At 38.8% G+C, this 133,357-nt stretch overlaps 7 protein-coding genes and 4 long non-coding RNA genes across 50 annotated transcripts in view; 5 read left to right on the forward strand and 6 right to left on the reverse strand.

The window, feature by feature from the left end:
* Positions 1-34,273: 34,273 nt before the first annotated feature.
* On the reverse strand, positions 34,274-41,469 carry LOC111250097 (uncharacterized). Of its 10 annotated transcripts, XM_086987578.1 has the most exons (11): positions 41,312-41,468; positions 40,456-40,894; positions 39,961-40,047; positions 39,422-39,495; positions 38,174-38,307; positions 36,808-36,968; positions 36,260-36,454; positions 35,928-36,105; positions 35,557-35,701; positions 35,254-35,345; positions 34,274-34,826 (listed from the first exon to the last, which is right to left on the reverse strand). In XM_086987578.1, exons 5-11 carry the CDS (start codon positions 38,286-38,288, stop codon positions 34,648-34,650), a joined length of 1,065 nt encoding a protein of 354 aa, XP_086843704.1. In that variant the 5' UTR covers positions 38,289-38,307; positions 39,422-39,495; positions 39,961-40,047; positions 40,456-40,894; positions 41,312-41,468; the 3' UTR covers positions 34,274-34,647. The 10 variants fall into 10 exon arrangements, with proteins under 10 accessions (XP_086843704.1, XP_086843700.1, XP_022660522.1 ...); XM_086987574.1 differs by having other exon boundaries at positions 39,422-40,340; XM_022804787.2 differs by lacking the exon at positions 39,961-40,047 and having other exon boundaries at positions 40,048-40,894.
* A 2,047-nt stretch (positions 41,470-43,516) lies between these two features.
* On the forward strand, positions 43,517-65,254 carry LOC111249329 (medium-chain acyl-CoA ligase ACSF2, mitochondrial-like). 22 transcript variants are annotated; one of them, XR_015326097.1, is made up of 16 exons: positions 43,518-43,672; positions 45,786-45,872; positions 47,489-47,564; positions 48,204-50,103; positions 51,819-52,065; positions 52,369-52,574; positions 59,215-59,268; positions 59,612-59,766; positions 60,361-60,550; positions 60,852-60,971; positions 61,240-61,434; positions 62,192-62,436; positions 63,484-63,589; positions 63,991-64,137; positions 64,389-64,578; positions 65,108-65,254. XR_015326097.1 is itself a non-coding variant. In XM_086986662.1 (16 exons), the coding sequence occupies exons 5-16, from the start codon at positions 49,987-49,989 to the stop codon at positions 64,503-64,505; spliced, it is 1,899 nt and encodes a 632-aa protein (XP_086842788.1). In that variant the 5' UTR covers positions 43,518-43,672; positions 45,786-45,872; positions 47,489-47,564; positions 48,204-48,689; positions 49,272-49,986; the 3' UTR covers positions 64,506-64,754. The 22 variants fall into 22 exon arrangements, 21 of the variants coding, with proteins under 21 accessions (XP_022658788.1, XP_086842799.1, XP_086842788.1 ...); XM_086986662.1 differs by lacking the exon at positions 65,108-65,254 and having other exon boundaries at positions 48,204-48,689; positions 49,272-50,103; positions 64,389-64,754; XM_086986663.1 differs by lacking the exon at positions 65,108-65,254 and having other exon boundaries at positions 48,204-48,689; positions 49,311-50,103; positions 64,389-64,754.
* On the reverse strand, positions 53,675-58,332 carry LOC111249328 (RNA-binding protein 28). Its single transcript, XM_022803048.2, has 6 exons — positions 57,792-58,332; positions 56,970-57,342; positions 55,862-56,508; positions 55,354-55,600; positions 54,851-55,100; positions 53,675-54,631 (listed from the first exon to the last, which is right to left on the reverse strand). Exons 1-6 carry the CDS (start codon positions 58,111-58,113, stop codon positions 53,705-53,707), a joined length of 2,766 nt encoding a protein of 921 aa, XP_022658783.1. The 5' UTR covers positions 58,114-58,332; the 3' UTR covers positions 53,675-53,704.
* A 3,061-nt stretch (positions 65,255-68,315) lies between the features above and the next one.
* Positions 68,316-70,302, forward strand: LOC111249598 (uncharacterized). The gene is made up of 3 exons (XR_002672996.2): positions 68,316-68,444; positions 69,460-69,619; positions 69,853-70,302. It is a non-coding gene; the product is annotated as an uncharacterized LOC111249598 (long non-coding RNA).
* An 8,015-nt stretch (positions 70,303-78,317) lies between these two features.
* Positions 78,318-112,708, forward strand: LOC111248747 (WD repeat-containing protein 91-like). Of its 8 annotated transcripts, none has more exons than XM_022801619.2 (11): positions 78,318-78,682; positions 90,775-90,997; positions 92,275-92,494; positions 92,909-93,174; positions 93,738-93,955; positions 94,094-94,225; positions 94,697-94,859; positions 95,695-100,094; positions 100,574-100,666; positions 101,297-106,683; positions 107,538-108,450. In XM_022801619.2, the coding sequence occupies exons 2-8, from the start codon at positions 90,920-90,922 to the stop codon at positions 95,734-95,736; spliced, it is 1,119 nt and encodes a 372-aa protein (XP_022657354.2). In that variant the 5' UTR covers positions 78,318-78,682; positions 90,775-90,919; the 3' UTR covers positions 95,737-100,094; positions 100,574-100,666; positions 101,297-106,683; positions 107,538-108,450. The 8 variants fall into 8 exon arrangements, with proteins under 8 accessions (XP_022657354.2, XP_086842616.1, XP_086842613.1 ...); XM_086986490.1 differs by lacking the exon at positions 78,318-78,682 and adding an exon at positions 83,252-83,548; XM_086986487.1 differs by lacking the exon at positions 78,318-78,682 and adding an exon at positions 86,451-86,975.
* LOC147756009 (uncharacterized) lies at positions 81,914-83,070 on the reverse strand. The gene is made up of 3 exons (XR_015326000.1): positions 82,848-83,070; positions 82,537-82,598; positions 81,914-82,243 (listed from the first exon to the last, which is right to left on the reverse strand). It is a non-coding gene; the product is annotated as an uncharacterized LOC147756009 (long non-coding RNA).
* On the reverse strand, positions 98,875-101,726 carry stas (Transmembrane protein stas). The gene is made up of 2 exons (XM_022801622.2): positions 101,268-101,726; positions 98,875-99,995 (listed from the first exon to the last, which is right to left on the reverse strand). Exons 1-2 carry the CDS (start codon positions 101,724-101,726, stop codon positions 99,687-99,689), a joined length of 768 nt encoding a protein of 255 aa, XP_022657357.1. The 3' UTR covers positions 98,875-99,686.
* On the reverse strand, positions 104,223-106,387 carry NHP2 (NHP2 ribonucleoprotein). The gene is made up of 2 exons (XM_022801624.2): positions 106,246-106,387; positions 104,223-105,244 (listed from the first exon to the last, which is right to left on the reverse strand). Exons 1-2 carry the CDS (start codon positions 106,303-106,305, stop codon positions 104,717-104,719), a joined length of 588 nt encoding a protein of 195 aa, XP_022657359.1. The 5' UTR covers positions 106,306-106,387; the 3' UTR covers positions 104,223-104,716.
* Positions 106,737-107,654, forward strand: LOC111248751 (DNA-directed RNA polymerase III subunit RPC9-like). Its single transcript, XM_022801625.2, has 2 exons — positions 106,737-107,009; positions 107,538-107,654. Exons 1-2 carry the CDS (start codon positions 106,737-106,739, stop codon positions 107,652-107,654), a joined length of 390 nt encoding a protein of 129 aa, XP_022657360.2.
* A 5,464-nt stretch (positions 112,709-118,172) lies between the features above and the next one.
* On the forward strand, positions 118,173-120,278 carry LOC147756010 (uncharacterized). Of its 2 annotated transcripts, none has more exons than XR_015327464.1 (2): positions 118,173-118,628; positions 118,785-120,278. It is a non-coding gene; the product is annotated as an uncharacterized LOC147756010 (long non-coding RNA). The 2 variants fall into 2 exon arrangements; XR_015327465.1 differs by having other exon boundaries at positions 118,801-120,278.
* A 5,550-nt stretch (positions 120,279-125,828) lies between these two features.
* The window catches only part of LOC111249772 (uncharacterized), a 7,865-nt gene continuing 336 nt past the window's right edge, over positions 125,829-133,357 (reverse strand). For both annotated transcript variants that reach the window (XR_002673082.2, XR_015327463.1), the window contains exons 2-4: positions 129,378-131,422; positions 128,277-128,407; positions 125,829-127,855 (exon numbers count right to left, since the gene is read on the reverse strand). This is a non-coding gene — a long non-coding RNA (uncharacterized LOC111249772). The remainder of the gene's footprint in view (positions 127,856-128,276; positions 128,408-129,377; positions 131,423-133,357) is intronic.

Below are 133,357 nucleotides of genomic sequence, written 5' to 3' on the forward strand. Positions count from 1 at the left end.
ACGAAAGGGCGATGTGCTTTTCCATAGCCTATTAGCTTCTTGTCAGGAAAAAAGAGGGAGAATATGCCCGCAAACCGTACCTAGCTATTGGCGCAGCAAAAGCCGATGCACGTCGATGGACAACTACCAAAGATCGTCGCTAGTTGACGCAATCGTTGTTTATCCTACCGTTCGGCTACCCTGCGTGTACTAGTTTCAAACATGGCACAATGCTTTCTATGTTCGACGCGGTGCAGCTGCAGCTGTGAAGCTGACCGCATCGTTACGCTAGGATAAAATTCGCAGCGGTTTTTATTTTGGCTCCTGGTCTTTGTTAAATGATGTGGAAATAACATAAATGTCTGAGCATTCGGCAACGACAGCGGGCATCCCGTACCTCAGACCTATACTCGAAATCCAAACGCAAGTTTCATTACCCTATTGTTTCTTGCATAGCCTCACATCATTCCACGCACTATTATATATTTTCTATTATTGAAATGCATAGAAAAAACGAGAGATACGAAGTCTGGAAAGAACAGTAATGCATGTATGCGTTCGTTTTGTAACGGTTTTGCCCACTTGTTGTGTTCGCTAGTGAGGTGAAGTTGCATCTGAGAAGGCACAGAAACGCCACGCCAGCCAGAGATACCAAGTCAGTCGTGTCTTACATAGAAGAGCCTTGTCTTTGCAAAACTGGGCTAGGCGGGGCAACTTCAACCAACAATACTGAGAGCAGTAGCAATTTATGTCACAGACGAACCCAAATAGTTATGCGGATGAGATCTGACAGATTGCAGCAAAACGGAACGATGCAGGCGAGAATGTTACGGATAGTTGGCGATGGGTAAGAAAGCAGCGAGAAGAGCGTGAATAACGTTGAAGATGATGCCACTAAGTGATTAAATTCTTGTCACAACGATAGAAGATCAAGGTCAAATTGTCGTTTCGATTAGTGTGGCTGCTAACGATAATGCGGGGCAATCTGTGGCTTAGAACAAGAACGCGGTACACGGTAGGGCAAAAAGTGAATGTCCAAGTAAACTAGGTTAGTTGTACAGATAATGGTATAAACGATATATCTCTGAGCTGCTTTTTCTCATAGAATAAGTGAAGAATCTGGTAATTCTTCTACTTGCCTGCTATGTATTATTGTCTTGTTATTATTTTGGATAGTCCCGGCACAATCGACTATATATATCGATATTTAGTGGCACAAAAGCTTAGTTCCGATAGACAATTGATACAATATGTCTGTCTTATTCTGTTTTTCCTGCTTTTTTTTTCCTGTTTTCAGCTTTCCTTGGCCACTTTGGTCTTAATGACACATTCTTTTAGTTGTATCTGAATTAAATATCTATAATTTACCCACAAAAAATCCCTACTGAAGCAGGACTTTAGACAACGGTGTGCAATTCGGTTCTGTTAGCTCTTTTTAATTATGTATCTATAAAAATGACACATGGTACAGATAACAAGACACTTTTCCTAGCATTCATATGTGGCTAACGTTTAGTTTAAGAGAAAAAAACACTGTAAGATAGTGTGGGCGATTTTGAATACGATCTGAATTCGAAATCGCGCGTAGACTCATTGTGTAGAAAACACTTTAAAGATTTATTTAAAATAAAAGTTGCACAGTTTTCCATAGTCTACTGTTTTATTGCTTCACGTTTCCAATACACTATTAACTCTAGGAGGTCGTTCTATAAAATAATATACATTAGCTTAAAGTACAACTTGAACCATTATCTATACTAGTTACAAGAATGTAATATAATCAAGTAACTACAACTTACACAATAACCTCCTGTATTGCAATCCAAAGGTATGTAATTGGCGATGTAGCTAAGTAATTGGCGATACAGAATAAGCTCAGACCTTCGTTGCTAGTCTACTCCATTAGCGGTACATGCATTTTGAATCATTTCCAATCTCCGTTTGGTCCTACAGGAGGCCTAATGGCCATCAGGAAGGGTTTGGATTGTGCTGCTCTGTCTCCTGCAGTAACGCGCCTTCATCGACAAAGCCAACTTTTCCCAACAAATACAACAGACAGAGGAACAAAGCAAATGCCTTTGAGATTCGCGGCTCTTTTACGTCCGGTTCTGCCTTAGTCAAATGTTACCCCCCCAGACAGCTGGCCCCTTCCAGCTGGAAATAAAGTGTATCTATTTTAAGCAACTGCCTGAGTTTACCCTGTGTCATGACAGATGGAATTACAGTTTGTACCACGGTCTATTCCACCTGTGACGCTTTCAAACGCATTGCTTGTGCCTTCGATCCCATCCACTGATTACGACCCTCTTCGACCGTTTACTTGATCGTTCCACGTGAAACCTTCGCGATTCAGCCATCATGTAACTCCGGCGAACGCGATGCTAATTTTCTTTGTGACATGGTTAATAATTTGTACGACGCTTCCTTATCCCACTCGAATCATCATCGGATTTTGATTTTGGCGCCACGTTTTTTCGAATTGTATCACCCTTTCCTTGCATCGTCCGCCATGCTATGTTCCTGTATTCGAACCTTCGCATATCCTTTACCCCTATATTTGCGGCCAGACAACGAAACGAAACGAAGCAGAAAACGAAACCAGCGAACACGGTTTGTTCGAATCGATTACTAAGCCAGTGTCATTATGAATCACTCGAAGTGTGGCCTTCACCACCGGCCAGTATACCAGGAGTCTACCAAAATTATTTGGGCGAAAAAGGTCAGACAATATACTGCGGTAGGCTTAGGTTCTACCAATAATCAGGCGTTGTCCAACGCATTGAGGCAGTTAAACTGAGCGCGCCTTGACCAAGGCTTGGTGTAGGCAAGGTCTGGAAGGTGTATTTTGAACACACGATGAAGTATAGGTACTGACAACTCTGGCCTGTTAAAGACTTGAAACCAACCAATAGAGCTGGAGCAAAATTACCACAGCACTAAATGTAAACATTATTTTCCTACAGGCATATTGTTGTCGAGGCAACGTATTTAAAGCTTTGATGCACCGATGGGTTTCCAGTTGACCATAATGCACGGTTATGGCTTCAAGGCTCCAAGCACCAACAAAGTAGTACGATGCCAACTTCTTGACCTAAAGACAATTCAGCTCAACTACCAACAGTAATTAATGCCGTAGGACAGGATGGTAACTTTTACGACAAAAACGCCCCTATCAAGTGATTTACCAGGTAAACCTCAGACCGTTCGTGTCGTCGATCATTACGTGCCGGTTTTCGCTTAATAAGAATGACCCCCGACGGAGCCTGTGATGTTGCTGGCGGCTGAATGCAACAATAGTATCCGTCCTCACTGGAAAATATGGCCACGAGTGAAGTGAATCGTAAGTCGTTAAAAACGATAGTCAGAAAGTCTGGAGTGGCCGGAGCTGGAAAATATGTCAGAACGGAAGAAAAAGGTTTTGGGATTTGGAAAATGAAAATGTTAGAAAGGACCCTTGATTAAACAAAGTAGCAAGCCATGGGGGCAGCTAATGGTGAGTTTGCTAATTAGATCGCATAATGTGTCGGGGCCGGTACGAATTTCCTAAAGGAGTTGCTGCGCAACTTGGCTTGGGTCCGCTATAGCATGTAGCTGAAAGATTACCTGCAACTTTGCAAGGAAATTTTTCATGGGTGCTTAGAGACTTTTATATGATCGATATATGCATAGGACAGTATAGAAAAGTGGTAGACCGTATTCTCTGGTTCTCTTTATGCAGCCTGACATCTTGATGCGTGATGAAATCAATGAACTTGATAGGCTTCTTGTGCTTTTATTTGGAAGACAGTTATGTCGAAATCCTAATAATAAGAGCTAAATATTGCAAGGAGGGTACAACAGCCGCCTGTCTCATCGAGCTCTGTATGGCAAGGCATTAATAGGCAGGACGCTATAATATACAATACAGAGGCAGATCAACAGTTACAAAAGGTGCTGGTATAACGGGTGTCAACCTAGCTGATTCTCAAAATTTTTCAAGAGGAAAAGAACCCCCGAACGGATAACAAGCAGATAATTGAGATCATGGAAGGTCAAACAACGAATTGGGCCACATAATATCTGTCTTTTTTTCTCTAGGTATTTTCTAAAGGTCTTCCAACATGTGATGAAATGGTCACAACTTCTAGAAATCTGTAGTCTATGAGGAGTTATAAATGTGGTAGTAGTGCCTTTCGCGGGAACAAAACCAATTTCTCTATAGAGATTAACGAACAAAAATGTTGCGAAGAACTCACTCTGTCTGTTCCACGAGAGGCCCTGGTACTGCAATTCAATATTGTTTCAAAGACTTTCTCAACTAAGGGGCATGATGCGTATAATGGAAGGTGTCGGTCAGGCGTGGATCATGTTTTTCTCTGTTCATTGCCGTGTCTTTTTGATCGAATTTTTTAGGAGCGTCGCTCTTACTAGAGATATCTGAATTTCCTCCAATAGACCTATATAACTCAATTTCAATCGTATCTGAGCATCTACGGCTCGTGGAGATAGAGCTAGATATCGTATATTTGGCTGCGTTCTCTAAACTGTATCTATGTGAACTACCTATTAGGTACACAAGACAGAAAGCAATAGATTAACGAATTAGACTTGCCGCTATCGTTTTTTAACTAATCGTTACGTGCCTGAAGTGCTTAATCACAACCTTCAACTTCTTTTCGGATTTTACTACTACCATAAAATGCACGCGCTTGGCTTCACGGCCGCAATGTATGCTTCTGCAGTATCGTTAGTACCCTTCGAATTGTGGAGCTATAGTCTTTGTCAGACAGATCTTTAAAAAATCCCTTCGCGTGGAAATTTAGGTTTAAACATGCGGCTTATCTAAGACATGCTGATGATACCTGCCTTGGTATCGCCTCAACCATGGGCTACCACTTTCGTTACTGCATATGTATCGTTCGTCATATTATTTCCTATATTTTCTTATAAATAAATAAATCAGGTAAGTCAGGCTTGAAAATAGAATCAGCTCTAATAATATATTATGTGCCATAATATTAAATTAATGCAAAGGGAAACACTAATTTAATGAATTGTGAGCTTAGTTGCTCTGAGCCCTAACGAGTTATTGGTTTGAGATTGACGAGTTCTGACGATTTCCTTTGTTAGCAATAAAACACAAACTGTTTTCGTTTCTCTATTATCGCGGGTATTTTTTTCTAATGATAATAAAACAATTTTACTTAAAATATTGATGTTCGAAATAAATAAATTCGTTTGCACTTGTTGGATCTTGTCTCATTGAATGAAGCTAGTACGCGACACACTAGTTTAAATTAGAGTTTCCAGTTGAGACGGAGCTGAATGAATATTTATTATTCATCAATGTTCTATGTTTGTTTTAAGTACTAGAATTTGAATTGTCTCTTTTTCTTTTTTTTTTTTTCAATTTTGATTAGGCCGATTAAGTGATTGCTTTTTTGTACTGTCGTCCGCCTACGCCTTATAGAAGGCAGAAGAGCAGGTGAAACAAATGAAGTTCAACGGCTTTTATGCTTCGACGCCTAAGGGTTTAATGGCAAATATTCAGTTGCCCACACATTACCATACGCTCGTTCGTTGCGTTCCTGCAAGCTCGTACGAGTAGAATATAAATGTTCTCAAAGATATGGGTAGTCCGAAACACAGAACAGACGATACGCCTAACAATAGTATATGATGATTGCGGTTTCTGTTTTTTTTTTTTGTTAGTTTTTGGTAATAACGCTGGGCCATTTAAGCTATATCTGCACCAGTTCTAGATTAAGCCTTCTATTTCTAAGGCTGTTGCAAGACGTCTAAGATAATGTTTGTTTACTCACCTTTTCCTGATATTGAGCGAATAGCCTAAAAGCTCGTTAAACGAAGGCGGATCGATCTTTGAACACGTTTACTTTCTGCTATAGAGTACCCTTCGCCGTCCAAGAGGGCCATTATTGGCAAAATAATCAGTCGATCAGAGGTAGGAAGAGAGGACAAATCACACTGTGCTTATAAGTCAAGGCCTTTTTTGTAGTGGAACTTCTACGCCATAAGAAAACTTGAGGATGTTGGCCAGACCGCGTGGCGCATTGACGTACACGAATGCTATTCAAAGTTTGTTAGGTTTATTTGATAATACTGTCACTTTAACGCAAGTTCTTTTGACGTGAGTACGCAATGCTAAGGTAACCAACCAGTCTGTTTAGCCTATAGTGAACTTGGCTACTGGCTCGTTATTATCTTGTGTAAAATCCAGCTTCGAAGTTATATTACGTAATCGTATGCTGGCGAAGCAACATAAATTGAATACGCTAACTGCTTTCCACTGCAGCATAATATTAATGCTGTGAATTGTCGTTTAGCGAATTCTAATTCGCAGCATTGCTTGCGAGCTTCAGCTAGATATGCTTGTACATCGGAAAGGGCTTACCTTGGGCAGACATCTAGACAAGTTCACGCTAACAATTTACGCGTTCATTTTTGAACGGATGTCCATATTTTATCATTTAAGAACGTACATTGGTTACCAACAACGGTCACGTATAGCGTGTCTTTCCAGCCACTACGCTACCGAAAGATACACCACTCGATTACCGCCGTAAAGCAAAATGATACTTCGACGGCAAAAACCCAACAAATCAATCGCCGCCAAAGTTCCATCGAGCAGCTGATGGTCACCAAGGTGACAACGGTCTTTGGTGTCCACTCAACAAATGGCCAATCAGACCCGTTTGTCATACACACGCTGCAGAGTTCTGTCCCTTCGCTTTTTCAAATGCGAACTTCAAAACCTGAACTCGAATAACTGTAGCTATAGATAGTTGGGTAAGATATTGCATTAATGCCGGCACAGACGCGATTGATTCGGATTATTCCTATGGAACAATAATGATAGAAATGTCTTGGATTAAATATACCGGTACGCGATGTAACGTTATATATACACACATATTCGTTACATAAACAAACTTCGGTGACATAATATTTTTTTGTTACCTGAATTGATTGGGAGCGATTGACAGAGAAGCTTGTGATGATTTTTTATGGAGCACTGAGAACATGCCATACGCTCAGGTCACTGCATTACGGCGAAGCGTTATTTAGTCGTCCAAGGTTCTTCGTGAGCACAGAATTACGGTAAATACGTTGCGATGCAACGGCAATAAGTCCACCCCGTTTTGTACTGCACTTTGTGCTTTCTCCATAATTACAATTCCCTCTTTAGCATTTTCTTTGCTATAGCAGTACAGAAATACGAAATCGTGTTCGGTAGAAAAGAGCACCTTTGTATGATGATTGCAATTGTAACACTGCAGATATTCAGCTACTGACTTCATCAGTTTAGTGAATCTCATTGTTTATAGGTCACATGCAGTAACAGAGCAAGGGTAAAAGATCATTTCGAAAATCGAAGAAATATCAGCTATACCACCGAAACGGGACGCATCGTTTGGTTGGGCCATAGACGAACACGGCCTCATTTGATTTTCGGATTAGATGCAGTGCTCTGCGGTATTGCCGGGCCGGTAAATGCTAACTGTCAGTTTCTATCTCCAGTCTAGCATCGTTCATCACGCCGGTAACTAACCTGGTTCCGCGTTGGGCTAATAGCTTCTTTGCCCATGTTTTCAGGACCACGATTTTGTCCGAGTCCACTAGTGCTTTCGCGCAAGCAAGACAAAAAAACCGTGAAACCTTCGTTGAGGAAACAAAGGCAACACAGAACGAGCTTTGTTCTAGATAAATAAATTGAATAATATTCGTTTCTTATGAAGTCACTCAAGTCGTCGATACCACAGCAAATTTAAGCACTTATTAATATACCTATACTAGAAAGGATACAGATGACGACCTCTGCCATCTTGGAAGAGCGAACAGGAAACCTGCGAAAACATTCAACTTAACCGTACCATTTGATTAATTAAAGAGAACGTGCATTCTCAGTAAGTTGCTCACGGTATCGATAAAGCCCGCACGTCCTAAATTTATAGGAACATAAAGTTACACTGGGAATCTTGCAAATTCACACACACAAAAAATGCGTCGATCTCAGATCTCCAAAAACAGCTATCAGCTAGTATTGCGTTCCGAAGCCCAAACCGACCGTCATAGAAAGTCTGATCAGTTTTGAGGGTGCAATCATAATATGAAATTATGATAATCATATATATCTAAACACATCAAAATCTGTTGTTGCGGAAAAGGGCTATTTCAAATGATTCGTTGATAGGAAAAACTATTCACACTTGTCGAATCTATAGGCTCAAATGTTTCACGTTCCCGCTAGCCATTGAATTAGATGGTGGCTCCCACTACGAAACGAGGCCTATCTATGAGGGAACTCGAACCTAGGCTACTATACGACCTTAATTTTAGTAGGCAAACACGTTGTTGGTGCACTAGCATAGGGGCAATTTATAAACCTAATGAACGAATTTAATATATAAACAGAAGCTTACTTGATCTACTGCTGAAGGTCAAGTGCCAAAGTTCTCATGCCTGAAATTTGCTATTCCTTTTTAAAGCTTTATAAATAGCGCGATCCATTACCGCGATTGTACTAAGCTGATGCACTAGATAGCTAATATTAATTAGAGAAATTGCCCGTATTTTGCACAACTCGTTCGCGCTTCTGAACGTTCGAGGCTTGCATTGGCCGAAACGGCTCTGCTAACTCAGTTACCTCGATAATTAACGATACAAAAAAGGGTAACCTGTAAAAAGAGGTGATCTAATATTACTTCAAGAGCCCCTTGCTTCCATTTTATTAGTATACTCTTCGATGCATTTGGTTACTGCTGTCTAAAATAGGATTAGACAACATTGAGAAGAACACGTTTATGAGACTCTCCACCCGGCATCGACTATCCACTTACATAAGTTTACGATCCTAACCATAGCGACAAAGTTCCCATAATTAAGTTTTAAGTGACAGACGAGTAACTAGGAGTCAATCCTCTTCTAAAAGCAGAAGTTCAGAGAAACGATTTTTATTAACATAATAATATACTTTACTACGCCGAAAACATATTATTCGAAATAATCCAATGGCTGTAGGCATGCTGAAACAAACACTATACATATATAGAGATGCATGCCTAAAAATGCGAAACTACAATCTATATAATCGGTAAGAACGAGTGTCTAAACCAATAATAAAAAATTACCATTCAGTGTGAATTCGTGATGTTTTAGCACCGGTGACAAAATAATTCATCATAATCGTAAGAGTTATATTAGCTCCCCTTGCAACAAGACTATTTCTCCTAGATTAGGGTTTACTCGGTAAACCCTAACCTAGGGGAATACATAGTTTTTCTCTAATAAAATACAGCGTTTTACCGATGAACACGGACAATTTACGAAGCGTGATATAACTGTACAGTATCAAACAAATCGTACACATATTCCATATATTTAATTCCAGTAATTTAATAACCGGCGATGACCTCAGACTGGTAGAAGTGATCGGAATATAGAGCGTTTAGGCAGGTGGTCGTACATCGTCGTCGAAGGGTAAGAGTTAAGGGATCAACTAGTCAAAAAAAAAAGGTGTCCTAGAGACAGCGTAGTGGGTAACGTGTTTTACTGCTAATTCGTAGGGCATGTTGTGGTCTAGCGACTTAGTGGCGCTAGCGGACGTAAAAGTTAAAACCTATAGAGAGAGTGTTTAGGTTGAAAATGGTCTTTTTCATTTTATTAAGCTAGACCAAAGCCATATATAGCTAGGTTCTGCCAGACCATTGTGTCGTAACGAAAACGTGGAGGTGCCAGATCACGAACTTTTCCGATTAAGCTCGTGGGTTTGTCCGGTTCCTTGAGTTCAAATCACGTTCAGTGGAAAAAGAAGTAATTGAATAATATAGGGGTAGACTATACGTTTCAGTTTTTTTTTTTATGGTGTTTTTAGTTTATCGCTATACGATTATTACGACATATCGCTAGACTATGACACTAGAAAAACGCCGGATTAATCTTTGGTGTTTTACCATTCGACTTGAATTCACAACAATTCTAGAAACAGCTAGGCTGTACTCTTAAACTTGTATAAACTGATCAATAATAATATACAGGAGTCTGAATAAAAGCTACTATTGGACTGGATTTTCCAGTTTTTTTTTTTTTTTTTTCTAATATTAGACAGAAGTTTGCTATTCTTGCCTACTAAACTGCCATTACTTGCGAGTCGCCTTGCATGAAAAAAATAGGATGTCCGTTTAGGGTCGAAGACCCTGATTGATTTCGTCATTTTGATAAATTTCATTGTTCATAGGGCACATGCATTTAGTTTTTGTCCAAGTCAACGAGTCCCTATGCTGCTTTCGTACAAACCGTGAACAGTTTGTTGAGACGATAAAAACAAAAAAGAAGTGTTCTTTTCTTTGTTTGATTCAATTGGATATCCCGTCTGTCTATCAAGTCAAGTAAGTCACTGTAGTTTCGTTTGCTTCCAAAGTCGCCAGTTAAAGCTGTCCCATACGTCGTTCTTGGATCGATGCTATTGTTGGCCATTTTCAATAGGAAACAATGTGTGTTTCTGGGTTCCTTTCTAGACTTTTAAGTAGGTTACGAAGTCCATGTACGCCTGCACGCGCAATCCGTGACCCCTACGAAGACTGTTCGGACTTCAGCGGTAGTAACATCAGCTGGTGCAGGCGTAGTGAGTGTGTCGTTATTCTGACTTCACTGAAACGTGGACCCTGTCTTTCGGTAATGGCCATACGATTGCACGGTGGCTCGGGTACACACTATGTGAAAATAGAAGACACTGCTACTAAAGGCGAATTATTACTTCAGTGAGGTTCTGCTGGTTCAATGGACGAAATTTGTGAGAAGATAAAAATGGTTAAGGTTGTTGAATGGATAACGGTTCTCGAGTACGCAGGCTCATGTTGTATATATATATATATATATATATATATATATATATATATATATATATGTGATATTTGGAATTGCGTGATGATAAGAAAAGTTCTGCTTAAAGTTTAAGATACACAATGTCCCTAGTCGTATTCTGGCGCAAAGTAGTACAAATATTCGGTTTAATCCCTGTCTCCTCGTCAGCTCGAAAGCCCGATAGTTTTTTTTTATAATGATATATCTCGGATCGTTCGGTAGCTAAATCTTTCGACTGTGTGTCCATCTAAATCAAAAACACTGTGACACTCGTATAAATCGTAATAGAAATAATCGATATTTGTTACAAAGGTGGATATAAGCAACTTTTTGTTTGCGTTTCGGCAGCGCCATTGTCTGGATGCAATTTTCTGATAGTACCAGAAATAATTGACTTTGATGCGTCATACGTTCCCTCCATTCGAAGACCCCGTTATCAAAAATATTGTTTTGTCGACGCCAATTGAGTATGCTCAACTATCAACTAAATTTACCTTTGCGATCATCTTCAATCATGCCTTAGAACTCTTCCTGACATGAATTTCAGTTTTTTGTTGACACCTCATCCTCAATCCACACGAAACCAGACTACCTCTCTGGATTTAAATCGGTCCCTTGACATTTTTATGAATATAATGGTTCGACTTGGCGAAGTGAACTTTTTGCAACTACGACCCGCAAGAGAACTAACACAAAAGCCAATTGAGAAGAAGAATAAATCGTACATCGGCCGCCATCTAAAAGACATACATCCGTGGGGTCGTCCTTTGGTGTCCTAATGTCAAACAAGCGTACCTAGGTCTAAATTGTGATCATTGACGAATCAAAGCACAACGAGTGGCAACACAAGCAGTCCATGATTGAGTTAGCTAGTAATAGGAACTCGCCCGCAAGACCGATGCGTATATGGAAAAAATGGTAGTTTGCGTAAAGAATTCACTTTAACTGTCAAAATGTTTAAAATAACGAAACTTAGCCAGATTAAAATAAGTTCTGAGACGCACACGCATTACCTCATTGGTAGTGTATTTAATTGTACAATAAGTAAGAAATGATCGACTCACTGTTGAAGTTCGGAGAAGGAATCGTTAGTTACATACAAGATAGATGGACGCTCAAAGAGGCCCAGTACGTGCGCGAGGATCTCCGATCCATAAAAGCGGCACTAAAATACCTTTTACTTCAATTGGACGCTATAAGACGAAAAGTTGGTGCAGAAGAGCAGGGTCACGTAACTCTTAAGGACGTCCAAGAACTATTGGACATAAAATTAGCTCCTAATCCACCTCCAAGTTTTCTGTCCTACTTGGGCTGGCAGTGGTTCGCTGTATTGCTAATCCAGGTCGCTGTAATGGGCTTAACGGCCTTCACGACGGTCGACTTTGTCCGACGCATGGTATTCGCGCAAGACACAGGTCCTCTTCTACATAGGCGATGTCATCATAAAATATACGACCACTGGACTTTTAGTTGGAATTGAAATATTGACAGAAGTTGGTCATAAGACCGAAGTAGCTATAATCAATACCGTCTGTGTATCGACCCGATGAGCGATAGTGCTACAGCAAGCAACGCTCTCGATAATATTTTCAGCCTATGTAGGGAAACCTCCGAAAGGAGCAAAAGTTTAAATCGCATTCGAGCACGCAAACTTATCGATATAAGTTGTTAACATCGGATATAGCTGTCCATTTTCATCCCGCAAATCATTTCCTTTGAAACAACTTGACCCACCTGGCAAAAGTTACGTGAATCAATTTATGGTGTAATTACGACGGACCATATTCTCTGAAAGCATTTAATCATGTATATACATAGAACTTAAAAAAAAATGCAGATTTTAAAAATTTAAGAAATCAGATAACGGTGGGAACCATATAAGTCAGTAACTGTAGCGGTTCATTGCTAAAATAGCAACCGCAAGATCAAACAAAATAAGTGGAATGTTAGATAAATTAGAAATACTGAACGGCATAAATGAAGTCGGGTGTTTTTTTTTTTATTTCCGAATATTCCGAGTATTTTCGAACGGGTAAATCGTTTGTTTGTCAACCTAGATCAATCCTAGATATAATCGAGTCTGAGATCGTAAAAGACCGTCACGTGACAGGTCGTTTTATGCTGTCCATATTATTTTTACCATTCCCCTATAAATTCCCTAGCAAAAAATGTCCTCAGCTATCAGCAGTAATATTGATCCTTTAATTTCGCTTTGTTTCTTGCCTTTATGTCAAGACATGACTTAGTCACTTTAATTGCAGCCGTTAGATCCGGCAGATACATTTGCGATTGCCTTCGCAGAAGTTACATAGTACATCATTCAAAGCAGTTTCTCATCAGAGGTCGTGTGTTGGCATAATTTTCATCCTCATTCACAATAGTAGGGGCAATCAGACGCAAGGCTAGTTGAGCGGACTACTGCATGATTACCTCCGGGACGTCTGATATGACGCGCTCTTTATAGAAGCATGTGCATTAATATAGTGGCTCATTACTGCAGGCGCTGAAATTCACTGCATCAATGAAGCGATAATGAAAGAATGGGTGGCGCCATCTTGAAGGCCGTCTCTTTATCTTAGCGTACACTGCTCAGAGAAACATAACGTCGACGACAATGATAGATTGCTAGCGTATTGGTTATATCGGGCAACGATTCATGAAGAATGGAACTAATCGATTGTTGCTTGGTAAGGTACAATTGTGGCTACGCGGGCAGGTCAGTTTCGCCGAAGAGCTATAGTTCTGGTCCGTTCATTTACCGTGTCTCCAGATAGAACATATTCAGCTCGTAGCAAATTCTCAGAGTAATAGTCACCCTCTGGTGTTTCTGTGGTTGGCTATAATATGGTCGCTGTCGAACGAAATGATAGGACCATGAAAATCTTTGTGCGAACGTAACATGGACGTTGTTGTTTGAAACTAATCAAATTTTCGCGCGTAATCTTTGTTCTTGATACATTCTGTACGAATAAAATTTGTGCCGAAAATCCGAAAAAGCGTATACGTTCCAACCTATATATAGCGTATACGTTATAACCTATCCTATATATAAGATCCAACCGTAAATACTATCCTCAATACTAATAACAGAAAACTACATTTCTGAAGTAACACTTGACGAGACCTGACGTCTGACGCTAACTAAACGGACGAGGCCGTATCGTAACAGCGAAAAATGCTGTTATTTCTTTTTTACTAGCAAAGGGGCTTATATAATCTAGGCGGGGGTTACTCCACCAGTGTTTGAAGTTCGCTGTAGCACGCAAGCCCAATTGAGTAGCTGTCAGCTGGGCTTTGGCCAAGTATTTTGTGTATGCACAAGTAACTTGTGATCAGTGGATAGGTGATAAGTTATATGAGTCCACATGACGGGGTCAAGCGTATAGTACAATACGGATCATTCTCAAGGAAAGGAACTCGACAGTGACTGAGCACCGGTAGGCTTGCTGAGATGCTCGCATATTGCTCGAGTGTCTTTGCCTGACGTGCTAAAAGCACGATCGTTTATGCTGTATGCAAGCCATGCAATTGGGACGAGCTTTTTCTGACGGGGGCACTAGTCAACCTCGAAATGTCAAAGCCTAAAGATGCACCTCCATCTTTCCAAGCTACAAAACTATTCACTAGAACAAAGTTGTTCTAATCAGAAAAATGTTATACTGTTCACAAATTCCGTTTACGTATACACTGCTTATGGGCACTAAGGCGAATTCAGGCCAACCACTTACTAATACATGATAATTGGTTACTCACTGTGTTATTAGGTCATAATGCTACATTGGCGAATCATCGGGTGGCCTCTTAGCAACACCTGGAAGAGTAATAATATGATTTGTTTTTGTATAATATGTTACTATCGTCTTCGACAAGGCAACCTATAAAAATATGAAGCGCGAAAAAGTTATCGCAGCGTTTTTTAATAGATGATTACGAAGTCGTATGTTTTTCAACCCAAACCTCAATTTTTTAGGCGACACTGTAATCTTCTTACCAAAGAGCTGTCTAAGTTTTGTCTCTAAAGAAAGATTCGGTTTTTCTACTAGAAATTAGGTAGACGACAGAAAAAATACACCACCACAAGTTGATCTAACTGAGCGTCCTGTGTCGACATATGCGAATGGTTGGTTAGTAAACAGGACAAAAGCAAACTCAGGTACATTTATTTAGAAGATTACTCATAACGTGTTACGTGTAGTTTCGTACCCAAAAAAATCACTTATCAGTATGCCAGCAAAAGTATTACAGTTGGCAGTATATAATATATATATGTATGTATAAAATACAACTTGTTATGCTGACCATCGTAAATAAGTTCTGTTTAGAGTTACAAATTTTACCAAACATCCCGGCCTCATATTAATACTAATAAGTTTATACTTTAATAAGAAAGATTTTCAGTATTCACTTGGCATATTTTTTAGGTTTATCTCCGATACCTTGTTTATTTCAGGTCTACATGAGAGGTTGGCGAGATTTACGATTTTAAAATTGGAAAATTTATAATCAGTATAGCAATCTAACCCATCTCACAACCTGGTAACATTCTACTACATTCATTTACTTGTAACATTCAGTTTAGCTAAAATGTTTAGACCCATATGCAATGTCGGGTCCATCTTGACACGACTTCAGTTCAGCACCCACACAAGTTTCCCTATAACAGACAAACTCGTGGGTGGGCGAGTGGTTCGACAAGAATGTTCTAACAAGAACCGTAATCCACTCAGCTTCTTCACCTACGACGCGACAAACTCGGACAGATGGAATAGTGAAATTCAAATGGAATAGGTTGTTGACGGCGTTCAAATCCTTTGAGAGGTAACTTCGTGTGAGTGGTGCCATATGTTTACAACGCCGCAAAGATCTGCTTCGAGGGAGCGACTTTCAATATCGGGAAGGCTTGGATAACAGTGGTCCTTCCATGACTTGTGACGCCAAAGAGAATTCGTCTAGAGTGCTCTGTAATCGTTTTCTTTGCTTTTTACTCCACCTCTTATCAACGCTGTTAACTTGTGTAGGCTAATTGACAACTACCCGTTCAACTCTCCCTGTTTAAACTGCGCCATTGCGAGGCCTTCGTAAACAAATGTTAATCACCGGCTAGACATCATACGCAAACAGAGTGCCTTAAATGCCTCCACGAGACCACGATCTGTTTGTTGGGGCCTGTTTTGGTGTGCATCCAGACATATTAACCATTCACAATATGATGGATGCGACTATTAGCACAGTCAGAAAGTGACAGAGATTGATAGATGTGTCACCTTCCCCGTTAACACAACAAGTAAAGCGGACAACAACATTTAGAGGCGTCGGTCTGCACGAAGTCAGTCATGTCTTTTCTCTGCCAATCCGACGTTTCTTATGTATATGTATGACGAAATATGAATTTAGATTTCTGCAGACTAAGTCACAGACGTGACTTATTCCGTCGATCTTTGTGACTGTGTTAGATGTGTAAACCTCCGCTCAAACGTCAGCGAGAATGTGGTCTACTTTGAATGCGTCTGTGATTAGGACGACAAATGTGCTGCGAGCAGAAATCGGAACGACATTGATTCCAATTGCTACTAAATGAAGGATTCCAGTCAAACTCGTTGCGAGAATTCTAGGGGTAAACTACGGCGAGATATTAAAGACAGTAAGGTCTTTTTCGTAGAGTTATTAGTTAATACTATTTTTTTTCAGTACCAATCCAAGGATATGAACAGCAGCATGTACGTCTTTATTCTATTTGGGCAAAATATTGTTCTATTTATAATCCGCTGTAGCGTAAAATGAAGTTCTGGTGATGTGGGTCTCGCTTGGGCTTTTTGCTACTGAAAATTATTAATAATGTGCAGGACAAACACGGCCAAATATGAGCAGGAATTCAAAGTAAAAAGAAGTTGAGCAGCAGCGCGCTGCTACCATAACGTATCTTCACATTGTATGTGAGCAAGACAGTCTGACAATCCACAAAGAATCTCTGAACAAAAAATGTTATTTTTGGGCTTTCCTTCGAATTTGTTCCTTCTTCGCGAAACGCAAAGCGGTAGCAGATGCTGAATTTTGCGAGAAGCATGGACAAGCAAAAATGTACTTTTTCAATCTCGACTCGTCTTTGAGTAGACGTTCCTTTTACAATAAGTTTTTATGCTACAGATCGAAAGTCCTCTATGGAGTCTTCACCTGAGGAATAGTTTTTTTCGGACATTTGACGACTCGCTTAGTCTTCACCACTTTGACCTCGAGACAATGTCAAACAGGATAGGTTAACATGTACTATAATCGCCCTGTGATGTTGGCTGAATGAAAAAAGCACCAAAATCACATCTATCTATCTGGAATAGCGGCGACTGTCGTTATTATTGTTAGATTAATGTTATAGATTATAATAGCACTAAGTTGAAGGCACTGCGGAATCTAAGCTCCTTTTACATCCTGTACTAGCATTAAGCGATGCCTCAGAGATAATAACAATGCCAATAATAATCATAGTTTTTATTATTATAGTCACTAGTTTTTTTTCCGATCTATGCGTCCAGGCTCTGTACAATTCTGCCGAAAACTCACTTTTAAAATCGTGTTTTTAGTGACGTGAAGTAGCTGGTGCAACAATTATCTGCACACAAATCTGCACCAAATGGCAGCATGGCAGCGTTGGACTAGGCGGACGAGAAGCCTCGTTTTCATTAGGTTTTCAGGAAATGTCCTGCAGTTCATTGACCGTTTTCGGTTTATTGAATTGTTCACGATGGCTTACACCAGGAGGAGGCATGGTCGCTTCTTCTCGGATCATTTTCAAACAACGAGCATACGAATCCTTTCAAGTCCGAATGCCGGACGCTAGCACGAAAGCGGTTAATTTTCCTAACAAGAAGCACCAATGTAGACGTTAGAGAAACACGCTGCTTCAATACACTGCCATTGCTATTAGGATCTATTTTGTGAAGGTAATTATTTGGCAATATTTCTAAATTATTATTATTTCACAGCTTAGGCTTAATTTGGTTTCAAAGTAATGATGCCCCAAAGAAAATGACGGGCTTGCTCAGCCAGATATACGGTGTAGAACTTCGAAAACAGGTCTATACTGTCTCTCACATCGTTTACCAGCTACGACGCTAAGAATTATTTGCAGCAAGAAGCTAAACAACTTCTTGTGTGTATTAACTGTGTAAATCCTGTAACTAAGAAAAATTAGGTAGCAATGCATAGTAAGGGAAGCTCTGTGAAGAACCTAGGGCAAATCGGTTCAAGGTCAACCATACCGACGAAAGGTTTCCCTTGATTGAGCCATTGTCGCCCGATTAAATATGGGACCTTGATGTATTTGGCGACTCATGAACAAATTATAATAAAAAAACACAGACTATTGCCCATTGCTGTTATAGCTTATTGGCCCTGACTTACGCACCTACGTATTGTACTAAAGATCTACATTATAAAAAGACAGGAACGATATATTAAATACGCTAACCTAAAACATATGTTATATAAAACAAAATAATAGCGGTGTCTATACTGTTATAGTTTCAATACTTTTCAACGTATCAGTATTACCACGGCGTGCTCACAGTTTTCCGCCGCGATGTCGTATGACTCTAATCCGGACATACGTATGAATTTTACGTTACGTCCAGGCCTTCTCGTCTGTTTCTGCTAACCAAAAAGCTTAGTAACAGATCAAACGGATTTCGAACCCAAGCTACGTTCCCATCGGAATATCATTACTCGGAATAGATTCTAAGATGTTAAATTGCGAAGAATCAGTCTGCCTTGCTGATGTCCAGGCTGCAAGATGATGGAACAGCTGTCGCTTCCCATACTTTCATTGCTGACAGCAAAAGAAACAGTAATACGAAGGTCTAGTGTCCTACGAGGTGATTCATTTTATTACATTGTCAAAAGTTTGAAGTGGCCACAATTGACGCAGTGCAATCGAAGTTATCTAACGTCATTGATAGATGGGACGCTAACTGACACCAGTTCTAAAGCAATGTTTAATGGCAATACCAGATGTAAAACTTAAACCCTTTAAACTAATGCCATAGCGAACATTCGAAAACAATTTCACTTGTGTTATCTGTATGATACTTGGGATTCAGGTTCGAAAAAAGGCTCAGAAATTTAGTTTGCTCTCATCGCCATTGTTAGGAATATAGTAACGAATAGGTGACAGTGCTCATAAATGTTAGCTTCGATGGAAATAGGCTCATACCTCAACTTGACACTAAAAAAGAGTATGTATTCCTGAAAATATTAAAAACATTTCGTTAACGCGCCGCTCATGTTCTAGATGACAAATGGTTTTAAGGTGAACGTAGCTGTTAATGTTGTATGGTACTTTAGTTGCGTAGCCTGCAATTGAAGGCGTTTGTCGGCCTATTCTTTCAGTAACTTCATCGAAAAACGAGCATGTAGTTAAGTCTTCCCAGAACCCTGCTAGATTCTCGTAACGACTTCACAAAACTATTAAAACTGTGTTCAGTCTATTCATAGCTAAATGTCATACTTGTCATGAAAACATTACTCAGCCATTAATAAAAAATGAAAATGATATTTAGGCAAACAAATGTAAGCGTAGTAAAACATAGAAATTTGGCCGTAAGGCATGTCCGCTTCTTTCAAATGATTAGCTATGTACAGTCTAGTCCAGTCCCAAGCAGGCATGTAGAATAGGTATTTTTAGAGCAGACACGCGGCCCGGGATCATAGAAAAATCTAGACAAGCAACTTCATCATAAAAATCACTGCCAGATCACATAGAGACGAAAAGCCTTGTATGGGAAGCATAGGAATAGTTCAAAGCTAAAAAGTTGTTGAAATAGGCTTAACTGTTGCAGCGTATTTGTAACAGATAATAACGCGCTGTTTCGTAGATTATGTCAAATTTGTTGCAGTTCAACAAATTTAGCGTCTTGCGTCTTTGACGATGTGCGCGCTCTGTGTTGAAAGCTTGTTTTCTACAGCTGCATGGACCTGTATATATATATATATATATATATATATATATATATATATATATATTACAAGCTTTGTTTTTGGACCTATCCAGCTGCGGCTAGTCGTCTTAATAAGTGTTTTGTCTGGCTTTTATTACAAGCCCTAAACCACAAGCGGTCAACCCAAAGCATCCCCGAAGTAGAGGTCACAGCAGTAACAGCAGAGGCTGATTGCCTCGCAAAGCGTAAGCGTCAAAGCGTAAAGCTTTGATTTATGGCCTCTGTTTGAGCCGCGTTTAGGCCAAGATCGTGCTAACTGCATACCTTTATGCTGACGAACAAAGCTTTATGTTTCATTTGCCGACACACATGCTAAATCAAGATAAAGTAGGACAAAGTGCGCAATAAGCAGGCTCATTTGTAGGGTAATAGCGTCTCGAGTAGCCTTCTGTAAGTGATCGGTTGACATCGGATGGGCTATTAGTTTAGAATAGGGAGTTTAGTTGTTAATGGTTGATTGATGTAAACATACATATGCAGGTTGCGATTATTTCGAGTTTGTTGCGGAGCCGACGAGCTGTGACTGGATGTAATGGTAACAAAGAATTAACGAGGAGCTTTCAAGACGTTCAGTTTTACAGCCGATTTTAATCCACGCGCGAAAAAGTCCACAGGCGTCTTTCTCTTTATAATATGATAGACTGATTTCTTCTGTTAAGAACTGTTTTAATAATCCGTTCATATTCACCTCATTAGCTATGCAACATGGTTGATATTGATGAAAACGTTGTACGTCCATGTATCAATTCATTGATTTTTTTTTTAAAATCGAATCAAGTTCAATTGTGGTTGACTGAGGAGGCGTACGTAGAGCTGTATTTGTTTGGGATATCGAAAATCGTTTAGTTTTTTTTTTTTTTTTTTTTTAGAAAAAAAGCTTTGCAAACAAAATAAATATACTTTATAATTAGTAGAACTATTGAGTAGAATCAGGTCGCAAAATCGCACCGTTAAACTTGCACGTTAAGCGGAAAAATACTCTTATCGTATTATGAAATAGTTGGACTTTTGAGAATACATACGACCTTCACAATCGTAAGGAGCTTATCAGGTTAAGAGTGATTTCAATCCTTTTTTAACACTAGAATTGCTCTAGAAGCCCCCTCTCTAACGATAGCTCTTTCGAAGAACTATCGCGCTAACACCTCATCACTACAAAGACTTCTACAAAATATCCGCTGCACGTAGAAACGCGAACGTTATATTCTACCGAAAGAGAACTAAGAGAAGCATAATATCTGATTAAAAACGTACGCAAAAAAAAAAACATTTAGACTTATGCAATCCATAAAACACCCACCCAAATATTGGATGGCTTCACGGTACGTATCGTATCTGGTTAATACAATTGAGCCGGTATCACCGCAGTTGCCTCTAATGGCCCTGCAAATGAGGCTTCTAAAGGTATGTCGTGGTTCTGTTAGCGACATTAGATCCAGGTGACTTTGTAAAGACACCCACGACACAGTGGGCTGATATAGGCCAAGCATTTCACTTTGTCAACCCCATAGCGGTCTTATTTTCTCATCTCTTTATAATTTTTAAATTATACGCTTGCATTCTATGTCATCTTGAAGCAAAAGAAGTTATATTTCATCACTTAACATTTTCTCCTGTTATTACATATATATATACTTTCAAAAAATTTACTCAGACTTGGGAGGAATATAGCTTCATTATTTACAATAGTAGGCTACAAATCTAAACAGAATGTATAAATCTTTCTCTGATCAGAATGGTTATTGTTGTGGTCAATGCAGTACTGATAACGGTGGGCTGTGCACTGGAACTTCAATAGACATCTTATTTCATACTGTAACGCTCAATCGCGATTCGATAGACCTTATCTCTGCCTACGAGAGAAGCCCACTGGCTTCAGGCCTGGGAAATGGGCAAGGTATTCTACGGAACGTCTTAGTCCGATTCATATGTTTAGAAGATTCTTATAACGCCTTCACATGACGCTAATCGTGCGTCGATATTCAGTCTGCTAAAAGTTTCACTAAAGGTGTCCCAAACGCGTGGTAAAGTAAATTCAAGTAATTAGCACGAGTCTTTGTACTGTCGAAAGGAATGGCTCAGTGTATCCCCTACTCTTAATTCTGTGTCTCTGGCTCAATTTATATGGAACATCTGGACTCACAGTTGTCTAGCCAGAACAATCACGTTAATTCACTTGAATGTAACAGCTTTATCACTTCAAACCTTTTATTTACGTCCTTCCAAGAAGCATCTGCAAAATTGTGTTCCTCGGTTCGGGCCACTTTTATTGATAGGACTTACCATTGTTGGAACGTAATTTTAATGCGATAGACACTTCGTTTTCTGATGCCAAGCTTACAATTGGATTGCCCCTGGAAGGTACTTCGAATGTTTCTCGAAAACTTTTGCGTACTCTTTCTTCACACGAAGATCTCGCTAAGCTTCTTGATCTTTCGATGCGAACATCCCGAACAGTTTCTATTCATTTCAAGCCTATGTCTTATCTGAATGATTATCAATCGCATAGATGAATGGGCCTAAGACTTTCTGCTGTACTTCTGCTACATACCTATACTTACGCAATATTTTAAGATAGACCTTCTTTGGTTGATAATTGGTTTTTTAAACAGTGTTCATATACATATATATATTGCGATATGATCGTTACATATATTAGTAGTTTGATTTTAAACTTAAAAAAGAATTTTATGTCTAGTGCGTTTTATTCAACCATAAACAGTTAGTTGAAACCTCTTATGAGACGCACATAGAAATAGCTTATAAAATCCGCATTTAACATAGTAGAAGAGCCGATCACGTTAGCATTGCTTTACTATACCAATAGAAATTGATACAAAAAATGGAAGGATAGTTTTATTAGGTAGAGGTCTTCCTAAAATTCGATATATCCTTGACTTACTAAGGTCTCCTCGACGTGTAGGATAAAATTTTTCTGTGCAGCACATGTGCCCGACGTATCAGTACTTTCAGACTGAGAGATACACGCTGCCATATACCGTACATAGTGAGATTTCCATGTCGATTTCCATGCCCCTGCTACTCGCCGTCTCGTAACCTCGTGCCTCTTTACAAGACTATATATGTGCCCTGGCCAAAGACTATTTCAACAGTAACATTACTTATGCAGCTATGGCAAAGGTGTTGCCATTGCAATTAGCTCTGACCTACGTGGATCGATTGCAGGCAGCCACTAGACGCGTTCTATCGAGCTACAAATCAAAGGCAAAATTTCAACAGTCAGATCCACTAGTGTGCGACTGAACTAGCTCATCCATTGTAAAACCTGTGAAACGATCGTGAATGAACTTTATTTCTTGAGCGATGCACGAGTGTCTTCGATTCGAGTAGGAAAAAAAGTATATCCGATACAAATACTTTGCAATAACTTTTTGTTAATAAAAGATTTATTCCGTATAGGTCTATCTATTGGCTGGCGTCTACCGGCATCGTCAGATGATTGCCTTTAGGAACACGATCTCCTTGGAAGGTCGAACAAGCGTCATATCTGACACCAGCATTTAATCTGACTTGGCTGAAGTTCTGCTTAGAAATTATTACCGTCGTTTTTTTTGGACACTTTGGGCCATAACATAGAGTTACAATGCAGTTCACAGTTCTTTTAGAGAATGGAAAGCGAGGGAAATTCTGTTCGCATGTAAAAGTGCCGGTGCTAATGCCTCTGGTGGCAAGGTCAATTTCAGTGAAAGCTTATGTTGATACTCCGATGATTCATCCAATTCGATCGAGCAACTTGTATCATAAAAGGCATTTTCCTCCACGACATGAAAAATACGGAGGCATTAAGGCCTGTATGTCTGGCAGCAATTGACTTTTCAATAGTCGATGCTTCACCACGGCTGTTCCACTAGGTATACTCCCTATCGCGACTTTACAAAGGAGGTGTATCGAGACATCCAAACGTAGTCTAATAAATATCCAGCATAAGAAACGCAGCAAAATGTTTACAAGACAAACATGCGACGTCTTTTTGTAGGAACATCTGAAATAGAGTCTACACTAATAGTCATCAGACTGTTGATAGGAAAAAAAGAATAGAGAATGACTTGTCGTTTTTTACGAAGCTAATGCAAGATTATAGTCGAGTCAAGCATAGGCCTATGTGATTACACTAGTAACGGGCTCTTCTCCTTCAGTGCTGGGTCAGCACTGAATTTTATAGTAAAACGTTATACGAACACAGTTCTGCCTTGACTAATCACATGGGCTATGGAAACTTGAAACCCATTACCGGGCCAGAGCTGAGCGAAAAGTAACGATCACAGCCGCGATCGCGGATGCCTATGGCTGCGCCTAAATTTTTTTCCTGTTTACGTCTATTATTTAAACTATTAGGCGTTAGTTCGGATGGCTGGCTGGCTCGAAACGCAGGATGTCTACGCCTAGATTCAAACCTAGACGATTTCAGGTTGTGGATTCTCTAGGTCCGTGAATCATTTGTGTTACTTAGGACTAAAATCAATTTCGGACCTATTGACCGTTCTGAAGCACATCAGTGATCGTATTCGTAAAACGTAGTAATTTATGGGCTACCAAGGAGTTTCGAAAGCTTCGAAAAGAGATGGCTTTTTATTTATAGTTTTTGATCTAGAAATTACGTCATTTGCCTGTTACGCGCTATGAGTCATTTGGAAATTCGTTACGGTGGTTAAATTAAAATTGCCTTCGTAGAGCAACTAGTTAGATCTTTTCTGAATACTTCTGCTTTCGAGTGCTCAATACAAACCTTTTTTCCGTTGTGGAAAGGGCCCCTGACACCCATCCCATTCAAGAAATCCCTTAATTGTAAGAAAAAATGTCCTTATATTTCTTCCCCTTTGGTTAATAGTCGTTGGCAATGGGTTAGGTTGATAACGTCCTTTATAGGATACCGAACATTTTTCAATTACGAAATATACTTAAAATTTATAAGAATGTCCAAAATGTTTAAGAATTTCTCATCCAAGCCACCATATCATGATTATTTGGTAGATAGATGCTTCGATAGGCATTATAATTTTTTGGTTAACAGTGGAAGGAGCTACCAAATGCAGTCAATAATGGTAGCATGATAATAGGCCAACACTATAAAAAAAAAATCGGTCCAGAAAATGATTTTTTCCAAAGGCTCAAAAAATTTACCGAATCAAATGGATCGCAGACTTTTTCCGCAACAACATTTAAGATTTTAAAAAGGCGGTACTTAACGAAAATAAATGCAATAAAAGTTACACGATTTGCATTGGCCAAAAAATCTGCTTTCTTCACATACTTCGTACTTCTTCTTGAGGTAGGTGAGGAAAAAAGCTAGGGTAAATGGTCATTTTACGTATTGCACATGCCAATACGCGCTCCTTAGATTTACCAGCACTCCTGTAAATCTTGTCTTAATACGGGCATGCCGGGCCTAAAAGATCCCATTCTGTTTATGTCCACATTTCCAAGAAGTAGCCGTGCAGATAGATCGATGTACGATCAGGATTTGCCACATCCGATTTACCATTTTCTGCCTTCATCAAAAAACTACAATCACTCAGGTCCGTTGTTGTCATACGCGTTCATCTTCATGTGTGTGGCCCTACAACCGCCGATGGCAAGACAGCTTCGGTAGCGAAGCAGTATCCTCTAGTAGGTTCGACTGATATAGTTGCTGGAAAATTAGGAACAGTACCTTGACGTGACATGGCCCAGTTACTTTGTCTAGTTGAATCTAGAATTGCTTTGTATAAACAGTTAGGTTTAGGGAAAGAATATCAGTATAATTCATTTTAGATATATGATTTGATATATATATATATATATGAGTGACGTGGTAATAGCCCCCTTCCTTCATCTAGGAAAAGGCCAACCCGAAGAAAAGCACTAGCCTGTACTGCGGCCATTCCAATACTATTTTATTGTGTCTCTCTAACGGAGAAATAAACCCATGTGAAAATGAATGAAGTCATTATAAAAAATGCCAGTTGCTATTTTCCACCAAATCTATCCTCTAATAAAGAAGATTTACAAGCCAACATGAAGAGAATATGCGAAATAACAGTTTCTAACAGCGCCAGCCGAAGAGGTAAAATTAAACCTAAACATTTGGTTTCATTTCGCCTGAAAAAATGAATTACTTATCTATCTAAGTTCTACTTTAGCGTAGCGTGGCCAAACAATGAAATATACTTTTTAATTAGAAACCGAGTAATACTGATGTTGTTGTTATAAGTATTTAGTAAGAAGTTCTTGCTAAATGAATCTAACGACTATCATCCGTTTAAGAAGATCGGTAAGTAGTGATAATTTATCAAGTTAAAGGAAACAGCAGTATAATAAGTCTTGCTGTAATTATTTTCTTTTAGAAAACGCGTGCTGACTCGCGACATAAATCAGTACGTTGGACACAACGAAATCTATCGTATATAGCTGTGTGTATAACGTAAATAGACATAAATGGCAACTTTATATAAACACATATAGTATATATGTATTTATATACAGTTTATGACTGGTTATATTACTGAAGTACAATAAAATTTAGTAAAATACAATCGATCGAATACTTAATCATGACAACATGATCTGTTCTAACGTTTTATAAACCTGCATAAATTGTGATATCGATAGGTGACCCTTACTAGTTTGTGTATCTATTTAGAGGTGTGTATTATGATGATGGGTGAGCAGGGGGTCAGCCTTTTAACGATACATCAGCGGTAACGTATACCCAAGTTAGATATTTATTCAAATGTCAAATTTTTTGTTTCTGTTTGTTAAAGAACCAAAATACGAAACGCTTGAAGTAGTAATCAACGTGATCGGCAGCCGGTATATTCGCAATATTCGACGTTTGATGTACAAGGATTCACCGGGCACCTGAGGTAAGCCGTAAAGTTGTTAAGAAAGAAAAATGGTGACTACGTGACATAACTCTGGTACTAGTTCAGGAGGTCTCTTAACGTACTGTTCGTGTAGATAAAAAAGGTATACAACGACGCAAACACTGCATTTGAACTATGCGCTCGTTTCCGTGTTTCTATTGATGTTATTCATACATAAAGTATTCCCATTTAATTATCCCAACCGATTTTCTCTTTCTCCTATACAACTCGAGCGTTGCTGTGCTACGAAGATGTCTGATTTCCTTCGACGCTCACTTATCGATAAGTGTGCTTGGTATGTGCTTAGCATGGCCAAAGATTCGCTCCTCTCTACAACTGTATAGAGAACTAGAATTAATTAGATTGAACGCAACGGTAAAAAGAAAGAAACTCTAACTAGAATAGGTGGTATTACGGTGGAAGATTACCTATCAAATCTTGGTAGGAAAGAAAAGGTAAGACCTGCTTGTGTTTGCTATGACCGATTTTCGGAGCGAAGTACTAGAGCAATCTCTGCCAGGCCGCTATGTAGTAGATATCTATCGAGCGACCGGTGACAAATCGGAATATCGTTATCCGTTCTTTCTAATCGTGTAATCTCACAGGATTGTGCCGTACTGCTGCAAGGGCAATTTTTCACCCCCTGAGGGGTAGCTTCAAGGACAAATACACCGGCCCTTTTATCCGCTAGAAGAGAGATGATCTACGGTTTCAATACAAATTTAGTACTTGAAGAAACATCGGAACGGCAACGTGTAGGTTATCGGGTATCTCAATATTTCAGTCTAGTTGTGGGCTTTCACTTTGAAGTATTTATCTGTTTGTAAATTTAACCGTATTGGTAAATTGGATATGTGTATTTAAATTTTTGTAAATTGAGTAAAATTGTCGTACTTAGTAATACCAGTAATATGACCAGAAGACGAATATATGTAGTAATTGTTACTTGAGAAAATTCATGGAATTTCTCATTTCTCAATCAATCTGGTTTGGAGGAAATCTAAAATGAAAGCATCGCTTAAAAGATTCAAAAACTATGGATACAGTCCTGCTTATATATAAATCTGGATATAGATAGAACTATATCCATAGTCTCTGATATATAGCTAGCTTTTCTGTGAAGCTATATATGACAGTGCGGATATTTCAGTCATTTCGAAAACAGGCCGATGCGTCTCATAACTTAGAACAATAGCAGTGGTTCCTCCCGTGGCATCTAACTATGAACAATCGTATTTTTGCGAATACGGTATAACAGAGCGAAGTCTGACGTACGATTGAATATGTCACATCTGCGCAATTTCTGCAGTTGACAGCGGTTCTCAGAATACAGGCGATATTATACGTATAATAGGTAACCTTGGGATAGAATGCCCCCTAAGTGGCGCTTACGTTCGAAGCTAAGGGAAGAAAGCCAAGAGCGCTTAGCAAGATCTCGTGATCTTGCATGAGTAAACGATGAGTAACGAAAATCAGTTGAGATTTAAATATGATGTGATAACCCAACTATGACACGACAACACGTGCTTTTTATATATCTCAGTGCCTAAAACTTTTACAAGCGGTACCTCAAAACATTCGACCCTTTACTCTGGCTCTTTCTAAACTCTCAGGCTATGTAACTCTGCTGCCAGGTACAGTTCCGAAAGCCATACCTAATGAATGATTTTCTTATAATACGTGCGATGATTTCGTAGCCACAGGCAATGCACAAAAAAACCAGGAAACTGCCTTCTGCAATAAGAACACTGTAATCTAGCACACAGAGTATATCCATTGGCCAAGTCCATGTGGTGTTTTTGCTAGAACCTAAATTCTCTGTTTCCGATAAAGGTACGGGTAACTCTTTAGCTAGAGGATTCCCATCGCTAAATTCCCAAAGGCTATACGGTCCCTTAGATGGCTAGATGTTCTATCGTGTGTCTCGCATGTCCCAGTGAAAGCGGACTTGCATTGTTCCAACTCTCTGCCATAAAAATAGAAACGCCTACAGGCAAAAATGCTATGACAGATCTCTTTATTTATCCTTAGAAGTCCTTAAATACAAATAAACCTTGTTATGAGGCAGGGCCATCAGTGCTTCAGATTCACGTCTTGTAGTGTTCGTATAATGGAAAGCACAAATGACAGCCTCCAGGCTTTCTTTTTTATTCGTTTATATATCGCACACACAGGAAGTGTTGCTTATGATCAAAGCTTGAGTGATGCGAAGTCTTCGTCATACTGCACGCAGAAGGTGCACAGATGTATTAAAGTTGAGGCAAACCTCAGTAGTTACAAAGGCACCTCCTAAATTTAACCTGAGGGAATTGGAACACCTGACAGAGGATAATGCACGAAAAAGGCTTGGTTATAAGCGCTATTTCCATATCCTCGATATCTGTCTATCTACCCTTCAGACTGGATATGGACATGTATCTATTGACAAATCTCTTCTTTGAGTAATCATACGTTTAGTAATAATCTAAGAAAGTTACACATAGGACCACGGAGATTAACAGCAGGCTTTGCGTTGCTTGGAGCTGTAAAGGGCAGAGATCCATCAAAGATGAAAACTGGAAGAGTTGAAAGTAATAATAAGCGTCGGAAATGCGGCCGCTGAGTCTCCCCGCGATGTAGAGAGAAAAAGCGCGCACATGTAATTCTTTCATATATGCTCTCCAGGAGCGTTCTATACGAAGTAGTTAGTTTTTTTGCCATGAAACGAAATTTATAGGATAAATTTCCAGTGTACCGCATAGATATGTGCATATACATCTTTTAGTATTATTATTTATCCAAAAAATTATGTAAGTTCATCTTTATCATCAAAGCGGTGATGAACCTAAAAGTTCAACTATATTGACAAACCTAAGTGTAAGCAATAGATCTACAGTTTTCTGCTTATTTTTTACGAGGTCAAACGATTAGTTGCAATAAACAGAGCTTTTATCACACGCCCGTTATCTTCTCAAGTTTGCAGGGCTGTATTGCGAATGCTTTGACTAACACGCTTGGTTTCACACCAGTGTAGCACCACTCAGGTTAAAAGCATACAAGCTGGTCTCTATGGTGCCCCTCAATTTACATAGACTTCTACGTTTCTATGCTGAACTTCCGTACCGAGTTAAGCCTTTTGTTAGATTTAAGTTAATGCCGCTGCGAAGAAAATTCAGCCGAAGTGCAGAGGCGCATACGTGTTTCTAAAGAGAATACATGTTTGTTTGGCTGGGTAATCATGAACGTTACGTAATACATTTCTGCACCTTAAAAAGTCAAACTAATACGAAGAGTTGCTACTAACCTAGCCAAGTCAAAAACCACAGGAAAAAAAAATCACATTCCTTACAGCCCCGACATACTGTATATACTGTTGCCCGACGCTGTGGCCAGGGAGTTTTTCAGGCTGCCATTCTCGTCTTGGCAGCCAAATACGAAGGCTGACGCTGAAAGAGGAGCGGTCGTAAAGTGCGTTCTGAAAAATTTTTCACCGGCCTCTAATCCCTGCCGCTAATGAAATGAAGCGCCGACGATCGAGTAAGCTGGCCGACGAGTGAAGCTCAAGGAAAGCTCTGGATTCACCGTCTGAAGTCGTCGCATGCACGTCGATGATTAAAAATACTACGAGTCGAACTGAATCGGACTGGACTTCGACTAAAGAAAACTTTTCATTGTCATCCGGAATTATGCCGACGGGCATTTTTGGCAGTATTGCCAACAATTCACTTAGTGTTTAGGAAACTGCCGTACATTGGATGATAATGTCGATGTTTATTGTCGAAAAAACTTATACACATTTATACCAGATATTTATTAGCTACATTATTGTATTAACGCTCATTAACACTAAACATACCGATACCTCTTGTAACCCTGTTCCTTGAGGACCCGGTCAAGATAAATGAAGTCATCCTTTTTGAAATATTTCCTAGCCAGATTTTCCATGTTGTGAAGTTTAATTACGAAATGATAACATTTATATATGTGAACTTGTAAAAAATCCAAGTGGATAAATTAACTAATAATAGTATGGTTAGTATTAAAACATACAGATGGGTTAAACGAGTGAACGACTAATTATTGTTGAAATTAGGTCGATTTATGCACACTAATTGAACAAAACAAGATACGATACGACCTTACAAAAGGCCATATTTTTGCCTAAATCATTCTGGATTTAAAAGTTGTATGAAAAATTCTTACCAGATCGACTGCAAAGCGCCTCAATATAGAATTGTAACAAAATACACTGCTATAAAGGCAGCTGCGGTGAACAGGTAGTAGGTCTATTTAGAATGCAAATGTGGTAAGATTCCATTATCTATAGCCAACCGAAACGTCCGTTTAATTACGACGCCACTTCCCCGTCTAAGCGTTTAGGGCAGTCTCTCAAAGTGAAGCGCGCAAGACTGCTTTGAGGCCAAGGCGCTTAAAATCTGTCCCAACGTTCTGACGCAGGGCGTCCTTCTAACTGACTTTCCCTAGAGAAATGGTCTTTCTGAAAGTCTTCGTCCACTCACGCTGCTTGGCCATCCACTGAAAAGCTCGTAAACCAATCTAGATTCAAGTCAAGCTTGGCGAGCTCGGTTACTCCATTTTCGAATCAACTCTGTAATGCTTAACAATTGGAACAAATTGGCAGTCTCGAAATATAGTTTCGCTCGAATTCTGACGCTCGGACTAAAGAGCGATATATGGCGTCAACCAAACGGGAAAAGGACCCAGAAGACCTTTCTCAAAGATATTAATGGGAACTAATTAACACACTAATAAACACATAGAAGGTTACTGAAATAATAATAAGTTACGAGTTAAGTGCTACATCCGTAGTAACAATAACAACTATATCAAGCAATGCTCTCAGGTATGTTCAAGTCGGCTATATGTATGTAAAAGGCATTTTTTAATGTGCTTGAATTGATTCTTTCATCCCTTTTTTTTTTTTTTTTTCTAGAGAGCGTATACATTTAACATCCAGGTCGATACGCACAATTCAGATATCAGAAGACCTTACGGAAGAGCAACAGAATTCGATAGTCAGACTCAGACAGCAAAAGTGAGTGGGTCGAAATATTGAAGTGGGCAGTTAACAAAGTAGCCCAGAAGGTGAATGATAATGTCTTTGTCATTAAGAAAAACTAAAGCAAAAGACGAAAACGGTACGCAACGTAACGGGGAGACAGGATCATTTAACTGCGCTACAAAAAAATCAGTTTCTCAACTGAGTCCAGAGGTGTGAAGGTTTTTTGACGTTGTATCGAAATAAGTCATTCCAGCTTCGGTGGATCAGCCAAAAAATCGTTAGCTCTAAACTCTCTGCACATATATTCGTGTTTCAAATAGGTTAAGCCAGGTAGTATAATATTAAAGAAGGTCGTTTTGAATGAATCATACATTTGGTAATAATGTTTAGCGTATTTAGGCAATAGATCCTTTGTAAGCCTGCAGGTCAAAAACTCAACAAAGACAATTGTGTGATCCGTAATTTCCGCTCAAGGTGCAGGAGACCTACATTTGTCAACGGGATTACGGAAAAAAATGAGAACACAGGGCGCGAGAATTGTTCCAAGATGAGATCTTTGTATTAACGCGCGACAAGCCATTATGTCATTGACCTTAAACTACTCATCGCTAATAATATTAGAGCTCTGCCATAGCCTGAAGATTCATCCAATATGAATCCAATAAAGAACGTATGGTATTATATCAAAGAGCGAGTCAGAGCTGAACAGGAGATTACGAACGCCTCATAACTACAAAATTACACTGTCTTATATATAGGCCTAAGACCTTGGCATGACTGAAATTGCGTGTTCGGATCATGCAGAACCGCACTGCAACAGTAACCGCAGCCAGCTATGGGGGGCCGAATACTGGCCTCAGTGCCTTAACTTCTACGGTAGTTAAAAATGCGTTAAAAAACAGTGTTATCAGATGTGCCACCGCCAAAAGATAACGAATGGCAGATTCTTCACAAAATACACCATGTGTGTATGTTCGAGTGCACACGTATTTTCAATTCTGCTTGGCAATCTGTAAAATTTCTAAGTAGCCTTATTTGATTGGTTAATGACGATATATATAAAAAAATAGCTTTTATATATCCATGAATGAATGCAACAAATATATATAAGCAGTGAGCAACTGCGGGTATACATCGCTTTGCTTACTTAAACCTTTCACGCTAATGAAATTGTAGAAATTGTAATATATAGAAAAATGCCGTACTCAGATCCGAAGAATGAAATCCACCTATAATTTGAGAGCTTTCGAGTACTATCATATTTTAGTATGCCTGAAAGCCAGGTAGGGCTGGTCTTAACGCAGTTCAGCTAGTTGACATTAAACCCCAACCGTTATCATTTGTTGACTCGCATTACGGCAAATGAGCAACACGTAGTGTTCTTTTATATAACGGTATAACGGGATCGCCAAGGCTTCCCGCATAGCTTATTGGGCCCTCAGCTGTTTCCCGCATAATACGCCATTGAAATGCACATACTGTATTTCCTATTCGAAAAAGTATCAGCGGAAACCCGCCGGCATGAGCCTTTTGCACTGCCGCGGATATTGGCCACTTACGGAATTGTCAGACGTTGTGTTAGTATCATTGTGGCAACGATAAACAGGAGTGGTATTGGTAACTTTGCCTCATCGATTCGGCTGAGTACAACGAGTAAAACAGTATATGGCCTTTGGAATTAGCACACAATCGCTACTCAAGAATATTAGGGTTAGTTCGTTCGATGCGAACCATCTTGTTAATAGAAACCTTTTCGCAATGAGCTACTGCCGTAGGGACATTAGCGCTCACGTTTGTTCTAAGGAAATGTGATATTTACATAAAGTGTTTTAATATAATAACACGGAAAAAAAAGCGTATTTTTGAAAAATCAGTTGTCGCTGACTTTCAACTATACACGCTACGCCTGTCGAAGGAGAGCTCAAGTAATTGCAGCAAATTGGGACAAAGAAAAAAAAAAGGATAATTCTGTGTATGTACACATGCGTTCCGTTTTACTGCAGTTCATACATAAAATACGCTTTGATTAGACAATAAGGTCTGATTTTACCAACATTTTACCTGACCGTTAGGAAACTGCATTGGCCTCGAGGAACTTTTAAGTTTATCAGACCAAACTCAGCTATAAACAGGTGAAATATCAGAAACTTGACGTACCGATATGCGCTACCTGTTCAACATTATTTTTACTATGTAATTATATTATAGAGGTCCTCAGAAACTTCAAACTTTTTCAATCCATAATCGGACGTATTGCCCCTGGCTGTCAGGTGCGAAACAAAAACACAACGGGAAATAGTTTCTGTTTAAAAAAACCGGCGGTTCGGTGGAAAAACTGACAACAAATCAAAAAAACTATCATAATTCACATATTTCATAATAACAAAGCAACGTACAGACGCTAATATAGACGAAATAATGGATGTTGGGATTTTGGATTAGACGGCATGGCTGGTGTCATCCACAGACTATCGTAAGGATCGTTAGTAACCTTACTTCAAGGGTGGCCTACTTAAGCGAATCATGGTTGTAGATAACGGCTGTATATAACCAATTATATTATGCTGTTACCCTGTACATATGAAACAGGCGTATTATCACAAACTGAGTAGACTTCTTTATTCTTTTAGCTTGGAATCCACCTTTTTCTCACGTAACAAACTACAAGTTATTACAAATCCGTGGTACATACAATATCCGTATCTTATCTCTTGTTATGCAATCTTGCATGAGGCAAAAGAAGAGTCTTAATCATTAATTTTATAATCACCTATCTGACGGCTTTAAAATGATCGCATATTTACGGCAGTGTTTGATTTCAAGGTTTCCTTTAAGCAGACCGAGGACACTATGATTCGGCACGTCATATCATAAGTTTACGCCATTCTGCAAATTGAACCCGCCCTAGGTTTTCTTATGATGCAAAGAACTTTCCTTCCAAATCTTATAGGTCTTTCTAGTCGCAGTCTTCGATCAATCCCAACAGCTCACGTTGTTCCGTATCGATTCTGCTTCTGTCTCGGCGATTTTGTGATAAGTTGTCCACAACTTTCTCCCAGAACTTCCGGTCCTGAGCAGTTCCGGCATCAGCGGTAATTTTTGATCTTTTTAGATTGAGATTTTCGAGCAATCTTTCTGGAAAGAAAACGTACATTACGTTGTAACTTGAAGAGCATATATGGATAGCTATAGAAGGTAAAAATACGTAACGGGCTCCATTTTTGCAGTCACGCGACATTTAGAATTCGGCAATCCATTTAAATTTTCAGAGAAACATTTAGTACAATATTGTTTTAAGTAACAAGTGTTCTTTGTCAACACATGCGCAAATGAAGAAGTGCATTTTTTCATTGTTCTTTTTTAGAAGTCATGTTTATTAATCCTGAATGTAGAAAAGAAATTGGGGGTGAGCTGTGACTATTTTACAAATGACAGATTTACAAAACTATATATACATTTATTTATCTCAATCGGAACTAGGTTCGCCCTTGACATTTGCATCGGCAAGAGAACACGAATTAGGCGTCATATATAGTACACTGCTGCGGAGGAAATAGCTTACCTCGCGTTAGCTTCAGCCTACGGATACTCGCGAGTCGAGTTCGTTCCTTCTCCTCGAATTGGCTTTCTTCTATCCGTTTTAATTCACGACACCTTCAAATGGTAAATTTTAATATTAGATGGTCTTGACGAGCCCATGGAAAAGGAAGAACTGCAGATCAGCTTCTGAGAAAGCTTAATTAACCATATCGAAGAAACCTTCGTCAATTCTCATAAACGTCAGCGCAAAGCGAATTCTGTCAGTCTTAAAATTTGCATTATCATGAATAAACTCTATTAATAGGTATGGTGTTTCAGTGCCTACCGTGCATGTTCCTTGTATATTCGTTTCTGGTAATCTTTCAATTCCATATCTATGGCTTGTTGTCGCTCCTTTACGCCCAGCTGAAGAGCCTCGCAAAAAGCGACCCATTTTTCTTCATGTTGAGTTCGGCATATGCTTTCACTTTCTGTAATATTTAAAATGGGTTTGCGCAGTTCAAGTGACGGCGTAGACAGCGCCTAGTAGCAAAAAACGGGTGTAAACATTTTACATAGAAGGAACTCTAGAAAGACTAGAACATTCTCATTGAGTTCGACTATTTATCCAGCAACACCGACTGAGTAAACACCTGCTAACTTCCAAGTGCGTTTTAACAAAGTACTCAAGAAGAAGCTAGCTTATAGGAGACGTACTATTAATCTCACTAATTCTTTCTCTTATGAAAGCCTCTTCAGTCGCTTTTTGGTCGTCTATCAGAATAAGCTTCTTCACGTTTGACTCGTAGAGATGTCTCTGCTCGGCCAATGTGTTTGTCAAGTCCTGCATTTTCTGCTTCAATTCCATGTTTTGGTTTGCCTGCAGACCCTTACTCTATGGCAGTAAAAATAGCGTTATGACTGATTTGAAAATAGATGCGGTAACTGGCCCGCTCCTCTTCTACTCCAAGTTACAAATATCTTTGCACCTCTATCATCCATACAGAAAACGTTTGAAGGCATTTCTTTCGGCACCTTAAAAATCCAACCTGTTCAATGTAGGTTCGCGTCCTAATCTGAAGGTTCGCATCCCTTAGTGCAGTTAATCTCGATTGCAGCACCTGCGACTGAGCCTCCGTTAACTCAACCTGCTTTCGAAGCTCTCGTTCATACGCACAAAAATGTGCTTTACGCAGCTGATCACATGAATAGTATATTATGAGGATTTTCGTTGCTAAAACATTCTAAAAACGATAGATAAATGTATCTTGAAATGTCACCGAGATAAGTTAAGTTGAAAATTCACGATCAAGCTGCAATAGCGTTTTGGTAACCTGTTTCCTAAAGGATAATTCATTATCCACGTACAAACGTTCAGCTATTTATTATATTTTACTGTTGTTAATTAAATGGATAGGAGCTTTCTATAATATTGTATTAGAGCTATAGCATTTAACGACGTAGCGATCTAACGGACTGTATAATATTTTTTGACTTTAGCTGGAAAAAGTCAGGGGTTGCTGGCTGAAGCCTTACCAAAGGTGAAAGTATTAGACTACTGTGTGCTTAGATAGGAAAATAGACTACAGCGCGTTACCTGTTGCTCTTGTCGAATCGCGTTGGCCTTACGAATCAGATACGTACGGTTAGACAAACTTAGCTTAGGAACGTTGACTCCTGCCTCGTTTTGCCGACAACAGTCAGTGAAATCCATCCGTATTAGTTGAAGCCTGTCGCTGACTTCATCGCGACAATCCGCTGCGTCAAGACAAGTAATATAAGATGAACAGTCACTGTCAATAGAAATTGAAGGTTTGTCATAGTCCATCGCATGAAATTTACATTATACTTCAGTTTTTTACTCTATAATCTTCGTGACGTATTGAAGTTGGGCGGCTATTATGGGGTTGATAAGACCATTTTATCTCTGCACAGCGTAGCTTTTCCTTGTGCTAATAGTGTTAGCTTTCTTTTTGCGATTTGGCCTTTTCAGGTTTTCCGTGTGCGTTGAAAGGTTAACTAGGCAAAGCCGGTCTCATAGTTTAATAACGGGTTGATGTGGGCGTATGATTTTATCGGCCAGCATTTGAATGACGCGGAAAATTATCGATTAAGCCTATCACTCTATGTGAACTTGTATCAAGCATTGTGTCACTGCCTTTAGAGTGTCTATAGAAGGAAAGTCAACACTTATTCGTTGTGTTATACCACATCGTCATCATATAGGAAAATGCAACCACACACAATACGCTCCATATTGTTGTTTTGGCGGATTTTTTTTAACGTATCGCTTCTACAAATGACGCTTGCTTAGCTGAACGTTTATCGAAATCGTCTCATTGTGTGTGTCGTTTTATCGAGCCAAAAAGAAAAACTTAGAAATGTAGTTAGCGAGTTTGTGTAGGGTGTGGAAAATATATACTGCAATAAGCCAGTCACATGAGATACAATTCTGCTAAATGTTTATGGCTGGAATGTGTCATTTACGTTTTGTATTACGTTTGCAAAAGATAACGTTATTTGTGACTAACGTGACATTATGTTTATTATAAAATACTGGATCATATCATACCTCTATAATTAATAAAAAAATATATATATTAGTATAAGTACAACCTACATTTATAATAGTTAGTACACATTAACTAGAATAGCACCTGTTAGTGTCGTTAAGATCCTCATCCGCAAGGATTTGTGCAAGGGTTCCTAAATACCCGTAAACGCTTTTCAGGACAAACAAGGTCATCTTTTTAACCTGGCTAACCATGAAATTATATTGAAAATTATTATGGAAAAATATGTATCAACTGTGATACAGTTTATGTAAATATACTATGAAACTGTATTGCATGACACCTTTGTATCACTTATGGTAACCACCTTACCACGACTTATAGTCGTTTCAGGGGAGAACCTCATGTTATATATACAAAGGCCGATCTAGCGTACTTGATCATACGTACTTGATTTGCCGTCGAAGCAGCTACTGTAGTTAGTACCTGCTAATTTAGGCCCGCATAAAACTGACGCGTCGCCGGAACCTATTCGTCGACCTTGCCGTCCGCACCAGGCTGCCATTTTCTCACCAGTGTTTTTCCTGCCGTTACAAAAGCCAAAGATTCGAGGTAACCGAAGGCTCAAGAATGCTCAAAGCAAGAGTTCCTGCTAGAGTATCGGATAGCCGTAGAGAATTATTTTCGCCCGAACATTTCAGGCTGCCAATTGTACACATTCTAGATGTGAAAACGCGTACATTTTTAAAAACAATGAAAAAGTGGGAATTTTTTTTTGTTTTGTACTGCATCGTTAGCTTCGTAGCATATTATCACTACTTATTGCTCGCTTAACTACTACTGTTTACTATACATTGCGCAATACTGATTTCCAAGTGACGATTAAATTGCTGAGGTTGTCGTATGCGATCTTATTCGTAGGTTGATCCTAACTTTCGCTCAGGAGACACGATAGCCACTCCGTAACAATAGCAGCATTTATCCGTCGTCTAGTGCATTCAAAGCCTTGCTTGAATTTCGTGGTCGGCGACGCTGATACCCGTCGAAAATAACTTTCGTAATATTAGACATATATTAGCTCTCTTATTTCTTCCAAGAAATATGGGAAACATTTCACTTCTTCGAGCCCGAGCGAACCGGCGGTGAGTTTTTTGGGGACGTGTGTTGTTTTTTTATCCGCAAGGATCATACATGCAACCTGTAATCATAGAGTTATGTGTGCGCATGTGTATAACGCGCATTCACGTATCGTTTCTAAACGATATCTCTAGCGTTTGTCACTTCTCGTATAACGAAGATGGCGCGTGTCGCGTGAAAATTAAATATCAGTATAGTGATAGATTGTTAATTCTGCTAACAATTTGTGTGTCGTTGCCTCAATTTGCATATCTGATAAACAAACATAGTGCAGGCATTGCCCATGTAAATGACCATATGTTACTCGAAAGTGTGTTGTATACCTCAGAGCTATATTTTAGACTATTCAACTGATATTTGCTGAATAATAGGTAATTTTTTAAATGCATTTAGCAGTTATCTAGCGTCTGGTATGCCTCGGATGCAGGCAGCATGGGCCAGATTTGACGATGTACATATGCATGCACCCATACGAAAATAATGTAGGACAATTTCATTCAGCTAAGGGTCGAATTATAATCTCTGAAGTCAGTTTTCCACATGCCTGTGCATAACACTTACTCTGTACGCAGATCTTGTGACCAGTTCGCCCATAAATGATAGTTGACACGGAGTTGGATGTTGGGCAACTTCCTCTGTAATATAAAGTCGTAGACTTTGATGAAGTACAAATGTGCATATTCTTCAGTAGCCTTTATTAGTATTTTCTTAGTAAAAGAAGAAGCGCTCTTACTATACGCAAGTTGAATGAAACTAACAACGATATCAAAATTAATTAAGTTTCTGAGATTAGCTCAGTATGGCCGCACGCCGGATAGCCCTGAGTGTGACTCACGGGTCAACGCATACTGTAAGAGAACTACACATAAAATCAAGTCTATCTGCAGATACGAGCCACCTGAGATTTCTAATTCATCATAATTATCAGGTTTTGTTTACTTTTACCAATAAGACGGCCCTCACACGTGCATTGCAACCCTTAGTCTAGTTTTACATTGGCAGTACGTGTTGCTACTGGCTAAATTCTTTATTTGATGTTACACTAGATGGCTACTCAGCAATTCTATATATCGCACATTTACGCTACTGTATATGCTTACATAATATTATCCCGGGTGTGGCTTGCCATCGTAGGTGGTAAAATAATGGGATAGCGATGACATGTTCCACCAACATGGCCACGTTACCTTAGGATGAAGAGAACGACTTCTTTATTCGACAGTCTGCATGCTTCCCCGTCCCTTCGTAATGGTGCTTGTTCTAGATTTCTGACATCGGTTAGGCACGTGGAAGATACGCTTGACAGGCATTGTTCCTTTGCGGTGGTTCAGTCATACGCCACAGGCTGCACGTCGTTGTGTGGCGAAGCGGTACCATTACGGCTCTGCTATCAACACATTGGACTGATTACCCCTCCCACATTGTGATGATTGCTAGAGCCGAAATAGGCCGCTCCTTTGTAGGACTTCCGTGTCACGCACTGCCATGTAACCCGTCGTCACGTATACAAACCTCATGTGCATGGCTTGGATCTTCGTCGGCGTAATGCTTTTTCACTAAATATGATGATCCATCAAAAAATGTTTAGTACTTACCTCCTACTTTCAACATTTCAAGCGAATATCGTTTAACCTTTGGATTTATTGCACGGTGTGTCCTTGACCATGCTGTGCGAGTCGAAGTCGTTCGGATGATTTCAGTATCGTTCCTTTAAAACGAATTCTCAATTTAATCAAATTAGAGAATACATTTATATTGACAAACTTCAGCTTGAACCATTTCGCACTCGCACACCAAAACACGAGGTTGCAAAAGTTTTTCATTATGAATTTGTGTACGTTCTACATTCTTCGCGTTCCTCCTATTGCACTGGGGGTAATTAAGAACAACAAAAAACCTAATAGTTAAGCTTGTAAATACTGAAGGTATTCGTATACGCGAGATCCTTGATAAACTTTTCAACGTGTGATAGAGTGTTTGGCCTGAGAGGAAACGCAGGCAAAGATTCGACGAGTTTCAGGTATGCTGTTTGTTCTGTAAAGTACACGTCAAAGTCGAGGGATTGGTCCTTAGCCGAATTGCACGAGACTCAGCGTAAGGTCATAAGAAACTGTTTTCATGAGGCCGCAAAAAACCTTACAAGCCATATGTAGTCGATAGCGTTTAAAAAATGAGAGACATGCTCAAGTTCGAGCAAGTCAGAGGTCCATTTTATTAATCCAAATTATAAAATTTTTCCAAGAATAAGTTTATGTTTCGTCATATACGTTCCGGCACTACTGTCTACCGCATAGAGAGGTGACTGGGTTGGCTTGAACATTTAATATTTCAAACGGTAACAAAATTTTATACTTTAAGGTGCAATTTGGTCTTAGACTAGCCTTAAGGATGGGTAGACTAAATAAAAAAATATTTCCAATACGGATGGTCAAGGTCGAAAAATATACTCACGGTCCTTTAGAACAGAACAATGGCAACACACGATAGGCAAACATAGGTAAGCAAAACTGAGCTATCCGCCATATCTACTATACTGAAGTGTCCACCGTAAGAATCCCCGTTATTGGTGACAGCTGAGATCGGTCAATGCTTGCGAGTAACTGTGAGTGTGGTTTGCCAGCTCAATTATTACTAGACTAAAGTACGATCGTTTCTCTTGAAATACTTCGAATACCCTTACCCAATACCTTACTAATAACCGAAACAGTTATATCCAGTACCGATGGCAGCTCAATTTCATTTTGCGTCTAAATCTCTCGAAAGAGCCAAGCCCGTGGAAGAGATCGGTATTCAGTTTCCATTGGACAAAACGGAATTGTAACAGCAGTTTATTGTTTAGGTCTACACTTTTATGCATTCAGTATTTAGCTAGCAGAATATTCAGCTCGAAACCGTTGTTGTATTAGTTTTTAACGAATAAACCTAAGCTTTGCTCTGTGCCCCTTTTCCGCTGATTAATTCATCCAGTCCTATTCGTTTATATAGACTAACGAAATCCATAAGTCAAAAGCTCATGATCATAACAATTTGCTATTACCCACTGTTTTTGCCCCGTCCCACCTAATTCGTTACTCTTTTGAAATTAGGTCATCAGCCTCATCCTTTATGTTTGTTAGGGCTTTCAGCTGGTTGTATTTGTCTCTTTTGTAATATACTGACCTTTGGTACATTTCCACAATATAATACGGAACTTCAGTAGTATTCCTTGATTGATTCTGGTTACTCAACATATATGAATAATATTGGTTGTCAGCCGGACCTTTAAGGCACGTACGCGAATTGGGTCGGCCTTCAGCTTCCTCTAAATAGATCTTGCGGTCGGCTAACTTATTGGTTTTGTTCTAAAAACATCGCCAAGACTTTTTAAACCTTTTTTTTTTTTTTTTTTTTTTTTATAGGAAATACTTACACACAATTTATAAGATGGAAACTCTGTTCTCAGGTTTTATCTTTTCTTTATAATCAGTGGTGACACATATTAAATTAAATTAAATGAAAAGATAGCACATATTTAGTTATCATTTGATGGGTTTTAGTTAACGTATTGTTATCTAGGTGGAACGTGAACAGCTTAAGGATTTTTTTATTGTTTTTAATAATAAATCTTTAGATATATATTTTTAACCCTTCGGCGCTTTAAGAGAAAATTTCAAACCATTTTTGCTTCAAGTTCAAAGAAGTTGCTTCAAGCGTTCGATTGACACCTCATTTTTACATGAGTAAACTGAACTTATGGTAACGGCCGTACTTGTATAAAGGTAAAAGGCTAACTATTTTTTCTATCGAGATAACGTCGGATGGCAGTCAATAATCTTTCAATGGCCATAATCTAAGAACTTCTACGACAATTTAGTTTAAACATAGCTTTTTTCTTTTTTTTTTTTTTTTTTTTTTTTTTTTATATATATAACACGTTGTTTAGCGTAACACACTGTTTACACTAATAATATATCGATGTGGACGATGCTGATGGCCGTCTGTCGGTGTGCGTAAACGTTTGTGGCGTTGTTTTCAAATATGGAAAATGCTGAGGAAATTGCTGCTATCGCTTTATGGTCAACTAAATCAACACTACGTCCTCTGGGAAAAAGCAAACACTTCTATGTAGGAGAAAAAGTCCTTGGCTAATAGGTCCCGTCTTCCGCGCAGATCTTCGTAGAATGAAACTCTAGTGACTCAGAGAAATCACTTCTGTTCGGACTACATTGAAAAATTCCTTTTCGTTTTACGAACAAAGAGACACACGTAAATCTAATAGCGTAGTAAATTATCCATGTACTATAGTATCAAGTTTAGGACTAAAATGACCCACGAGCTTTATTACGCGCAGCTTTGTTTGTTGATTTATTGAGGTTGATTGTTTTCTATCTTGTTTCGAACAGTAACTATGCGCACACCAACTATTATTTCGTTGCAAGTGCGTTGGCCTATTTAACCCTGCAGTATTTTGCTTTTATTTCATTGGCCTGTTCTAATAGAAACGAGTGTCACTCGCGCTAAATCTAGGCTGACAAAAACTACAGCTTGACTGCAAGTTTATTCGGCGTTCCCAGACGTATGTCCTAGGGTCCTGTAAGACTGATTCCGTTGTTCCGTTACAGGTATCCCAGCGGAGTAATCCATTTGCCGTAGACGATTACTATAATCTTTGCTAAGCCATGCTGAATGCTGGTTTGCCTAACCATAAAGTAAAGTTGAAAAAAGTGGCAGTGTACGTCGTTTTGTGGCATGAATGACTCGATTTTAGGATTTCACAGCACCCTCAGGAAAATGGTACTTTTTAGTTACACCGAGAAGCGTCGCCTGAAATTTGTAAGTATTGTGTTGCCTGATACTCGTTTGAAAAGCTTTTGCTACAAGGTATGCTGCTTGTATATAAATCGGTCTAATCGGAAGATAGTTATATGTCACGTAATGAAATTTACCATCGAACACAAAAGCCAATCGCCGTTTTATCCTTGACAGATGCGCATTACATGTCAGCGAATTTTGTATTATACATCGTACAGACATGTTTTCGTGTTTGTTGATTTGTTGCGGCCTAAAGCTTTTATCACCAACGCGATGTTCATCGTTTGCGTCTACTACGGTATCTTTGTGCCGATAGGCTGCAGGTGTCTCTTTCGTTGTCTGATCTTCTGACACACTGATTATCTGTCCTGTGTTCGGCCTCGTATGGCGTAAGTTCATAACAACTTAACGTTTCAAAAAATGGGCACAGCTAGAGAGCATAGAGAGTTATCGTCATATAAATATGCATATATACAATCGTACATAGATATAATATTTCTCAATAGCAAGCCTTGTGTGGTTTTTGGCTAACTGGAACACAAGTTCGTTATAACTCCAAACGTTTCGCAAATCAGGCACAGGGTGATCGAGCGCTCAAAAATAGATGCATGTGGTACAATTCGTTCTCGGTAGAAAGCTTTATGTATTTGTCAGCATTGTTGTACCAATCGATCTTATGATTCCAGTGGAATAACATCACGCTGTACGGGAAATACGGTTTTCCCTGTAGGAATAAAGGTTCGAATGGCTTCTTTTACAATATAATTAATCATACATATATATTGCGTACTTGTTCGTGCAACAGAATTTGCACTGAAATGTACACTTGAATAGTTGATGAGATATCAGCTCAGGCGCTGGCGGTTGGCATTTCTAAACGGTAATCTGGCGTTATTTTTAAACGTGGAAGCTGTTACCGTTGGTAGGAATGGAAGTATCTACTCAATCTGCTCCATTTTTTAGGGGGAAACTTTAACGACTCACAAATCAGCCTAATCTCAGCCCGCCGAGAGGTCGTTTTGGACTGAAAAAATCCGCTGATCAAGATTTTTAATAGGTTAGATAAATATATACGTTCGGGATACAGTTCAAGCATTTTGTCATCCAATTTACTCGCAAACAACAAACTGAAACATAAACCCATAGTTAATTTTAATATTATCTATCAGTATCAGCTAGAACCTTTTAAAGTAAATCTGTTTGGAGAGTTTACGTAAACATTATTGAGTAAAAGAATAGAAAAATATCAATACGACTGCACATACGATTCCTGGAATCTTGGAGCCCCCTTTTATTTTTGTGTGTCTTAGGCGTTGTTAGAAAAACATTTTACATTCCCGTAGACACATGTTTTACATAAAAATACCATTGTATATTTTCTTTAGAATCCTCCCTAATTTAGCCGGTAGTACTATAATTATTCAAATTGTTGCACTAATATTATTAATATAATCATCATTATTACTATTATACAAAATATTTATAGATGTTAACATAATTAATTATACGTCGAAGACATTCTTCTTAAGGAGCTTAGATTTCCACCAAAGGCAGTTGTGAATCAATGACCTCTAACCCACCTCATAAAACTCTATAGCTGGCAAAACATGTCGTGACCATTCATCCCAGAAGATACCTTTCTACGTTTCGAGTTTTACGCCCGGCAAAACATACGTTGACATTTATTAATCGCCACTGCAATGCGAACCCATGAACCTTTGACCTCGCTAGTGCAAATTATGAAAATCAACTGACTTCCTCATTCGAATTGGGGTGACGTATTGTAATAAACTTGGACCCACCGACACTTGAACACTTGCCCGAATTTTAATTGGTAAAAAGCATTTTTCCGTGTCTAAAATTTTCACCAACTATTGCACTTAACTTGAAGAATCGTCGGTTAGCTTTAGATTGAGCGAAAACCTCGAAGTGTGTTAAACAAATACTTTGCGTAATCGTATGAACGATTGTCGGTTTTTATTCTATTTCATTGTGTTCTTTTGTAAGCGCAACTCTAACAAAGTAACTAACTTCGAAGCTGCGACAAAGACTGCATTTTGGCCTTATCTGTAGAATCTTTAAAAGAAAAGATTGTTTACAGCCGGATGTTTATCTCCTTTGAACTTCCTTCTAGATCTAGAGTGCATTCATCACTTGAGTAGGCCAAAGAAATCGACAAATGGAACAGCGGGTCGTCGTTTGCTCGTCTTTATATTAAATGGTTAGTGACTCTTAAGCAATGGCATTTGTTTATACAGATATTCAACATTAATCAACCTGCATTGACATGATCAGACGTGTCACTCAGTTATCACGTATGTATTGTTACTCTTCTACAAATAAGAGACTGCCAAGCATCGCTTTATATTTAAAAAAAACTGCATATTTTATAACATGGAACACATAATAAATGGCTAGCAGTTCATGCGCCATCGTTCCCTAAATTGCTGCGAGATCTGCTCAACTGGCGACCAGTAACTCTGGATTTACTTTTTGTTTAGATAGCTATAGTAGTATACTAATAGCCTGGGTCTGCGAATTTATCCGATACAAAGCAACCCTTAGAGTATACGCATTGAGTTGCTGAGGGTGTCGTCAGAGCTCCCTTTATGGGAGGGTTTGCGCGGAAAATAGAGCCTATTTGGCCAAATACATTTCCTTTTAGAGCTCGTTTGCTTTTCCCATGAAGCGTAATGTTAATTTGGTTGGTCGTAAACCGTCGGCAGTGACTTTATTATCAGTTTCCATGTTTGACAACATCGTTGCATTACCGTTTAGCAGCGCCAAAGCGGCTATTAACATTATTTGCGCTAATATATTGTGAAATGTACAAGTGTATGTTTGTGTAACACTTGCGTTGCATAAACATGTGCTCGCTGTGTGTTACAAAATAAATTGTGAAACTCAAACTATATTATGAAGGAATCTATCAGGGTATCGCTGTTAGAGAACAACTAGGTCGCTAATCGGTATTCCCTTTATTATAAATGAAATTATCCTTTTATCTCTATAAAAGTAAAATAAAATGCCTTTAACGGCAAAGCAGTCGCGAGGTGAAGGCCGTGGGCCACACTCAAATTCATTGTAAAAAATAATTATCTTGAATCAACTGAAAATGATAATGCAATTCCGACAAAAACTGACTGAACTAAGTTACTGACATATTTTTAGCAAAGGGTAGTTCTCTCTGTCACCTGCATTCGGTTGCATCAAGTCAGGAAACATCTAGTAATAACGACCCTTTGGAGGACCTATTCATCGACAAAAGATAGAAGTTCGACGAATCTTGGACTTATGTAGAGTCGTTGTCATTTAACCAATGTGTCCTGAAAAGATGATAGGATTTTAAGCCCTCGTAGCAGCATCGGAACCCATATTGCAAAGCGGTGCTTGAATCTGTCTAAGTGAATATAAAACGGATTCAATTGTATAAAGCTAAAGATAAATTCTATAATCTTTTTCTATACTTCAGATTTTGTACTTGTAAGCAACATCACAGTGTAGATAAGCGCCCTCTATGCTATTCGAAATATGGCGGCTCTGCTAGGCTTGAAAGGATTTTATTATATTGGTTTGTAAGTCTTGATGGCTCTATGACCCACCTAAACAAAAAAATAAGTTGAAAAGTTTGAAATACTCGATGTTGTTTTGTAGATTCGCTAGCCTTGGGAGCTCTGTCGTCAGTTATTTTTTTCTACGTCTGTTCAGCTTTCTGCAGTAAAAAAAAATTCAGTCGTATCAAACTATCAAGCGCCAAGCAATGAATTTTATTCTGCATTCTATCGACCCTATTCTTGATGAATCCTGATATGTAAACTTCGTTTGATTCGCTTTCAGAGCATTACTTCGAAACGTGGCCTCGTCATGTCCATTAAACAAGAACGTCATCGCCTTAGTAATAATGGAAATCCTGGTCAGTTATCAGTGGTTATGAAGTGTTTTTTATAAGCCTTTTCCTGTTACGGCCGAACATTTTTACAATCTTAATTTTTCGTGTGATTATATTTTAATTGGTATAAAGAAGCATCATCAAAATTGATGCCAAGCTGTTATAAAACCATGGTTGATGAAACGGAGATGTTCAGTTCAAGCTGTAACAATGAAAAGTTAACTTTTAAATTTCGAGCTTGTTTTGAACAAAGAGACATATCGAATTTATCTATTTACGGTTACCAAATAATGACCAAACACATGGTTAGAAACCAAAATGAGCGAATTATTGTTTCTATTTCTTCAAATTATATTCTTCAAAATCTATATCTATTTTTATATATAGCAACGCCCGAACATAACCATTTTCACACAAACATATAGGCACAATGAAACATCCTTCAATGCTTTCAACTATGAACTCATGTTCATACTAGAAAACACTGAAAAATGTTTTTCACAGCGGATTATCATACTATCACATGCGCTTAGCAGGTCCCCTAACTTGATTTTAATAGATTCTTTACGACGAACCAAAAATGCTAAAAGCGCCTCTTTTAGTCCCAATAGCCAGTCGAAGGTTGCGTAAAACTGCTGTCTTATTTCCGTCTTTCGAAAGCAGTGAGACGTGGCATATGGACACTGACCCATGCAGGATAATGAGAGAGCAGGCAGCTGACACGGGTAAACGAGGATCATGCCAACGTAATAATTGGCGATAGAAGACATGACACTTTCTCTTGCAAACGTGCTTTCTCTCGAAGATGTTTCCAATCAACGGCGATATGGAGGTCTTTGACATTATCGCTAGCTGTACCAACGATAGGAAACTGGGTAGTCACAGTCTCCGATTAGTAGAATCTGTCATCATCTGGAAAGGAACGCCATTGGCTACAGTTACTTTAAAAACTGATCGACTATAAACTCTACATTGTACTGCCAAAGTGATATACTACTGAGGTTGCGAATCGAGCAAAGAAGACAAGTGTCGTGTCGGTAGGAGTACGTTGACAAGAGACCGTGTCAGTGGAATATATTGCCATTTGTATACTACTAATAAGAGTGCAAAAGAGCTACTTAAGACGAGACCGCAGACAACTGGTAAAAGGTGGAAAGAAAGAGAATATTTGATATTGTTTAAGGATGGCTAGCAAACCTTTATCGGATCCGTAGACTTAAAATGAAAAAAATCGGCCACTATTTTTCCTCCTTTCGGAGTGAATGGTAAATTGACGTGCACTTGACTACAAATTGCAATACAGCGCGAATGTATCATCAGGCCACTCCCTTAATCAATTCTTGAAAACGTTTAGCTTGTACATCCACTTGCAGTAATCTTTATTAAATCCTTTATAAATCCGTAAAGCTTCTCTTAGTGAAAAATTAAAAACAAACCAGCATACCCCCGCTGCAGCAATACCGCTGCGGAAACCAAAAGCTCGAACTTTTATACGAAATCCACTTTTTCAATTATGTTGAATGAAAAATTATAATTAGATATTCCTGGTAAAAGTAAAAGTTCTTCTTCAAGCTGTGATAATAGAATAATAATTTACCGTTAGGCAGACCAATTGAAGTACTTCGGGCTTTTATTTATAAGCTGGGATATTTAAAATGGTTTTATAGAAAAAAATATTTTTTGTGGAAACTGCAATGGCAAGGCTTTTTACCCTTTATTTAAAAATTTAAGGACCGAAGCTAGTTCTTATGAATCCTATGGCTGACCCAGATTACTAGGCCACAGTCAAAGAACTTTCCGGAATCATCTTGGCATTGCGTTAAAACTTCTCATTGCTAGCTAATATTCTGCTAGGATTTCTATACCGGCACATTAAGTGATCAAATTCAACATAACATCCACCATTAATGTAAGTAGGTTTCTTTAAACGCTATGCATCTGCAGAAAACAACAGAAAACTGCGACCGTTGCTAGAAATAGTTCCTGCTTAACTTATTAAAAAAGAGCATACAATTAATTATAAATTATTCAGTTAAATTATTTCTTTACGTTTATTATCTGTGTCAATAGACTGTTAAGCGTACTACGGCGAACAAGTGCAGCCTAAATTACCAGTTCCATTTACTTTCCTATACAAACTATAAAGGAAGTTAGTAACATGGCGCTGAAAAGAAAAAACGGATTCTTTGTAGGCGTAACAGAATTAAACAATTAAATGTAAAAAGATATACTCAAGTATACACCCCCAAGTTCGTAGGGCAATATAAATCGTTGAAAAAGTATCACACCATTAGAGGGTGCCACGTAAAAGCTTAGAACTTCAACATCCCGATGGTCCTGTCATTCAACTCCGTTTAGTCTTCAGTGAGTCGTATAACTGTCACGATAATGTCTTCAGTAAAATAAGAACTACCTAATAAAAGTCTTCTCTGTCCCATCATACTGGATGAGATTTCAAGAACATGTAAAGCGTACTCACACACGCAAATCTATACATTTGCCTTGTGCTGGCATATCATTCTACACACTGGAACTTTCGGCAAAACACAGAATATACCCGATTGTGAGTACCTTAAATCAATATTTATATCGATTCACACTATTGTTACCCGGTTTTTGAGTGAGGCACGATCATACTTCATGAAGAATTGATACATCAATACTCTTATTTTGCTAGAAGATACACGAAGCGCCCCTTTCGTGGAAAAAATAATATACAGATCGGCTCATCGAAAAAACTGACAATAATTCCTGTTTAAGGGAGCACCTACCGAAAATTGTGATCATCTTTTGCTAATTTTAAGGCTTGTAGGCAATAGAATTGTATACATATTAGCATATCAGATGCCAATGCAAATACAGTGAGACTAGTGAGTGATAGAGGAACGGAAGACTACTGCATCTAAAGGTTTATTTCACGATACTTTTGAAGACAAGAACTGTCTGACTACACTGAATTCACTTCTTTGAAAGAATGACATTGGCATTGTAAGACTTGCGATCTAAAGTGCATTAGAGTGATATTTCCCTTTAGTAGCCACTACTAATGTGGATTTACTAATCGATCGTCTGCATCTACAAGTGTGTTACTCGCTTAGTTTTCTACGGCTTTCAGTATTGAGATCCTTGGGACAACTTGGGAAGATTAATAAATATTAAGTACATGAAATTCAAAATGATCTCCGCCGCACCTCGAAAAATATGGCCATAGGAAAACTAATATGTAGAGAGATTTTCGCGTTTGTAAAAAGCTGCACATAGGCAGAATTACGACGTACATATTTCGGTTTGTGGGCTTTGCAGCTTGCCAGTCATCCGCCGTAGCAACAAACAGTAACATGCTATTGACTGACTAATCCATCATGTACACCGAATATATGTGTTTCGCTTCTGTTGCTAATTCTAGACATAAAAAAACGAATAGGCACGACAAAGGCAAGGTGCGGGTCGGAGTAAATTACAGTGCAAACGGGGTTAGAGGAGTACCTAAGGTCAATGGCTCTATAACGATGTTCGCCACCTGTCGAAGCGGCGATAAGACGGAAAACGGCACTATCGACGGGTCATCAAGTCACCCACCAATTATAACATAGAAGACACATAGCCGTCAAGTTATTCTGTCTATAGGCTTTTGAATTGTGAGGCTGAACCTCCATAGGAGGCAGTTTTGCAAATCTCATAGGTTAGAAAATGTTTTACAATGTCTACTAAAGCCACCAAGTGACTGTGGCTCTATGTTTTGTGATAGTTTATTCGTGTCATATGTGTATAGTGTAATATGATGTATTGTGTGAAAAAATTTTTAAGAATCACCGCCAATGTCTAGAAACGTCATACTGTTGCAGGATTATTGCGTGAAATAGACATATTGTGCTTAAAGGTGCGATTCATTGATTTTAGCGCCGCAGGACAGCCAAAAAATCGACTTTTATCGAAGTAGGCTTAGGGATACTTTTTACTAACATTTTGTTCTCTAGCACGAAAAAAAGGCGTGGTGATGGTATCAAGTAGAGTAAATCAGGTTTTTCCTAGCTGGTATTTGAGCAATTTAGAGTAAAATGTTTTCCTGTTAAAAGATAAATGTGGACTGATCTCATAGATGCCCGGAAGACTATGTTTGGTTGACAACAATAGCTAAATTACCAAATCTTTGGGCGAACAACTACATCTCTTGCTTTTGCTTTCAAAGACTCGAACTGGTTTAATTGAAAACTAGAGCTCGTTATAGCATCGTACCATTATTAGACTTGACAGGTGGCAGACGTTATCATCTTGCAGATGCGGTCTCTATTGAACATCGTCACAAAACCCTTTCTCTTCCTTGATCATATCCAATCACGGATTCAGGGCATATATTTGGTGTCGAACCGATGTTTGCATTATCCTACAGAGCGGACGTTGATCACTGTATCCAGGATAGACCAGACCCAAAAGCGATCGAAGACTACTTCAGCAACTGCTGAAGTAATAAAACTAAGAAAATATGTCAGCAAACTCAACGTTTCCGAGGCATTAGATAAGGCTGGCAAGTTGTTTTGACTGCTTTTCATCGTTTTTAGTGTTTGGTAGTAATAGACCTATAGATGTGTTTTTAATAAAATTGCATCATTCTTGTAATGATATACATCTATCTAAAATACAACGAAGAAGGATTTCAATTTATAAATTTGAATTTAAACTCTAATTAGCATCAAGGAAAAATGACGAGTCCTTTTCTACAAAAAACAGAGACAAAGAAACAGCTTCATCTACTTGTTGTTGAATTTCTGTCGATTAACCTTTAATTAATCGTTGAAACGTTAACGCGATATGAGTCTTTGCAATGTAGCATTCGAGAACTCTACAAAAACCGCGTACCTATTTAAAGACGGTGTTAGCAAAACCTTCAGCGAGTTCCACAGGGATGTGGCCGCATTTGCAGGCGGCGTACAACACTTAGGCTTGGCCAAAAATGCAAGGGTTGCTATATTTGCACCCACCTGCTATGAATGGCTCGTGGCCAAATACGCAATCAACTGGGCTGGATGCGTTGTGGTAAGTTGTCTACTCATAAAACAAAAAGTACTTTCTGACTAACATATTCATCAAAATTAATTATCATCGTTTATTCTCTTTGCAAATCGTCTATAGACAAGTAGATAAGGTGTACTTAGGTGTATGCAAAGCATTCATCCGGGGCGAAATACGAATCGGAACAATTGATTACTAGAATGGGAAATCCAATAGAACTGCTCTGTTTATATATATAGAGCAGGGGATGTTTACTGATTAACATGATTGCGTCAATCAAAGTAATCAGTTGTACTGTAACTTTTTATACGAGAACAAAGCTGCCTGAGAAGTGGCCCTCAGGCCATGCCGCGTTGCACAATAGCAGACGATATTACTTGAAAACAATTTTTGAAGATTCCGGTTAAGTGCAGAAGAAAAGCCTGCGTAAAGACAGATATTTTGGCTTAGGTAAGCAGCTGTATACGAGCAGCCTAGTTAAGCGGGCAATCTGGAGAAAAACAAACAAACAAACATTATAAATTCAAATATAGATTCTTATTAATCTACCTAAACGGAAACTGCATCTATTTTGTAAGCGCAGATCGCTTAAACGCAACGATCGTGTACGAGGTATTTACTGTTTCATAAAGGTTCCTATTCAACTATGCCGACTACTGAAGCTAGCGATTTTAAAATTAAATATACTCAGCGGAGCTGTGGCTGACATCTCATTTACGGTTATCGGTTAGCCAACTCTGGCCCTTCCTGTGTTAGATTTCATAAAGATTTTACATATTCACACTATGTGCGCCCCACTTGATCTATTCCTTTTTACCAGTAAAATACTACATATGTATGAACTAGTTCTCTAGTGCTGAAAATGCTGGTGGCACCCGTCGAATCTCACATCCATTGTTCATATACACAGTTCTTCACGGTTTTGGTCAATCTGGTACATATTAGATACTTCAAGATTATCAAAAAAATACTTATAATCACAATCCAAACGTTACCAGTTCCTACGTTGCATAACCATGTCAATATCAGAATTTTTTTAGCTGGACTGCTGTTGACTTTAACTAATCGAGAGATTTCGGCAGTCTAGATCGTGCACACAAGTTACATACAGCACAGCAACAACATTAAAAGATACCATTTTATTACAAGACTTTCTAATCTGTTATAACTTGCCGTCGCATCTTTTGTCTATGGGATTCAATAATCTGATTAAGGTTTCTTTCGGCACGTTGCTCCTTAAGTTGAGCCTTCGTCGGACCTCGAAGTTTCTTCTCCTTTTTCTTCCTGAATTCCGGCTTTCGTTTGGCCAGACGAGCCAACCTTTTTAATCGCATTTGATGCTGCCGGCGTTTCGGATCTAGACGAATCTTTTCACTGACCCGCTTTGGTAACTGCTTCATGTCAACTTGGGCACGAAGTCCCTCAAACGGTAACCTTTTACCTTTACCATAATCAACATTGGCACCTTCTGCCGCATCTTGCCCTCCACGCTTCATCTGATGGATTTCCCGGAGTTTTTCTTGTGACCTCTTTAATCTTCTCTCTTTGACCATCAAGGCGGCTCGGTTCTCGATAGAAAATGACACAATAGGTCGCATCTGATCAGTGAAAACGTTTGGATTATTGTTGACTGCTCGCAGAGCTGCAAGAGCATCCTCGTGCTTTTCAAAGTTGACAAATCCAAAACCTTTCGACACGGCTTTCCCATCGTTACTTAACCTTTTCATGTTACGCATGACGCGGGCCTCAGTAATCTTTGCCGCTTTATTCACAACTCTACCAAATATTTTCCGAAGTTGCTTATCGTCGCACGAGGGCGGCAAGTTGTGTATGCACAACCTAGTGGTCGACACAAAGTTGTGGAGATTCTTCAGAGCTTTTTTCTTGTTAACCTCAAGTTTGGCACGCATCTTTAGGTCGTGATCAGAGACATGAGCTCCAGTTGAAGTACCTCCTCTGATAAAGCCTTCCCTAGCAAGATACAAATTTCGTTTGTCCTTAGGCTGCTTCTTTGAATTCGCTTTTTTCTCAATTTCCTGTTGTAGCTCCTCACGTTTCATGGCAATTGAACCTGTCAGTACCTAAAATATTAGAGAAATTAGCAACATTTTGTTTATAATATTTTTATTTCCAATAGCAAATCCTAACTTTGAACTGACACAATTAAGAATCATTACGAGTTAGGTATTATTTGAAGCCTTTTTTTTCGTTTCATTTTTAATTGCACAGCTATGCAAATAATGATTCAACCGAATAATTGATTAAAACTACGCTGTTTGCTTTCAATGTCGACTTCATACCTTGCCATCGAGTGTGACCTCGCCTGCCTGAAGACTTTCGACACATTTATCTGCATCTGCGCGCTCGTTAAACTTAACAAAGCCTGTTCCCTTAGATCGCTGTAGCACCTTATCTGTGCATATCAGGCAAAACTTGTATGGGCCAAATTTCTTCATATGCTCCTGGAATGTCGTCTGGGTAGTATCGAAGTGAATATTCCTGACAAATACGGTCCGTCGAAGGTCTTCCTTTTGTATCATTTCACGTTTCCTGTAGAAGCCGCACATTTATTTCCCATATAATCGCTGAATCTATGCAGTGATAGTAACCGAATATAACAAATGAGTGATCCGTACAATTGCTTTGCAGGTTCGTATAAATTCCCTAAATGCCCCAAATGAAACTTGCATTCTTAGTCTGATCGAAACAATAAAGTTGAACGATATACCGGTTAAATGTAATATTATATGTGCATATTTTGAAACCACCTTGTCGCATGGTAGGGGCGCCGACAGGTACGAACCGTTTTGCTTTCTCACGATCTTCATCTGTGCTTTCATCATCATTTTCGCTACTATCGTCGTTCAGAGCGAGACCCCAATCCGAATCGGAGTCATCTTCGTTCTCGTGTCGTTGCCTTTCAGCTCTATCCTGTCCCTTACTGCCTTTATCGTGTGTTAGTTTTCGCTGTTCAGCCTTTACTACTCTGGCTTCTTTTGTTTTCTCCTGCGGCTTTTCCTTTTTGTCAGTATCATCGCTATTGGTCTCATCTGAAAAACGGTGACACAATAGGAGATAATAATTAGGACAAGCCTCACAAACTGTAAAAAAGCCAAAAACAGACGAGCGTGTTGTTGAGAAAATGTAGTTTTTAAAACTTTAATTTTTTTATTCAATAATCATCATCTCTTGCCGTTAAACAGAATTTTCAGTTATGAAAATCAACAGAACTTTTTATGAGTCAAATTGTTACTAAGATCGTCCTATGTCACACACACATCACGCAGCATGCACAGGAAGTCCTAACTCACCCTCATCTACTTCCATAGCTTTTGTTTCATCAAACTCATCATCTTCAGCCTCATCGTCGCTATCGTCGGAGTTTTTGGAGACGTCCATTTGGTCCTCATCATCATTATCTGAATCTTCTTCATTATCCGAAGATGCAGTGTCTTTTCCTATCCTTTCCTTTTTATTTTTGCTTAAAGTAACTGCAGCTCGTTTAGGGTTGGTCCGCTTAAGTGTCCGGCTCTTATCCTTCACTTGATCTGACTTAACAAGTCTCACCTCCCCGTCGCTGCCAAACTCCACTTCAGACTCACTTTCCGCCTCATGGCTGATATCGACATCGTCATTCTCATCTTCATCGTCATCTTCGTTAATCTCTTGGTCGTTTTTCTTCTTTACAATGGGTTTGCCCTTGGGCGTTGCCGTGGAATCGTCATTTAACTTTTTATCACCATTGTATGAGCCCTCGCCGCTATTTTCCGGGCTACTCTCATCATGGGAGAACTCGGCTTGACCGTAACTATCGGATCCGTTATGGCTGGCTTGCTTCGTGCCGTTTGCCATTTGGGTTTTTCTGCTGGACTTTTTAATCGCCTGCTCTTCGTTTCTGGTATTCTCTTGATACTCTTTCTCATCGCTAGAATCTTTACTATCTTTTTTCGATGATTTTCTGCAAAATGCGAAAACATATCAAAGATAAAGAACTAAAATACTTTCTTTTCTAATTTTTCTTTAGGATATTCACCACAGTTATATGCTAATAATTAGATTAAATTTCTCTCTTGATATATAGCATAAATACTTGCATCATACGCTCGAACCAGCGCCTCCCCTGAATTTGATATCGAAGTACTCTCTCAGCTCATAAATCAAGCATACGCCACCAAATAACTATTTGTAGTGACTAGTGTTTGTCCTCATAAATCGAGTAGCGTATCCCCCGTTTGTCAAATGATTTTAAAGTGATCTATTATGCTGTTGTGATTTACCTTCTAGAAATTTTTTCGGTAGAGAAAAAGAGCTGAAGTTATTTTTTTGTTAATTGAGAGCTGCATAGCCCTTGTAAGTAACTTCGTGTAAATGGTATTCTATATACTAAAATCAAGCGTGTTTTATATACAAAGAATCTACCTAGAGCTTTTTTTCACGGACTCTTCTCCTTTTTTACTGGCGTTGCGAACTTCTTCAAATTTTCCTTTAGCAACGGCAAAATCCACAGCTACAGGTCTTCCCAAAATGGTTTTGGCGTTAAGTGCCTGAACCGCTTTAGCTGCATCGAGCACGTTGCCAAACTGAATGAAAGCAAAACCACGCGCCTTCCCATCTTCCTTTCTGGGTATAGCCACGCTTACCACCTTTCCGTATTTGCAAAAGTTTTGTTCAAGGTCCGTTTCAGTCGCTTTGAAGGACAGGTTTCGTACGATTAATTTCGCTTTTTGAAGTTGTCTAGCCTTTTTAGCTTCTTTTGTAAAACTAATATTTGGTTTAGGCCTCGCGGCTGGGTCTGAAATCGAAATAAATAACACATTTTTAGTGTAATTCTGAATACTTTTTTCTCCTCAGAGGAGAAGGTAGAATAAGGCCAATGCAATATATAAATCCCTTTATCTAGAGCGTCAATTGGTACTGACATTGCAAACATTGGCGACACGATATATATAGGTATGGGTAGAAGGTGATTTCTTGTGATACTACAATGCGAATTAACTGAAGGAAGGACGACGGTATCGAAACACGAAGGACACCAATGACTTTATTTAAACGGGATGTATGCATGCAAAGAAAGCTGGTTTATGTTTTGTTTTAACTAGAGTTGTTGAAATATATTACTTTCACCTTGTGAATAAATTTAACTAAATACTTGATAAAAGTAAACACCTCCTTCACTCAATACTTCCACCTGTAGATGCTGGTTTAGTGTCTACACAGAAATCAAAAGCAAGCACTCTATACCTTTCTTCTTTTTATCTTCAGCTATGCTGACTTCAAGCTGGCAGTTGCCCAACTTGAAACTTCTTCTGAGCGCTGCATCCACCGATGGCGCGTCCGTAAACGTCACAAAACCTATCCCACGAAATTTATCGGTCCGACGTTTCTTTACTACAAAACAGTGGCGAAGTCTGCCTACTTCAGAAAATACGAGATCCAACTGTTCCTTCGTTGCATTCTCTGGAAGATTCTTTACGAAAAGGGTTTTACGCTCGCCGACCGCTACAGTTTTATCGCCGTCATCGCCGCTACCGACGGAATTATCCGCAACCGTTTCAGTGGTCATTTTCCGGTTTTCGAAGATGATTGGCTTTCGAAGCCCAGAGCACTACCTATTTTTGGCCAATCACATTGACACCCCACGTTGCACGGCGTAACTCTCGCCACTTAAAACTTGTAGTTCTATAGGGTTATCAGCCTGATCTTCACACTCAATACCCCCGACCTGCGTCTCCGTTTCGAATGTTCCAATGTCTAGCTGCGCAACACGTGCGCACTGTGTTTACATACTGGCTGTGCTGATGAAAAGGGGAAGGCAAGCAAGCGCTGTGGCTGTGAATAACGGGAGGGTTAAATAAAGCGATGGCGCCTAAGGCATTGTCTTCTTCTAGACTGTTGTGCTGTTGGAGGTATCTCGTACTAACGTAGTCTTTTTGAACACATATATGTAATTAAATAAAGCAAATTACTTGTTAATTAAAGGCAAGAAAGCAGCGGTTCGGATTAAAAAGATTTCCGTTTGTAACATCTTGTTTTAGTAGATGATAATGGCAGCAAGACAAGAAGGATAAAAAATGTTTCGGAGTTTACAAGAACTTTACAAGAAAGAAGGGTACCTTTGGGAAGGATGTTCTAGGTCTATCATCAAATCGTTCCAAACAGACATTTATAATGCCCTTTGGGGTAGGCTACTGTTTGTAGGTTACGTATTATTATTATTACGTAAAATTGTGGGTTACGTATTCTAAAATATAGGGGTTAGGAACACCAGGTATTGGGCAGACAGAAAGCTTCCATTTCCAGAGCAGAACTATACGAATAGACCTATCTTTCAAAATAAATTATGAGTAAGGAAAAAATAGAATAGCTCAAATTAATTACAGCTTATATATTGCATCCAGTGATGTTTTGGAAGGAATGAGCACTCAAGGAATATCTGAGCCGTGTAAAATCCGCTCACAATCCGGTCTATTCATGCGTATAAACTTTATTGAAAAGTAAAAACTTTATGGAAAGTCCATGAAAGGTCGAAATATTTTTTTTATATATAACCTGTAGAACTCTATAATGATCAATGCTAGTATCATTTAAATATAAACAACAAAAAGAGTAAATCTTTGTAACCCTAAACATTATGACAAATTGTGACTGGTTTATTTTTAACCAGGTTGCGATGAATTCCGGCGCCTACCAGGATGAGGTAGTCTACGCTTTAGAAAAGGTTAGTGTAAAGAGCCAAAAGTTGTTTTCTGCTTTGGACAGCCGTAAATAACTTGATGCTTTCCCATATGCAGTTAATATACCATTTTATTCAAAACCATCATCTGAAAACTGTGTTATCATATGTGAATATAACACAGACTTATCATAACACGGTCTTCATATTTATTAAGTTTGCTTTCTAGCAAAGTAATGATAAGTTTATTTTTTCGCTTGCCAGTTGTAACGGAAACCAGTTTTAAAATCGAACGATAGGCGGATGTTTTTCTCTAACGTACAGACATATTGATATGCATTGAGACGTATGCTTATTTCATTGTTTTTCATCTGCTCATGGACTGAAGACAGGTACAGAGGCGATCATCATCGGTGACGTATTTAAATATATGGATTATTATCAGACGATCTGCGAAGTCTTCCCTGAGCTGAAAACAAAGAAAGCCTTAGACTCAAAACGGACCCTTAAACACATTATATCGATTTCGACGGATAAAAAACCGTTAGTATCGCAGAGAGTATTGGATGAATGGATATCGGTGTTTCTTGTGCGCGAGTATTTGCGGTATTCTTAACATTTGATTCCACAATACGTAAGCAGCCTTGGAATTAGACATCAATCTTCACCTATGCAATACGGACTATTGAAAGAGTCCTAAAACAAAATTTTTTCTTTAGTACATCCTATTGACTGTATGATTGCTTTGAAAAGGTAGAGATTCTTTTGTGTCGTATAGTATTTTGTACTATACGACACAAAAGTCTTCAGAAAAAAAAGAAAAGAAATATCGGTACCGCATGAATACAGAGACTAATACCTAACCAAGGGAACTAAGAGAACTAAAAAGAGAAAAAAAGTAACTCTCTGACTAAGTATATAAAGAATAACAAGAACATACGTACTTATGAGATGATACTATTGTGTGAAATAACGTAGCAAAGATAACTATATGTGGATTCATCAAGTAAAGATATGTTCTACCGTATTTGTTTGTCCAAAAATCAACCACCAATCTATAGTTACAATTATGACCTTGTCAATCCAGTTTAATTGTTTTTCAAATATTAGCGCAAATTTCTGTCTACTTATAACTAGAGGGACCTTTACGTTCCGGGAGCTTCAATCTTCTGGACCAGTTCTTGACGCCCAGATGAAACCCGATGATCCTGCCGTCATCATACAGTCATCAGGTTCAACGGGAGAGCCGAAAAGTGTTGTTTTGTCGCATGGAAATGTGGTCAGTGCAGCCTACCAGTCTTTCAGCACGATGCGACTTCGTCACTCGGTTAGTATTATACTTGTCTCAAATGTACTACGTGCGATGCACGGCCAGTTTTATTCATTGCTTTCACAATATTTTGGCAGTCTCAACTGACGAGATGCTGTAACAGTTGTCACGGTGCGCTAACAGTGAACTTTGTTAAAATAAAAAAGGTCCGTCATGTACTAGCATAAAAACTCGTCGGTGGTACAGTCATTGCCACGTTAAATTTAGACCTGTTGTTGTAAATACGTTTATCTTTTGCTGCCTATTGCCCGCCGCTTTCAAGCGATGATTTTAATGGCGGTTACTTTGTTTTATCAAGAACATCGTATTGGCAAGTCTGCCTCTCTACCATTCGTTCGGATACCTGTGCGTCGAAGCTAACAACACGCTTAACGGACTGACGACGGTGTTCACGTCGGCAAGTCCGAAACCTTCCGAGGCAAGTGAGACACTGGAAGTTTTACAAATATAAATATAGTTGTATTTGAGCCTTTAGAATCAAGAAACCGTTATTCGTTCTGTCATAACATCAAAGAAGTACCCAAAAAAAAATTAAAACGTTCGACCCAATTTCGATACTACGATTTGTCTGACATCTTCTGCAAAAAGAAATCACTACTCTCTCAGATCTCTAAAAATAAGTATTTTTAGAATAAATGTTTTGCTAAATAAATATTTTGCACTGTCTGTTAATGGCTGAAATTTAGATCATTGAGATGATAGAACGACACCGCGTGACAACTCTGCACGGAACACCAACGACATTTTTTGATATTCTGTGTTGTCCTGATTTTGGTCAGAGGAATCTGAGCTGCGTCGAAAACGCAACGATAGGAGCAACAACATTACATCCGTCCGTCATCGAGAACGTAATCAATAAGCTCCACCTTAAAGAACTTATGGTACCTAGTTATTATATGCATATGGATTTACTTTGCATAGGTTAGAAAAGTTACAGCTAGTGATTTATCGCACTAGTTTATCGCTTTAATTACTATAGGCAAAATTACTGTAGAAAATCAGAAGTGGCTCTTGCTTAAGGACACAAAAACAATCACTATAACTAACAATAGATAAGGAACAATAACAACCACCAGCTGCATTTCAGCTCTGGAGATCCAGCAGACGCAGGCTTTATCGAAATTTACTTAAGATATAGATAAGCTGTGTTCATCTACGTCGGAGAATAATCGATTTAAGTCTATTTAACAACTACATGTGCTTATAATATAAATAACATGTGGGTCAGCAAAAAACTTCGAGAAAAGGGAACTTAAAAATCGAGTACCATCTTCTCAGCAATCAGCGAATTATTTGAGGCTAAGAAGAAGCATTTCATTGTACATTATGAGTACGCTGCCCCCGGTCAAAGCTGGTAAAGCCTGATAAGTATAAATTATCGTCCGTCCATTGCGGTGCGATAGTCGCGTTTATCTCGTTTAAAGTCTTGTGTTATAATAACTATATGTAACCTTTGTGCGCACGTTCCATAACAAACCGAGCCGCAACACTTGGTAGAGCTCAGAGCAAGATTAACTAATAGCCTTTAAGAGTCAAGCAATGCGTATTTTGGTAGTGGTAAGAAATGATTATTCTATTTAAAAATTAAATGAAAGTGACCCTTAAAAACTTACCCCCTTTTCCGCGCATTTACAATAGCTAGGTTACGGTTTAACCGAAACGTCCGGAGCGTGTTCGTATGCCGATGGCAAAGCATTTCGTGGTTATGCTCCATTCCCCGGAACCAAATTTCGTATTGCCAAGGCAAATAACGACGTAATCGTTGATGGAAGCGGTATCCAAGGAGAGCTACAGATTCGTGGACCTACACTTTTTCTAGAGTATCTTAACGACGAAAAGAAAACACGAGAAGCCTTCACTGACGACGGATGGTTCCGTACCGGGTAGGCCATTTAATCAATATGATCCGTATAATCATTTTCGTATGCTTTTTTTTCTTTTTTTTTTTCTTTTTTACTAGATTTATTCTTAAGACCCGAACTCAAGTGACATAGGTCAGCAAAGCAGCCAAGTATTACTGCGACCGTGTTAGTTGTAGCCGAGATTGTTGTATCACAGCTTATTTCGACGAAAATTACCCCTGTGACTTATGACTATGGCCCTTAGTCGCCATTTTTGTACGAACAGGATGCCTGACGAGGGCGATGCAAGTATTCACAGCGGTTTTTCCAGCGAGTTTTACTACCAGAGTTCAACCTGCATTTTAGGCATTGGCCGAATTCTACAACAAGAATTCATTATATTTTGAGCGTTTCGTGTGTTCCCGTTTATCCGGGCTATTTTATTCCTCCATTGTCTCTGAGTAAATGTGACATATAGCAAAATTTCCGTGAAGCAACAATTTTCTAGTGAGGCCACATAGCGAAATGCAGCGCGATTACGTGCCGCGGTTTACCTCAAGATCTAAAACTGGGAGGACATTTCATAAGCTCAATGCGTGGAATTATGAAAAACTGTTTGCAAGTGTTCTTTGTTCTCAAATTGAGCCAAAAAATTTTGCCAGTCTGGTAAAAATCAAGCTGAAGAATAATATTTCATAAATAACTTTCGAGCGCGCTGTTCGATTGAATTAAGAGAGCATCCGCCGGTAAATACCGATATATTCTATTCGTATGTTAATTGGTTTGCTCTGTTAGATATACTTTTTTTCTATTACTCAAATGATTAGTATTCAAATATGCATGAACGACCGTTCCTTGTCCCTCCCTTATATGAAGTTAAAACAGATCTGTGATACCGTTTGCGTTCTGCTTCGTGATACGTAACTTTGACATAGATTCTAACTTTGAACGCCGTTTGATATAATCGTATGTAACACTGTCATTTATTATATGTGTCCACAAAGAGTTAACTGCGAAACGATTCTGTTGTTCCCTCGCTATGCACCAAAATGGGAGAACCACTGATATTTGTAATTTGCACTGTTTCAGTGATTTGGGGTACCTGAACAAACATGGATTATTCGAGATTTGCGGTCGGACCAGTGACCTAATCATCAAGGGGGGCGTAAACATTTTTCCAGTGGAGGTTGAAAAGGTAATCGCAATAGTAATAATGATTGATATTAGGGCATGGCCCTTATATGGATGAGATGCTAATCAACAGCTGATTACCAACGCTGTAGTGAAAACGCGACATATCAGAACGAGCAGCCGGTTCCGTATGCGCATTCGCAGTGTTGGCCTTCGAAAAAGATGAAACTAATATAAAATATTTCAAATAGATAGTTATTCAATAACATGACGTAAACAATTACTCCAAAAGGTTACCTTAGATAGGTGTCTAAAATAAAGTACTCAGTTATATATATATATATATATATGTGTGGGTTGCTTGAGAACGATTAATGCCACTAAAGAAGTTATACGTTGCATAGCAACTTGGGGGTCAACTTACTCGATTCAGTGTGAACATGACAGAGATAAACTGTTCACCAGGTGTTACTGGAGCATCCGGCGATCGCCGAAGCTCACGTCTTAGGAGTATTCGACGAACGGTTTGGTGAAGAAATCTGTGCTTGGATTAAACTGCGACCCGATACATGGCTTAGCGCCGGTTCCGTCATTCGATATTGTGCTGGCAAGGTAGTGAATGCAATGAAAAAGATTTTATTTAGAGGAAAGTGCACTAACGCTAGCTTTCCTTACAATAACTATGGCGTTTATCATTTAGGTAGCAATGTTGAATACTACGTAGAGTGATCAGTAAAATTACAATAATAACTTCCGGAAACAATTATAGGTAGTATGTTTCTCTAGAATTATACGTGGGTTAAAGGCCTGACGACTCTCATTGATCAATCAGCATACGAATTTGGGGCTGGGCTTTATTTCAGTTGCAGAATATCAAAATTCCGAAGCATGTCGTGTTTGCCAGTGGCTTCCCTAGAACGAATGTGGGCAAAGTCTCGAAGAAGCTGCTCCGGGAGGCGTTCGAAAAACACAGCGTGTAACGCTAGGGCCAAGTAGCTGTGATCAGTGCCCCTTACCGCCTCCATATGCATTGGACCTCCTGTATCACACTCGGCAAGTTACTTGGATACGTCAAGGAATACTTTATGGCCGATTGTGAATAAATCTAAGACTACATGTGCTATTCAAACGCGGATAATTGCAAAACATCGAGCGAGCTTAGCAAACCGGTTTGAAGAGATCGATCTTGAGGCGTTTGCAAAATAAATCCTTCAGCAACTTTTACTCTATTATGCATCGTTCATTCATGTTAAAACAATCCTATACTAGTTTTCCTATACAAAATGCGCCCTTCAAAGGCACAATCTTTGTCTTTTCACTCTAATTTATGCCCCCGGCTTACTAATCAACTGGCAATTGCTGTATGCAATACGAATAAAATAGGTAAACTAAAAACTCTACACAAATTAGAAATACCTGTATGTGTATCTGCTTACGAAATAGGTAGAACACAATATTCTATCAGAAATTCATGTGTTTTATATAGGTCGTAATTTATATTAGCAATCCAATAATTTGTAACACTTTCAACGCTTATAATTTCACGTCACCGTACATTTTTTCCATTTTAACGTTCTTGCAGATGTGTTGTCTTCTCAGGGCGCAAGCGGTTATGGAGGACTATAGACTGTCTTGAAATAAATGAGACGTATTTTCATTATAAAGTGCAACGGATCAGAACGTATAGAGTCGCAGCGTTAAACTAAATAAAAAAAGTGCCTTTCGTTAATACTTTTGCCATTTATAATTCGATGACGGATTAACAAGTACAAAGATCTACCCGTTTGTCAGTCGTAATTGTTACAGTAAGTGTATCCAAAACAATGGTGGCCCTTTGCTTTAAAATCCTTCTATTTATTAACAGCTTCACGAATGTTGTAACTAGGTTGATATGACACAACTTTTTTGGAAAGTTGTGTCAAAAAGTAGAAATCCGCCGTTCACCGCCGTAGCTTGCTGAAGACTGTAGAAGTAAACTCCTACGATTTGCCATTGGGACTCACGAATAATGCTTTTATTCCGTGCTCAGAAATAATCGTACTGAAGTCCTGCAACATCCTTTCCTTTGGGTCAAGCTGCGAGTAAATAGATAATCGAAATTGGCGTCTCATAGACCACTAGAGACACCTCGATGAATGAGTCAGAGGCAGCTGTTTGACGAAGAACCTTTAAAGCGCAGAAGTGTTTCCCATAACATTTAAAACACTGATGCAGACGTTGGAACAAGTCCAAAAAGAAATTAATTTTGGCTAAGTTCGCACTTTGCCGCCTGTTGTATTTTTTCGTGATATCAATAATGCAGCAGAAGCGCGCTTCACCAAGCTCAGTGGTAGTACTGTTTCGTGGGACTGTCAACACATCTGCTTTGTTTTGAAAATGGTCACTGAAACAGCGTCGTATATTGACCGTAGACTTCTGAAGTTCGTCGAACAGATTCAGCAGTTCACGCGGTTTCCGGAGCTCCTGCTAATGTCTGTGTTTGTTCTTCAGTAACTGTCTCTAATTGCGCGACGTTTTCGTCACACCTCTACACCCCGTGACAGATTCCCGCTAGGTGAGCATCAAGTTTATCCTTCCGTTACGCTATGAGGTTTCGCGTGAGCTCTTCAACTTTGGTCTTCGCACGGCCATTGACTGTTGGCTAGCTACGGTTCGACCTCGAATGCAAGTTTCCGCGGCAGTAATTGAATCCGTTTTCGAAAACAGTTGGATATTACCCCTTAACATTATAATATGCTGGCATAAGCGAACCATTTCGTCAGTGCTGAAGATGTGCTGTGAATAGTCGTCATGGCCTTTTTACCCGAACCAGCGTTATCCGTTGTGACAACCAGCGATCTCTTGTCGCATAGTACGTTTTAATGGCATGGCCCGTTCTACAGTCGTATTGTATGACTCGTACAAGTAGTTAAGCTTCGCCAACTGTGATACGAATTGGTTTCGGGGTGCGGTAGTAAGGTTTACAGTTAATTTTTATGATTTCCCGAACGGGCGTCACGCAGATCTAACAAAAGCGTGAGTTCAGCTTAACGCGGTATGTCTCTGTGTCTTGAAACCGCAGTGATTAAAGGTAAGTCATTGGGGTAGATCGCTCTTTACTGCCACCGAGCACAGCCCGAAATTTGATGAACTTACCGTTTCCACAATCAGCTGGCACTCTTACTTTGAGCTCCCTTTTTATATCCAATACAGACATATTACTAATTACGGATCCATTTACACTATGATATGTATATTAAATGAACAAAGTTAGGTTTCATTTTTGCATAAATGAGTCGTGTTAACAATAATCATTAGTCGAATCGGAATAAAAAAAAACTCGACACTGTATTTTTTCATTACGGAGTTATTGGCAACAAGTTCCATGCCTTAATGAACTTCGAAAAAGATGTTTATAACTATTAATTGATTATAAAATAACACATTAATCTATATTCCACCAACCCGTAGCCGTTGTAAATAAACGTATTTGTGTATTGTGTAATTTACGTGGAACTAAATGACATGGCGCAGTTTAAGTAAAACGTTTGATACGAATTATTTAAAAAGTAACGGGTTTGGTGGACGTGACTGGCTCGTTAGACGACAACTGTTTTACGACATCACCTAAGAGCAAAGGACCGCGCTTACTTTCGTATTCGTCTCTGCCAGAAAACACAATCGCTTTAAGCGTCAGTTTACAATTAATGAGGCAGATAAAAAAGGAAAGCAGGTAATACGTGAACTTCACTGGTAATCTCGTCAGATCATCCGCTTCGGAAATTCAGTTAGCAAATCGTCACATAGCATACTGCTTTCCGCGACAGCTTCGGGAACAGCGTCACCTAACAGATTTTAGGATAACTTAAAATAATGTTATTTTCGATATGCGTTAAGGCTTTGTGCCGATCGTGTTCCCAGGGGCCGTTCTTGAATACAATGGACCCTTAAATTGGCCCACTGATTGTTTCTTCAGAAAAAACTGAAAGGTCGTAAAATATTTTATATATACATTTTTTGTACAAATGTCTTGTACAGAAAGAGTAGATGGTAGCACGGGCTAATGTCTATTGACGTTCTCTTTTTGTCATCTACAGCAGTTAATAGTCACCATACGGCAAGCAGGATTCAGCCTTAATTCAAAATTTTTCTACTTACTTAAAAAAAAACTAGATTTATATTATACGTAAAAATATAGACAATTTAAAATTATATTTAGTGTGTATTTTTCATCATTTCCATAGACGCTTTTAATTTCGTTTTCATCAAATTTTTCAATGTACTGGGAGAATTGTCTGAGGAATTTGCAACAGTAATTATCAGCTGAAAATTTCCGATTCGAAGATTAAATTTATCAAAGCTCGGTGTTGTAGAACTAACGTAGAGACACACAAATCTGTTTCTTTTGTGTAATTTAGCGCTAACGAGGTTAATCCTTAGACATTTAAATTAATTATCGCCTGTTGTTAATTACGTTACGGTAGCGGAGCGGCCCTCTGACCCGTGCCTTTCACAAACGTTTGACTCTTGACGTATGAACACTAAACCAGACACCAAGCCAATGCCCGGTGGAGATTTCTCTGGCTACAACTGGCGCCCAAATATCTCAAGGGTCTAAGCTTCCAAAAAGAGAAGAAATTGGACCTAGCCCCCGAAACCACGCCAGGTCGGGACAGCCTGAAGCCGCAGTTAAATTGGCAATATTCTACCGTTTCGGAACTGGACCAGTTTTACATGCCTGCTAGAAGGCAGCACCCTCGAAGTGGTCTTAACGTAAGTGCAGGTAGCATACAATTCCTACAACCAATGCGTGCGATGCAGATTACCCATCTCTGCGTTGGCGGTTCGTCCTAAGTCCCATCGCTCCCCGGTCGAAGCCGGAAAGACGGTTCCGGACGCTAGTGACAGCTCTACGTTAGCTACTTCGTCAGTTGCAATGGGTACGTAGTCTAATAACAGTCAAGCAAACGCCAGCTGTTCCTCTTTAGTGAGAGCTTCCTCGGCGAGTCCTCAGATAGAATGGAAGATCCGACTTCCGTCTGCGAAAAGTTTACGGGTGAGATTAGTGGCTGAGAGGTTTGTGCCTTCAGCGCCACCGTTTGCATGGCGTCGAGACAGTCTGAAGCTAAACGCATTTTAGCAGTCTTCCAACGGCAAGATGGCCGCCCGAATCGTCGCTGTCACATAGCGAACGGTCGGTATTTGCCTGGAAGTATTTATGATGGTCCAAAGCTACCGACTTGTCCTTTTGGTCTTGTTTTGACAGTCACGAGTGGCCCCTCTCCAGTGTGGCATACAAACGTTAGCTAATCTGTAATAACCAGTTCTAGCAATCCACACTTCGCATAAGAAATGAACATGTGCGGTGCTAGGCCGTGTCAAAAAAAAAGTAAGGATCCGTTGAGAAGAAAAACTAGTTAGTAAACGTTTTGTAGTTTTTCTAAGGCTCGTCCTACGAAACTAACGAAAACAAAAAAAAACGAAACCTCGTTGTGGCTTGAAGGATCACGAATGGAGACATGTTTCTGCAAAAAAAAAGCAACCTTTTTCATTGGCCTATTTGATTCGTAGTGAAAAAAGACAATTTACCATATTCGTTTCTTAGTTTAGGATCGTCTATTTCATTAAATAACTAAATTGCCGTGTTTGATGACATGAGAAAATCTATCAATATGAAAATGTTCATAAGCCAGGTTCATTTCTTCCTTCAGTTGCGAAAAAATGACGCTGTAAATACAGACCGATTGTTTATGTGGCAATCATGGAAAATATTGAGAGTGAGTAGAACCTAAATAGAAAAGATATGGAGTTTTTGTGAGGATAGTTTGCAAGGACAGCAACGCTGTTAGAAGAGGCATCTTCGTGCAGTAAGTACTTACACCCACACTTACCCTAAACTCAAATCCGTAGTTTTCTTTCGTCAACCAAATTTCGTCCCTTGGACCTACTTAACAGCTGCTGTACCGCCTGAAATTACTTGCAAAGGCCTTTCTGGTAAATAGTTACGTCACCTGCTGATCTTCCGGAATATACGGCCGCCTGCTGCGAATAAGTGCGTGAAGTGACAGCAGTGCGATGAGCGCGAAATATCACTCGACAACGTTCTGAGGTACAGGTACGCATTTGTCTGATCTTGGCTCAGACTTAGCGAGTCCAACTGCCTAAAAACAGCTTGACTGACAAATAATAACTTCGAAAGCTCAGTTTGCGTTTTCTGTCCGAAATAATTCGAGTGGCCGAAAATCAATTGCTATTAAAATGGCGGTTTTCAGTATATGAAATTAATGATGAGAGCAAGACTGTTAGCAACGTTTTATTAACATACTCTAACTTCATTATCTGCTTTAGGATATCAAGCAGGAAGCTCATTTCTTCCTTTTCTTTGCATCATTTGGTCTCTCGTAAACGTGTGCGCCTGCTACTAATTCAGTTTATCGGAATAGATGTTTGCTGTCGCATTCCTCCATGCCCCCCCCCCCTTGGTACGCGAACGCGCACTAAAGTCCTAGCAAGGCGGATTCAGGTGCTTCCATCAACTACGGGCAAGCACATTTCCAAGAGAATTATCTACGCCCTGTATCGTCGTCATGTAATAGGAACAGGACACAGGACAAAATCTCAGACCAAGATTCAAGAGGGAATGGTGTCCTGTCATGAGCTCAACAGGAAACAGATGATATATCTCCACAGTCCAGAGCATTGATGTGTAGCGTTGTTTGATTCAATAAGCTCTTAGGTGTCCACACGCAGTTTTTGAAAAGAGGTATCACGCGTTTGGATCTTTGCGCAGAGAAACAATTTTCCGGACCTGTTTGTGATAATAAACAGGAACATTGATTCTATTGGTATGCCTAGTTTAATTCACGTCGTTTCATATACTATATTCATAACAGAATTAATTAAATTCATAACAGCTTATGCCAATGAATATGAAGGACTGCAAATAATATCTCTTGCGTTTTTAAACTCTGTGCATTTCGCCAAGACGCTAAACTAAATCTTTCCATAATCACCTGTTATGCCTATAGTCAACAGCTGCAAATAAAATTATATCGTAGTCCTATCTTTCGATTGATAAACGAATACTACTGTTCCAGTGACATTATTGTTTGTTGTCTCTTGTCCGTGGCTGGCAACCGTATACTGGAATCATCGGAGATAAACTAACGAAAAGGATTCTGATAAATCATAAAACCACGAACGGTTATTGGGCCGGTATCCATATTGTAATCCTGCTTGATATAAGGGGCAACAATACAGCAAAAATGGGACGAACATCCATATTTGCAAAATATGGCGGTGTCAGTGGAACGGAACGGAAAGATATAATTCATTAACGTATAACGTCAACGTATATGCCTTGAAGTGGATAACATATTTCGAAGTGCTATCTAACGCCATAACTTATACCTATTGACGCGTAGAACCAGCTTGCACGATAGGCGTTTCACGCGTTCGAACATACCATTTCTACTAATAGATAAACAATAAGTAGTACGCTCGCGCTACTAGTTAAAGTTTTCAACAAAAACAACAATTTTAAATGATAAAATTCTTGATCGAGTTAGAAGCAACGTTTCCCGCGAAAATTTCCGCAAATTTAGCCCGTAAGCTCCCAGCAAAAAATGCAATAGCAGCGATACTAGAACTTCGCAGTTTGGCAACTTGAAGCAACGAATAAGTGAAGAGGACTATGTGACCAATGAACTATTATTTCGAGGAGCCGAGAGACACCTCATACCATCAAACTATAAGGTGCGATATCCTCATATAATCCTTTTTATCTTTCTGCTAGGACAGCTTCCTTGTGGTATTTATTTCACGGAAAAAAGTGCGCTGTTTGGGATTACACAAAAATAGCCAAAAATTATTTTTATCGAAATTTGGATTGAACAGTTGAGCATTATGAATGAGGCACCAAAATATTCCCAAGAGGATACACTCTGCTTAAGGTATATTTCATTCTGGCAAAGTCAATCGATTTACATTGTCCCACGGTTTAGCGACAGTAGGCTTACCTTCAGAACGACGCCGATTGGAAAACGATCTTCTAATCTGTTCGATTAGGACAAAATCATTCTGGAAATCCTAAGGTATGGATTGGATACTATCACCGCATATGGACATTAATGTTAAATGAACCAAGCTCTGAGCTCTATTGAACTGCGAGTAACTCTTAAAGATGGATCCTCAAGATGAAATACTATTGCGTATATTGTCCCCGTACGTCTATCGGCCATTTCCTCGACGAACTTAAGGCTATGATAGTTTATTGAGGGTCAACATTTCTCGTAACGACTTAAACAAGATAGTATAATTAGCTTCTTAACATGATAAATTATTTCTATTATTCCCCTGTTTACTCTTAATTCGTAGAGCACTAGAGCGATTAGCGCTACACCCGTTCACACGGGGCACAATTAAAGTTTTACAGCCTCAACTTACTATAGAATTAATCAATGTTATAAGTGTCAAGTTAGATGTGACACGTAGAATTAATCGTTGCCAAGCTCTCTTTTTGTGATCCCCACGTTGGTAACGTGTTCCCAACGGTGCTGTTCCAAAGCTTCCTCAGACCGCTCGAGATCTCGACGTACCTCTCGCGCTATTACTGTGGCTGCGATCGCCTGACTGAACACGTTAACGGCCGTCCTACAGCGGTTCCCAATGTTTACATAATTGAGATTAATTGAGATGCTTGGCGGAAATGAAACTAACACGCTCATTGAGTTATACGCTTACCTTATATAAAATTGCGGCGGCGTTTAGCGGAAGACTATTGTAGAAGATATTAACGAGGACGCAGTCTCTCGTTATGGATTTATTAAGATAATCAAATATATATAGGTATGAAAGACGCGGTCGCAGTATAAAATTATTCCGTTAGACTTAATAGATAGTTCTGAAGTTCGGCAACTGACAGGCCTCGCATTACAAATGAGTATGTTCTAATATAATCTATAATTACCACACAGAAATATGAGGAACGTGTCTAGCGATATCGTGGTATACTCAAAAAACCGTGGCGTCAAGTAGAACAAAAACTAGTAGAGATGTGGCGCTAGGGGGACTCGGGGTGCCACCCTCAAAATTACTATGAAAATAAAGAAGATACGACTTGAATAGGAAACGCACGGTTACCTTCTTAAGCATATTGGCCATCTGTTGTACGTCTGTGAGGTACGTGCGTGAGGGAAACAACGTGATATGAGTGAGGCTGAAATGAAAATCGGCTCACATGATCCAATCAATAGCCAGCAGCAGTGGTAGATGTTTGGCACTCAACCCAGCTGTCTGCAAGACCAGCACCATGGTGATCACCACAGCATTCGGAATATCTCAGTTCGCAAAGCTGGTTAATGCAGCGACCACACTGGTATACAAAAAATACATTTAGTAAATACAAATAAAGTACAATGTCACTTAAGGGACAGTCTTCGCTAGCTACTCTAGTCCATGTTCGTGTGACGAGAACGTTCTTCAACGATACCTATATGATTAAAGGCAATAGGGTAAAGGTAGTTATTCGCAAGAAGTCCCGCAATTCACCACGTTATCATTAACTCCAAAAGGAGTTCTACATCGCACGCTAGTCCGAGAAAATTTAGCGATCCAATGTTCGACAAGACTCTTAATTGTATTTTCCATTTCACAATGACTTTTTACATGTATAGAGTTACTCAGATACGTTTTATATATGGATATATAGATGGTGAACGTTAAGCTCTTTCGACTTCAATCGTAGCTGTTACACACCAACAACCCAAGGCATGACAGGAGAAAAGAGAAACTTTGTATGCAATAGTCCGATTGGCCAAATCAAACACAGCTTATCGGTTAAACATAAGCCATCACAGTCCCCCATAGTGCGTGATATACACAGTACCCACCACAGACTCTTTTGAGCAACAAGATTATACCACCAATTAAGAATATATTTCCCTAGCACTAACCACCAAGCACTATTTCCCCTTACCAAAGATGTTCAGTCCATCGGAATACTCAAATTCTCTGTGAAAAACTCGCGCTAATGGAACTTCACGGGAGTTCAGCTCGATGGGAAACACTAAGTAGCCACTAACTAGCATGAACTGTACCATGCGGCTGGACCAGATTTGTCGGGAACATATTCCTGAGGGTTCAATGGTACAGGACACCGCGATGTTGATATGATGTTTATCTCCAGCTAGTTGGGCGCATAAATAGACATCACATAAACTATGCGTTTAAATAAATCAAAAAAAATATGAAAACTACTAACGTACGATTAAGTTGTTCACTAAATAAATACGTCATTATACCCCTATCAAGGACCATATTTGCTTAACCGATCGCGTAATTATTCAGCTGCTTTCATGTAAAGGATCAGACTTTTTCTATGAATGTCGCTAAATTTATATGGCGTTTATTCGTATATTTTATATATTCCATGCGATCGGTTAGCACACAAATGCTTTAGATTAAGGAAGAGTCAATTTACAGCAGAAAACGCGACGTTAGAAGCTCCTTCGAGATCACATCTGACATTTGCTATTCAAAATATAGTACCTATGTCTACTCATCGTACCGTACTAAGTCGAGAGCTGTGCCGACACGTGCACTTCAGGCACGTCGCGGATTTCCCGTCCAGGTGCCAATAATGTCACAATGATCAGTCCAACGAGAGCGGCAATCAGCGTCGACGCTAAATGGTAGATGACCATTACAATAAACATGCGACCTGCCACGCGCAATTCCACCCGCGTCATGGCTACTTCAAAGATACAACAACATATATAAAAGGAGGCACACGGCATGAGTTGTATTTCATAAAGTTGCGTTTGCTAGCGACTCATGCGTGAGCCAACTGGCGGAATTTCATTAAAAAAAATTATGTCGTTTTACAAAGAACTTACGCAAAAGTTCCGTACAATATGAAAATGGATAATTAAATCTCTATGTGCGCAGGCAAGGTACAACTATTTCTTCTGTCCTTTGAGTATATTTTTCGGCATTAAGTTTTACCTAACTGTGTATCGTGCGATGTGGAGTGCGATCAATTTCACATCTGTTTCGGCATATATTCTATAGTAGCCGCAGTGCACGAAAAGTTCGCGGTGAGCGTCACGATATGGGTCTGTACAATGTGACATGAAGTGCCTTTGTCCTGGCTTCAAGTTCATGTGGCTGGAGCACATAGCGACTTCCCGAAATTCACAAGATTATATGTCTTTATGCGCGTAGATTAGGCGATGATTAGGATACATTGGCTCAACACTATACTCAACGGTAGTCGCAGTGTATATAGATAGAATAAGATAACTTAATGACAGGCATCGTTCGACGCTTTTTACGTCATATACATCTGACGACAATCTAGAACAAACACAATTGAATGATGTCTGTTTTAACGAAACTTTCCACTAATTAGCAATCAATTTTTCTTTCAGTTCAAAATTTCAAGATTCTTTCAGCTTGCTTTTTCTTTTATCGATAAGGTAATAAAAAGGCCTAGGCCAGCCACCCTTAAAAAGATTCTCTGTCTAGACGCCTATTTGGTAGGAGTTCGATGGCAGGCACAGTACCCTATTAATACATTAATTTACGGATCGGCGTACCCATGTATCAGTATTTTGCTTACACTGATCCCCTACAGCGGTACCAAACGCAAATTAAAGCAAATAAACTTTCAGGTTAGGCATAAACTCGGCAAAAAGGTCCGCCTAAAACGAACCTATTCGAACTAATGTACAAAGTGCTCTATTGTGCATAGGTTTAAGGCTCATTTGTTTTCTTCGGATAATTTGGTGGAGTCATTTTAAGTGTCTATCGTTGATTTTTACCCTAAAATCACCACTATTTATATCACCCAACCCGCTTGATTGATTAATACTGTCAACGATTTAAGCGAAACCGAACAAAAATCGAATGTCTAGCCAGCCTCATATATTTTTATCAATACTATTGGTAGGTATTGTTTCTGTCAAAGATGACTTTATATATCTTTATCGATTCACTGCGACTCGAATGGTGTTTCGTGAACGACGAACACCGAGGTTTCACGAGTTGGTACGCAGTAAACATAGCTATAAAATAGGTAGATGATAAAACCTGTGTATTTAACAAAGCCTAGCTGCCACTACTTACATCTATGTGATGACAATCTAATTAATAAAGCAACTTTATTGGCACAAACGGGTTGCGTGGCACAGGAAAATGCTATTTCCCTGCGCCTGTATATTAAGAGGACTCGGTTTCCCATGACGGTGCAAAAACGGTCTTGAGCAAAAGACAGCGACAATGGGTAGAGTACCTTTTTGTTCGCCTTATTTTTAACTCGACGAATCATTAGTTCATTTGCATTTATTGAAGGACAGCAACAGAAAAAAATGCTGGACCAAGCAGAACTTACCCGAAATGACAGAGGATACAACGAGTGGCAACGTAAGTACTTTGTACATCAATCAATACAATACGCATCTTGCAGGCCCAAGCTGAAACTCGCAGTGGTACTTGCAAACAGATTGCCGCAGAGGCCCAACAGGACTCCGATGACCGCCAGTTGACTCTGGGGGTGACAACCTATTGCTGTAGGAGCGAATAGATTTTTCTTGCTATGATTCATTCTTTACGAATAAGTAGATTAAGTGGTAGCGGGATAGCGCTGCTATGCATGGAGTGCTGTCTCGTTACTACTGACTAATGACCGCTATTGAACAAGCATTTTAGAGCCTAATTGAAATCGCCGAAGAGACAATTTTGCAGAGTTTCAAAAGATAAAAAAGATAATCATTCAATAATATGTACGTGTATATGCCTCTGACAAATCTTCTGCTTTAATGCACTCGTGCATTTTTCCAGCGGACAGACATCGAGGCGAGAAACATAGTCGTTTACTCGCTACTTGGCGAGTAATCAAACCCCTTTTCCTTTCCCAGCTAGTTGTGCTTCATATCCACCTGGTTCATCATCATCGATTGGTGTACTGCTATATATTAGCGAGGAACTGAATGAAATGCTTCAATTCAGATAGTTGCGACATGTTCGGTCATTATTTTCTGTTACTGTACGACATACGTACCCTCGACATCGCGTCTAGCGTTCGACTGGAAGCCATCATCAAGAAGAGTCGCCATGACCGTCGTATATCGGGTCTCACATCGAAGCTCATATCGAGTCCCTTTCTTTTCTTCCTTCCTATTGCGGACATCCAACAGATGTTTACTATATCAGTCCCAGCAAGATATGGTTGGATAACAATTAACACATTCATGATCACCAGCAGAGAACTGCCCTACGGAGCGTTAGCGCGCCAGCTCACTTCAGCCTATCTCACCTTTTTCGTTTCTTTTGTTGGCCTGGATTGAAGATTAACTATTAGTGTTATTCCAATGCTAACTTCTTCAATAAACAGAACGGCTATATTAAATTCAACAGCGCCCAGGTAGGAAACATTGGCTTCTTTGTGCTCGCCGTCCAGCCACTGGTTGACACTCATCGTTCAGATCAAACGTTACGTATTAGCTAAGCACATTTACACATGAAAAACAATATAAGCTAAGGCTTCACGTTGAAACAAATAATACTGAAATAACATATCAGAGGAATACAACTTTAATTGTGGTTTGATTTCGGCACTTGATATGTTTCCAATGCCGTCACCGAAAATTTCGTCACGTGAGTGAATCATGTATTTGAAAGGACATCGGTTTAGGGCAGCTGTGGACAACAGTTAAACGAAAATGATAATCGAGTCTGTTGTTACTTCAGGCTTTGTAGTTAGGAGAAACCTTTGCCGCATTTCTTAAGAAGATGATAACCTAATTCGTTCCGGAAAAACTTCCTACGACTGATCTCGCCCGAGGTCTACAGTTCTTAAGCTAGTACTGCCCCCGGGAACTGGTCTTTACGGTCGTAGGGTAATACAAGCTTTTCTACCTTTCGTTTTTTTTGCACTGAAAGAATTCACTTTAACAAAGTAGGTACCCTGTCCAGCTTAAGTAATAACGTAAACTCGGGAAGAGAGCAATGATTCTACAGGTCATTAATTACAGAGCCCAGATAGATACCCGTGAGAGCGGGCATCGTTCGGGGTGCCAGTGTATACAGATTGACTTCTCCAAACCGGCGGCATTAACATGCACGTTGTGAAATGATAACCGAAAAAGCTAGAGTTAAGATTTTGCCCAGTGGCCTAAACTCGCGCCACTTAACTTGCTATTCACCCTTATAGAGACTTTATCTACGAAAATCTAGAAAATGTCAAATAAAAACGTCTCTCATAAATTCGCTATCAAAGATTAACTCAACATATCTGGTTTAACAATCTAAGCGCCCAGCAGAGGTAATGGTAATGAGCGGCCTTTCATGGCGAACAATCAACTGCAACTAAAGAATAGATAGCCCATATTTTTTTATCCGGTTCGAAGCAGATCTAGTCTTGACTAAACCTCTTGGCTTCACGTCAGATCACACTGTATATGATTAATAAACGTCACCCGCACAAATATTCTACAGTAAATGCATACTAGTTCATACCAACTATTTTCTCTCTGATAAGCCAAGTTCAGGTCCATTTATTGTGGATTTACCCTACAAAGATAATTTCATTAGCGTATATCTAAGCTCGAATGAGAGTGATATCGTTACCGTAACGAACTAAGCCGCTTGAGTGTATCAAGCGGATAGACGACCTACACGGAAGCTCCGTTTGCGTGACGCAGATAGACTATCACCATGCGGGACAGTGCGGTACTTGTTTTACATTGTCTGCCTAAAACTGGTAAATCATTGATGGATTCTATTGGCATAAGGTCTTTCGTGTTTGACTAAAAAGAACTGAGTGAGGGGAACACAGAATCTACAGGTAGTTTTTTCAGGACGATATCTATTTCTCACAAACTCGACGCCGCTGAGTATGACAGCAACAAAATTCTAGATGAACCTATCGCCCGTTTATGAACAATCGAATAGATAGAACTGGGCTCTGGCAGAAACTGTAACTGGTAAAATATGTATGTACGTGCATATAAATCTATGTATGCGTAGTGAAACGTGCGCGAGAGTTGATCAGCGTAACTAATTTAGTGAGATTCTACTGAGAGAGAACTGGAAGGTTTTTGAAACTGAGTGAGCACCTTCCCCGTGATCAAAAAGGACACGACTAAATGGGACAGTATGGGTCACATCATCTTTGGCGGTAAGAGACACATATATGCAGATATCACAGAGTGAGAACCAATGGTTAATAATGCATCTTCGAAAACTTTAAACCGATCACATTTACGTGAAGTTTTTTTCCGCAAAGACAACTGCGCGCCTATTTTTTCCAGATCAACATCTATAGCCGATTGCCTGTCATATTAATCATGGTCCAGACGTGAACGCTTAATTAGCTATGATGTATTGCATACATTCTATATACAATTTGTGTTGTTTATGAAGACGTATCGGCTGTCGTCGTTTGACATTTGCTAGCTGCATTGTAACGAGAAGCTCGGAGCAGGATCCTGCCATTCGAAAACGTTACCTTTAATGCATTGAACAAATGCTAGAATTTCCAAATATAACAATCGTATTTTGTTAGAAACGAAACCGTTGAACTGATCAACGCTTTTGTGCAAGTCACTATTTTACAATCGTATTATATCCTGTAAAATAAAAAGGATACGCTAAAGGGTAACATTTGCCTGAAAGAGCCTTACAAATTCCACACTCATAATAACATCCGCGACACATAGTCTTTAATCAGTCTACTCCGAATTCATATAATCAAGAATGGTAGAGTAAAACGTTATTTAATTATCATTCTTTCAATTGCTTGTTATTTTTGTACATGACTTTAGGTTGACAGAGTGAGAGACTTCCAGCGAAAGAGTTCTGGACTGTGGCCCTTCAAATCATGAATGACCGACAATCGAGATCCCTCTGACGATCGCAATAGTAGGCTGGAGTGGGTTAATTCAAAACGTTTTTTTAATTTCGCGCAGGATCCAGCCAGGGAAGCCTTATTTGTCTGTGTCTTGTATGAACGAACGCGAATGATCGAGGTTTGTTTTTCGCGCCACAAATCGAGAATCCAGGCTCACTGCTGCCCCTCTTGTTCTCATACATTTTGTAGCTTAACATATATTTGGCTACCCGCAGAAGCAGCTAAATCAAAAACCGCTGCTAAAGTCTCAACTTAGCTCACTTATCCGAATGAACAATAATACACCGGCGTGTGCATTAAAAAGGCTGCATGACTGAGCTCTGTGGAGCTCTACCCGCACCGGTTCTGCCTGGTAAATATCAATAGGATATATATATATAGTGTGTGCTATTTTATACAGGTTTGTCGCGTTCGGTGTGAGCGGCCGCTGTGGAAAAATAGACACCGCGACATAAGCCAGTATCCTTGGACGTTTTTCTAGCCGCGCGTAGAGCCTAAATTTGCTCACCGAAGAGATGCTAAATGTATTCAACCTCGTTATGTCCCAAGACTCTATTAGAGCCACACGATACGAGGTAAGTGACAAATTATCTGTCCTGAAACTTACTGCTCCTTCATTGATGACCAGCTTGTGTACAGATTAGAGGTTACCATAACGGGAAATCCTTCTGAACGTAATAGCATTTTGGCACTTCTGCCCAACACCCGTCGGCGTCACGTCTCTGTGCAGCATTCGATCAAATTCAAAGCAGAAAAAACCGTTAAGGTATAATTATTTCTAACTAAGATGAAAGCTTTAGAGCTACATCATTTATTACGGCGGACTGTGTTCTAAAATTTGCAGTGTAGTAACATTTGTAGGCAAACATTCAACAGGAAGTCTAGAGCTACTCTAGACTTCCTGTTGAATAAAATATAATAAAAAAGCATATCAAAATAGAGTTTCCAAAACTGTGCTAACACCACGCTAGAAAACAAACATTTTCACGTATGTACCGATACAGTTATTTTCAGTAGTAAAATTTTGATTTATCGAAATCGGTTGTATGAGTACACGTTCAATTTTACTTAGCATTAAAAACTTGGGAAGTTAGGAATTTCACGCCTGTTACTAACATCAGCCGCTGCCCTGCGTGCTGAAATTGACACACCGGCTTTATCTAGCTTCAAAACACTACGCTGACCTTTGTGTGCTTTGCTGAAGGAAGTCTGCTGTACGCAAATCCGATGAATAAATCGCATTACTTATTCGAATGGCGCACAGCACCGATGAAAAAAAGCTGAAGTATCGGAATGAGGTGACCGTGATGCGTAACGATACTATTATTCTACCGATAGACTTATATTATTCTACTGATAGAGGCAAAAAGCAACGAAGTGAGGGATTCGCTTGTGCAGGATTATTCTTAGTACAGGCTTTAACATATTAGGTACTTCACCCTGCTTCTGTCTAATCTCAGATTAATAGCCGGTACGAATGTGTATTGTATATGTAGGTGCTAATTCAGCTTGCGTAGTTTTTATCGTATGGGTCTAAACAAAAAGTGATATTCCTACAGTTTCTAAGCAGTACGCGTCTGTACTCCATAAAATACTTGGCGACCCACAAAATCTGTAGGATAATTTGTATGACAATATGCGTACCACTTTTATATAAGCAATACAATCGTCGGGCTTAAATGTTTACTATACAACATTTTACTATATTAAAGCCAGTCAAACTACTTAACCGATTGAGCATTAAAAGGTTTTCTGCATAGTGTAGGGACATGCCTTAGCGACCTGGTAGCCTGAAAGACGCTTTGTCTTGATTCGATTCGTTTTTGCATACCGTTTTTGCCACATTCTTCTTGTGCGTCTACGTGTTAAACAACAAATGGGAAATATGTGTATTAAACAGTTGATAATTTTACATGTAGTAAAGCTGAACTGGGGAGACAGGCAGGTTTGAATGTAAAAGGTCATGTATCGTTGATGCTTGAGCGTGGCAATGGAATAATGGAAATCGCGGTTAATACACCAGTTACAGGTGGTATATTGCATCTCGAGCAGTAATAATGTAAACAGAAGGCAAGCCTTTGACAATTTTTTTTTGGTTTTTGGAGGGCAAATCCAGTGTTTTAATTTTTTTTCCAAAAATTTTTCAAAATGTACTAAATGTTCTATAGTGTTTTTATACTATCTACTGTTTTTATCCTAATTTACTGTATATGATATACAATCTTGTGTGAGTGTCATAGGTAAAGAATATCTCAGGCAGACTCTGTCTTGTTATAATGCATCATCGTATAATAAAATGATAGAATAGCCTGCAGCATAAAACCAATGCACTTCTCTTTTTGTGAGTTTAACACTCATGAAATCGTTTATAGTTAACTTGACATTGCAGAGATGCATTATATATATATATATATATATATATATATTGCGGGAGCGCTTTTAGTTTATTTTTTACCAATAAAAAGCTATTCAACTAAAGATTGTCGTAATTTATTCCTTTGCAAGGTAAAAATCGGAACGTGATTAGGTAAGATAATAAATGAGGACGGTCGCTTATTTGTGTATTTTAATGGCATTATGAGCTTCTGATTCTCGCACCCCGACAGTAGCATAGCTGCGGCCTCATTCCTTCGACTGATTGCGTTTCAGTCTCGTTGAGCTAGCCAAATCGGATTGACGTTGATAATCGTCCGTCTTTGATTCGTCAGAATCAGCTGAGTGGTCTCAGCCGTGGTCACGCTATTTTGCTTGGCAACGGAGACAGCCATTCGCGGCTCTTAATTTGCATGAACGAATGTTTCCATTTCGTTAAACATATGAATTACTACTCTGTAAATAAACGGACAAAAAAAATAAAGAAGGACGATCTATAGCGAATCATAGCGTTTTCTTGTCAACTTTGAAGACGCGTTATTGCCTAATCAACGGGGCGACGTCATGACGTTGCAAGCTACCATCGACGCCGATCAGTGACCGGCAGTAGAGACCGCGAACACACGGAGTGACAGTAAGCGATTCATACACCGCATTAGGTGTGCGTCGAGAAATCATGCGTAAAGAGCATATCTAGAACTACTTGAGCACCTCTACGATACACTGTTTTGTAAATAAAAAGAACTTACAATTTACGTTACTGTCCTAGAGGTGGAAGCGGGCGGCCGCTTCGAATCCTGGCGTATGCCACCTTAAATCGATATCGACAAGAGCCAACAGGTAAATAAATTAAGCTAGTTTTACGGGTAGCGTGACGTTAATTTGAAATGCACTTAGAAAGACACAAACAAATCGAGCTTATTGAAGGCGTCCGACGTGCTAAAGCCTGGTACAGTGAATAGTTTGTGACGCAGTTTGCTGAGTTGTATAGTGATACATATTTAAAAACCGTTTTTTTTTAAAAACTTTCATTCCTCGGGATTGTGTTTAACCAACATACATTATGCATTATAGTTGCCGCGAAAAAAGCCCGTGTTGCGTCTATCCTACGAAAGAGGGCTTTCTTCTAGACACTGTCGCGGATTATGGCTAGGCGTGGGAACTAATCCGAGAATGACGCTTATTTTTCCGTGCCGAGTCCATTCGACGTTAAGCAGGAAGCACGCATTATAACGAAGTGCTTCACAATATCTCCCAGCAGCAAGTGAGTGATGCGTTCATAACTTGGGGTATCGACAGTCAAGACAGCTCGGCTGACAACGGTACGGCTGATATCCGTATAGTCGGCGAGCACCGACCGACCATAACCTTCCCCTTATCAAACTAACCCTCTACAGATACAAACATTGACTATAGGATGGTACAGCGCTACCAGTACCAAGGCTAGTCTATACTTAATGGTGGCTGGGTGCAAGGAAAGAAGCACTGTATTCTATGTATGCTTGTATATGAACAACATCTGAGACAAGGATAACGGGGGTTAGTTTCGACGGGTGCGATCGTTTCATGTCATAAGCATATATACACCTTAGAAATGAGTGGTTTCGTATAGTAGCACTCCTAAAAAGAGGATAATATGATTTACCGTAGGTGCATTGTCTGTCCAGTACGTAGTTAACGCAATAACAGTTGGAACGATCGCAGATAAGTGGCAATAACGAAGACTTCTAGGAAGTGTGTTGCATCCCTTTCGATCTGAAGGTAAGTAAGTGCCACTGAATCGATGAAAAGCTGATCTGCTTATTATTCTGTTCACTTACCACAATAAACCGCTCATAGAACCACCAGTGCGGTAGTCCTTAAGGGGACTAAAAAGAGCGAGGTAAATTCATCGTCACATAGTAAATACTGTTTAGTATACTCGAGCAAATATTGCTTTAGATTAAACGAGATGCGGTAATAAACAATGACTAAACTAAATATAAACATATTGATAGATATATCGATTGTGTTTCGATTAGTTCGGTCCAAGGAGCGAATTTTTGGAATAGAAACATTATTCTGAACCGTGGGCACCTTAGCTTCATAAAAAGTCGTCGTCCTAAGTATAATCTTGCTCCATAGTGTACTTGCATTATTTGCAACTTACTATGAGAATGACATAAATCAATTGTTGAGCTTCACGTTTGTTGAATTGCTATAGTTATGGATCACGGTATAGGATAGATGATCTCGCTTGACCTGTCGCTTCCTATAGGATGAAACAGAGCTAAATCACTTTCATATTAAACGTACAAAGCCGTGTACATGGAGTACATATGTACAAGGAGGTAAATGGTAAAAGCCACTCGAGGTGGGACCGGGCAGTGAGAGCATGCGCTTTTCGAGTCATTGCTACGGCCTTACCGCCACCCATAACGATGCAACGAACTAGACTACGCCTATTCATGTAGGTTAACTCGAAGTCCGCCTGATGACTGTCGATAGGCTGCGCGCCATAATACTGAAAGCTTCATACTATATAAGCAGGTAGTTCCTGAGATGAAGTCACTCCGCTAGAAGTTCCAGTAAGGCTTGGACACAGGTTGTAATCGGCTGTTGATGGCTTGCCGGTATGCAAAGTCGCTGGATTAAACTCAACTATCCAAAGCATCTGACACTCTCAAGTGGTTCGATATCATTCATTTATGGTCATACGAGATTCCCTACACTGACAATTAACGGTGTTTAAACCACTATAAGTAAGTTAGGGCGGACTGATCACAGATAAGAAACTTGTGTCCCATGAGGGTGTGTTGGTAGCGTGTTTTCTTGCTAAATTTAGGGGTAGTGTAGGTTCGAAGTTGGCAGCGGGGTTTGAGAATGTAGTAAAAACGTTTGAGAATGTAGATAAAAATTGTCTGACGGAGCAAGACAAAAATTAGATGACGCCAGTAGCAACAGAAATGGTAAAAAATTAGCAAAAGTTGAGTGAATATTTTTTTGCAGATGACCAGAAATGTCGTATGAGAACGCTGATGCTTTTTAAAAAAAGTGGTAAGGACATAGAATGTGCTCGATAACAGACGACGAAAACCGGAAAATACTGTCAGCTGATCGTTTCTAAAACTGCCCTAATAAAATTACCAGAAATTGTCGCCGCGCGGAGCAAATACATGGTGGCTCAATGATCGACTACTTGTCGAATTTGCAGGACACCAGTTTGAACAAAGGAGGAGATTCAGCCTGCTCTGTACGTTCGTTTCACACTACAACAGGGGATAATAATGTATAACAGACAGTAGTTTATTAGACAAATACTACAGGTAGGCTAGTATATTATAGTTTTGAAGTTTTTCAGAAAACGCTATTACCCTTGGTTTTGAGCGGCGTCTGCACGTACGGTACGTAAATAAGTTAATCGAGACCACGCATCTGCTGCCACTCGATATTGCAGTCATGTTTGAAACCATCACGTTATAATCAGAAAGCTTCAGTATGCATAAGAGTTTGCCACTTGGGGCCGTACTTATAGCCAATCAAAACTGTAGTAACCTTGCTGTCTCTATATTGAAGACAAACAATTTATCCTATATATTGGCTGTCTTCAATATATAACCGGCGGAAGAGCCATCTTAAAATATCTTGCACATGTTCTGCTGACACAATGCGCTTAGTAACAGATGTGAATAAATTTAGCTTGATGTTCGGTTAGCATAACGGAGCACATAACGAAGATTTTCTCTGGGCTTAAAGAAAGCATTTCGAAGGCGACATTAATATCTAAAAAAAAAAAACGGGAAAATTTGGCCATAACTCATAAACCTCGATCCGTTTCTCAGTTAAACATGGATCAAGCCTTTGTGGTAGCGCGGTGGTAATGTCTTTGCCCACTAAATCTAGGGACAGGTGGCGGGCTTAGCTGGAATCTGTTCGCTTCGTGCTGATAGGAGGTAGTTGTCAGAAGTAGCGAACGGTTTAGGTAGCCGCCAGCATAGAACTTTTATTTCAACATGTATTAGTTAATCAAATTAAAATATCTAAGTGCATGTCGGAAATACAAGCTGTGTTAATGCGCCACAAAAATCTGATGTTACGGGAAAAGAAAGGCTTCAGAGAAACGCCTAACCATAATATTGGCGGTGACTGCCTACTGATCATAGGTAAGTTTATCGAAAACCAAAATATAAAACCTCGGCTAAATTTAGAGCGGCTATGACCTTTGCGATATGAAAGAAAGCCTTAGCTTGGTCTTAAACATGACCATGCACAATCAAGGTGAACTCGTGTGATGACCAAATGATCTTCCCTAATATCGTACTCTTCTACTCGATACTTAGAAAATCGCACTATCAGCATTACAATCTAGGGGAATTTCGTCGCACGCCTGATGAGAAATAGGTTATCGCATATGCAACTCGACATATCTGCAGAAAACCGTCTAGAAAGGCCAGCGTTCTTTTCCAGCCATTATAACATTACATAACAGTTAGGATCTACGTAAAACGTTCATTGATTTGGACATAAGTCATCGCACGCCCGTGATCACGTTGACGTCAAGCATGGTAAACGGACAAACGCATTAACAATATACATCCATAATTTGTCTTAATCTTCGCTCTCCAACTAGATGGTAGCCAGCGCATCAATCACATAAAACCATATCGGCACTACTGACTATTTATTACTACGAAGGCGCCATTCAGACGGAAAGAGACATGTGGCGCACAAGATCTCCTAGGTCCGCGTAGTGGAGAGAACACTACTTGAGAAGGAGACCGCCGGTTCATTGTATTTTACGAAGTTGCTCCACCTGTAATGCCGCCGCTGTAACAGCTGCGGTGGCTGCAGAAGCAAAATCACTCAGCGATGTTTCGCATCGAACGATGATCCACATTGTCAACCCAGACTGCGTCTAGTCTCACGGCTAACTGCATTCGTAGCGTGCCGCACGAATTTCGCGGCCCGTGCCTTTTATAAGCGCGCGTATTCATTTAGTGAGTGTTTCCGAGTGTGTGCTCAGGGAAGTTTGTCATTTGCACATGAGGAATGGATGTGGAAAAATAACGTGTTTTTGTGAAGTGAAGTGAAATGAAGGCGCCGCAACGATTCGTCGTTTTTCAGCAGAAACAAAATATCAGAAGTTTATATTGATGGTGATATAGTCGTTCCACGGTTCACAGGATAGTTGATCGTTTTGTCACAGGTTGTAAGCATTTGAAGACTCAAAAAAAAAAAAGAAAGCTTTGAGAAAAAAAAATTCATATTCTCCGCTGTATGTTAGAAGAGGCAGTATAATTTAATCGTTATTATATATATTAACCTGCCATTAAAATGTCAGCTACCTAGCTAAAATACCTCAAACGTGTAATTAAATTAAGGAGTAATTAAATTTAATGCTATATGGAAAGTCATTCTTGGTTTGAGTGTTGGCCTCTACAGCTTAGTGCAGTCTACACTACAGAAATGTTATCAGAAGTAATATTTCGTGAGTAGATTCACACGCGATACGAGAAGACAGATGATTAAAAACAACTTATTTTTAAAAAAAAAAAACTTAGTTGTGTTGCCAGGATAGTTTGGCATGTCTGATCTCCAAGCTGCAAACACAAATGGAAATCTACTATGAACGTAGGTCAAACGAGACAATCAGTGGTCGTAATAGGTCCACCAAAGACGTAATTTGGCAATTATGAAAGATCGCTCAGAGTCACCCTTTAAAAAACCAATACTTCAAATTTAAGCAACTATTTTTAGTTTAAATAATGCGTAAGAACCTTCGGGACTCGTTAAGCAAAATAGGGTTTCGGTGGTTTACAGACTCGTACGGTGGATCAAGATGTAATCATCTTAAATTCGCCTTACAAAGTCTTAGGTTGCAGGAATCTATTTAAGATTCTTCCATCGTTAAAATAAGTTCCAAACGCGGTCAGACAAAGTTTCTTTTCTCAATAATGCAACCCCTAGACCGCACTGCAGTGGTCACGCTTTAATATGTCATCTTTGTACGAAGACGAATATAGCAGTAAAATTAGAGAAACGGAACAGAAGCGCAGAACGATCGTTTTACTTTTCGGCTCGTTATCGCAAGGGGACATTGTCCCGAAAGCAGGAGGCTAACACTGTGTAGGCGAACACAAACTTATTAGGCTCTTTCTAGTTGTAGACTTGTAAATATACATGCATAAAATTCCTTTGATACCTTGTATGTGTACCTGAGTAATTATCATGTTCATTGCCGGCAAATCCCGGCGGAGCCTACCTAAATAGCACCAGGTAGGTGATTATTGCGCCCGAAAGATCGTAACTATGACGAAAACGGGGCAAGTAGGAGTGCCTAAATCAAATTGTTGGCAGAATCCTAATCTTCAAGATAGGTATTTTCAATATAAATAGGTCGTGTTCTTGTCTGAGTACGTATCCAATCGTTTCTAATACCCTGACCTTTAGGTTCATTTCATAACTAATCGGTTCCACCAAGCTGTTTCTGGCTTGTCAACGTCAAGATGTGTCTTTCGTTTCTAACAGTTATTTATTATTTACCTGTCTTTGTTTACCAGTGTTTTCGATTGACAGTTCGGTTCTACCTTGAAATCATTAATGGGTTACAGATGTTTGAAATGTACAGGGCCACTTGTGGCTTGTTAGCACTATTCTGTATACCACTGGTAGCCTCTCGATTAAGCAGATGGCCTTAAAGCTCTACAATATCCTTATAGAGAGAGATAATGAGGTTTGAAAGCGATAGTCCATATATTACAGTGTGCCTCAATAGAAAAACAACACGCCGATCGATGGCCGCTTTAGAAGAACTTTCTGTGAGAAGCACGCAGTCGTATTTCTGACGGTTATGGAATTTCGTGGTGAATGCCACAAGTTCTGTTTTCACCTACCTCTATAACAATTGATGCTAATGCGGTACATCTTCCTTATTTTCGCTCTATTTTCAAATAAACTGAGACATCCAAGGTCCCCCACGTCTACATCCTTTCGCTTTATAAAAGAAGCATTGTTAAACAGGTACCGCTGCAGGTATAAAAAACAGCCTTTGATCACGGATGCGACCGGGCTGGTTGATAAAGCATGACGTTCAAGCAACTGTTGGAAAGTGTTTTTATGAAGCCAGCAATCGAAAGGACAGAAATAAGGATGTAAACGATAATGATGGCTATTTGAATAGATTATTCCGCGTAACAAGTCTCTCGCAGATATACCGAATCCACTTACATTATGTCATATGTGGTACTGACTAGTACGTGTTGCTAGATCGTCGTTTTCGACTCGGAATGCGCGCAAATTATTAAACTTAGTATTGGTTAATTGGACGCACAAAGATTCGATGAAATGGTAATTTCTGCGTCTGCGCTTACTTATGAAACTAGCTAACGGTAATCTATTAAACGACATGTTAAACTAGCAGGCTTGCCCTGATCATGGATCGTTGTCCGAGTGGGATTTTGTGTCATATCCTTAAGCGATAATCGAAAGTTCTTTATTCTACTGATATTTATTAAAATTTGATGTGGAGTCCGTTCATAAGAGAAGGAAAACTACTTTGATACTGAAAAGGCCTTATAAATGTATCGTGCTGGCCTACCGAAGCGGGATTACCGCTGAAATTGTATGCTTACTGATCTCGACTTTCACGCTTAGCCTCAAGGACCCTTTTGAACGAAGTCCGATTGTAACTACTCACTTAGCGGAGATCAACTGTTCCAGTTGGAGTATTTGGGGGTGGACGGTATGTCTGAATTCCGCAGTAGAAGCATGAACGTAGAAGCGTGATACATTTTGCAGTACGCGAAGTCATTAGGGTACGCACTGCCATATGTGATTAGTTCTTATACAAGTTGATACGACAGTTTTATAGTTGCAATTATGGTTAAGTCAATCTATTTGCTTTATAGTGCATGGTTGATATAGTGGAAAAACGCTTGTTCAAACTGGTCCAATGTCGAAAAATCTATTGAAGGTTTATAATATTACGTTCATCGTCATTTGGTAGTGAGGCAGAACGCGATTTGTCGAACAGCGGATCGGTCGTCGACATACATTAATGCATTCACATAGGGAACCATTAATAACGCTCTGTTCATTCAACTACACGAATCGTCCTTCATATCCTCCTGCATCGATAATAAACAGAAACCCTGGCGGGATGCTTAACCTTCATGGGGCCAATCAAGGTTATGGACTAATGTGGAGGTTGTAAACGAGGAGTTTGATCTCTCTGGTGGTCAGTAAATTTGTTCACTAGGGAAAGCCTAACATGTCATAGCAAAATTAGGCTGAAGGAGTTTATGACACAGGCTGAGGATAAAAGACGGTTGAGAAGTGAGGGCATCTAGGAAAGGGTAATAGATGCCGATGCTTCCTAATCTCGACAAATATTTCACCAACCGAGAGAACGCGGCAACGATAATCGGAACCCCGCGGAGGCGAATGCCAAACAGAAGACTCCTAGACAAGATAATCAATTTTATATAATTGTACACAGGGCAAAGCGAAAGTCTCTTGGTAATTAGATTTACATCTTTACAATGTATATATATAATGTTTGTCAAGGGACTTGTTTTGTCCTGTATATTTAAATGAAGATGCCTCATATTCATACTGATATCATTTATTCATAAATGAAAAAAAAACACACAGGACAAACATTGACGGCAACTTCAACCGATTCCCCGGATGAGACGTAACTAGGGCGTTAAAAATTAACATACTTCTTCCAAAAAGGTTGTTAAAGATAACAAAAATTCTGAAACTTAAAACGAACCCTGAATTACGTTCCGCTTTGCGATATAAGTCGTATAATAGAATACATTTACTAAATAAAAATTGCTATCTCATTAAACCCTATTAAAAATTAAAAAAATAGTTACAAAAAATTGTGATCATGATGTAGCAATTATCTCGGTCCGGTCAGTTTTTAGAAGTCAGGACGTAGTGCTGGGTTAGTGAGATCACAAAGCTTGATGCTCTCATCAATCTTCCATTATGGTTTTCAGAAACTGACAGCAGTTAGTCTGTTTACGACAATGATGACTGAATAGTAAGTACTGCCAGTCGTAATTTAAGAACGGCAGGCAACTTGAAGAGAGATCAGAACTGCTCATATCTACACAGATTACCCGTCGTAGTCGTGAAAACACCATGGTTAGCAAAATCTGTCCATCAGTCAATGGGGACCCCAGCAAGGAGCCGCCGGCTGCGCTCCAATATGGCAACAAGGTAGGTACAACAAGTGAATCTCTACATAATTTCCTTTGCAATTTGTGAGCGTTCTAATAACTGACGTCTTTTTTCGTAGAAACCTTTTTTTCGTGTTCTGACAAGCATGATCATATTAAGAGTATTTGGTTAAGTCATTCAAATCGACGTTTTTTAGTAAGCTGTATAAATATATACTAATATTTAGACGAGCATTGCCACTAATCCACTAAAACGCATAATCGGACCGTAATTTCAAACATAGATTAGCTTCGTAAAGCATATAGGTATCCCTCTATATAACTCGCCATGGAGTTGTCTTCGAACAACAGGCAAACTACATATATTCTGCTTGTCCACAAAGCATGTCACTTTGATTTAAAATATGCGGAACTTACTCTATCTACGAAAGCACAGAGTTACAAAGAACTTTACATGCGGTTCTGATCAATTTAAGTTTAAGCGGAAGGTCGACAGTAATTAGGGTCTCATAATGAACAGGAGTTATCGACCAGGTGATTCAGATAAAAGCCGAATTGATGCGGCGGGGTTTTTGCCAAGACATGCAAGTAATCCGCAAAGAATTGCATGTATATCTTTTATACGTACGGTATTATTTAGAAAAGCAAATAGTGAATATAGGTAGGACGCCGACAATGCAGCGATCCATCTGAGTGTCATCGAAACATGTATTCGAAACAATCTGTACTTCTTCTTAGAGTGAACGCTCCGTGGTCCGTTTAGCATTTTGTTGGGCCGATCCAAAAATGTTCTGGACGAGAAAGGGCGACAAAGATACATGCTTAAATAGGTCCGTAAAAAATGTACATCGCATTTCTCGAAAAAATTAATGCCAGTCTGCAGTTATTAAATTAAAGTGCATTTTTACTAAACATATTATTTTTACAGTCTAACTATGGACGTGTAATAAGTTAGAGATTCTCAGCCTAACTAGCTTGAGTACAGTCGTCGACAGTCGACCTGTCAAGCATTTATGGAATCACCTTTGCTAGGTACTTAACGCCACCAATTAATTTATCATTAAACCATCGGCACGGTGGCTTAGACGGGTAAAAGAGCCAGTGATGCACATTCCGCTAAAAACATCCACTACGTGGCAGACGTTACTAAATAGGAAATCAAAACACAGTTTTATTGGATGTCACATTTCACTTAGGCCTTGTATCAAAGCTATACCTCACAATGAGTACATTATTTGTCATAAGCCCAGTGTCAAGACTATAGCCCACAATAAATACATGGTTATATTTGTCTTCATGTTTGTTCTTAAACAACAGATTTTGCCATTGCTGGTTTTTACGGACGTTCTATTTTGTCAATTCGTCGTTTCTCCGCTTGTGATCTCGCATTGGGCTTATGTGTGGGAGCTGGCTGAGGCCACTGGAAGAAACTTCCACAGTGCAGGAATCTGCGCATTGATTGGCTTCATTATATTGATATGTGCAAGCGTGGCTCAGTTCTGGCTGAAGAGGCATGCCGTCAGTAAACGAGGAAACGGTTCGTTACTGCATTTCATTAAATGATTATAATGTACTGCTTAATGATAAGTTTCTGTCGCAAAAGATTGCATCTCTCAAATTGCAGTGTACTGAGATTCTAATAGAATAGGAGCTTTTCATTAATACTGCAGTACTGCATATATATGCAGATCATAGTTTGAATGTATTCACGTTGCATCTACTAAAGTAACAGGCAGAAGATTTTTGTCAAATCCTGATCCGTTAAAATAGTTGCTGTCAATTTATCAAAGAATTTCACTTAAAAAAAATCAAGACTGAATAACAAAGAGAGGTATGCACACTGTGGCAAAAAGACCCCTAGCCTCGTTTTAGGGAATTACCGCTTATGCATAGTACTAATGATAATGCTATTAATTATAAACATTTGTTTATTTTTTTTTCTCTACGGCAGCCGTTCCGCTGTTCGCTAAATTCTACTTGATATCAACGTCGTTTGCGTCAATCGTTTCTTGGCGAGGCGTCTGGTCAGCGATGGACCTACAATTTGGAACAGATTTGACTTCGTGCGCGTACACATTCGTGCTTGGTGTCGGTATACTTCTATCGATGGGCGGCTTGAAAACGGCTGCGGCATCACCCCCATTTCTGACACTTAACGACGATGTCCTTCGGCTTGGAGGCGCGGTCTACGATTTTCCTACGAGATTTAGTGCAAAAGTAGGTTAAAAGAGCGTAAGCTTATGACTGTACTCCTACATATTGCAGAAGTCTGCCAAAGTTATATAACTCTCTAGGCTGCATAGTTAATTCAGATTGCGCGTTCTTTCTTACTGGCATTAGAGTTTGTGATAGAGAAATCGATCAGCCAGCAATAACTTGTCCCAATGAGAGACACTCAACGTACCGTCTAGGAACCTGAAAAGACCGCACGGATGACAACTGGGCTTTTAACGACGCCTCCTAGGCCTCTACGCGACGTACGCACCTTTTCCGTGTCAAGCAAAAAAAGGGATCTTATTATCTTGGCTTAGCTTTTTAATCTCTAGTATAATATTTAAACAAACCTATAATATCATGAAATTTCGGTCTACTGTTGGCTGGTCATAGACAGTGACACTTTCATACTAAATTGTTATTATGTTAAAGCCACAGTGGTCGCGTATCATATACCTGTCGTTCACGGGGCTGGAATCAGTCACCTCTAGGTCAGCTAGAGGTTAAAGCCACTGCGCCGACGTTATTGTACTAAATGACTAATAATGATTATCGCACATTTACAGAACGTACTTGGTCTAATGTTGGATTCCGGGTTCAGCGTTATTGTACCAACAGTGGGCGTGGTCGGACTATGGCGCGCGCTATGGATCCCGCAAGATTTATACATAATATTTGAAGACGATCCAACCCATTTTCGATCAAATGCTATTTCGTGTGTCCTAGGCTGGGGTTCCACCCTTATCTTACTGGCGTTCCAAGTACCTATGGATAAGGTTTGCGTGTATGTACATCTTAGATTACTGAATACTGAAACGATAATGTTAAATAATGAAATTAATAATTCTTTAAAAATAATTTATTGTTATTTTGAATGAAAGATAAAAACGTGAAAATTATCTTGCTTTTCATTTTATTTCAGTAAACTTGAGCATCGGCTTAACTGGTGGGCTCGTTTCAGCGTCGAGTCACTGTGGTCCTTTCTACAGATTTGTGCTACAGTACTACTCTGGCGAGGCATCTGGAATTTCAGCTTGATATATCTAGAAGATTGGTCAGTTCTCCTAAAAAACCTGTGAAATATATATGTATACAAAAATAAGTTTGCAGTTTTATTGCTTTCCTCTAGAATATGTGCCACTAAACAAGGATAGTAAAATTATAGAAGTAACTACTCGGTATCACCGTTTATGAAATTTTCAGTAACCACTGTAAATGCCGAAAGATGTCGAATATTAACGTGTTTTTTGCATTGACCAGTTACATTGACCCTTTTTTCGCATTAACATCTACGTTAAATTTTCCGCAATGATTTTACTCAAACAGCATCTTACGTAATTAGCAGGAAGTACAGTTGTTACAGCTGCCAAATGGGATCCATAAGACATGTTCAACCATTAAGACAAATAAATGTATCTAGTTCCATGTTCAAGACTTCGTTAGCACCAAATCAGATGGCCATCGACACTTATCTCACTTGTTGTAATGAAGTTAGTACGCGTGTTTTCTTGGTCTCTCACCGCAGGTTCCCTGAAACCCCTCTCTTACACGTGAAAATAACGCTGACGTGCGCTACGCTACTTCTTCTTCTTGGGTTCTCCATTTACTCAAACTCGGCGGCTAAAGGATGCGTCTCCGACGGTTACGGGATCGGCTATTTCATCAGTTTTTTTGGTGCCATTCCTGAGGTAGCTTTAAGGCAACCACAAGACCATACACTTTTAACTAGCTATAAATAGACAAAATACGTACCATTACAGTACAGATGTGATATCTGAAGTAATAAGATGCTCTAATGAGACGTTTGTAATTTGTTGATTAACTGAGTATTTTAGGGATGCACCTAAGGAGGAAGTTGTCACGGTTACCTCTGCTTGTTTAGGACGTAACTAAAAAAAAACTAGAAGAATTGGGTTCATAATTTTTTTTTACAGTGTTTAGTACAGCTCATTCTAAAATCTAATCCTTCTTTATATATGCATCATCGATTATCTGTTATAATGCTTACCACAAAAGCTACACTGAGCTAATCACATGGCCGATTGCATCTTTCATCAGAACAACCCATTTTTGTTTTTTTTTTTTGTTAAATAAACTCAGCTTGATAAAGTATCAGTTGTATGTCCCTTCGAGGGGCACTCTTGGTTATATAGAACGTAGAAAAATAAAAAGAAATGAAAATTCGGTTAACAAAGAAATATATAAGTTATATAGATGTCCTGTGCAAATATTTAGCAGAAATTTTTAATAACAATTGACGCAATAAATGGCAAGGGTTCATCGATGCAATAGATGAATTGCATAGCTTGAATTAAATACATTGAAGGAAATGGGGTAACTGAACAAATTTCTCACTCTGTCAAGATTACATTGCTAAGTTGAGCTGTTATATCTTCTATGTAATCAAGTAATCCTTTTACACCTATTCATAATATGTAGCTTCGTCATTTCAGAGGTCTTTGTTTTTTTTTTATCATATAGGTACACAATGAATTCATCTTAATTTTTGTTTTACTTCACCAGGTGCCCATTGAACCTTCGGTGTGTCCTAGCCAAAACTCTTGACACCCTAACGAACGCATGAGCCGAAGCATCAACAACAACGGTCTTCGATTAGAAACTTGGCCAATCGAGGACTTCGTGCCGTCAACGCGTTCGTCCTAGAGAACCAATCATTGCGTCTTGTGTCATAACTTCGACAACTGTCGTTGATGTAATCATCGAATTAACAGCAGCTGCGTTGGCGGTACATATTAATGCATAATACGCCCATCCTAATATATTGCAGTACAGGATACTATTTTAAAAAAAAAAGCTGACGAAATATCCTTTTGCGTCGACCACAGTTAGGGCTAAAAGCCAGACTGGCTTCCTCGGGGTTAGACAAAAATATCCGTGTCGGCATAACAGAAGGCACTTGTAATGAAAGCGAAGGAAAACAATCTCCACTTGTGAAACAAACGCAGGTCGAACTCAATCATTTGTGCAGCTAAAACAATGATAAAAAGAAATGTCAAACCTATTGCAAAGCGTGGACATCGTCGTATCTCGAATGTGCGATGTATCACAAAAACACCGTTTATAACTGCACAAATGAAACAATGCGAGGTAGCTTTTAGTGTCACCCTGTGGATGTGGACAAAATGCTCTTGTTACATAGATACTATAGGGTAAAAATATTTTAATGAAAACCTGTACTGTACGTAGCATAGGGCTCTATGGCCAAGAAGTAAGCAACGTGGCCGTTAAGAACAGCCGTTGCCACGGAAAAGGTACCAGTGTTTTTTTGCCAGAATTTCCTCTCCCTTACCTACGGGATTGACCACAATTGATCAATTTTCGAAGAAATAGTAATTAAAAACCCTATGCCATTAGTCCGTACAGTCTGACAGAGTGGGATTGAATGATCCAGTTGTGGGAGTTTGCTGCCCAATATAAAACCTCAACTTGAATTCGATACACAAACGTCTGAGCTAAGTTGCATTTTGGAGCAAGTTAGTTTGTCCAGTTTCTCTATCAAATCAGCAATCGACGACATTGAGCTCGTCACACGCTAGAAATGCTGTAGGCCGTATTATTTACTCTTATAAAATCCCAATGTGTTCGTATAGTGTGAATCGATGCATAGTATGCACAAACGTTCGATAGAATATGAAACAAAGTTCCTTAGCTGTTCTCGATGCCTCCACCTTCAAAAATTTGCTCGGAATACATTTTTGAGCTGTACACATCTTAAAAACAACTTTGATAACGTAACTGTTTAGCACTTTCTTGTTTAAAGAACAGAGCAGCCCATATAGCCTCCATTTTACATAAACATCTATATACAGTTTTCATAAACGGTACAATTTTTGAACGATCCAGATGTTATAGTATAGACGCTTTTGTCTACGGCATTATTTGTTAGCTAGCAGCTCCAAATGTGGTAAACAAAATTAAACGTAGTAACGCAAATTGGGCTAGTTTCATATAATTTTTGTCGAAGATGTAGCTTACATCGATGAAGAAAATAGAAACGAGTACATAAGCAAAATGGATAAAAATTGTCCCGCGAGGTTCACGGCTATCGGCTCCGGGGCGACCAAAAGGGATATTCCTGCACCTGTTACAAAAGTGCCCCTGAAGTCAATCACATTACTATTCATATAACAATGAGACTAACATCAACTTGTACATATATAATATGTAATAGTTTAATTCATTTTTCAATCATAAACAAAAAGTACGTTTAACCGGTATCAGTTGTACATATGTTTGTAAATATTGGGCTAGAGTGATACCGAAGTGACGATGTTTTCAGATTCAAAGGAGTCTGACAATTCATATTACACACATGCCATTGATTGATTGCGAGCAATTGTAATGTTATAATCTTGTTAACCTAACGCCAATGGCACGAAAGTTTCCTCTTTTAGTTTGATTATTCGGGATAAACTGTTATCCTTGATTTGTTTCTTACTTACATCTGAATCGTTATATGAAAGCTGGATACTTATTTATCACTCAGGAACATCCAATATTCGTTATCGGTAATTTTCAAAATATGTATATGACGCAAGGCTGGATGTGCCGTTTATATTAAGAAAAATATAAAATTATACATGTCTATAACAAGTTAGTCTTCTGTTCTACACTTTATATAAAAATACATCTAATGTCAATGGGCTTATGTATATATATATATATATATATATATATGCGAATAGCCGTTTACGTTTTGAACGGACAATTTCTCCGAGAATACCTGATGCACAAAATGTTAGGACTATATTTCAAAAGATAATTCTTCTTCTTCTTAATAATTTTCGGTCCGTGAATAAAACAAAATGCTGTTCAAGCGAAAAAAAAAAGATAACATATTCATAAATTATCAAGTAATCAAACAATATGTAACTATGCATTTCTCATTGAATGAGCATCCAACGCCCATATAGTAAGGACAATCTATTCAAGTAGCAACGAAACTTTTCTAGCTAGTTATAAATGTACTTGCATGTGTCTGTTCACCAAGTTACGCGTATTCCAAATCCACAACACGGAGACGTCGATGGCAAAATCAAACCAAACTATTCGCGGGTTTCAGCATCGCTGGGGCTGATTTTTACGAAAATTAATGAAGTATTATTATATATGACCATTGGTACTCATTTCATTGATCACATGATTTATCCGTCGATTTCGATATCATTTGTTCTTCACAAACTTTTCCAGCGTTGAACCAGTCACTAGATAAACACAAGTGATAGTAGTCCGTACACCCATTGTATCGCTAGGGTATATTGTCTTGGCCCTAGACAGGTATCTGAATCGACATGGATTGATTAAGAAAAATATATCCAACTATTTGCACGATTTTCGTTTATTTGTTAAATAAATACATTATTATTCATTGCTGTTTTCATCCATTTATCACATGGTTCTTAACTATTGCATCTAAATATAGCATACTTTTGTTCTGAAATGTTTAAACTGAATATCATTTACTTACCAATAATTGAGGCTTACCAGAGAGCATGATATTTCTTAGGTTAAACAACAACAACAACAATTGAAATAATTTTATGTGTGGCCTTACCTTACTTTGCCACCGTATTAAAAAATTTGATTTCATCATCAAAACCAATAACAACTTGTATCCAAATAAACGTATTTGGTATTCCAACCTGTTTTATGACTATAAATATGGCAGAAAAACACTTTCGGTAAAACCAAAAGGCATTGATTTATTCTTGCCACTTTGTGAGTAAAGAATTATGATAGAACTATCTCGCCTGAGTTGTTTCCTTGGAATGTTAGCCAACAATTAATTAATAGACCTTTCAATCAAGTAGAGAGCTCATTAATCTGATGTTCTATACACCCTGTCTTATCCCCATCCCCTACAAACACATTATTTTAATACACATGACCTGAAATAATTGTATGTGCTGTTAATATTTTTCTCTAAAATTGAATGTATCCCACTGAATATCTGCACATAGTGGTAGCAACAACACTTATCGATCTACTATGTGTCTTTTTTATGTATTTACTTTCTTACACATACTTTTTTTCCACTTACACATAATATCGTGCCCGAAATAGAGCGATAATAATAACCATGCCGTGATTGTCCTATATATTTCTCCGCCTACAGTCACACGTATATTTTCGTGCATATACACAGTCTCGTCCACAGTTCATGCATCCGCCAGTCTGTTTATTCATTTTTGGAACCTATTTAAAGTTATTTCACACTACCGCTTTGATCCACCTGTTTTTCCGCTAGGCATACGCAGTATTTTTATAACACATCTGCCTTTTTCATCGGTACCAGAGGTTCACGCTTCATTATAGTAGTGCTTTTCCTAGAGAGAGCTAAAGCGATACACGCTCAAGGTAACTCTTATTAAATTAGAGTTATTAGTTAAATAAGATTTTTCTAAGTCTTAACAACTCGATGTCTTTTTATCTCACTTCGCAAACGAATTTTCCGCGAAGAAACGTTGCTTTCATCATCCTCAACTTAGGTATGTCTACTCAAATTTATTCTTCAATTTTCCTTTTAGCAGGACAGGCAGGAGCGAGAAAGCGGCGAAACCAGTGAGCAGACCAATGTTCTCCCACGTTAACAACACGTTCGCTGAGGCCAGCTGCTGTAACGAAATTCCAGCTCGAATTGCCAGAATCGATGGGGGCGCCACACCAATAAAAGTGCCAATAAAGAACGGCACGATATGGACATCGACGATTGGTGACGCGAGATTGATGAACCAGTTAGGCAGAAAGGGCGTAATCCGCAAAAAGATAATGTAATAGACCATATTACCCTTTTGTTTCGCTACCTAGAAAGAGACGAAGAGCCAGTAGATAGAAGAAAATATTAACAAAACGCAGAATCATGTGTTCGTCGTTATATAATTAGCAGTATTTGTGTGAAAGTGGTATAACTCGATTGTTATTGACATTAATGTACCCTTTCAAAAATTATTATCGAATTAACAGATTTCAATTTATGCAAGATTTAAACAGAGCTTAAAAAAATCACTGTTCTTGTATAGTTTAGGTTAGATAAATGCAAGTAAATAATCATACAATTGATTTAAAAGCTTAGAATGTTGAGTTTGGCTCTAATATTAATTCCATTAGATTAGTCTTTTTCAGCCGGAGATCTCTAACAGCGTTTTAAAAAGTACAAGGCTTAGAAACAGAGTGTCTCATTCTAGTAGATGCAACGCATTCTAAGGGTGTTTCATTCCTACAGTTGCTTCTTCATAAGAGCTACCTCTATAAATTATATATCGCATAATTGTACTCGAAGCATCAGTGAATGTGCAATACATGTTATTGAAGAAGGGTTTTGATTATATTTAGCAATGTGAGTATTATGGACGAAGCTCAAGCTGAGTGTGTCGAATGATAGGTTTGGTATAAGTGTGAGAGCGTCCGAGATGAGACTGTACGATGGAGGATATTGCGATGCTACTACAAACGTCTTGCCAGCAAAATGAAACAGGTATGTCATTTAGTGGAACGTTATCTTTGAGAGTTCATTGATCAATGTTTTCTTGATATTCTAACTATTACTACTAAGTAATAAGTAAACGAAAATTTCAACGCGAGTTAACATCCAGCTAATTGTTTGTAATGGAGAGGCCGATCTGCAATCGCTGTTAATTCGGGTAAGAACTATTAAAGATAATCTTGTTAGGGATACTTAGCTGTGTAAATATACATCCTAGGGCAAACAAAAATAGCCTAATGAATTTCTATCTATATATGCGTAGAAAAGGCCGTAATTTAATAATCCTGATGAATATATAAAATCTAATAGACGTTCCTAGGTTTACGTCCGAAGCTGCGTCATCATTTTATCCAATCAACCATAAATAGGCGTCATAAACATATGGGCTCGTTTGTTGAATCGGCGCATCGTCTCTCTGCTTCGAATATGATAATTTTTAAATTCACACTTGATTATTCTATAGTTTTCTTGCTGAATTAAAATTTGGATCTACTAGACGTGCATTGAGGTTGACCATTACCTATGTATGATAAAACTAAAGAGTTCACCTAGCTAAATTACCTAGATCTTTATTTGTATAATATTACTCCACCTGCTGCTTCCATTTGGCCAACTTGTCAGGTATCCAAGCCAATATTAGTCGACTACCAACGCTGTACGAGATCAGGTAACTGAGAGAGGCGCCAATGGCCGAGCAGAGACAAACGAGAAAGATGGCTAATAGGAATGGGAAAAGAAATCCAGATAAAAAAGAAAGAAATATCGATCCTGGAATGGCAAATGACTGCAGGAAGATATAGGTGCAGAAAAAAGCTAACACCACGGCGGCGAAATGGTCGTCCGTATAGCGTGACAGCACTCGGCCTAAATTTTTTGCATCTTCAAGGCTCGTCGGCAGTTTCACGTAAGGTTGCTCCTCGGGCCGCATTTCTGGGAAACTCAAGTACACGGTAAATAAGCCTAGGCATGATAGACCAAAGATAACCGCAATCGCTAGTAGAGCGCTCTTCGTTGACAGACATTCTTCTTGATCTTCGACGTTCATTGCCATGCTAGGTTGTCAGAGACATAAGAAACTCAAGCGGCTAGTGAGCTAATGTAACTGTGATAGACGAATAAACAGCAGGAAAAACTGGATAATTCTTTTCTCCCAGAAACTCTAGCCGGTGGCCGTCGTTTGGCCCCGACTTTGAAGCAGTTAAGTGCCAGACAACGACAGAATTACATACAAATTGTTTATATATATCTCGGCTCAGATAGAGGCCTTAAGGTGGGTACGTTCGCCGAAAAAGAACCACACATTACCACGCACGTTCGTTGATTGTATCTATTTCTATTTGCAAAGTATACAGGAGTCGCACACGACACAAACAAATCAATGATTGGTTAGAGCTGACGGATTTAGTAGAAACCTCGTTTCATTTGGTACGGAAACTGATTGTAAGAAAAGCATTCACGGCTAGCGAAAGGTTTGTAATCAAATAACAACACAGCAGACGATCTAGGCGAGGAGGAAGGTCCAAAGACACCAATAGGCGGGAGCTTAGAGAATTTATGTACACGGGTTCTATTGGAAAAAAAAACTTTTAAATTATAAGTGATAATAAAATACATGGCGCATTAGCAACACTACGCCTTTGCCAAAAGCGAACGCTTGTAACTAAAATTACATTGCTCAGTATTACTGATATGACCTTTATTACTCTTATATATTATTTTTAGTACTGCGCTATAGTAGATTACGATGAACTCGGAGCCGCTTGCAGATGTACGTCATGCAACAGGCATTATACCGATATATACATAGATCAATATCACGAATGCCGCTGTTCTAGTTGAAATGTCGATTGCAGAATTTCAGCACTAAAATTTATGCTTTTATATTCACAAACCTATATTTAAAATCGTGTTTGACATTATTCAATCTTCAACTTGTATATAATGTTGACAAAGGTGTAACTGAAGATCGATGATAAAAATCATTGTGGGAATCGCTTCAGGCCCACAAAATGATTATATACAATATATACATTAGAAGTATGCAGTATGTGATTTTCTCAAAAAACAGAAATATTTTTATTAAAGCTAAAGAAAGTTTTTGGAAGGCATCTTTTTCAGCATATTAAACTGTGCGGAAAGAAGGGAATGTGAAAAATATTATCGTCGTTCAAAGATAGGATAATTTTTCGCAGAGTATTATTGATGTTTTGTACGAACCAAGTTCTGAAATATACTAACAAAATGTAAGCCTTCCTGATCTGAACTTGAAAATAACACGATGATTGACTACGCTGTAAGTGTTAACGACAATCAATAGTCGAAAAAATTTGCCAAATGATAACGAGCACGTTCGGATAGAACAGAGAAATGTGTATATATTGATCTATTAAATTATGGTTTACTTCGGTCCACGCAAAAATGGACAGAGAGGCCTTTCTTCTATAACCACAGAAAAAATCTCTCCGGGATTATACAATTAATTTGATTATTTTTTCTAATAGTAACTATTAGTAGTAAAATTTCGCATTTGGCAACTCATTATAGAACCCGCATGTTTGTCCTTTGGAAATTCTCGATCATTGTGGAATTCAATACCAAATCAAATATTGCCGAGTACGAATCCCTCTTGTAAGAACTCACGACTGACTGTTTTCGTTGATGCACAACCTCTCTTAATCCCGCAATGTTCACCTCTTCCGCCTTTCATCAATATAGTTCAATCATATCCTCAAAAATCAGTAAAGCGTTTTAATGTGGTAAAGTCTTGTGCTGCCTCTACAGGAATTGCCAGTTGTTCTACTTCTAACCACTAACGATGTGCATCAAGTAGTTCGAGTGTTCATAAAGTGTTCATAAAGCTGGATAAAGCTCTATTCCTAGACATTACTTAATTCTACTTCTGCCTATTCTGTTGTAAGAGTACCTTGGATTGGTGAGCTAATCTAATAAATTACGTTTTTATGACTAAGATTGAGCGGCGCATTATAGCAGACTCTCAAAAACTCATTTCGGGAGATGAACTACCGACTGCAGCGACTATACAGATTCCAATACTAAAGCCTGTTTGAATATATTTGAAAATATTTTTCTTGGATTAAAGTAAACTGAGCTAAACCGTTTCTCCTCGTTAAATTTTTAAAGATACGGAGTTCTTTTGCTGAAGTTTTCAAACAGCTATCAACTGCTTCAAGGAATAACAAACCATAAAGCACACAGAGATTATTCACATCACCAGCTGCTTCTGTTTTACTCACTGCAGTAGTACCAACTGAAACTTGTGAGCTATGTGAAGAAAGAAAGTTTACATTAATTACAAAAATTAGAGGTGTTACCAAATTTTTCTTTATGAACAAGGACGACTTATAACCTGAATGAAATCAGGTAACCAAAAAAATTCCCGCCTCGCATGCCAATGTTCTGCGCTATTGTAGATAAGACTCACTTGAAAGTATCCGCGAACGCAGAACCAAAAACACCTTTTCAAGTGAAATGATAATAATGATAATTGAAACAAAAATCTTCCGCTATAGTATCAAAACAAATAAGCTGAAATACTTCAACACGTTTTATTGCATTGATAAATTTCATTATATATATATATATATATATATACACACACGTTTATTAAAATTAGGTTTCATTCAACGTTTTAATACAATGTTCCATTTTTGACATTATTTCGAGCTCTCTGAACCTACCTTAACGTCTAGATAAAAAAAAAACCAAGCAAATGAAAATGTGATTATTTAAATTAATAACCTACTACGTTTTCGTTTACACAGCCTTTTTATTACAATGGGTTACAATGACAAAGCAGATACGCAACTATTCGTCAAAGAAAGAAAGGGATAACGATTCTTCTCATGTCGTTTGCCCTACAGCAAAGAGATAAGCCAATACCCAATCTAAATGCATCACTTTTTTACATAGTTTAACCCCCGATGCTCTATTAACATAAAAAATAGTGAGCACGTTTGACCCTCGTACACTTTTACTCAGACTATTTGTTTTCTATCATTGGTTTTATAGAATTAGCAGTTTTTACGCTGCAGTAATGGATTGGAAATCGACAGTATTAAAACGTTTTTCCATGAGATCTTCAACGGCAGCATAGTACTTTATCAGATCCTCGTGTGGGTGCACCAGCACAACGGAGCACTGCCTCTTAAGGCCCATGGCCCCGCCGATGTCGTAACGGCTTGGTACGTAAATATACGAAATTTGGTTCTGTTCGCAAACGATGGGCAAGTGGCAGTAAATATCGACAGGAGAAATATCACCGGCCAGAATGCATAATCCTTTTTCTTCTTTTCGGAGAGCGCGCTGCACAGCCTTGATGCCACATGTTAGTGCCGGCTTGACCTTTGCCTTGGAGCTTTTGCGAGCCTCCCGGAGTTCGTTTTCCTTCTCTGAGGCTTTTTTCAACAACTTGTACACCTTCTTGCAATCTTTCTCCGTAGCCATCGGAAGGGCGACCGCATTACAGTTATTGAGCTTTTGCTCGTAAGTCAGTTGGTCACCTCCACCATCGACTAAAGTTTCTTCGGCGTCGGTTACGTCTGCAAGTGACTGCGAGCAAGGCAAGAAAAAAGAATACTTACTATTTAAAGTAAGGTGATAAATTGATTTGTGTTAGCATTAACCGACTCAATAAGAGTCGGTCCGTCGCCGTCATATAATTTCATGGGTATTTCGAGCTTAGCGAGCATTCGCGCCGTTCAGTTATATTTTAGACATAACTTTCAGCAACTGAAATAAAGTGCTTTACGATTATTTCACCTCTAATCTAGACTACTCCACCAAATACCCCAAAGTTTACAAAGCGATCACGTTAGTACTGTACAGTCACCAACACATGCATATAATCGTATGATATGACACGACAACTGTTCCTATTGAGGCTTCAAAACCAATAGATTATAAGACACATTCTAACTGTAACATACTTTACAGTATCTGTATGAAAAAATTGTCACTTGTAACTACTGTGTCCATTAACCAGTGCAAATATACAATAAAATATAGCAGAATTATCTTGATTCTATGCCATGATAACTTTTTTAAAGCTAGTAAAACATTAGTTGAACTTAATTACCTCTCAACAGCTTCAAATCTGATTAAGAGATTTAGAGACAGATCAAATATTTAAAAGCAAAACGTTTCAGTTTCAATTTACTACGAGCTTTTGAAGCATGTTTTTTTACTCAGTGAGCAAGTATTCTATTGCGAAGCTGCTAGAAAACGGCCGTTTCGTATCATTTTAACACGCTTGACATAACACGCATTAAGTCAAGAGCATGTTCTCCAGTGTAGAGTTATTTTATACGTGGACCGAATCTTAATCCGCGACAAGGCTATAATTGTCTTAAACATGACTACAAATTAGTTTCACTATCAATATCTTAGCTTCCTAGTACTAATACTATGCTATACTTACGTTCGTGCAAGACATTAGTATCAAATATTTACTGAACAATTCGTCAAGCACGCCTACGCGCGAATTTATTTCACGGCCGCACTTAATAGTTCTATTAAATATATATTTGCCTCGCCATCTGTCAGTGTCCTACCTTTTTGGTCTTCTTTGTCTTGGGGGTTTCGCCGTCGCCTTCGTATTCACGTTTTCCCATTTTGTCTGTCGATGGTGACACGAAAGTGATAATGTACAACTATTGCTATGCGATGCGAACCACCTCAAGTTAAGCACGTGGGGTCATAATCAGAATATTAGTGCTTTGCGTCCTCTAGGTACCACAAAAAGAACCACAGGCTGGTAACAACAATTGTAAGGCACGCACCGCCGTGGTGCGGGCTGGTATAGAAAAAAATTAAGAATACTTAATCTATATTAAACTATCTAGTATACACTGAAATTCAGCCCTCTCTGATGATGTTAAATTATATGGGGATCTGTTACTATTAGATCGTTGTAATGATGCAAATATGGTACCACGAATGTAAACAATGGCTTGTGAAAGAGTGCAGCAAAGTTTTGTTCTAACAAAGTTGTAAGTAAGATTTTAAACCAAGTGATTTATTTATGATTACTACCATAATTAAAATGAGTGTAGTTAAGCCAATGGCTGCTCTACTGAGCAACTTCGAGGTTCTTTCGATACTCAGAGCATCTCAGGCCGAGGCGAAATCTTGCAAAAGTTTGGCGACACTGAGTTACGAAACTTTGAAACATCTCGAACAGAGTCCAGCTGCCAAACAGAGTGAAGCCGTTGTTGTCGCATTCCTCCAGGAGATCAAGGACTTCCCGAAACCTCTTAGCAAGGCTGAAAAGCTTCAGTTACTAAATCTACGACCAACGAACGTTGCAGAATTACAAGTATATTTCATATAAACATTTTGGATCACATACGCTAGCGAGTACCGTTTTTATAATTGCTAGAGTGATTATTAGAGGCCTATTTAGTTGGTGCAATATCTTTTGATAGATAGGGTCTTATTGATAGTTTTCTCTTGAACTCTAATATATTACCCATAATATCGCTTCTGTGCTACAAGAACTAGGGTGTGGAAAACCGGTTACTGACAGCTTTAGAGAAAAAATATCAAAACTAATGCAGTATCTCTGAGACGAAATGGTGGTATCAAGCTGTTTTTCTTTAACTGCACATAGTTTGTATTTTAAACCGTTCTTGGGTGCCATTATGGAATGACTAATTATGAATTGAATGTCGAGCAAAAAAAATAAAACAAACAGTTGGCAAATAAAAAAAAGTGAAATTTATTAGGACTTCGTAGGCGAATCCGTATCGAAAGGCATATTGAGTGAGCTAATGTGACTAACTATTGAAATGGTATCATTTTCATTTCTAATTTTGTTTTTTTTGCTTTCTTTTGTTCCTGACAGGTGATTATCGAGAATGTTGAGGAACGATTAACAGAGCAGGAACTCGATTCGCTGCTTGAGATAGTCAGCAGGTTAATTCCTCCACTAGAAGAGGAGGTTATGGAACAAGAAAGCTGAAATTTGTTGAGATTGGAAATCAAGTAAAAATAAAAACGTTATTTCTAATTAAAAGACTTGAGTGGTATAATGTGAGAAACGCATGTGTGAAACAATGGAACGTATCCTAGTTAACGACAATACATTTACGCACCCTACATTTTTAAACAGCAGGTTTTTTTGTTGACCCGGTAAAATTTGCGACGAGATTACATCGTCATTACAGATACTCATGCTGACAGATACCCGCCTATCGAAACCTGCTGCAAGAAAACGTAATCAAACCCGTGCTGTTCTTAACCGTGCAGTTCATCATTGGGCACATCGAATCGTGACAACCATTCAGTGCACACAAAAGAGTACTTATGAGAATGCCTGATAAACGTTTATGTGATGATCTTATTGAATATTCAACGATCTATTTTGTTTGGCAAACTACGTATTGGAATTGATGTTATACAAATATCGAAGAAGCACCGTATTTTTATGGAAAAATGAAATCACATTTTTTTTCCGCTGAAATTATTTATTTTCTCATGTTTTTAGTAAATTATAGAAAGCTGCTGTGTATTTTGAGGGAGCTCACTTTGGGACCGACCTCCTGTTAAAAATTACTATTCAATTTTTATCGAAACCTACTTTTCTAATCGTTGGGAACGAACGGATCTGATGACAAGTGCAACGAAGTACGAAAGAGCAAGTGGCAAATCAACCAGTTATATGGTTTCACTTACGCTATAATTATATTACGGCACTTAGGTCCGATACGGACCCGTACGTTTTTAACATTAAATACGTTCTGCTTTTTTAAAGGAAATTAAGGATTAATGATTTATGCATACCTGATTTAATTTCTTTTTATAATATATTTAAAATATTTAAAATACTTGTCTGGCACTGTGGAGCTAAATTCTAGATCTCATATGCGTAGGGATTTTAACATTACCTAAGTAATATAAAGCGTAAGTTACTTGAAAATATATAGCTGATGTTATTCTCACTGGTTCTAATGTTCTGATTCCTATCCAAAACGCCTCTGGTTTAAATAGCAAGCACAGAGGTACACTACTGAGAAGTATAATCAAAACGTAAATAGTACAGAGGCTCCAATCTGAGTTTTCTTTATAAACCTAACACATTTTTTTCATGTTAATTGACGACGAAATTATTTTGGTTAGTGTTGGCAACAGGGATTACTTGCCTTCTGTTTCAACGATATGAAGTTCATTTATATAGCACGTACTGAGTTTAAATTTCCATTCATTTAAATTAACGTGCGACATCTAATGGATTTCAGCTTTATATAATATACTAAATACGAATATTCCTGTCCGAATGTGGTACATTAGAAGTAATTACAATTTTCAAGCAAACCATTTAAAAATATCCTAAACATGGAAACAGCTATAATTTTATATCGGGCTGATGATAGTTGTATAATGGGATTAATCGCACAATTATTTGTGTAGGAAGCCGTAATTCCAGAAATAAAAAAAATTAAGTCACATCAGATCAGCGCGGCCTCCCCACCCTCTTTGAAGTTCCGTTGAGTTTTGTTGTAGTGGAAGAGCCCTACGGCCAGTAAGTGCTACCTTCAGGCAACGCTCGATTTAGTTTTCGTGTAATACTGGATACGCCCATCATTCACCAGCTGGAAAACGAGAGATTATAACCTGTAGCATCAAGACATCCCTTTCATTGGAGCTTCAAATGTGAGTGGCTATATAGTGAAATAAGGTCTGGCAGAGAAAAGATGCGACTTGTGCAGTGACGTTTTACTGTCGTTAAATTTTATTTGTCAAACCAAACATCTATGGGTGAAAAACACGAAAATAGCAGAACGCGTTCAACTTCATCGATTCATACTGGTTGGCTAAATTTCCGTCTCATTGATTTTTCTGATCCTTTAATAAATAAAAAGAATCTAGCGATTATGGTTGACAATGCTGTACTTTAAAAGGTTTCGACGGGCGTCTACCAATTCATCAACTTATTTCTGTTCTCCTGAAGATTCAGATGTAAGCAGAGTACCGTCATTACAAAGATTTATGTAAATCAACATAATCTTTTGATTTCACAATACTATCACAGTTCATTTCCGTATATCGGTTTCGTCCTCATTTCAAGCGCTATGGATTTTGGTCAATAGCTACAAAGAATCTACGAGATAAAAACGACTGAGATAAATACAGTTTGTTTAGCAGTAACGTAACTTTCAGTTTTTTCGCAACGGCTGCTCTTTTGGTTAGATAGTTTGGCTAAATATGAATCAAGGAACGCCCGGATATATATGCATAATAATCTACAAATAATATAACATTCAAGTATATTGTGGTAGGAAATTAAAAATAAATCTATACGATAAGATTGCTATAGTTTGTTAGAAACCAGGAAAACCATCGTTAATTGTTTTTTTAACAAGACCGCAAGTTAAAATAAACAGCTTCACTGGTAATTAATATTTCATACACAATGCATAGTTTAAAAATTTCTTATCGTATATTGAGAAATATAATGAATAGTGTTTACTTTTGACCTATTGAAGCATGAAGCTATATCTCCCTACTTGATTTCATGAAGAATAATACCGTTTCAGTAACCTGTTCTGAGAAAAGGCTCACTATAGCTTAACAGTGCATCTTCGTGCAAACATTACTTTTACTTATCTCATCATTTATATTTCCTTCTTCGCTTTATGCAAACGCTATTTTGTAAGATATCGAGATCGTTCGAATCCACATAAGAACGACATGGCCTGCGCAATTCAGTACGTAGACGAGTTAGTACGAGACTACCTTCTCTATCGCGGATTTGTTAGTACATTGAAGTCGTTCGAAGTCGATCAAAAGAATGACAGGACTCGTGCCATGCGGGCAGACAAAATTGTGGAGTCACTCGCCGGACACATTGATGCGGGCGAACTGGAGACGTTGCGCGATACCTGGCACCATCTTGATACTCAGATGTTCCGTCGGCTGGAGCACTCGTACCAGAACCCGGTACGAAAAATGGAGCTTGGTCTTTACCGATTTTACCTAGTCACGTGCGTCAGTACGGGCAAGGCAGACAAGGTTAGTTGGCTATGCTACTTGTATAAGTACTTCCCCAACGCATTCGCCAATTACGGTGATACTTGCGTCGAGTATATGTTTAGGCGATGGATATCATTCAGAAATCGATAAAGACGTTCAAAATACAGCCGAGCAGTATCTCGGACATGTCAATCACCGATATTAACAGCGAGCCAGGCCCGTTTGAGTTAGCATCAAATTTGCATTGAATATAAGAAAATTGTTTTTGGTACCTCAGAGCTGAAAGATAATTTCCCTACCAGTTCTTCAGACATAACTAATACTATAATTTTAATGCACAGAGATATCTAATGAATGCATCTCATCCGTTTAGATATCAGACGCAGAGTATAATAGATAACCATTTTTCTAGTGTGTCACATAATTATCCCCACATCCTTTAGAAAACTTCTGGCAAAAACCAATAGGAACTTTTGCGGTAATATTGCATTAAAATATTCTTTGCGATTGTCGTTTTCCTCTTCTTCGGTTTACATTGGTTTAGGTAACAGAGTTCTTCGAAAAGATGACACCGGAAATTCAAGGCCAACCTGAATGGAAGGAATGGTTCGTCCTACCGTTCGTTAAAGTACCCGAGGAGAACCCTGTGTTCCAACTTTACTTCACCCGCCATTGGCAAGAATCGCTCATGGTGTCGCTTCGAAATCTTCTCTCAGTGGTATTTCAAAATGCCCCGTTACCGACGCTTCTGCAATATGAGGAGGACGCCAATCGAATCAAGGAGCTGGAAGAAGAGAATGAATCTTTGCGGCGCCAGTTAGCCGCACTTCGGGGCGAAGCTGAGGCTCAGAAAAAATCGGAATTCAGTCCTGAGCACGCTCTTCGAGCTCCCGATGAACTGATCGATGATTTTTATGTGATCGCTCAAAGTCAACAGAGCAAGTAGTTGGGTTGTTACGTAAACATCATTGCTATGGTATGAATTCAGCAAAAAAAGATAGACATTAATTTAAGCTCGTAAGTTAGTGTGTTCGTTAATCTCTTCTCAGTTCAATAATTAGACACAAACGATTGAAACTTGAAAAGGTGTACGCTATATGTGAGAGACGGATTCGCGTCGTTTTGTAGAATTCATTTCTCGTACAAGACTGTGGTTGTTTACACAACAAGTCGCATTTCGCTCTGACTGACAGTTTTCCTACAATATTTTATTCGTGTTACTCATTTTATGAACATTTATAATGATAGTAATTGTATAACAGTATGCAGTTGCGTAATTAGGACACCACACAAGACCTGTCCGAATCTCAAAACATGTGGCTTGCGGTAAGCGAATGACTAAAAGCCCATATTTTTTCGAATAGCTAACACTAAGCGTCTACAATTGTCCATTTGTTGAATAAGTACTGACGAAACCTTATTGGCCGTTTAACATTTGGATAGATAAGGCTTGAAGGTTTGAAATGTATCTATTCAATAAAAAAATGCCACTTATGGGTTGTGCACAGACATTTGATAACTATTGATTTGCTGGAGTTTTAGGTTGAAGCCGGAACACTCGTGATTTTTAACATTTTTTGTTCATGTCACACATTTTACAATAAACGAAAGTCACTGATATACCTTACATCTAAACAGTTTCTGTAAATACACTTAGGAGAAATATGTATGCGCATAAAAAAAATGTTAAATTTATAATCATGCGGCTATGAAGGAATGGTTGACCATTTCGCATAAGCACAACACCGCTATCGATAAAACAATATGGAGCTCGTTACCTTTGAATGGCAGCGTTAATATATAGAATGTAGAATATATTACATGAGGGTGTAATTAACAGTAAAAAAAAGATAAATAATCGTATAGGATAACGGAAGGGCAGTAACCGTTTTACCACTTTGTAAATAGCATAAAAAATTAGAGCTTTAATTTATTCGCACCGATGCGCACCGATCTATCTATTATATGCAACAGGTGAGATGATTATAAATTATGGAAGTTATATTTTGAGTAATAAAAATTCCAAGTTACCTGGCAAGATTATTTGCTTCGGTGTTATTTTATAGTTATGAAATTGAGACAAAACGTTAACAAAGTAGCAGTGTGGAATAATCTTATTCGTCGACGTCGCAACCTGGTAAAACTAGGAATTAGCTTGGATCAACTTGTTAATCGCTGGAAAATTTGGGAAATATATTGTACTTTTTGCTTATCAAGCCCTTAGCATTTATCTTTCTATACGTTCTATTGTATAGAGCTTGCGAAAAGTAAAAAAGACTATTGTAGGGAAACGGAGAAACGAAACGATTATAACAAAATGTCAGGGTATTTCATTCACGTTGTAGAAGTCTGTTCTATTGTTTTACTGTGCTTTTGTCCTATCCGAGCAGAGCATCCGATGGATTGGACAGTTCTGAAGAATACACAGGAGCAAATAATAGTAGATATTGGTGCATTTATGGCGCATTCTTGCGACTGGCGCTGCAGATAAAATATGTTTTTATATTTACATGGTTGAATTATTCTTAGTGGAAATGGGCAACAAATACAGTAATGGTACATTTTTACGATTGAAGGCTAGGATGCAGAGTTTCAAAAATTGACGCAGCTACTCTTAACGAAAATTAAGCACTTAGGACAGTGAAGTTGTACATATATTTTAATCCCTTGAATGCTGCTGATATCCAATCACTGATTTAATTAATCTGAAAGATCACTGATTTGCACGGAAGGTAGCACTAGTGCATCCGTAGGCGACTGTCCCTGCTTCTCAAAGAAACTTTTACTAAAATCCTCGATTCCAAAAAAGATTCTGCACCTTACAGCGAGTTTATTGCTATCGTTTTTAGTACTGGAGACTTTCTTATTAAGAGAGACGTCGAAGCTCACATGCGACCTGGCAAAGATTATTGAATCTAGAAAAATAATCCGAATGTCTGGTATTTATTACGTCTTGGCAGAGGTGGTAGTAAAAATACAGGCGTTCTACGCATGAACTCATGAAGACAGTCTTATCTCTGCCCGAGTTTCTGTTTTGTAGCTCTCGCTATATGAAAAAGATTATAAAAAGCCAGAGGAAACAAGTTCATTTTGTAGAAGCATATAGTAGTAGTATTAAGGCGCATTTCTCCAATATACTAAGTATATATACTCCAATATATAAAGTTAGTTACTTAAAAACCGCATACTAGATTTCCAAGAGGATTAAGGTTTGTTGGAAGGTTAGGCGGATTTACTAACGAGGTTGATTTCTGATGTCCAGAAATTGGTTACAGAGAAGAATACTAGTTCGTACTAGCATGAAAGGTAACTACGGATATGCTGTACAGAGCTTTAAAACGAGCATTATTTGTTTGAGAAAACTTCTTGCGGAGTGTGTGGTCGCGAGCAGTATAATTAATATATAGTAATCCTAAGGTTTTTTTATATATTACATTATACTATAATTATTACGTATCATAGTACAGTACGCATATATTATTTCTCGGCTAATTATAACTAATAATTGTATTACAAATATCTAATATGTAAAGAAATTGTGAAGCTATGCCAGTTAGTGGCAATCGATGCGCGCCTAGCTTCATTGGGCTCAATTATTCGAAGCTGAAACAGAAGTTCCTGCGCTTTTTAGAATAGACTTTTCTACTTTCGCCCGCTTGTTCACTTTCAATATGCCGTTCGAAAGCGCTCTTCCTACTCTATCAATGTGCAACGGGTGCAATTTCAATTCGTAAGAACTTTCTAAAGATAAGTGCCTTAGGTAGGAAAAAATGCATTTTCGACACCTCCTGTTTTACGCATTTTGTCAAGATTGAAACTATTAGGGCTGTCGAAACAGCCGGGGCTACTTGTTTTGTGCACGGCAGCGACGCTATTGCTCAAAAAGCTGCTAAAGAGTCATTTGCCGAGTTTGAAAATATTATCCAGTAACTAGATTGTGTCCCTCGCTCCGGCCGACCATCTAAAACACTTTTGAAGGAATATGGCTGACCAACAATTCAATAATCGGCTGACAAAAGGGTTGCAACCATACGAATGTTGCGGTTGATAACCGCTTCAGGTCGCGTGGTTTACACAGAAACCTGGAGCTAAGGTGCTTCGTGGATTATCTTAATCATACAAAAGCCTGCGGCTAAACATTGCACTATCTCGCGTGGTATCAAGCGTCGCGCAGTCATAATGATATTCTTTTTTTTCTTAAAAAAATACTTGCACTTTGCGTTTGGTGGGTTTCTGAGGGCCTAATCCACTGGAAACTACTTTTTACGAAACAGACAGTTAATGGGCGCATTTATTTAGCCTAGCTGTATCGTGTCAACCAGACTATTTAAAGAAAGGACCCGGCAAACGAGGCCAGATCATCCTCTAGGCAATGCGAAATAAAATGCCAACAAACATAATCAAAGCTACTTTTCGAGACTTCAAATAACTTCTAGTAATAATTGGTCGCACCTTCATATACTTCGAATCCTGTGCAAACAAAAAAAAATGAAATTAAGAACCAGGCATTTCACAGTAAAGGGCTTCAAAACATAACTGAACGAGTTTTTCAACACCAAATTTAAAAATTTTTGGCTGAGGGGAGTGAGTAAACCAACTAACATATGGCAGAAGGCCACGAACGAGGACGAGATATACATAACCTAAAAATTTATTTCCACAGGGCTAAAAAATATGCTATTTTCCAGTCAGTAGAATTGCTCGGGATTTTTTTTAACCATATGATCACAGGTTTATTCAAATCGTTGTTCCTGCAAAACAATTTTCTCACTTCATTATATTGGATGAGTGTAAGTATCTGTACATTCTTAGCGCGTTTCCTCATTCGGTACTGGGTTAAATAGCCCGTTAATTCCTCAGACGCCCCTGTTGCTGATCGATTCAGGAAATCAACGTATGTGAACGTGGTTTATTAACGCCAAGCTTATCAAAGCATTTTCGAAGTAACATAAAGGCCGATCATTCGACAAGATGAATTTAGAAATCGATCCGCTTGATCCGGATTTTACGATGGCTGGCTTCGGATCCTACAATCCAGCTACAAGTCTACGCTTAGCCTTGGAGCATGGGGCCTTGTAACCATCCTAAGGTTGGATCGCCTTGTGGATTCAAACAGGTTATACAATAATGTCAAGGTAGTTGGGCTTAAAAGTAACTGAAGTCATTGCAAACGGTTAGAACGCCTAGAATAGTATCTTTCAGCATATGATCTCGTAGGTCTAACGAAGCCTGTGGATTTCGAGAAGGTGTTTACATTAGTTGTCTAACGGAAACGCACTGAAACATTGTAGCAATAAGCAGAGTGAAATTGTTATTATAATTATTATTGGGAGACGGAGCCGTTTATTGTCCGGTGCAGGAGGTAACTCAAAAAATATTTGAAATTTGCCAAATCTTCATTGTATAGAGGAGTTTCTTTGTAATTATAGAAAACGAAATCTCGACAAGCCCTTATTTGTCTGTGTTAGTGTATAGTCTTATGAAGATGAAAAACGAAACTATATATATATATATATGTTCAACATGCCAGAAAACAACCTCTAAAGAAAAGAGTATTCATAATATATTTATTACTCCCGTAAATGCTCATCGGAAATGCCCCTGAAAATGTTGTAGAAATAAATATTAATTAAAATTATAGAAATAGCTTTCCGTAATTATGCGAAGTGAAACTTATCTACTTAGTAAAATACAATTCGGAGCATCTCTCGCTTTGTGTTACAGGATATACTATTTTGTGTTAGTTATATGATTTTAAACTGCTGCTTAAACTATAGTGACCGCTACGAATGTGATATTCTTTCTATAGATTTAATCATTTAATCTAATAATCTTTTAATAAGGATATTAACGGGAAGCTGGGTGTGAGTTCAGCACAAAAACCTTGACTATGCATAAATTGTAGCAAAGACGCAATGTTTATGCATTGTAGTTGTTGTGTTGGAGAAAAACAGCCCTTCCAGATTAAATAAGGCCCGGAGATACAAAGTCGTGCAAGCGTTGTAACTTTTCTTGTTTGGACGACTCAAGGTCATTACTAGGATAGTCCTAAAATGAATACGGCTAAACGCAACGTCCTTATCGTACAAATATACGATGCCATGGTTTGCGAAACGACACCATGTACAAACCTATTACATTAAGGGATAACTGACATTCTTTCTGCAGTTAGGAAAGAATCAGATTGACATGAAAAAAAAAACACTGATTAAATAAAATGTTAATATTAATAGTACGTGTAATGTTTCGTCAACGACACATAAGAATCCACTCGATGTCATCATGAATTGTCATACTGATTCATTCTGGCTATACCTGAGCATGTAGTTTGCATTGTATTTGTACACTCGATTTCTTTCGGGCAGAAGATTTTTTAGGACAAATTGGCATCCGGCTAATTAGGTATTGTTGCCGGCCTAGTCTGATAGTAAATTATGCATATTCAAGTGCATCTAGGTATTAGTGACTGCCTATAAAATAAAGCAAGCTTTCATTTATTGAAACTATCAATTTTCAATGAAAGCAACCTAAGTCTTCATTTAAATTCAATGTAAAGTATAGTTGGAAATATTAGAATAAAAGAGAAGGTTCTTAGGAACGTAAACAACTATTTTTGGTATTGAGTTATGTTTCGTGACGTGTACAGGATCCCATTGGCTGATTGCTGCCCAGACGCGACTTCCTGGGGTTTCCTAGCAAATCATAAGCACTCGCTGTACGTAGGAAAGCAATAAAATTATCGAATAAAATAGCGTAGATTACTTTGACTCTGAAACGAGGTATTATCGATTGGCGGCAGTTCACTGTTCCGACATTTCGACGATTGCGCAGATTCTAAAGGTGTTTGGGAGATTTGCCTTTGACAAACGGAAACATAATAGTACGCTAGGCGATCACAACGCAGTATATTTAGACCTTCTTTTGACATCTTTAAAATTAGACTCTACATATATTGGCTTCTTTCGTCGGCAATCAACTTTTCGAACGTTTTGTGCGCTCCCTTGACACCAGTTAGCCGAAACATGATCGTGACGAAGAAAGTGCGAACGACGTTTATGTTCAAAAGCGCACAACCTTCGCCAGCTTACACCAGCTTGTATAAACACTGATGGAACATTCTTTTTTTATATATAGAATCCAAATGTGCATGTTGCACCCTACGTATCAGTTATTTAAGGTATCACTATTACTATGAAGATCTTAGTGGCAAAGTCTATAATCATCGGTTTTTGAATCGAAGACTGTCCTCGGTGGTCGTATCGAGTTGGCTACTCACACATAATGTAGATGTGGACGATCGACGTCATCTATTCTAACACATGTAATAATAAATAACACGCTTTCAGCTAAACAGCAGACGACAGAATAATAACGGTCATAACGTTTGTATGGTCTGTGCTAAGTTCGATCAATTATTGATTTACTGCATTCGGAAGGCAGCCTGCCGTGTTGAAAGGGTAGCAATGAATAAACCATGCTCCGAGAGGCGTGACTGCTCCTTTAGAAATGCTTCGTAAAAACTCTTACAATGAAAACGCGCATTACTTTGAGTTTACGCATATCGTTTAACATACCCAAGGCCCCCCTCCCAATAAAATTCTAAAGCTCGTAGGCGATTTGGCAACGCTTAATAAATCGCGAAAACAAAAACTAAGATAAGCCCTATTTTTACTCAAGAAGCTATTTTGCAGGCATTGCCTATTCCGGAAGCCGATTGTAGAATGCTGGCAAAAGTAAATGTGCCCTCACTATTGGTGAAAGCACTCGCTCAATAATGATATTCAGAAACTATTCCATCTACGTATTATCGGTGTACAATGCTAGCTATTCCGTCATTTGTTTGACGACATCGCGTACTGATTTGCAAAGAGGACTACGAGGTGTTGGGAAGTAAGGAGAGTTCCTTAAGACATCGATGTTCAAGATCTAGGGACGTGACCACCGATTCGTACCTGCGTGGGAGGTAACTATTAATTACCTGGCGGTTGGATGGTTGTAATAAGTCAATCAACTGTTTGTGATCAATTGTTTTGCGTTGATCCATCCGGATAATCTAACTAGGTTTCCAAGCAGTGCCCCTAATGCGTGGTCACTAATAGCAGACCTTGTATGTAATGAGCTTGAAATTTCTTTAGGTTTACACATCTAGTTTTGGATATTGTAACGTGCTGGAACCAGTGTCATCTGGCATCACTTATAGGACTGGGCTAAAGCTTATTACAATGATTCAGGGATTTTCCTGCATTTGAGCGTTTGCGCGTGTCAGCAACTAGAACGAGTAACGTGGTCCGTATATCGAAAATGTTAATCTACTTATGGACCTATCAGCTATCTTCTCTGCCTGCTCTGTTGCTGGCAGTAATGAAACACTTTCGGTATTATTCATAAATATTCATCCCACCGTAGATTCTGCAGAAAGCAAATCTTCCACTAGTCCGATTGCAAGCTGTTTCAGACGCCGGAAACTAAATGGCAAAGTCTTCATCGTGCAAGTAAAACATGCAGACATTCTGCACAGACGTATTACGATCGATATTAACTGATAATTGGATTTGTAATTAGAACATAAGCAAGTTGAAGTAGAGTCAAGATAAGTAATTAATAATAATAGGCAATTTAAATGTACACCGGGAGAAACAGGATATCGCCATGAATTATCGTAATTATTCTACTGGTCCTATCTGGGCCTGTGGTTTGCATCACATCGATATACAAGTTCTCACTCAGAACAGCACTAGGCAAATTTTGTTGCAGTGCTTGGCTCTATTATTGTCTGTTTCTAGAATATGTAATGGGCTTACCACAATGAAAAATAATCGCTTCAATTTCAATATAAGCCGCACGTGAATTTCTGTCAATATTTTTTATCTTTGCAGAACACATTTGTGTTTTTTTCATATACATAGTTCAGTAAAGGGACATAAATTGTTTAGGCGCATCTGTATATTATCATCTGCTAATACGCTATATAACAATATATAAATAATCATAGTCAGTTTTATGTTGATATTTTGTACTCAAGTTTCACTGAACGTGTTCATACATACATACCTATTCTATACTATTTCTCCTGGGTGTAAAAATAGCCTCACTCTACAGAGGTAAATATCTCATCGCTACTCAGTATCGTATCAGTATCTCAATGTTACTAGACAAGCCTGCGGCCGCATATCTCCCATAAAGCTCTGAAGGAAAACAACCTGCAAAGACATCGTCAAAAAATCACAATGAGCAGGGCTTACATGTTTTAGAAATACATAATCGTACGATGTGTTCAGACCACAATTCGACTGAAGAAGATGGTCACACATATGGGAGTCTCTGAATTGATAAAAACTGCGTAGTATAGTTTTGGATATGTTGAATTATATTCGGGTAAACGTTAGATTGTCAATCATTCCGAAAAGATGGTGCATAAACCGGCTTTTTTTATTTTTCTTTTCACTTAGAATGTTGGATGATTTTTAATTTTACCTGTAACCAGTAGTAGGTCACTAAATAGGAGCGAGAGCACTAGTATCTCAGTAAATACAACTCTTGCTTGTAACTGTAGAGTGCCGAAATTCTCATCGTTGTCACACAAATACTAATAAATATACTAATTCCTCCATAATGTTGTTTCCTTTATTTAATCGCCCTTCATAATATAGACTTCAGATGAATCATTACAGAATATACTTGCTTCTTTCGTTTCTATATCCGGATACTTACACTTATACAAAACCTGAAAAAAATATTTCGATCAAACGCTATATGTATCGGCGCATGAGAAAAATACAAAATTTATGCGGCTAGCAAAGAATGATTGACCGTTTGCGCGAGCGCACCGCGATCACGGTAAAATAACATAGTCCGTCACTGTTGAGCACCAATATATATATAGGGGCGAAAATTGCAATAAAGGTGCAATCAATCAAGCGAGACAACATAAACTATGGCATACAATAACAAAAACTCTTGTGAAAATAGCATGTCCTCAAAGAAGCGAAAGCTATAATTTATTTGCATCAATGCACATTGTACTATCTATTATGTGTGACAACTGGGCTGGCCATAAACAAATTGCAAAAAAATCATATTTGGAATAATAAAAACGCCGAGTTTCTTTGTTGAGGATATTCAGTTCAGAGTTATAAATAGGCAACTCAGAAAAATGGTGGTGAATGAAAAGTATTTAATGTATTTGTTAATTTTTCCATTACGATAACTATGAGGAATAATCGTATCCGTTGTAGTGACGAGTATGACGGTTATGTCCGGGACCTCGTTGCGATCTAGCAAAAGTGGGGACTAGCCTGAGTCAACTCGAAAATCACTAGACAACCCGTCATATATTAAACAGCCTGCATTTATATTGTTGTACCTTCTATTGTAGAAAACTTCCAAATAGCAATAAGAGATTTATTATGAATCGGCAGAGCACCGAAGCCGTTACAGGAGAACTGACGCTGTTATTCATTCTGGTCCGTTTTTCTTCTGCCACGTGATTTTTTTCCCTGTGTAAACTCGAGGCGAACGAACAGCATTGGTAAATACGCAAGTAGAAGAAAACATACAGTCTATCATATTATAGACGATACCTATATATAGACGTTATTGTTTGTAATCGTGACTTTCCGAGGAAAAAGCTAATGGATATGTTCTTTGTGCCACCTGTTTTTTACAATCGCCTTTGCTTTTGCTACTGATCTGAACTCTAGCGCAGATGTTGAGCCGTTGTCCTCATCTAACGATAGCTCTAAAACAGCTGAATATTGAATGATGATACTCAAAAGTATCTCGAAAACCTTGGGCTAGTAATCTATCGCAGCCAACTGAATAAAAAAAAAGAAGAAAAAAACGGCGGGTTCTTATTTCGGAAACGGACAAAAGTGAGCATTATGTAAAGATCGACGAAGTATTTCATAAAAATGGCACCCGTGGTGATCAGGCTTGTCTTTCACGGAAGAGACGTGAAAATCTCAAGTGGTAGGTTAACCTGGAAATCTCTGGGAGTTTATGAGAAAGGTCAGGGTTACTCGGCGACTTGACAAGCCTTCGAAACCCGTTGAGGCTGAGAGGATCCACGAAATCGATTTAGTAAAAGAGAGCCTTATCGATTTCACACCCCGAAGTCTGACCCAAACAGAGTAGAGAGTGTTGTTAAACTGTGCAATAAGTCGCGATTAGCAGCATCGCAATACGGTAAAGCTCACCGAATCCGCTACGCGTAAGAAATTCCCTTTTGTTTTATGATCTAATGTTTGTTATTGATGTGGCAAGAAGTCAGTTGCAGTATTCTATATAAGACAGTATATTTGCGGTAGACGTACAGGCTGTTGTTTGTTTTTGTTGGGATAAATTAAAAAGGATTGCATCCTAACTACGATGTAAAAATTTATCAGTGTTCAAGCTTCAACATTCAACGATCTGTTAACCATTTTTATTTGTAAAGCTATATTCTATATAGATGGCAAGCGGAACCAATAAGTGACACACTTGCCCTAAGTTGAAAAACAGTTTCAGTACGCAATTCCTTTAATTAATATAAGAGCAAATGTTGTATGTCGTATAATGATTTGGAGGCTGCATGGCTACGAAGCCTCGCGCACATCTCACGGTTTCCGTAGTAGTGATATCTGAAGAGGCTCTGAAGTCGGAAGCTGTGTTGCAGTTCGGACCGGTAATCGGTCAAGAAAAACTGTATTCATTAATTATGCAAGCACAATACTATACACATGAAGCAATAATTAATAAATGTATACTTTTTGGTCTCCGTTACCTATTAGCACATATTCGCTGTTTTTAACTGCTTTAACTATTTTTTTTTTTTTACTTTTTACCGGGCTGCTGCATGAATATGAAGTACGTCCGGCTGCCGTCCTTGGCATTTGGTCCAATCGAAGCGGCATATTGGGCCGTTCAAATAGGCAATTTTCTCTCTGTAAGATGCTTCGTTCCGCAAAAATTCGACCTTATAAAGGCTACTATTGAAACGCTGCTGGAAATTTTACTATAGGCTGGAGACGAATGCACCCGAAAGAATCACGAACTATGAATTTGTTTAGTTCCCGTTTTTCTACATCGCTGTTACTTCGAATGAACTAATCGACGTAACGAGCGTTCAACATAGTCTGTTTAGCATTACTTCAACGATATGTCAAGTAAGTGCTTGACAGATGATTCAGTGTATTCTCGTGACGGTGCAGCGGTAACGTGTCTCCCTAATAAACTTACAACTGGTGCCTTGGATTCGAGGCAGACAAAGATACATCATGCAAGCTTCATGCTAGGAGCCAGTTCTCTGGGGCAATGCTTAGGACCGGACGTGAAACTCGAAACATTTCTTCACTAAGCTATTTAGTCCATATATAGACTTACCTGAAAAGCCCTTAACCCTACACCAGTGGAAACCCTATATTTCGTGAATGGGTTGGCCATATAATTAATCATTTATGCAACAGAAGTCCATACAACACTGTCCGTTATAATTATGCTATATTTTTATACGTGTTCTCCTGAACAGACTGCCAAACCAATACAAACCCGACTTGCTCTGGATTTATAAACAAAGAACCTTGTTGACTATTTGAGTTTCTTTTTAAAACTAAATTCTTTGCTCTAGCTAGGCTATTCAGTCTCATTTCATGCCAGCAGGCCTACATACACTCTGTCTAATTTGTGGCGTAGCATTGAACGTTACTTAATAATAACTCTATATTCTCCGATAATTTATCTGTATTGTCTCCAATCCGGAAATCCGCTAAGCCACGAAGACTTCCGCTGCGTTCCCACTCTGTGTGAAATACGCTTCTTCACAGAACAGTTGAATTGCATCCTTCTGGATGTGTACTGTTTTTATATTTTTACGTGTAATTTCTTAAACCTAACTAATCGCTAGCTTGTTTTTCGGTTAGTTGTGTAGTTCGTGCAGACATCGTTTTCATAAATTTCTCCGAAATAACTGCTGTAAAATTGTACTCTCTCCGCAAGTTGTGATTACCGAAGTTTAGTTACTACAAAATTTTAAAACGTCAAATCTGTCGGCCGTGAGCAGCATCTAGCTGCTCGAATCGATAGACACAACGTGTAAAAAGACCATTTCTTGTATATGCAGTCACGGAAATATAATGTTCTATCAAGTAAAATTTAATTATTATTATGATTTCACGGTTGGATTCGCTCGTCTTAGTTTGGCGCAAAAGTTTAATTGCAAGCATCGCGGCTACCTAGTGCTTAAAAACCATTAATAACAAACGGATACGGTTAGATGATACATATCGTAAACGAGATACTAATATGTATGACTACTGAAATATTGCTGATACAACTGACGCAATATTTCGATAGTTTTGTTGCAAAGTAACACTTTCATTGAAGTTTTAAGCGGCTTTATAGCAAAATAACTTATACGGCTTAAGGAAGACCTCCGAATATGACGACATATATTCTCTCGTGCCCCCTATTTCAGTCTAATGTAAAGTTTAGGAAGCCAATTGTTTCATAAATGACATCAATACCGACAAGCAGAAATTAGCGTTCTGCTTGAGGGCCATATCCAAACGCGCTGTATGATATACGATATTTTTTACGTGTAATTTCGTGGTATTCCGCGGGAACAGATGTTGAATTTATCGTAGGCAACGATATGAAAAATCTGAGCATCTACATTGGATATGAAACATTTATTTGAATATAACATCCGATACTGCCGTTAACCATTGCTTTACGAAATAAAGTGTATTTAAACACAATGGAAAGGTGCGGGAAGGGTCGTTCCGTTCACCTGTACGTGTTTTCTCTTAAAGAAAGTTCTCAATGACGATCGAAGATGGCGTTCGCATATCTGCTATTTCATTCTCGACCATCCACAACAGAGCTTATTAGACTCACCGTTTGCACAGCTGAATACGCTAACAGATATACCACGTCTTGGAGTGTATTCAACAGATTGAATTTTGGCGGTTTTGGTAGCAAAAGATCAGGCTCTTACGCTTGGTGAAAACGCAGGACGTTAACAGTTAACTCGGCCAAATACCATTTTGTAGATATCTGTCAAGTTCTCGGAAGCCGTGTAATATGTTTACAGGTTCTTGACAGAATGGCAGCGGAAGCTGATATCGTTATTGGTAATAGCTAAGTTTTTAAAAATACCATGCTCAGAAACAGCCATAGCACCCTTTGTTCTGGGACCACTATACTCAGATGTAGGTTAAATATTTAACGAGAACATTTCGATGTCTATGTCCGTACAACTTCGAAGGGTGCTCTATAGATATTGCTACATTCACTAACGTTTTCCAAAGGCGCTCTGTTTGAAGTCGTGACATAGTCCTCAAACGTGGCTCTCATTTGAAGTCTATCTTCAAACTTTACCGAGGTCACTCTTATATGATATTGAAGTTTCGTTGTTGGTTCGCCTCGTTAATCCGCTTAATGGAAAGGAAAAGCCCTACATTCCTTGTTTCATATCGAGTACGTGTATCCACGCGACCTTCATTATATTCTTCGTCTTCCTGCGAACCGTATTATTCATAAATTGCACCTCAATAAGTTCTATTGCCGCCTAGGTACTTACATAGCAGGCTGGTACTCAACTGTACAAGGTATAGTCTTGTCTAAGAGAAATATACGATACTATCAAGTTATATCATAAGCAGTATAACCATACAAATGAGCACGGTTTAGGTCTATACGTAATCTCCAAAATATCAAGTGGACGCAGCTCTTTTGGCGTTGAATCACAATAGTGTAACAGGTTGCTATGTAAGTTATGAGGTATTGAAATTATGAAGCTTTGTTATCGTACAATTCAAAGCAAATGTTCTGTAAAGACAATGTTATCTTCAAAATTGGTAAGGAAATTGCAGCACACACAGTGGCAACTTTTGTTAGTTTTTTTCATACGAATACTCCGTAATGGCTAACGAGTTCTCTTCGAGAAATCTATGAGTTCATTGTTTAATATATACTTACCATAATATAATGTGTAGCCATCGCAAAGGTCTTGGCGTCTGTAGCATTTTCGAGTTAACGTTTCGTGTTTCGTTGTGTTACGGCCACCTATATATAGTGCACAGACTACCTTAACATATAGGCTAAGATTCATGATAGCGCGCAAGACAAAGCTGTCTTGTGAAAACCATGTGATTGAACACCGAGCTAAGAAAGAAGGCTAAAAAAGTATATAAATAAAATATATTAATTGGTAATTAATTATAAACAGTGAAGTATGTATTATAATGGATGTTCGTAACATTGTTTATTTCCTCCGGTCTTCACACGTCGATATACTTTTGTTTACAATAATCGGTCCTCCGATGTATCCTTTCGATTTCAATGGCAATTTCCGTAATGTCTGCAACTCATGTTCAGGGTGAAGATTCCGAGGAGGCTTAAGCCTAATGTTTGCTAACCCGTTAGCGATCAAATCAAAGTTGTGAACCTTCAGAACGCCTAAAGCTTATCAGTACTTCGTAACACACGATAATCTAAGTCCGAATTTGGGCATTGATTGGCGCACTTCGTTTCGTACTGGAAGCCACTCGGCTGGTGGGGTGTCTCGATGGATACATTTAGTACCGTGTAACAACAAAAGAAGACCATATGGTAGGTTACATTTTTTCGCACGTACGAACCTTGTCTTTAGCGCTAATATCTCTCACCGCGACTGGCGTCTCTAGAGCGTTTACAGTCGCTGGTGCGTACGTTACACGCCTAATTAAGATTGATTTTTTTAGTCGCTATTTAATTAATTCCGTAGTTCTAAAGGTTGTGCTGAAAAGTGCCACGCTCTATGGTAGCAGATTAGGAAGCTAAAGGTAAAATTAGACGAAACACATTTCTAATGATTGTATTATAATGTTATTAGATGTATACCTCTTAGGCGGATATCTAGGAAAGAGAACGATCTTTTAAGCTACACCTTTCGGTCCGCCTTATTGTTTTTAAATAACACGTTTTCATACGGGTAAAGTCGGGTGGGCTGCTCTAATTTCGTACAGATTCCAACCTTTCTGGTCTTATTTACTTCGGTTTTGCAACTGTTCGAGATTTCCAATTGGCAATAGCCGATATTGTTATGATCTGGTAGAGAAATATCGTTCGCCCTTGTCGACCCATTCGATTTGTGGGCTTGGTCCGTCGGCAAAGAGTAATTCATTTATGTGAACGAAGGAAATAGTTTACCTATAATAGTTAAGCTGATATTGGCTTTAGATGGTAGTATTGTCACAATCTGGAAGCTCAATTGTGAGCAGGAAGACAAGGCACGTTTTGGCCGACTTTGGTGGCTGTAGTTTCAACGTCGTTTCAACTGGGACTTGGAAAATGAAAACTTCATTTCTTTAAGGGTTTCGTCTGTTTTGGTGAAGCTGAAATAGTTATGTCGGAAAAGGATTCTGTGGTGAAATGACGATAGCCAAGGAAAAGGAGCGTGATTGGAAAGCCACCAACGCGTATTTAGCTCAACGGTTACTGCGAAGAACTTTATATTGAACCTCGTCACGTTAAATCGAAGGGTCAAACGTGACTGTAACTTAAGGTGATTTGTGTTAATCAAGTTATTTGAATAGTTAGCCCAATCAGAATATATATTAGATAACTTCATTAAGTGTGCGGATAGATGGTACAGCTGTGGCGCTTTCAAGGATATTAAGGAAACAACGCAAAACTATAAAAATTGGCGGAAACAAAACATTTGCAAAAAAAGCATTAAGAATTGACATTTAATTATGAACTGTGTAATTTTACTCCGACGTCAAAATAAAAGTGATCTTGACTTTTCTGTATTTTTACTATACATCTAGCTGGACGTCATCTCGTATATGCTGGTCATGGTGACATAAGAGCGTCGCAAATATATAAAGACGATAATGATTCAATCGTTATTGTTTAGGAGGGCAGACGTCCTTAGGTACTGATCATTTAGTTACAAATGACAGCGTTCAAATATTTAGTAATGCTATACGAATAATGAGAGAAATCTTAAAGGCATAATAGGCGATTGCTTAAACCCAAAAACATATTGTTATTGTTCTGCCGCTAGATCATCGGACGATTCTCTGCACCGTCCACTGTAGAGAACTTCAGCGTTCGCACAAATCGTCTCACACAAATTTGTATAAGTTCTTGGAGATTTTCCTTGTTCCTGGGCGCAGACCTTTTCAAGTCCCATTCGGCGGCGCGTACAAACACATGATTGTCTCATTACTGAAATGAAATGATTTCCTACTTTAATTAAGCAAGGGTCAGGGCATTAGTAAGTTAAATGCTCAAGCGAGACTCCAACTAACAAGTTAGCCAATTTCACCTAGTTACCGAATAGTTAACTGAACTGATAATGATCCTGTAGAATGTTTCATTCAGGCAGTTAGCTACATCTATTTCCAACAGAAGTTCCTGCTCATTGACGAAGGGGGAATGGTTTGTTGCAGAAAATTGTAGAAAAGCAACTCGTCTATAAATTACTTTTATGCGATTGATATCTATAAATCTGTGGCGTGATAGGCTATTGGTCGTAGTTTCCACATGTATTTTCGAAACAGAATGGCATCTGTTATGTTCGTATGGTCGCACAAGTTTCACTTCGTAGAAATTCTGTCTCAGCCACTTATAAACTGTAGTCACATACTGCAGGCCGTCGTTGAATCGACAGATACGAGCGTTGTAATAAGGAGCGTAGTCACCGTCAGGTGCATAAGGAAACGTAGACGCCTGGATGTCATTTTAGACTCCATATCTACCGTTGCTCTGCTACAATGCCTGAAAGCTCAATGTTTACACCTAATCATATTGCTGAAGGTAAGATCTTATATTTAAAGCAGTATCAGAAAATATCGGCTATTTCACAAACGATCTGTGTTTACATTAACTATTATGGGCCAACATTTGGAACGCTCATCTCTTCACTTTTACCGTGATTCTATTGCAGCTTACTGTTAGGGAATCAGACGCGGTACAAGTATGACCACGTTAGTTTCATGAGAAAATTTCTGACATCTGGTTTTAAGAGTTCTATTCGCTCAAGGGCGTCGTGAGTTTGAATAGTTTCTGAAAAAACGGACACGGACCCTTCGAAGTAAGGATAAGTTTCATTGGAACTGTACGTAGCAATGATCTTTGAAGGCTCATACTAACAGATGCTAACTTCAGACAGGGTCATTGATGGGCCCCTAACTTCTTCGGCAGGACGGACCGTACTTTAATGCATTCGTTCCGTTGGTGTAATAATAAATCAACGTTACTTATGTCATTTTCAAAGAAGTTGAGCATATGGGCAAACACATTCTGAAACACTTTTTCAAATATGGAATGGTAATCAACCTATGGTTTATATTTTTTAATGCGCATAAAAGACCAGCTGTTTTAACAAGCCTCCACGAATGCGTCGTCCCATACCATATAAAATAGGCCGCTTTCTATGCTACTTTGTTTTTGCTATTTACCTTTTATACTGATAAGGTGAAGCGGGAGACACGGCAACGAAAGTAGTGAAAAAAATTAAATCATCCTATACTCTTAGCGCGTTTTAGATGGCAAAAACGGCAATGCTTAACCAATTGCAAGATGCTTATTTATTTATGGGTATGTTTAGGCACAATTTGAGCATGTTTCGATAACATTGATGACCAGCGTTTCAAAATGATTAGCCCGTCTGTCTGATCTTCAGAGCGGCACAAATCAATTGTTGGATAAAATTGTGATTGAGGAGGTTTCTCACAAATAAGCTTACCCGTTTAAAAGCCCAATATTTCGTTGCCTCAATTTTATTGGCTGAGATTCTGCGTAGCTGTTGGTGACAGGCCGTTTACTTCAGATTAGCTGCTTGATACAGTTCAGATATCGTATAATTGTCTTCAGAGCAGGGTTATACGTAAAATATTTTCTTGTCTAATCGCATGCATCGCAGCAGTCGCACGCATATAGCAAAAAGAAATATCAATTTCAGATACTTAATAACTGTCAAGGAGTAACAATTTCTTCAGTACGCACAGCTACACGTAATTGGGTTCAGCTCGTTTAGCCTGGGAAAAAGTCTGTCTAAGGATTGTACTTTTTCAAAACATTCATTCGTCAACGTAACACATTATTTCAACTTGGGTCCTGTTTGTGTTTCTATGCACGGAAAGACTATCTACACTGTAATTCTCTGTAATACAAGTCACATCTCTTGTTAGTGTTGCTTATATGGTGATTCTACAGCCGGGGGCTAACAAGACGTGAACGCTTTCCAATTAGACCGTCAAACCGATTCCTAAAAAATCTTTTTGATAATGGCTTTACGAATCGTTCATCACCTCGATGGGTTCAACGGTGGACAATCAAGAAGGCTGTGGGTGTTGGACGGTCCACTTTGGTAGGTTATCTGTGCGAGGATAAAGAATTCCCATTTTGGATCATAAGCCTGCAAACGTAAGCACAGGTATCGCTGGCTAGGTGAAGGAAAGCGAGTGGCTGATTCACAAAGAAAAGAAAAGATAAGAGAAGGGGGCTGGCATGACGCGTACGAGACCGGTTGGCCGCTCTGCCGCAAGCTGGCCACGACTCTGTCAATTCTTTCCGATGTCACAATGCTGTTATTGTAGAATGGGGAGTGTTAGTGAGCACTAGAGGCATTACGTCAGCTTATGTCCTCACGACGTATTGGCGCCGACTTGCCCTTGGCGTTAGGGCAACGCTAGCGAGGAAACCAAGCGTGAAGCGGAGAGATACCGGTGGAGAGATAACTCCAAAAAAAAAACACTAGAACATCACCGTTATAAAGACGTTGCCGAGCGAAAAGAAAAAACTAGGAAAAACTAGAAGGAGACTGATACAGGCGCCCGTATACGAACACAAATAAGTTCTAGAAGGGTTTTAGGGAGACGCAAACGTGGCACAGCTAAAGTGTGATATCAGTAGGGTCGCAGTTTAAGCATTGCTTGTTACCATTAACTGTCCCTGAAAGCTTCGATGATGGTGGCATTAAAAGTTTGTCATATTTGTTCTGTCCGATATCCTTCAAACGATCAGTACGAAACGTATGAGGTCACGTCTTAACACAAAGCGGAACTGCTTTGAAAAGGAGGCTAGATAGCGTGAGAAACATTCTATTGCATGGCCGCGTGAGTTCTTAATCTCCTGCGTCTAAGCGTAACCAATTGGAAAACCGTTGAAATTTCTAAAACATTATTTTCTATTATATAATTGGGTTTGCTTTCCCATTTATTCACAAGACTCTACTTTGTTCAAACAACTGATTTACTTACTGATCTTTAGAGTATTTTTAAAGTTTTTTTTTCTTATTAGTAAACAAAATATCTAGCAATCACTCCAGTAACTGCATATCGGATTAGTCGTTATTTGTGGGAACGACTAGTGATCGCTGTTGTGTTGGTCCATTTTTTTTTTATCCTGCGAGACATCTTTTGCAGAAGATAACTAACTGGCCTTTTGTCGTTAATTGCTCGTTTCAAACGAATCGTTCAAACGAATAATGTTATTTAGCAACTTGGCGGTAGATTCTCCCATTCATTTTTACATTTCGATAGACACCATCTAAACGGTCTCTTCTGTTGCCGTTCTATGCGTTGCTTCACCAAGCTTTCCATCGCTCTTCCATCCGCCTGCACTCGTTGTCTCGGCATTTGGGATCCTAAACGTACCATTCGAAATTAAATCTAAGATAGTGTTATCATGTGGTTCGGGAACAGAGCGCATCGATACAGGATTTTTGGCGGCTCCCTTGAGCGTATTTTATTCACAGTTTTAGAATGCTTCAAAGATGACATCGTCGACCTGTTCGGTGACACAAGCGCCGAAAAAAAAAATCCGTTAAAACAGTTGAGATTGCGTTGACTAGCAAGCGAGTTACGTCGGAGGAACTGCTATGTCTGACCGCACCCCCAATGTACAATGGGCATAAGCTAAACTGTTCCATAAAAAATTTCCATGTTTCGATCGTCTTCCGTTTTTAGTGTACATGTAATAATTTTGAACCTAAATAAGAAAGAAAATGAATAATCATTAAATGTTCACATGTTAAACATGGAAATATGATTTTTTTTTCAATTTATGTAACAAGCACACATGATGCTCATTTATAACCAACCATCTACGCAGTGGTTTATGTGACAATGACCAAATGTAAAAAAAACTTTTGTGGAATCTTGGTACCAAGATTGGATTTTTGCGAGAAAAAATATCGGTGTAGCTGATTGTGTCATGATAACATTTTTACTCTATGATACCTGCTTTGCTATGATGAAACTAAGCACTCCATGTAGCATGTACTGGCTGAGTTACGGAATATAATTTGTCTAATACAAATGCAATAATTATACTACAGAACGTATTTTGGTGAAGGGACACAGCTGTTTCCGAAAAACAGGTCTTAACCCAAACTATATTTATAATTAGGTTTAGTAAGATTCGGATTCCCGGCGAATGCAATCACAACACCAAAACTCAATGGGTGTGGTCATGAGATAAGATCTACTTTTCTTTTTCCACTGTACGGCAAAAGAGTTGTTCTGTTACCGATTAAACCGTTTAAATGGTTGGAACAAAAAAAGGTTTTACAATATACTTGTAGCGCTTGGGCAAGCTTACGGTGGATTTTTGAAATCTCCGTTAGTAATTAACGTCACCAATGACGTGAGCGGCGTCGTGTTCGTTACAGTATTGTGTTAAGTAAGTAAATGGCAGTTTATCTTAAGGCACCATCATCGTTGAGCGCTACAACCTAAATGGGTGGTTTCAGCAAATGAGCTATCAGCCGGTATATGCTTTGTACCCTGAGAGGTAAGCTACATACTGCAATTGATCTCTAGCTGAGACCCACCCCAGCTGGGCTTTAGCCTTTAGTGAAGATAAGTTTAAAATGTACAACATGTGTATGTGAAGTGTCGTACTTTTTTTGCTAGACATTTCGTTCTACCTAAATTCAAATTGCTTCTTAAGTTTTTTTGAAACTGAAACGAGATGAAATCGTTGCGCACGAAAATGTATTGTTTTCTTGCGGGTAAAATATATTATTGAAAACTGAGATCGATAATCAAAACGTAACGATAACTGCATTCAGAAGCCAAATCGGTCAAAACGATTAGCTGCACACGGGCTAGCGTTTCAATTGATAACCAGCTTTACGAAACAACAAGAAGATCGACATATTGATTCTCACGCAAATTATTTGTTAAATGTAAATTCAATCTATAGACACATGTGGAGTGCGTACGGTGCAAAATTATATCATCGGTGTGTGTATATACAATAACGAGACGAGGCGTCAGTTCATGAAACCCCTTTCCTCAGTTACATAAGCGGTCTATTTGTACACGAAGCATAATGATAGAATAAAGTTTAAATGCACGCCACTTCAGTGAGTACAATTGAATCGTCTGTGAATAAATGAATGAATAAAAATTCATTTTTATTAGCTGTTTGTTAACAGCTAACTAAAAAATTGCTTTTACGTTCATTTGTGCTGCAAATGCTGCTAGCATTAATACTCCTACTGGAATCAATTGGCGTTACGTAGTTGTCAGTGTGTTTCTATGTATATATATGAGAAAGAGAGAAAGAACCGAAATGAACGACGGTCGTCTGAGAAGCGAATCGATTTTCGGATTGCTTCAATCTCCAGACGACTAACAGGGCGCGACCGCGTCCGCGTGTATGCACTTTTTCAACGAAATCTGGAAGGTCTCAACAAATATGTGTGAAGACTGTAAT

Source organism: Varroa destructor, unplaced genomic scaffold (assembly GCF_002443255.2).
Source record: "Varroa destructor unplaced genomic scaffold, Vdes_3.0 BEIS01000004.1, whole genome shotgun sequence".
Classification (NCBI taxonomy): domain Eukaryota; kingdom Metazoa; phylum Arthropoda; class Arachnida; order Mesostigmata; family Varroidae; genus Varroa; species Varroa destructor.

Bases quoted from the DNA above. Each gene is read 5' to 3' on its own strand.
- stas (XM_022801622.2), bottom strand. From the start codon at position 101,726: ATGGCAATGAACGTCGAAGATCAAGAAGAATGTCTGTCAACGAAGAGC. The intron at 99,996-101,267 runs GTGGAGTAATAT...GTCTCTTTCTAG, and splicing joins TGGCCAAATGGAAGCAGCAG to GTAGCGAAACAAAAGGGTAA.
- LOC111248747 (XM_022801619.2), top strand. From the start codon at position 90,920: ATGGTTAGCAAAATCTGTCCATCAGTCAATGGGGACCCCAGCAAGGAG. The intron at 93,956-94,093 runs GTATGTACATCT...ATTTTATTTCAG, and splicing joins CCTATGGATAAGGTTTGCGT to TAAACTTGAGCATCGGCTTA. The intron at 94,226-94,696 runs GTCAGTTCTCCT...CTCTCACCGCAG, and splicing joins TTGATATATCTAGAAGATTG to GTTCCCTGAAACCCCTCTCT.
- LOC111249329 (XM_086986661.1), top strand. From the start codon at position 49,987: ATGAGATTTCAAGAACATGTAAAGCGTACTCACACACGCAAATCTATA. The intron at 50,104-51,818 runs GTGAGTACCTTA...ATCATCTTGCAG, and splicing joins AACACAGAATATACCCGATT to ATGCGGTCTCTATTGAACAT. The intron at 52,066-52,368 runs GCAAGTTGTTTT...TTTGCAATGTAG, and splicing joins CGAGGCATTAGATAAGGCTG to CATTCGAGAACTCTACAAAA.
- LOC111248751 (XM_022801625.2), top strand. From the start codon at position 106,737: ATGAGTGTAGTTAAGCCAATGGCTGCTCTACTGAGCAACTTCGAGGTT. The intron at 107,010-107,537 runs GTATATTTCATA...TGTTCCTGACAG, and splicing joins CGAACGTTGCAGAATTACAA to GTGATTATCGAGAATGTTGA.
- LOC111249328 (XM_022803048.2), bottom strand. From the start codon at position 58,113: ATGACCACTGAAACGGTTGCGGATAATTCCGTCGGTAGCGGCGATGAC. The intron at 57,343-57,791 runs GTATAGAGTGCT...TTTCGATTTCAG, and splicing joins TGAAGATAAAAAGAAGAAAG to ACCCAGCCGCGAGGCCTAAA. The intron at 55,601-55,861 runs GTGAGTTAGGAC...ACCGTTTTTCAG, and splicing joins AGCTATGGAAGTAGATGAGG to ATGAGACCAATAGCGATGAT.
- NHP2 (XM_022801624.2), bottom strand. From the start codon at position 106,305: ATGGGAAAACGTGAATACGAAGGCGACGGCGAAACCCCCAAGACAAAG. The intron at 105,245-106,245 runs GTAGGACACTGA...CCTTGCTCGCAG, and splicing joins AGACAAAGAAGACCAAAAAG to TCACTTGCAGACGTAACCGA.
- LOC111250097 (XM_086987578.1), bottom strand. From the start codon at position 38,288: ATGGCAGCCTGGTGCGGACGGCAAGGTCGACGAATAGGTTCCGGCGAC. The intron at 36,455-36,807 runs GTAACGCGCTGT...TATCGTTTTTAG, and splicing joins CGATTCGACAAGAGCAACAG to AATGTTTTAGCAACGAAAAT. The intron at 35,346-35,556 runs GTAGGCACTGAA...TACCATTTGAAG, and splicing joins ATATACAAGGAACATGCACG to GTGTCGTGAATTAAAACGGA.